The sequence below is a fragment of the Canis lupus genome, chromosome 11, assembly GCF_003254725.2.
Source record: "Canis lupus dingo isolate Sandy chromosome 11, ASM325472v2, whole genome shotgun sequence".
NCBI lineage: Eukaryota > Metazoa > Chordata > Mammalia > Carnivora > Canidae > Canis > Canis lupus.
The window spans coordinates 17,145,721-17,263,350 of NC_064253.1; the positions used below are offsets into that span (position 1 = coordinate 17,145,721).

Here is a 117,630-nt window from a genome sequence, read left to right on the forward strand (position 1 = left end):
CAAGGCATTCAGTGACTGTAATATTATTTAATAATTGGCCACACAATGTTAGGACTAGTTAATGTTTTTATTGAAAAGCATTTCATTTATCCTTAAAACTAAAGCCTTTTATAACTTTAGAGGTAAGAAGATGTGAGCTGTGAAATGTAGCATTAATACAGATAGACTTACAAATCTGAAAGAACAAATGTATTGTCTTAAAAGACAGAGCCACTTGTGTGCCAGACACATAAAGTCCTAGAGACTTCTCACATGAGTCAAACACACACACACAAGCACAGAGCAAATTTCCAGTATGTCTACTGTAACTTTTGACTCACAATTATCCTTGTAAGCAAAAAACTAAAAGCCTCAGTAATCAATGGTGGAAAAAGCCAATGTTTCTGCACTGAGAAACATTTGGTCTAATTCTATATAGCTATTAGCTCCAGAGAAAGACATGCCCTGTCTCCAAATAAAGCATTAGCTTCAAATCTATAAAGAATTGTGAGATTTTTTTTTCCCCTAAGAAATGCAGCAGAAATCAGAGAACAGTGTAGGATGGTACTAAAAGGAAAAAGAAGACTTGACCAAATGAATGATACCTCAGGGAGTTAAGGTAAAAGCCAGGATCTCAAATGTTAAAGGTGAACTTGCAGTTCATTCTGTAATTTCTAGTAATAATAATAACAACCACCAGAAATTCCCTCCTAAAAAATTCTTAAAGGTCATTCATGCTGATTAACCTGAACAATGCTAAGTGACTGTGTTACAATGTGGTTCTCACTCCACACTTTTATTGTCTTTAACCTCTCCTTGGCTCAAAGCAAATTACGGCAGAAACATCACTCTACAGTTCGAGATTGCAGGAATAGCTCATTGGTTTTTTTGTTGTTTTTTTTTTCCCTGTTTGAGTGTTGAAATATTCCTAGCCAGAGCTACACAGTTTATCTCACTACTCTTCTTGGAATGCAGAGAAGGAGACACCCTTGGGATAATATATGTGCTTATCAGTTACTGCAAATAGGGTTTGTACTACAAACTCTACTGCCTTTTTGGGTAATTAGGTATTCCTGGTTGGTAATTATCATTAGCATTATTGTTAGATGAGAAAGGTCTTCCTTCTATAAAAGTTTATTTTCCTTCTAGAAAAGATATCAGTAAAAAGAACAGTAAAAGTTATCTACACTCTAGAGAGGAATGTATCCATTCTGTGACTTTTCTCCAGTGTTTTAAAAATCTTTAAGTGTGTATAGGATCATATTGCTTACTATGAATAACTGCATGTAGATGTAGTGTTCATAATAAGTAGCAAGGGGTTAGAGGTCAGCATTAAACACATTTATTTACCATCAGACCCTGCAGAGTTCAGAAGAATCTGTAAATCTGAGAGGTCTGAGTGGAAAGAGGGTGGACACCGAAGGCTGTCTCAGGTTGCATTCATAAGAAAGCCACTCAGAAATGAAATGATGTGTGCCAGAGTTTAATTAGAGAGAGGTGGGGTGGGGGCTGCTGCAGATCGCTTCTCTCCTTTAATCTCTAAAGAATTGAAGAAAACAGAATTGGGCAGAGAAGTTGCCAAAGAGATCTCAGTCCAGGGGCGCCTGGGTTTTTTAGTTGGCTACACATCTGACTCTTGATCTCAGCTCAGGTCTGGATCTCAGGGCTGTGAGTTCAAGCCTTGTGTTCAGCCTGGGGCCTTCTTTAAAAAAAAAAAAAGGAGTGGGGGGGGGGGTGGTCTCAGTCCCTCTGATGGAGGAGAGTTTAGAATCTGGATGGTCCTTCAGAGGTGTTCCACAAGGGAGGCAGACTTCAAGTAGTAATATGTGTTTTATTTCAGAGGGTTTGTCTGGGCATGCCCCATTCTGTTGGACTCCTGCAATCTTAATGATGTGATGTACCCCTGAAACTGTAAGGATTACTTCCCACCTTGTGGAGCAGGTCTAGATGCCTCCAACATACATGATACTTCTTGAAACGGATTTTTAAACATTAAGATGCAGAGCACTAGCTGTCCTTTTAAAACAGTTCCTGAAAGAATTCACTCAGCACTTCTGCATTCTTCTCATGGGCTGGACTTAGATAGCCATATGTAGATGGCTGGGAAAATGCACTTTTCATTCCGGGCCACCAAGTGTGCAGGTGGAAACTGATGTTTCTCTTACTGATCACAAAAAACATAGAGAGTGGATATAGGAGGACCAACAGCCGCCTCTGTCATAAACACTGATTCTGTTTACACATAGAATCAAGGTTAACCAAGTGTGAGAGTTACTGCTACAGAACCAAATGCAAATGCCATACGTTCTGTCAACAGAAAAATAGTACCTAATAGGGGAGGTAAGATAGGTCTGGCAGGCTCACCAAGCAGCCGTCCACTGTAAGATGAAAATGATGGATGTGGGATCAGGCGTGAGCACGGCCATGGCACCCTGCACGGGTGACTAGCCAGAGATAGAGTTGTAGGTCAAGCCTGTGTCTTTCTATTACATTTGAGTAATGTCTCAAACACTTTTGCTCTCAAGGCAGATGGGGCCGTGATAACACACCACTGGTGATGGCCTACGATTTTTAGCTCTCCAAGAGATGGAATTAGTTTTCAAGACACATTAAATCACAGCCTGAGGCAGCTCCCTCCTGCCCCTACCCCCAGGAATCCCATCCCTCCAAGCATAGTGCTCATAAATACCCAGGCAACTGGTCTGTTCAAATCACGTACAGCTAACAAACACGAAAGTCATGGACACAGGGAAGAATGAAAATTGCCCTTGTGTACGTTACCTACGATTTGCAGCCCGCAATTTATCAGACCGAAAGACAAGATCTATCTGCTTCAATATAGAAAAAAGGTGGTTCCTTTGGGGATACAGAATAATGAAATTCACATTAAAATCATGTATTCGTATATTGTGGGGAAATAATGTGTACGGTGAAGTAATTTTACAGTGCAATTAATTAGATTTTTTTCTTAGGCAAGCTGATAAAGTCTCGGTTTTTCTAAATTTCACTTTTTCAGCTCTTTTGTTGAGTTTTAACTTAGCTGAAAGGTATTTCACTTCCAAGATCAGTTATAAAGCATGCTTTTTCTCTCCCAAGAGACACATTTGGTCGACCAAGACAACAGGTAGCCTACATGCAGCTCTTAACGTAGTAACTAATAACACTTTTCTGCTGAGCCACGAGATGGCAGCACATGCAAGGGTGCTTATTTACAGTAATGATCTTACTGAATAGTTCGCGTATCCTTTGGCTTGGGGTCCTGCAATGGATGATTCAAAGGCTAACTCCCACCTTCTAGAATATAACCAGTTTACATTTTTGCTTCTTTTATTGTTGCTCGTGTTTTTAAGTTTGAAGGCAATGTCTGTTTTTTTTATGGCAGAGTATCAGACCTACATTTGTTGTTTTATAAATTGAGCTGGTAAAAAATCCATTTACTTTTTAGACCGGTGGGCGAAAACATAGCCTCACTGACAAATCTAATTTTGCTTCTCTTTTTTATTTACTTACCTGGGCAATCATCTCAAATTGCTGCTCCCCATGAAGACTTGTTCCCCAGACTCCATATGGCTGTCTCTCATTTCCATAGATCTCTGCTCAGGTCTGTTCAGGGAACCTTTCCATGCACACCTTGTAAAAAATAATGACACAATAATGACTGTTACCTCTGGTATCCCCTTCCTCCTTTTTTGGATTTATTGTTAAAATCTATATTTTATCATCAAGCAGTGTGCCACACATCTACTTCTGCATTCTTTCCTAACAAGATACAGGCTCGTCAACAGAAAGGATTTTGTCGCTTTTGTTCCTTTTTTGTACTGCCAGCCCCAGGAACAGTTCCTGTGCATGCTTGATGTATTACCATGGAGGCTGCAATAAATAATTACAGCAGGATGGCAGATGTATTTAAACAGAACAAGTACTATAAATGAAAGAGTCCGAATCTAAGAATAGAGAGACACATGTTCTCATTCTTGTTTTGTCCCACTGGTGAGGGACCTTGTGCTGTGAATCCACCTTGGTGGGTCTTGGATATCTAGTGAGTCAATATGGATCATAATACCATTTTTACCCATATCTCAACATAGTTATGAAACTTCACACCATGTGATGACTTTCAAATTTTTATCTGCAGCTAGGACTTCCTCCCTGCAACCTAGATCTCAGTGCTCACTCAGTATCTCTATTTCAAGATCTCACAGGCCTCAAGCTCTATATGCCTAGAACTGTTGGCAGTTCTGGCTTCCTGAAAATCCAAACATCAGGTGTTTGTCTTTGCCTCCTTCTTTGTCTCCTGTCCTGACTTAAACTTCATCAGCCCGATGACTACCAGCTCTATTAACTTAAATGATTCTGAGCTCTGAGCGGTTTGTCTATCCTCACTGCTGTTAGGAGACTCAAAGATACTCTCATTCCTAGGACAGATTAGCACAATAGCTTCCTGACTAATCTCCAGGTTCCACCCTTGTCCCATCACTCTGGTTCTAACCCAACGTCCAAAGTGACCTTGTTAAAATAGAAATGTGATTGTAGCACTCTTATGCTCCCAAATGCCATGGACTTCCATCTCAACTCAAGAAAAGTCATGCCCAGCTGGCTCATGTGGAGGAGCGTGCGACTCTTAATCTCAGGGGCATGAGTTCGAGTCCCACATTGGGTGTAGAGATCACTGAAATAATGAATTAATTAAAACAGAAAAATTAAAGCCCTAAAATGTCCTTAATGTCCTGTGGTATATGCACCTATTCCTTATTTCTCTGATCTCACCTTGTATTAACTTTACCACCCCCACCCCACGGCCCACACTGCTCATCCTTTCATACACCGACTCCTCTTCTCTCACATCCAGGGCTCCTTGCTGTTCCTGGTTGTAAATTAAAAAAAATATGTCAATAATGATGACTGTGTAATCAGTCTTTCAAAGAAAATATGCACCAACAACAAAATCTATTTAGAGGTATAAAATATATTATTACTTTTTATAAAGTTGGGGGAAGTATTTCAGGCACATCTTGAAACAATCTTATTTTCCAAAGAGACAAAGCAAGATGATAGCAGGCATTGCTGGATATTCTGCAGGATCAAGAAAAGATATACTGAAAACAATCCAGACTTGAAATAGCAGTCTTGTTAAAATCTTTATTGAGGACTGAAGCTGTGCCTTGACAGCATATTGAAGTCACGTCCTGCTGGCATATATTGCCTGATATTGTCATGGATGAGAAATTAGTTGCTGTCCTATATTTTATATTTTTTTTAACTTATGTAACCAAGAGACCTGACATCACTCTTGATTTTGCTAGATCACTGTACTTGAACTTCCTCTCTCAAACAGATGAAAAGATTCTGTTAAGAGCAAAACACTTTAATTAATAGCTGGAGAACAGTAAAATTTCACATACAGCAGTAATTATTATTTAAATACCTAATTATAGGAACCTGATTAAACTTTGAAATAATAATTAAGAACATATGGAAGTGTATAATTAGATGCTAAAGTAAGCAGATGAGAAAATGAGCACTACAAGAATTTGGAGACTAGATTGTGTGAATGCTGAAGATACTGAGACTTTTTTTTAAAAACTAGGCTTGAGCTTTGTAGCTGACAGTTGGAGAAGGGACAAGTTGGCTTGAAAAGCACAAGGTAAGGCTTGAGGTTGGAACTGGGCAGTTTGGGGCAGAGAGCGGTACAAGGCTTCCTGAGAGGTACAACTGAATGAGTTAGAAACAGGGGTACTCTAAGGATTAGGGTACCCCTAATTTGTACAGGGGTACAGATCCCTGAGCAAGGCAGAGCCAGGAGGGGACTGTGAATGCTGTGTTGCCAGTTATGAAGGATGGCTGAGCATTTCTGAGGAAGAGAATCATTTAGAATTTGTTGTTAAGACATTAATATGGTTGCAAGGTGAGATATGGATTGCAGCAGAGAGCTACTATTTTAAAAGAGTTCCAAAAAGAAGGCTGTTGCTAAAATCACCAAATGGCCTTGTCTGACCCAACTGACAGAGCCTCTGTAACTATGAACATGGCATGTTTAGCCTTTGTCTGATCATTACTCCGAAGCAGACACAGATGCTTCTTAGACCTATACGGGCAGTTTTTAAAAATGTGTGGATTGTGACCATCTTATGACTCTTGGGCCTATACTATCACTGATTCTGTCTACTACTTACCTTGACTATTAAAAAAAGAAATCATCTCTGTTTATTAATTTATGAAAAAAGCTCATAGTGAAATAAAAGTCCAATGAAATTCAAATGCTTATTTTTAATAGGAATATCTTCTAGGTCCTTAGACTTCCATTCATTGACTTCCTGGTACAAAATGTTCCTCAAGCCTGATTATTTGCATAACCTGAGATCTATGATCCAATTAAAAATGATACTTTTTGGTAAGAGATAAATATGAAAAGGGTATGAGATATAGCAACACGGATTAGAAAAATTATCAGATGACCGTTAAAATCATAGTGATTTTTCAGATCCTCGGAATTATTCTCATGTGCTTTGAAAAATATCATGATAACAATTATAACCAGACCTGGTCAGAAATGATATTCTTGTAAGTCCCCTTTGTTAAAGGAAAGTTAGATTTCCAAATAGAATGACTCAAAGGTGATATATGGTTTAAATCCTCTTATTGTTTGAGTTCTTTTCAAATACATTGAACCTTGGTTTTGTCTTCACAAGATCCTAAAAATTACAGTTATTTAAATTTTTAGAATATGCAATGTCTCTTTCAATATTACTTTTCTAATGTTGCAAAGGTTTTTATCTGTTTCTTTGGTTGGTTGATTGGTTGGTCTTTAGCTCTCTTTTATAATCTCCAAAAACTGGAGAAATGAGGCTAAGTTCCCTAACTTAGATTGAACAGGTCTGGAGCCTGCCTGCCAATACGAGGTGCAGGAGTGATGGAGAATCATTCTCAGAAGACCGTTAGAACTAAATTATTAGACAGCCTCTCGAAAACGAAGGATTAATTATGATGTTAAAGCATCTGATTTCCACGTTTGCTGTGTAAAACTCCTGACTTACCCAGTTTGGTTGTGAAATTGGACTCCATAAAGTAAGAAAACTTTATTGTACAAACCATTGTTGTACATGAGGGAAGCCTGACAGTCATGCTTCTGTGGCTTGATGGATATGGAATATGGAGAACAGGAGAAAATTGAAATTCCTGGTATTAGTAATTTGTATTGAGAACTCTGACATACTTCATTTCTTTGGATAATTTAACCTGTTTGAGAAACCTATTTTTCCGAAGTGCACAAAGCTATTTCCCATGGTTAGACTTATATGATAGCTAAAATACACCACTTATATAATATTTTTCAACTTCAAGGTTAGTGAGAGTGTCTACAGTGTCTTTTCTAACCACTTAGTAGTCTAAAAGTGACCTTCTTTAAACAAGGTTTTATATTTTGGTCAAAAGAAACACAAACTGTTGCATAATACCCCCACAGAATCTGTACTGCACTCCCTGTGCTCACATGAGGTTATACTGAACATCCCTGTGCCTGTCTCTTCACAAATATCTGAAAGAATCTGGGGGGGCCCATGGCCTGCTATACCCTACCAATCCCAACAGCCTGGCAGTTGCTGAGAATTTCTTGAGTCACAGAGTAAGCAATAAGTTTCCCTAGGCAGTGTGGTGAAAAGAAGAATGGAATTTATAGCTTTCTTCCAAATTATCCCTTCACTTCAGCCTCCAGCCATCACTGCTACTATACCCACACTGCCTCACACATTCCTCATGCCAACTCTTAACAGTCTTCTGTCTTCCCAGGTGGACTCTTGGCTACTGTAGTTTTTATGGGCACCATTCAGAGGAAGGCAATCAGAAGCTACATAACAGAAACCAGGCATAGTATAGTTCTTTGGAAGCAGTAACCCTTTCCTTACTGTGACTCAACTTAGGAGGAAACAGCGTGCTTATAAATTCTTTTCCCATGCAGCTCTTGAGATTGATAAGAATCACTGTCACCATTCCCATCTGCTCTTTAGAGACTAAGATCAACAGATAGCCATTCTAATTGTTGCTTAATGATTGACATGGCTTACAGTTTTTTTTAAGTTATCAGCTGAATGGAATTCCTAAATTTCATACAATTGAAATTTCATAGTTTATGACATTACAACCAGGTAAACTGAAAAAAAAAAAAAAGTTCCTTTTTTGTCAAAAAGTTGGGAGCTTTTATTTCAAATACATTTATTTTATTTTTATATACTCACATATTCTTTTTTTAAATATTTTATTTATTTATTCATGAGAGACACAGAGAGAGAGAGGCAGAGACACAGGCAGAGGGAGAAGCAGGCTCCATGCAAGGAGCCTGATGTGGGACTTGATCCCGGGACTCCAGGAGCACGCCTGGGCGGAAGGCAGGTGCTAAACCACTGAGCCACCCAGGAATCCCCTATACTCACATATTCTACATTGACATTTTAAATTTTATTCTAGAAAGTAAGAGCAAATGTAACCTCAACGAGAATTATCTCTAACTCAGTGTTAAGGCAAATGTCCTTATCACTTTCCTTAGAAAATAAAAACAAAAACAAAATCCACGTTCTTAATAAAACCATAATCCAGATATCTAAGATGTAAATTAAAGGGTGAAAAGAGATGACAATATCAGAAAGGGGCACAAAGACACCCAGTAGCTGCCAGGTAGTGAAAAGCAAATACTAGAAGGCATATCATACCAACTACTGGAGAAGACTGTGCCCAGGGACTAGCAAGGCAATAACATATAAGATACCTTTCATTGAAAAAGGGCCCCCTTAGTTCCTAAAATATTTGAATTCCAGTTTGGAAACTATATGTGAAAACACAAAAATGATTTGGCTGTTCCCGGTAATTCCTTTTGAAACACGTCTTATTCAAGCTGTGAAAACATCACACCAACTCAACATGAGAATGGCACCCACCCTGGTGCAGTTAGCATGTGAACAGTGCCTGATGTCAACTTAACACAAGGGGAAGGAAAAGGGAAATAGAAAAGGACCTAATTATGCTGTGATCCTAACCAAGACACAGCCATGTGACTGGGCTCTCAGACTTCTGGTATAGGAAGAAAATGTCTTAATCTTAGACCTGAGCATATGTTGAATATAATTTTCAGAAGGAGCATGACATCGTTATCTCTCCAGCTTATTTCAGAGCATTTCTTCAGTGACTAAGCCTTGCCTCTGAACCTGAATGTTTGCAGGAAACACATTCCCTGAATGCATCCCCCACTGGGTTCTTGAGTAGAGAAGCCTTTCTTGAGCCATGAAGATCAGTGGCCCCAAAATTCTAACGCTGATCCTCTCTTACAAATACACTGTTTAGGAGTTGACTTTCAGTAGCTTTTTCATTTCCATCATAGCCTAAGAAGGTGTAAGTTTGGGATTGCTGGAGGTATAAAAGGCAACATCTTCTGAGCATTAAAAGAAAAGTGCCATTTGCCCTCTTTCATGACATAGCCACCTCTGTACAGACTATTTGGAAATGCAATTCCTCCCATTATTCCTACAGGAATCATTGTCAGTGTTTATTGGTAGTGAATATCCCTTGTTTAAATTGCACCAAAGTGTAGGATCACAAATAATCTTGCTTTAATTAATAAGAGTGTCGGGGATCCCTGAGTGGCTCAGTGGTTTAGCGCCTGCCTTTGGCCCAGGGCATGATCCTGGAGACCCGAGATTGAGTCCCACGTCAATCTCCCTGCATGGAGCCTGCTTCTCCCTCTGCCTGTGTCTCTGCCTCTCTCTCTTTCTCTCTCTGTCTCTGTCTCTGTCTCTGTCTCTCTCTTTCTCTCTGTGTCTCTCATGAATAAATAAATAAAGTCTTTAAAAATAAATGAGTGTCATAGACAGAAAACCAGTGGATTCACATGTTACACAGATTCAGTACAACCATACTCAGTTAGGGATACACTCTGTAGTGGAAGCATCTCCTTCAGAAAAGAGGTGAAGTGTAAGCAGTGTAGCTTTCACAGGGTACCGGCGTGGAGGTGCAGGCATTCTGAAAGCAGGAGAAAGAATAATAGAAAATCCTCTTACCATATGATTCATTCATGGTCAGATCCTCTAGGAAAAAGTGATGAATTTAGGGCACTGTCATAGTCCGTTTGGGCCACTCTAATAAAAATACCATAAACTGGATGGTAGAAACAAGAAACATTTATTTCTCACAGTTCTAGAGTCTGAAGTTTAAGGTCAGGGTGCCAGCATGGCCAGGCTCTTGGAAGAGGCCTCTTCCTGGTTTGCAGATGGCCATCTTCTCCTTATTATCTTCTCATGGCCCAAGGAAGGAGGAGCAAACTCTCTCCTGTCTCTTTTTATAAGGGTGCTAATCTAAAGAAAGGCTCTAGCCTTATAACCTAAATTACCTCCCAAAGGCCCCACCTCCTAATACCATCACATTGAGGGTTAGAATTTCAACATGAATTTTAGGGAGGTATGAACATATAGTCCATTAGAGGAACCTAGGGATATTTGCTAAACATTGCAGAACATTTTAAATTGTTAAGATTTGTTTAGTGGAAGCTATGTCATGAATATATTAATGATAAATATATGTATGTTTATATACTTACGTGTAGCGCATGCAGTACATATGTATACACCTGACCATGTGTGCATACACATATATATGCTTATGTGTACATTTAAGATATATATGTGCACATGATCGTGTGTTCATGTATATATACACACATATCTGTGTGTGTGTGTGTGTGTGTGTAGTATGGAAAGTGTATTAATTGCCTGGGGTTGCTATAGCATTACCATAAACTTGGTGGCTTAAAATCATAGCAATTTATTCTGTCACAGTAATGGTGACTAGAGTCCTAAATCAAGGTGTTGGCAGTGCCTCACTCTATAGACACTTTAGGGGAGAATCCGTTCCATGCTTTTTCCAACTTCTGGATAATAGTCACATTACTCCACTCTGACAGTCATCTTCACATTGACTTTTCCTCCGGATGTCTGTCTTCTCTTCTGTATGTCTCTTATAAAAACACTTGTCACTGAATTTAGGGTGCACTCAGATTATCCAGGATGCTCTTGTCATTTTAAGATCTTTAATTCAATTATATCACAAGGACCTTTTTCCAAAAAGGTAATATTCACAGTTTCCAGGGAGCAGGACATGGACATACCTTTTTTTGAAGCCACAATTCAAAATATCAAAGAGATATTTTAATTTTAGATTTGAAGCTGCTTTTTGCTTGTCTGGCATTAATCTCTTCACTGTAACTTTTTATCTGATGTTTATGTCATCATTGCCATAATACTATAATAGGATTTCTTTCATCTCAGGCAATCAACATGGTGTCCTAGAAAGAAATCCATTTTATATCTAATTTGGCCTTGATATACCACCCCTGATCCTCTCCATATTGTTCATTCTTTTTCATTTTAAATATAAAGAAAGTTAAAGGAATGCCAAGCTACGTGAAGTAAAAATATCATTTGGTAAAATCATGGTTATTTTGGCAAGCACAGAAGGAAATCTGAGTCAGGCAGGGCTCAGGCAGGCTGTCTACACAAAAGCCTGCTAACATTAATCTCAGAGAAGACACTATGATGTTCCACAGCCCCTGCGGCATTGGTGTAGATGAAGACAAATATATTTCAGTTTGTGGATCTATAAACCTCAAGTATTTTATTTGGACCAAACCATTCAAGAAATTCCTTCCAAGTCTTAGGCCTTATTCCATTTCCCACTACCAGCGTATTTAATCTCTCTTTTCTTCTGAACATGTTATATATATAACATTTTTATATGGGATATAATTTTAAAATGTTAGGGAAAGAGAGGAGAGAGAGAGAGAGGAAAGGAAGCCAAACTCCTGGAAGCATATTTTGTGTTGTGGACTTATAAAAACTGTAAAATAGGCTTCCATTTCAATCATTACTCTATAAATGAGACTCAGTATGGTGCTGACTTTATTGCCTAACAGGGTCTAAAAATTAGATGTACAGTGATTCTATTGCAGAAAATGCAAGTATCTCTTTCTCAGCATGAATTTTTACTTAACCTTTGTATTGCGGAATAACCTTTGTAAAAGCTGAATAGAATACTTTGCTTCTTATTCATCACTTTTCTGTGGAGAACTCTGCCCCTCCGTGACAATGAGGAATAATTTGAGGATTGTCTCAGAACATTGTAACTTCGTTTGTCTCAAAAGTTACTCTGAGGGACACCTGGGTGGCTCAGTTGGTTGAGCATCCAACTCTTGATCTCAGCTCAGGTCTTGATCGTGAGTTCAAGCCCTGTATTGGGTTCCATGCTGGGCTTGGAGCCTACTTAAAAAAAAAAAAAAAGTTACTCTCAGACTTTGAAATGAAGATCTCAGGGATGAGGTGAAGTGGCTTCAAAATAGGAGGTGTCATTCTTCAACACTCCTTGACCCCTGGTGGGTAACTGACCAAATTTACTCTTTCACAATCAGCAAGGAGGCGTGTATGAAGCAGTAGGGGTGATAATAGTGATATTCAGTGCATTCATTTTGTAAAAGCTCTTATTCAGAATAATTGTGCAAACATCAAATTGATTGGTAAAATGGGAATACAGTACAATTCTACCTTTTATGGCCTACCTTTCTAACAGCTGTATAGCAGTATAACTGCCAGGTTCCTGGGAAAGAAGCCCTTCATTCTCAATGCCTCAGGACATTTTCATTTGCATTTCTTTCTCCAGGCTGGTTTTCATACTTGCTTTCCTTTTAACAAACAAGCCACAAGAAACGTTCTCATATTTTACTTGTCCTTCTTTTGCTCTTAACCTTTTCCCTGGCTTGTGATGGTTGTTACCCCATAGTTAACCAAATTTTGGTTCACGGTATAAAGGGCAGTAAGAGTTTTTTAAAACAAAAATGTTTTATAGTTTTCACATACAAAAAATTCTTGTGGGCAATGGCATTGAAAGGATGATACAAAACAGATGATTTTTGGGATCCCTGGGTGGCGCAGCGGTTTGGCGCCTGCCTTTGGCCCAGGGCGCGATCCTGGAGACCTGGGATCGAATCCCGCATGGGGCTCCCGGTGCATGGAGCCTGCTTCTCCCTCTGCCTGTGTCTCTGCCTCTCTCTCTCTCTGTGACTATCATAAATAAAAAAAAAAAAAAAAAAAAAAAACAGATGATTTTTGTGTATTTGCCAGTATGTATAATTAGAATGTTTAGAGTATGTAGAAATAAGCATGCATCAGAAAGAAGGGCAATTGGCAGCTAGAAGAAATACCCATGTCCATCCAACCTAAATCAAAAAGCACTAAATGTTATTCATAAGATAAATTTGAAATATCTTTGCTCACAGGAACAGGTTCATACTTTTTCATTTGAAAACCATAAATATCTAGCCAGTAATTAAATATAAAAAGGAAGTTTCTCCTAAATCTTGGGCTAAATTTCTATTTACCTTATAGCAAACAGTTTGATGGAATAAATTGAAAGGGGATCTTGACATAATGATAGTGGGGAGGGCTTGACAACATAATTAATAATAAATATGTCTAATTGTTTTCATGACAACTGTTTTATTCTACTTTACTCAATTCCATAGGTTCTTTTTGATAAGTTATTTTTTCTGTTAATCATGTTAATTTCCCATATTATTGCAGAAGAAGACAATCACTAGAATGATGTCATCTGAAATCTCTATAAATCAATTAGAAATTCTTTTTTTTTTAATTTTTATTTATTTACGATAGTCACACAGAGAGAGAAAGAGAGAGAGGGGCAGAGACACAGGCAGAGGGAGAAGCAGGCTCCATGCACCGGGAGCCCGACGTGGGATTCGATCCCGGGTCTCCAGGATCGCGCCCTGGGCCAAAGGCAGGCGCCAAACCGCTGCACCACCCAGGGATCCCCAATTAGAAATTCTTAATGACAGTCTTCCCTCTAATGTTGATGGGTTGAAGAGAAGGAATCACTTAAAATTCAGTTTAGTTGAAAATGTATAAGTGGATTATTTTTTCTGTTACCCTTACATTTTAAGATAAAAATTTACCTTTAGTATTTAGGGGATGTCCTATAAAAACAAGGACCAGGGCTGCCTGATTTCATTGGAGCAATGTTTCAAACATCAGGCATATTTGAGTTCTTAATGAATTCAAATCACGTGTCAACAGTATATTCTGTATTCCGGTCATCATACTACCTTGCTTATATAATGTAAGAGCGAGCTAAGGTAATAAACATATAGGATCAGAAGAGAAACTGTGACATTGTCTAAGTCCTATCATGCTGCCTGGAATTCAACTGATAATGACCTTTACCAGTAAGAAGCAGAAAAGCCATTTCTAAAGCCATTTCTTTTCTGTCGACATCAAATAGTTTCTCCACTGGGGCCCTATTGACATTTTGCGCCAGATAATTCTTTGTTGTAGGGGATTGCCCTGTACAATGTAGCGTGCCTGCCAACATGCCTAACCTATACCCACTAGATGCCAGTAATGCATCTGCTCCTCAACTAGCCCTACCCCTCTTGGCCACTTGGGAACCTTAGCTGTAACAATAAATAATGTGCACACTTTGCCAAATAAGCATCAGGGTGAAAATCTCCCTAGTTGAGAACCACTGTCTGTGAAGAGCAGAGTCCACTGCCCGGTATCCTGTGCTCAGCTCTGGGGCCTGTCTTTCAAAGTTGGTTTGTTACACTGTTAATGGCAGACCTCACCCCAGTATGGAGGAACATGGTCACTATATTGTTGGTAGTCATCCTAGAACTTTCTGAAGGAAATTTCTTAAGCACTCATGTTCCTAAAATTAGAATAACATGTCAGAAACAAAGAGATGCTCTGAGATATGTATTTATTTATATAGTGCTCAGTAAATTCCAAGTGATTTTGAAAAGAAATGACCACTTCAGGCAAACATTCCATACGTACCAATCATCCTTGTTTAATGCAGAATGTCTCAGGATCACTTGTTCAATTTCTAAAAATCAAGGATTATCAAAATGAAGTGAAATATTAGGTAGAAAAATATTCTCCTTTTGCATTAATAATTCTATTTCTTTAATTGATCTTTAATATACACTGTGTGAAAGGATTAAAACATCTATTCTCTAATATACTTGCTTTCACAGACAAGTGACTATTTTATTATCTTTATTTTTGAGGTAATAAAACTTTTAAAAATTGCTATAACCAAGTGGCTAATGGATTTAATTAATAAAAGCCATTAACCTATTGCTGTGAACTATAAAAGAAAAACAAGTTTGTTTCTTTAAGAACATGCCCGTTGGTCATTTAGTGTATGTTAGATACATACACTGGAGCAGATTATATTTACAATTACTCTGTCTTCTCGCAAATGTTAAAATGATTTAAATGTGGGGAGGAAAAGAGAATTTGTGAAGTTATGGAAACCATTTAAAAGCATGAAGCTGAACAAAAGTCAAAAAGCTTTAGTGTCAGTGAGGCTCGATTTTAATGGAAGGAATGTTTCCCTCTCTTCCACAAACCTCCTCTCTTCTTAGCCTTTTCTTGCAGGAACTCCGTTCCACCCAGAAAACATGAGGAAGGAGGCTGGCAGCGCAAACACAATCTCAGTAGAAACAGCTAGATCCTCTATTTCTCTGTGAAACCCACCTGCTCCTCCTGGGCAGGCTTGCAGCTCGGAAGGCCTCTGCTTGCTGCAGCCGCCTTTGCCCAGCAAAACAATAAAGCTGTTTTCTTTATACTCAAACTCTGTCCATCCATGACATATTTGGGCTCTGAAGCACAGAGGTTGGTTTCGGTCAACGTAATCCCAGGTACATCAAAATATTCTCAGCTCTTTGTGAACAACTTGCAAACTAGGCCAGTGCAGTACCTGGATTATTGATTCATGCTCAACTTTGACTCCAAATAAATGAAGTTATCACATATAAAATACAGCATGTACTCAAATGCCTAAAGTAAACAGGAAGGAAAAACTAAAACAAAATCCTAGGAATGTAAAATTAAGTCATTAAAAGCCTAGTTTAAAGAAGTATATAGTTATAAAATTCATTTCATTTCCCTATGTATGTGTATGTCAAATCATCACATTGTACACTGCAAATATATACAGTTTTATCAATTATCCCCTAGTAAAACTGGAAAAGCAACTTTAAAGAGCTGAAATAAAATTTTTGTATATATGAAAACAAAGGGCAAAAGATCAAAGAGACATTTCTTCAAAGAAGATACAGATTCCAATAGCCCATGCTCAACATAATCACTTGTCATGGAAATGCCAACCAAAACTACAGTGAGACCCCACTTCACACCTATGAGGATGGCTATAATCAAAGAGACAAATAATAATTATTAGTGAGGATGTGAAGAAACTGGAACCCTCATACACTGATGGGAATGTAAATTTGGGAAATAGTTAGGAAAAAGTTTGGCATTTCCTCAGAATGTTAAACATAGAGTAACTTAGGATCCAGCAATTCTGAGAAGAGATTTGGTGAGGGCCATGAATATTATGATTGATTTGCTCTTTTTTTTTTTTTTTTTTTTTTTCAGAAATAACTGGGCCAGGCTTTCACCAAGTATTTCTTTTCAATTCTCTGCCCACACACAGTCTAGCTAACTAAAAATCTTCCCCGATTCCTAGAAATATTTTAGATAGTTCTATAAGACCTACTCAATAATTCTATTAGTTTTATTTTTTTCTCTCTTTGACATTAAGAAACATAGTGCACTTAATATAAATTAGCAAAACCTTACAAATCTTCTTAAAAGGTACATCACATAAATAAACCACTATTGGGCTCTGATTGCAATTGGAAACAAATTGCTAAGTGCAGAGAAAACAGTTTAGACTAAGTAAGGGACTGTTAATATACTTTCCACGTATACATATTTTTAAAGATTTTATTTATTTATTTATGAAAAACAGAGAGAGGCAGAGACATAGGCAGAGGGAGAAGCAGGCTCCTTGCAGGGAGCCCCATGTGGGACTCGATTCCAGAACCCTGGGATCACACCTGAGCTGGAGGCAGACTTTCAACCACTGAGCCACCCAGGCATCCCTCTACTTTATATTTTAAGAGGCAAAATTGTATACATGTTTGTAGATAGAACTAAGAGAATAAGAATAACTGCCTCAGAGTTCAAGCCAAGAGAAAAGAATAAGAAAATTCTATGATTTATCATCTATTTAAGAACTGAACCAAATTTTCTTGCTGAGTTTGGAACATGCAGCATTTTTGGCATTTTATGTTAATTTTTCATTTACAAAATGGTCTACATATTAATCAGTCTATGGATGTTTTCATTGTTAAAGAAAGATGCTATTCATAACTTCTATTTCCTTATTAAGGTAAGCTCTGCCAGTTTTCAAGAGGAATACCTGAGTACTCTGGCTGACAAAATGACATATTAATATCTTTCATGCATGTATAGAATAGTCCTAGATAGCCAGTTCCAAGATAAACCATTTGGGGTCTCACACCTCCTCCTGTATCAAGTAATTGACAAGCTGTACATGCATCTTTTATCAGTTCCATTTTCCCTGATATCCAATATTGGCATAAAAACAGACACATAGGGACACCTGGCTGGCTCAGTTGGAGGAGCATGTGACTCTTGATCTCAGAGTTGTGAGTTCAAGCCTCATGTTGGGTATACAGATTGCTTAAATAAATAAATATACTTTTAAAAAAAAACAGACACAGAGATCAATGGAACAGAAAAGACAGTCCAGAAATAAAACCACACATACATAGGCCTTATGCTGAGTGAAATAAGTGAGACAGAGAAAAAGAAATACTGAATGATCTCACTTATATTTGGAATCTAAAACAAAAGCAAAAACTGGACTCACAGATACAGAGAACATATTGGTGGCAGGAAGGGGGGGTGTAGGTGGTAGGTAAAATGGATGAATATAGTCAAAAGGCATAAACTTTGAGTTATAAAATAAATACATCCCTGTGATGTAATGTACAGCATGGTGACTATAGGTAATCATATTGTATCATATATGTGAAAATTTGCTTAGAGGGCAAAGCTTAAAAGTTCTCATCACAAGAAAAAATATTATAACTATATATGATGGTGAGTGTTAACTTCTTCTGGTGATCATTTTGATACATACATATATTGAATCATTATGTAGTACAACTGAAACTAATGTAATGTTTCGTCACAATTATATCTCAAAAAATTTTTCTTTTAAAAAGAGAAATTGCTGGGCGCCTGGGTGGCACAGTCAGTTGGACAACTGACTCTTGATTTGGGCTCATGTCGTGATCTCAGGGTCATGAGATCAAGCCCCTGCATGAGGTCTGCACTTACCACTGAGTTTGCTTGTTCCCTCGCCCTCCTCCTCTGCCCATCGCACCACCCCTCCACTGGAGGCACACACTCTCTCTTTCTAAAATAAAGAAATAAAATCTTTTAAAAGAGAGAGCGAAATCTCCTATTTTCGGCTGTTTAAAAATCACTTTCGAGGAAAGCTTCTTCATTTTTATGGTATTTTCTCTTTTTAAAGTGTTGTTTTCCTATTTCAGATAATACTGGGGATTTGCTCATGTGGCACTGATATACTGGTAAACCTCCTTGTTTGTGGAGAATCTCCCTGAAGGTGATGATGATTGGACGATAATATGAGGGAATAATGACAATGATTATAAGCTCATCATTTGCCTTCTGTGTTATTCACACATGTCTGCATAATGCAGTAAAATTACCTCTTTTATTTAGCCCTGTACTTGGGTCAAAGTAAATCCTCAAATAATTCTATTTGCTGGAGATGTACAGTCTTACTGATTTATTGGAAATCATCTACATGTTGTGCATTAACATTAGCAACATGCATGACCATTCTTTTGTTTCCCTGCAACACAAAGATTCCATTTGCACTTGCATTGAACATCAATGCAAGACAGTATTCCTGGTGCTGCGTGGAATGCATAAAGGGCCGAGGCAGTTTGTGACCTCAAGGATCTGATCATCAAATTGTAAGGATACAGCAAGAGCACAGTATACGTCACAGCATAATAAAAACTGCAATTAGAAGCGCGCATGATGTGCTATAGACTTTGAAGTAAGGACTGATCACATCAGGATAGAAATTAAAGGAAAGATTCCATGGAATAGGTGACATGTTGATTAGGGACTGTGGCAGAAACTATTAGTTGTCTACCTAGATACCTATGGTCTCCCTTCCTTCTTAGTCCACAATCCTGAATTTTAGCTGAGCCCACTGATGCACAGAAAGAAAGACCGCATTTCCCAGCCTCTCTTAAAGTAGGTGCTGTCATGTGACCAAGAACTGGCCAGTAAGATGTCAGCAGAAGCGTTGTGTCTGATTTCTATGAATGTTGCTTAAAGGTAGCTGACTTGCAGGGGGGGGGGGAGTTTCTTTCTTTCTTTCTTTTTTTTTTTAGAATTCAATTTATTGACATATAGTGTATTATTAGTTTCAGAGGTAGAGTTTAGTAATTCATCAGTTGCATATAACACCCAGTTCTCATCACATCATGCATCCTCCTTAATGGCCACCACTCAGTTACCTCATGTCCCCTAACCCCTTCCCATCCAGCAACTCTCAGTTTGTTTCCTATAGCTAAGAATCTCTTAGGGTTTGGGATGCCTGTGTGGCTCAGTGGTTGAGCGTCTGCCTTCTGCTCAGGGCCTGATCCCGGAGTCCTAGGATTGAGTCCCACACTGGACTCCCTGCATGGAGCCTGCTTCTCCCTCTGCCTATGGTTCTGCCTCTTTCTCTATGTCTCTAATGAATAAATAAATAAAATCTTAAAAAAAAAGAATCTCTTAGGGTTTGTCTCCCTCTCTGATTTTGTCATGTTTTATATTTCCCTCCTTTCCCCTATGATCCTCTGTTTTACTAAATTCCACATGAGTGAGATATGATAATTTTCTTTCTCTGATTGACTTATTTCACTTAGAATAATACCCTCCAGTTCCATCCACATTGTTACAAATGGCAAGATTTCATATTTTTGATAGCTGAGTAATACTCCATTGTATATACTACCATGTCTTCTTTATCTATTCATCTGTCAATGGACATCTGGGTTCTTCAGGAAGGAATTTCTCTTTATCCTTCTGCCTTTTGTCTTTGGCCCCCAACTCAGATATCATGGCTAAAGTTCCACAGACCTTTTTGGGTCACAAGGTATCCTGAGGATGGCAACCTTGTACTAATCTGGTAGAAGAGAACAACAGAAGTTGAGGTTTCTGATGAAAATGTAAGATGTACTTCATACCTCCAGATTTATTTTACACTAGAATAAAATAACTTTAGGTAACTCCTGATATTGAGGTATATTCTGGTTTATACAGATCCTAACACTACAGGCTATAGAGAATTTCACTAAAAGGGAGGCAGAAAGGAAGATTGTTTTAGCAAAGAAAATAGCACTCTACAGGGGGATTATATAATTTTACCTTTATTCTCATTTTGATAATTTTTTAAAGCCTCTGGTAATACTTCTTGTGGTCCTCTTTTCTTCCAACAATACTTCGACATCAAGTGAGGCAGTATTGTTAATTGGTTAAGGTTGCAGACTCTAGAGTCAGACTACATGGTCAGGATCCCAGATTGGCCTCCCACAAGCTGTGTGACTTGGAGCAATTATTTAATTTTTCCCAGTTTTCTCATTGGCATAATGTAAAAAGTGACAAAACCTAGTTAGTAGCGTTTTTCTAAAGATTAATTAGTAAAAGGAAATGTGGCCATCACATTCAAGAATGACATGTTGAGTGTTAGTTGGCTATCAAGCTCTAGCCCCAACCTGGGAGCACAGAGTTAAATAAATCACATTCCTTGCTCTCTGGAAGTTTACAGTCTAGTGATCTGTGAGAGAAAATGTGTTTGCATCTCAGGGATGATTCTCTTTGTAGTTCTATATCCTGTGACCTGCACCACACCATGTGATTCTGAGTTAGAGAACAGTGTTTATTCAGCAGATAAACTATGAAGTTCTGTACACATGCTCCAATGCCAAGAAGAGATGTTCTGGTGTGGTACACGTGAAGATCAACATAATTGATGAGATTATGTCTCTAGAGAAAGGAAGAGTAGACTGTCAATGTGTTCAGGTTAATGATAACTCAGTTAAGGGGAGACCTAAAAGTGAGTAATGTCATAGTATGACAGCATCAACGACATCTAATATTACTACAATTCGTGCAAGTGCCAAATGACAAAGCAATATTTTTATGGCTTTCACCGCCTGTTCATGTGTTTATACCGAGAGATACTTCCTCTTTTCTGCACATGACTTTTCATCAACCCCTGCTTCTACTTGGAAGTATTAGAGGAAGTTACCAAATCATTACAAAGTGTGTCACTTCTTTGGAAATCGAACAGATTTCCTATAGAAATAATAATGTACATGTAGCCTACACAACTCATGATGTTCCTCACAATAGCAGTAATAGCCCTGTAGACATTAGCATTGTACTCTAAGCTCTCCCAGGGGAAATTCATAATATATTCAAATAAATATATTTATTTGAGGTGATGGGAACAATGTCCCACTGCTGTAGCCCTTTCCAACACTGTCTCCTCAATCACTGGGAATGATTCTTGAGCCCTGAATAAAGAATTCCAGCCATTTCAGGTTGGGTAAAGGACAAGTAGAAGAGAACAAGGAGAGCTCAGAGGTCCTTTGTTCTGCATCAGCTCCAAATTACATTACTTACAGGCCCAGATAGTGGCCTGTGTATGTCCAGTTCTACTGCCCTGATCTTTACCTTCTGACTACAGTTTGTTTCCTCTCCAGGTCACTGGCATGAAAAGTTGATGTGATTCTCTAGTCTTCGAGTACCTGAATCCAAGTGTACAGTCCTTTGGACGAGTGCTTTTCAAACTATTATTTGCTATGGCCCACTGTAATAAAATCATTTTAATCATATTTAAATAAATATGTACTTATATATAACTGAAATGGGAGTTTTAGGGGAAAAAACTCATCATACTGTGCGATATGCACATTGATAATTTATATTCCCTTCTAATGTGTTGACAAAAATTAGATCACTAAATGGATTGAATAACTCATTTAGAGCTCACATCTCTCTGTTTGAAGAACCTTTATATGAAGATTTTAAAAGCATTTCAATAATAAAACTTCTGAAAATGAGCTTAAAACTAACATATGGGGAAATTCACAAAATTCGAGTCATCTAAAAAAATGTCACTCTAGTGGGCCTTTTAAGTTTACTTCAGCTGTTTCCATGTTGAAGTTCTTCTCTATTGTTTGGGACATTCTCTACCTCATGATGCTTGGGGAGGCAGAGTTTATCTCCTACCACAAAATCTCCACTATCCAAACACCTCCTTTCTCCAGGCAGTAGAGGTAAGAGATGAGTACAACTTTACAGGCCGTTGGTGGAGAGCAAGAATTCATCTAGCAGCATGAATTACTTTTGACCGCAGTCACTATGGTGCAACAGTGTACATACTGTCTGGTGCCAAATGGAACTGTGTGCCAGACGGTGGACCTTGTGTGTATAGCTAGAGAAATAGCAGTGTGTGCCTCCTCATGGTTCTTAACCATGGTTGTGGTTTTAGCTGCAGTCATTGCGTCTAGCCTCCTTTGGTTCTTAACCCTGCTTTGTCCAATTCTCTAGCCTTTCTGGCAATTCCTTTTCTGTTTAAATCTGCATAGTGTTAGTTGGTTTCTCTTGTTTGCAATCATTTGCAATCAATTGTTCTAAGGTTTAATTAAACATTAGGGATTTCAGCTCTGCTTTATGCAAAATATGACTATTTTGGCAATTCCTTACAAAATCTACATTAGAAGTCCCATAAAGAGAAGGAGGGAAATCTCTGAGAGATGAAAGCTTGATTGGGAGATTGACAGTGTGGCTTGCTGACAAGACAGGAAGTAGGGGGAGAACCCACTTTGGAGAATTTCCACCTTCTTTTCTCAAATAGCTTTCTTGCTATTTCTCTTTCCATCAAAAACTCGGGGAAGGTACAGGTCGGGGTGCCACCAAAAGACCAAGATTCTGTGTAAAGTAAAGGGAAGGCAGTCATAAGCAACAAAAGGAAAGGAAAGCTGCAGCCTTGGAGAATGAAAGCAAACTATTATGGTCCTTCTCTTGGATAGCTTTTCACATGCCAGAGGCCATTCCTGCGTATACATGGGTATATCTCCCTGCTGTATATGAAACTAAAACCTATCTACCATGCAAGAGCAGTCCTTGCAATTTAAACATTGGAACCAACCTTCTTTCCTTCCTTCCTTCCTTCCTTCCCTCCCTCCCTCCCTCCCTCCCTCCCTCCCTCCCTCCCTCCCTTCCTTCCTTCCTTCCTTCCTTCCTTCCTTCCTTCCTTCCTTCCTTCCTTCTTTCCTTTCCCTTCCTTTCTTCCTTTCCTCCTTCCTTCCTCCAGCCCTCCCTCCCTCTCTTCCTTCCTCTCTCTCTTTCTCTTTCTCTCTGTCACCAAACTGTGAGATCCAATTTAATTCTCCCCAGTCAAGGAAGCCACTGGTTGTATGGCTAGATGGCCAGTACAAATTCTCTAGGTGAATTTATCAAGATGGAACTTGAATTTCTGTACAGTTTCTAGTCAGTAGGGTTGGAATCAGGAGTACCAAGTACTCCAAGTAGGAGATAGCTGCTTGTTGGGGCAAACACTCATTAAATTCCATTACTGCTTTCCTTTTTAGAACATAATGTTTCGACATATCAACCATCTTCATTGCACAAGAGACTTCAGATGAAATATTTTGTCTATAAATCCATCAATGTGTGTAGATGTGTCGAAAATTTTAGTTTACAACCCAAAATGTCACGAGCCACCAAATCTGTACTGGACTAACTCAGTGTATAGGTGTGGTTACTCCTTGCGCCTGCTTCTAAGCCAGGTAAACAAAAATGTGTTCTTGTAGCAAATAAGCACTTGTGAAATAGTTAATGAAACAAATGTGAAATAGTAATAAATTAACAAAAGAAAAAGAAAGATGCAACAAATAATTTCATTTAAACTTTGACTAGTTTAGCCAATGGATATGTAGGTATTTATGTATTTATTAACATAAATATTGTTTTAGTATCATAATATCAATTTTAGTGTTCAAAACATTTGGAAAGGTGATATTTACTGGTATCGATCTTATGAATTTTCATTAAAAAATAAAAAATAGTTCTTAGAAATTTTTCTTTTCATAGACCTCTTCATCTCATTGTGATAATGAGATATAGATGTAGGGCACAGATACTGTTCAAATGAATTATTGTGCAATAGGAATGTTGAACAGTGTAAATACATAATTAAAAAGTATCACCTGTGGTTTCAGGCTTCAATGTGATTAAGTCTGAGTTGCTTGTACTTGCTGCAGTTCTGTGGTGTGAAGGAAGGGGATCTTTGGGGGAATCATCTAATTTATTCAATAAAGTATTAATGCATTGGAAAAAATAATTCTTCCTCAGAAAATAAATGTTAAAAAAAATAAACTAAATGTTAATGTCAGCTTTCAGGTTCTGATAGATAAACTATTTTCACAAATATTCACATAACCAAGAATGTGAAGGAAAACATTTCACCTTTAAATAGCAAATACTTTCGATTTTTGATCCAATTGATAAAAAAATAATTGAAAGGTTATCCCAGGTAAGACAATGTGAAGATTTTAAAAGCTCATTCATTTTATCATAAATTTCTGTATGCCACTTTATTTAGGAATGATAAGCTCAGAATCTAAGTATATTTCAGGAGCAGTAATAAAAAACCTCCCAAGACACAAAAGTCCAGGGCCAGATGGCTTCCCAGGGGAATTCTATCAAACGTTTAAAGAAGAAACAATATCTATTCTACTAAAGGTGTTCTAAGGGATAGAAAGGGACAGAATACTTCCAAACTCGTTTTATGAGGCCAGCATCACCTTAATTCCAAAACCAGACAAAGACCCCACCAAAAAAGAGAATTAGAGACCAATATCCCTGATGAACACAGATGCAAAAATTCTCAACAAGATATTAGCCAAAAGGATCCAATAGTACATTAAGAAGATTATTCACCATGACCAAGTGGGATTTATCCCCAGGATGCAAGTCTGGTTCAACACTCATAAAACAATCAATGTGATAGATCATATCAGCAAGAGAAAAACCAAGAACCATATGATCCTCTCAATAGATCCAGAGAAAGCATTTGACAAAATACAGCATCCATTCCTGATCAAAACTCTTCAGAGTGTAGGGATAGAGGGAACATTCCTTAGCATCTTAAAAGCCATCTATGAAAAGCCCAGAGTAAATATCATTCTCAGTGGGGAACACTGGGAGCCTTTCCCCTAAGATCAGGAACATGACAGGGGTGTGTACTCTCACCACTGCTATTCAACATAGTACTAGAAGTCCTAGCCTCAGCAATCAGACAAGAAGAAATAAAAGGCATTCAAATTGACCAAGAAGCAGTCAAACTCTCCCTCTTCCCAGGTGACATGATACTCTATATCGAAAACCCAAAGACTCCACCCCAAGATTGCTAGAACTCATACAGCAATTTGGTAGTGTGGCAGGATACAAGGTCAATGCCCAGAAGTCAGTGGCATTTCTTTTTTTTTTTTTTTTTCAGTGGCATTTCTATACACTAACAATGAGACTGAAGAAAGAGAAATTAAGGAGTCAATCCTATTTACCCTCGCACCCAGAAGTATAAGATACCTAGGAATAAACCTAACCAAAGAGGTAAAGGATCTATACCCTACAAACCACAGAACACTTCTGAAAGAAACTGAGGAAGACACAAAGAGATGGGAAAATATTCCATGCTCATGGATTGGAAGAATTAATATTGTGAAAACGTCAATGCTACCCAGGGCAATTTGCATATTCAATGCAATCCCTATCAAAATACCATGGACTTTCTTCAGAGAGTTGGAACAAATAGTCTTAAGATTTGTGTGGAATCAGAAAAGACCCTGAATAGCCAGGGGAATATTGAAAAAGAAACCAAAGTCAGGGGCATCACAATGTCAGATTTCAAGTTGTACTACAAAGCTGTGATCATCAACACACTGTGGTACTAGCACAAAAACAGACACATAGATCAATGGAACAGAATAGAGAATCCAGAAATGAAACCCTCAACTCTATGGTCAACTAATATTTGACAAAGCAGCAAAGACTATCCACTGGAAAAAGGACAGTCTCTTCAATAAATGGTGCTGGGAAAATTGGACCTCCACGTGCAGAAGAATGAAACTAGACCATTCTCTTACACCATACACAAAGATAAACTCAAAATGGATGAAAGATCTAAATGTGAGACAAGAATCCATCAAAATCCTAGAGGAGAACACAGGCAACACCCTTTTTGAACTTGGCCACAGCAACTTCTTGCAAGATACATCTACGAAGGCAAGGCAAACAACAGCAAAAATGAATTATTGGGACTTAATCAAGATAAAAAGCTTCTGCACAGCAAAAGAAACAGTCAACAAAACTAAAAGACAACCTACAGAATGGGAGAAGATATTTGCAAATGACATATCAGGTAAAGGGCTAGTGTCCAAGATCTATAAAGAACTTATTAAACTCAACAGCAAAGAAACAAACAATCCAATCATGAAATGGGCAAAAGACATGAACAGACATTTCACCAAAGAAGACATAGACATGGCCAACAAACACATGAGAAAATGCTCCGCATCACTTACCATCAGGAAAATACAAATCAAAACCACAATGAGATACCATCTCACACCAGTGAGAATGGTGAAAATTAACAAGACAGGAAACAACAAATGTTGGAGAGGATGTGGAGAAGGGGGAACCCTCTTGCATTGTTGGTGGGAATGCAAACTGGTACAGCCACTCTGGAAAACTGTGTGGAGTTTCCTCAAAGAGTTAAAAATAGAGCTACCCTACGACCCAGCAATTGCACTACTGGGTATTTACCCCAAAGATACAGATGTGGTGAAACTCCAGGACACCTGCACCCCAATGTTTATAGCAGCAATGTCCACAATAGCCAAACTGTGGAAGGAGCCATGATGTCCTTCTACAGATGAATGGATAAAGAAGATCTGGTGTGTATATATGTGGTGTATATATACATACACATATATGTGTGTGGTGTGTGGTATATATATATTATATATATATATAATTGCTATATATATATATATATATATCATGGAATATTACTTGGCCATCAAAAAGGATGAATACCCACCATTTGCTGGGACGTGGTTGGAACTGGAGGGTTTTACGCAGAGTGAAGTAAGTCAATCAGAGAAGGACAATCATTATATGGTTTCATTCATACAGGGAATATAAGAAATAGTGAAAGGGATTAAAGGGGAAAGGAGAGAAAATGAGTGGGAAATATCAGAGAGGCTGACAGAACATAAGAGACTCCTAACTCTGGGAAACAAACAAGGGGTGGTGGAAGGGGAAGTGGGAGGGGGGATGGGGTGACTGGGTGATGGGCACTGAGGGGAGCACTTGACAGGATGAGCACTGGGTGTTATACTATATGTTGGCAAATCGAACTCCTATAAAAATATACAAATATTAAATATTAATTAATTAATTAATTTCAGGTAAAATAAAAAGGAGCAAACTCTACTTCTAGAAGACTCACAAATTAATTTTACAAATAATTTCAGAAGATTAATGATCTATGTGGCTATGGCTAACCAGCTTCTCTGGATCTACTTTTCCTTATCTGTGAAACCTAAACCAGATGATGTCAAGCTAATGCCTGATAAGAGTAAACATTTGGTAATGGAAGGAAAGCAGGACTGGATCATATTTAACTAGAAACTCACTGTACAATGTTGTTCTTTATGTTATCTCACTTTGTGTCTGCAGTAGGCCTTGGTGGTGGGTGGTTGAAGTAATACACAGAGACCAAGTCACTTCATGTGTCACAGGAAGCCCAGGAAAAACCCAAATAAGTCTGACTCCTGAGCCTGTGCCTGGGCATCTTTATTCTTTGATATGAGAAATTTCAGAAAAGTGCATTTCAAATATTACTTTCTTTACAAAGATGTATCTGATTCTCCCAAGTTACCGAGGATTCTTTCATTTTGCCCCCTCAGTACACTTTATTCATTCATCCATTACATAAACCATCATACTGGTTGCCACCATGTCCATCTCCCTTTCCTAAGAAAGGGGACTGTGAGAGTTCATGTTGTATCCCCAGACTCTATCAATATCTACTACGTACTAGATACTGAATACATACCCATTAAAGAGATGAAAGGTTTAACACTTAACATGTTTCTGTAGAAATAAAAGCCAGTAGGTTGACCATCGATATAAATAAACTAATACATTCACTCAGTACCCATAACATGGCTCTGCTTTGGTGAGAACTGTGCAGGCAGGAATGGATTGAGCATTGATATGAGGATAATTGCTATCTGGCCAAACTATCCATGAATGAAATGTGGCATATTGCTTAGTAGCAGAGCAATGTGTCTCTCTTCTTAAGAGCCACCTGGTCCATCAAGACATGGTTAACCTGATTGCTTTGTGTCCTCATCCTGACAGGTATGGACATCTTTCTTACACAGGATCAAAGACATTTATTTCAAAATGTCTCCACTTGCTGAACAAAATCGTTTATGAATGTCAAGTGTGCCTTATTAATTATCTCAGAATTTATCCTCTCTTGCAAATGTGTCTTATCTAAGAATAAATCTGCCTTCAATATTAGTGCATATGAGTGAAGCATACAATTTTGCTGCTCCAGCTGAAGTTGCTGGTTATACTATAACAGTCACAGAATTACCATTTGGGTGGAAAAAATAATGATATTTAATTAAATTACTTTATAGTAACAATATGATTACAAATATAGATATTAAGAACAATCATATTCAGGTAAGAAACTAAACAATACATAACAAATTATTTAATAGCATGGTAATTCATGTAGCTTATTAATATCTATGAAACTCTAAAGGAAAGTAAAAGAAAAAAAGGCAACATAATGACAAACCAAAGGTTTTCATTGATTTAAGGCTTTCATATGTAATAAATATATTTAAACAATAGGAAAAACCTAGTGAGCTTTAGGTTCATCAGAATATTTATTTTTGCATTTTAAAGCCATAGTTATATTTGGGTCTATTTTTTAAAGGTATAATTGACATACAAGATTATATTACTTTTGGGTATACAACATAATGGCTTACTATTTGTATACATTGGGGAGTAAGTGTTGGTAACATCATCACCATCCTTAGTTACAGAATTGTTTTCTCCTGTGATGAGACCTTTTAGGATCTAGTCTCTTAGCAACTTTCAAATATGCAATACAGTATATTAACTATGCTCACCATGCTATACATTATTTCCCCATGACTGATTTATTTTATTACTGAAATTTTGTACCCTTTGACCTCTTTCACCCATTTCCCCCACCTCCCATTCTCTGCCTCTGACAACCACAAATCTGTTCTCTAAATCAATGAGCTTGTTTTCATTTTTGTTTTTTTTTTTTAGATTCTACATGAAATTAAGATCATACGGTACTTGCCTTTGCCTGAATTATTTCATTTAGCATAATGCCCTCAAGGTCTATCCATGTTCTTGCAAATGATAGGATTTCATTCTTTTCTATGGCTTAATAATATTCTATGGTGTGTGTATACATATATTTATACCATGGCTTCTTTAACTATTCTTCTGCTAATGGACACTTCAGTTGTTTCCATATCTCGGCTATTGTAAATAATGCTGCCGCAAACATTTTTTTTTTCATTTTCTTTGGATAAATACTGGGAAGTGGAATTGCTGGGTCATATGATATTTCTATTTTTAATTATTTAGGTAACCTCCATATTGGTTTCCATAATGACTGCACTAAATTGCAATCCCACCCACAGTGCACAAAGTGTTCCCTTTTCTCCACACCACCAGCATTTATTATCTCTGGTCTTTTTGCTACTAGCTATTCTAAACAGGGGTGAGGTAATAACTTATCATGGTTTTGGTTTGCGTTACCCTAATGATTACTGATGTCGAACGTCTTTTCATGTACCTACCTGTTAGCTACCTGTAAGTCTGATTTGGAAAAACGTCTAGTCAGATCCTCTGAACCACATGTATGATTCATTTGCATGGAATTGTAGAAAGTACAAACTAATCTATAGAAAGCACTGCCAGTATTCGCTTGGAGATATGGGTGGAGATAGTGAAGAGTGACTGGAATGAGGGATTTCAAAGAGAGGACACTTTGGATATTGATGGATTTTTGTTCATTATCTTGATAGTGGTGATAATTTCATGTACATATATATGTCAATGCTTACTAAATAATACACTTTAAATATGTACAGTTTTAAAATTATTATATATATTATATTATACCTCAGTAAGGTATTGTTTCAGAAAAAAGATTCCCAAGAAACTCAGTTACCCAAAGAACACTTACATTTGATTAATAATATTTCTAATTATTAAATATTACAAAGGAAAGAATATATATACATGCATACATACACATATGCATAAACTAGTTCTGAGTTATTTGTTTTGTCACGAAGTTAAAACAAAAGAACACATATCGTGCTGTGAATGCCTCAGTAGTAGGTGCTTCTGTATATGTGTGCTGATGTATCTCTATTTTTAGTCCAGCGAACAAGCATGCTTCCCCCTTCCTCCCCCTGCAAAAGCTGCACAGAAACCAAACGGTTCCTCAGAGCACATCAGAAAACAATGTCCTGGCCTTGCTAAAAGCAGAAGAGGAGCTGCTGAAGCAAATGGAAGAGTAAATAGGTTGGTTAGCCTTAGCCTGGTGCTTTAAGTACATCATAATTCCTACTATAAAATATAAGGAAGTATTTTGTATGTCCACGGTCCTTTTATTCTATCTTCTAAAACTTGCTGAACCTGCCTTATAATCCTCAGATACACTTTAAAATACTTTAGAGGCATTAAGGAAAAAATCCTCATTAAGATGTGTCAATCTCTTCCTCATTCTAGCTCCATAATGAATCTCCAGTAATCTGTAGGTTTAACTCCACCCTTTTAATCCAGCATGTGGAACAATACCAAGCATTGTGGCCGGAAAGAAAAATGTTACACTATTCAGAAAGCTTCAATTTTGCTGAATGAGGTGGCTGCCTCCCCCACATCTTCTCCAGCTCCACCATCTACAGTTGAACTTGTGCTGCCCTTCCTGTTTTATATCCAAAGGATAGACTGACCCTTAAACTCTCTGTTTGCAGTTCAACGTCATCCTGCTCCTGTAGTTGAGTCTGCCCCCTCCTTGCTAGACTAAATGCCTTATAAGCATTCCAGTATTGGTCTGACAACTTTTGGAAGGTACAAGGTCAAGACTAAGGCATTGGTAGCAATAGAGGGTGATGGTCAAGCAAACAAATAAAAAACTAATAGTAAAACATTAAAGAAGTTAGCGATAGTTCAGCAAATTATCTTTTTTAGTGAATGAAATGTTGGTGAATTTGCCACTCATTGAATTGATCTTTGGCACACTGATAACGTAAAGATCAACCATTCATGAGAGTCAGTGGGGAATGACTAGCTGCATAAGTTGAAAGACCAACTGGCTAACCTGCCAATTTAGAGGCTGCAGCACACCTAGTGGAGGAGCCCAAGACTGGGTCCCAGAAAGGATATTTCTCTTGCATGTGGTCTGAATGTCCTTCAGGTATCAGGCAACAATATTTATTAGTCTTCCAGTAGGTGCTCTCTGCCTAAGAAAGGCAAACTCATGGGCTAGTGATAGTCTTGGGAGGAGGAAACAGTCAAGTCTTGGGTGAAGAGAAAAGAAGCATGAGGCAGAACCTTCTGGGCTGTTAGCTTGGTGCCTGAGCATCAGCCAAGTAGCCTCTTCTTTATTTAATGCTTATGGAGAGATGAGAACTAGGCCTCACCTATCTGAGCTCCCTACCATGTACAGACCTGAAGAATGTAGGCTTTGCTGGCTATGGTTTTCTATCCCTGCTTTACCTGCCTGGAGCCCTTTTATTTGTCATGCAGCTCCTCTAAATCCTGACTGCTATTGGAGTAGCCACAATGACAGTGAAAGGGATAAAAGCTGTTACAATGAAGAACATGTACTGATTAAATGCCTGGAGAGAATTCGAGTATGTCCATTCTGTCACATAGAGATGAGAGATACACTAGATGGCACTGCACTTGAGGTACCCCTAGCCTACAGTTTTCTCTATGTTTGTTATTGGCATGGGAGTGGGTACTAAATAGAACCCTATAAGAGAGGAATATGAATTAGAATTCTTAAGTTTTATAGCATGTGACCTTGGAAGCCAGAGGACATAAAGACTTGAGTGGAAAGCTCTGAGGATGACTCATATTAAGGGGCTGAATTGGGCAAACTTAGGTAACATGGGTGTGAAGACCAATATGCAGGTCCACTGACCAGACCCCAGCATTCTCAGAAGTCAAGAGCAGGTACCCGAAATCCTTCAGTCCATCTGGTCTACTAGATTAATCTATTCTGCCCATTGTGGGCCATTATTTCAGCTGAGCATCACCACATGACCCTGATGCCCAGATTCTGCATGCTTAATATTGCTGGCAATCTACCAGTGTTATGCCAGGGCACAGGCGGAGTGCCAGAGACATAAGCATCCCTGGTGAGATGGCTTAATTAATTAACATTTCCTCTAGAGCCTTGAAAAAGATGGTCCCGAGTTGCATGATGGCATTCCTGGTCTACATTTTGACAAATTATGTGGCCAAATGATAGCAGCCAGGTCTAACTGTACTTCCTACCCTCTCCTAGGTAAATCATTTAGCACCAGGTAAATTATTTATCCACAGATCCTATCAGCATGTTATTGCTGGATGTTGTGTCCCTTGTACTCTGATCTTTAAAGAAGGGTGCCAGTTACCCTGTTTGTACTGGTTCTCAGTTTGTTGGAACAGGGCCACAGAATCTGATATTGACTTTGTTGAAAACCCATAGCTATGATGGAGTACCAGGCTTCCTCCATTTGTTTTCGGGTGTCCTTCACTGGCAACAGAATGCATTATCAAACTTGCTGTTCTATTCTTGAAATCTCCACATAAAGGAAAATTCATATGAGGGCTTTTGGAACCTTCTCTGGATTCAAAAGCCAATTTTAAAGAGTTGACAAGTTTTCCTTTTAGCATGCATTGGAAATTCTTTGTCTGTAACCTTTAGGTTTTCATCTGATATTATATTATGCTGCCCATGGATATCATTAATTAAATGAGTCAAAATTTGTATATACTTTCTGTAACAAATCAAAACACATATTCTTGTAATAATTTGGCCAGGGATATCTCTTTGAAGTGTGTGGTCTGGATTTTGAGGCCATGCTGCTGTCATATTTCTCCTCTTTGAAAAGATCTATTGCTTTAGCTTTTGTTTTAAATACGCTTTTGTAATTTGCTGTCTAAAAAGGCTGGGAATTTAGTGTTGCCCAAATCATACACAGATGTGAATTTTGAATTATATAGTTTCATGTAAAATAAAAGAAAAAGTTATATTCAATACAAATGAAACACTTCAACTACTGTGTCAGAACACAGAACCAACCCCTTTATAATACAGAACATGAATTAACTTGTACTTGTACATTTGTGGGAATGTTGTATATAGTCTCTGATATCACCAGTTCAGTGAAAATAGTCACTAGAGGCTTCTTTTGCTCTTCCCAAATACTCTCATAGATTGATGGTAGGCATTTGATACAGAGGGGGAAATGACAGTATTCAGAAAAATCCCACATAGTCTTTCTCTTTGACTCAGCAATCCCATTTCTAGAAAGCTAACAAAGTTAGACTGAAAAAAAAGACAGAGGGATCTCTGGGTGGCTCAGCAGTTTGGCGCCTGCCTTTGGCCCAGGGCAAGATCCTGGAGTCCCGGGATCAAGTCCCACGTTGGGCTCCCGGCATGGAGCCTGCTTCTCCCTCTGCCTGTGTCTCTGCCTCTCTCTCTCTCTTCCCCCCACCCCCTCTCTCTCTATCATGAATAAATAAATAAAAATTTTTTAAAAAGATAGATATACACCATGTGCATAGACTCATTAACTGTAACACTATTTATAATGCCACAAGATTGAAAACAAGATTGAAAGATCAGTGGAGAGTAAGTTGAGAAAGTTACGCTAATCACTACGTGATGGAGTATATACAAAACCGCAAAAGAAGGTGAGGAGGATCCCCACATAGGTTGTGGTCACCAGAGTACATTAGGTGCAAAAAGCGAGTTGGGCCTCAAGTGTATACAGTAAGGCACATTTCTTCATCAACAGTGATGTGCTGTTTGATTCACAACAGCTGGATATCATGTTTATCCCAGTAAAAAGTACAAAGGTCTCCTATGAAGTATTCTTGCCCTAAAATGTTTAACCTGAGTCTCACCAAGTCTTTAGGTCTAATTACCAGGTTACTTGAAATGTGGGGGACAGAGGAACATTTTAAAGGAGACATGGGGGAAAATCAGATCAAAGCAGAAAGAGGGACACTCTGTATGACTACTGGGCGGTTGTCTTTAACTAGGACGGGTCTGGGGAAAAGATCAAGAGGTTGTGATAAGAACTCTTCTAGATTCAGAGAGAATTTAGACTTCAGAGCTTGAATTGTTTCTGGTTTTAGACCAACCAATTCGCCAAGACACTTTGGAAGCAATTAACTATGGACCAAGTATTAGATAGTATTAAGGAATTAGTGTTAACCTTATTGCGTGTGATCATGGTATGGTGATTAGGGAGTGAAATCTTTTTTCAGAAAGGCACCTAGAGATATTTAGGGTAGGAATACTATGTTGTCTGGAATTAAAATACTTTAGAAAAAAATAGTTGAAACAAATTGGGCAGAATGTTAACAATCATGAACTCTAGGTGATGACAATATGGTAGGGGGATCATCGTTGTATTATTTTTATCTTCATGTATGTTTGTAAATTTTATTTAATAAAAAGCTAAAAAATAAAACTGAAACAATGAAACATCAGTTAGGTGACTCTTTGAGTTCCTCTCCCTTCCTGCCCTTGAAGGTTGGGAGCTGGCAAGAACTGGAGCAGCTGCCTTGCTCCTCTAAGTGGAAGGCACAAGTTGAAGTTGGCAGAGTGGTGTCAGCTCTGGAGTGCCTGCCTGCCAGCACTGGACCACCTACCCTCATCCAGGGAGAAATAATTATTATAATTAAGCCGTTGGAAAAAAATTAATTTTAAGTCATGTAAATTTGATGTGTCCAGAAATGATAGACACACTCTGAACCTCTAAAGTCCCACTCTCCCCTCCCACCCCTTTGAGACTAAATCTTAGACCCTATGGAACTTGCAAAAATAGGGACCCATGGCACAACCTACTGGGATATTTGGAATGTTGTTAATTCCTGATAAAAGTTGCCAAAGAGTTTCTTTGATTTATCTCACTAATGATCAAATGACCTGCCTCTATGTAGGTGGCTTATAAAATAGAAATGAAGCTACCCTGAGGACTCAGAATCAGTATGTAAAACTTTATGTACATATCCCTTCCAAATATAGTACACCAATACTGAAGAGGGAGGAAGTTATCATAGACAGAAGTACCCGAATATAAGAAAGCTGTTTCTAAAATTCAGGGATAAAATAAATGTGTAAAATATCTCTTGATAGGATCTTGATTGGCAAAAGTTTTTAGGCATGGTTTCTGGTCTGTGGCAAAAATAATAAAGATTTAATTTGTTTGAGATTGTTTCCCAGACTATTATTAAAGGATCACTTACATGATGCTATAAAAATTTTATATTTCAAGAAGTGTTTGATGTGTCAAAGACATGTAGTAATGTTAATACTGTCCAACCCTCTAACCCACTTCTCATCTTTAATGTTGAGTTTGCTTCATCGGTCCTTGTGGGGAATAATCTTGTAGGCAATGATGGTTCATTAATGCAAACAAGCCGATTGCAGGAAGAGTTAGGCTTCCCATCAAAAACCAAGCTATGATCAGAGACTAAAACAGTGATTAAAACCTGAGGAAGACCCATTCCTGGACAGAAGAGTTAAGTGGGTAAGTCTCATATTCCTCCCTTCCCAGCCTCATTTCACCATCCATCCATTTCACACAGTTCACTCCATAGAGTGGACTCCATAGAGTGGACTCTGTGAATACCTTCCCCAAGTACTGCTACAGTCAGCTTCCTGGCCCAAGGCATAAACCTGTTGTGGCATTCACCTGTTGTGATATTTTGGTACCAACATGGCATCATTTGGGACTTTCTAAACCTCTCCTTTCTCCCCTAAAACATTCTATAATCCAAAATATGACCGCTGTAGAACTTCCTCAGAATACTTACGGACACAAGTAGTTTATATACACGAAGTCAAAATTCTAAAGTTACAGTGGTAAAATCCCATGGGCATAAGATGACTCAGGGTCTCCCATTTGAGACTTTTTGTTCAGTTTCACTTCTATCTACTCACTAAACAATTTGTCTTCAGTAGAATTGAGGCTGTAGAGGGGATTGGGAGCAGGTTATAGGGAAAAGTCAAATCAGAAGTGGGAAAGGGGGACGGGAGAGTATTTTACACTGAAAATAAATTTATATATTTCATAAAAGGGAACCTGAGAAATATTGCATTGTCTCTGATCAAAAGTAATGTTAACAGAAATGTCTAGACCATTCACGTGTGTTTGTTTCTACTGTAGTTAAATGATAAATTTACTCATTTGCAATTACTCTCTACTGTCTGACCACCATTTTACAATAATTATAAGAAATAATTATAACTATAAGAAATAACTTAAAAAAAAGAAATAACTATAAGAAATAATTGTATCTATTTTACTTATCTGTCTTTGGTTCTCTCTGAAAGTGAATACCATGGAACCGCTGGGTGGCTCAGCAGTTGGGCGCCTGCCTTCAGCTCAGGTCGTGAATCCGGGATCCGGGATTGAGTCCCGCACTGTGCTCCCTGCGAGGAGCCTGCTTCTCCCTCTGCCTATGTCTCTCCCCCCCACCCCTCTCTGAATAAAGAAATTAATTTTTTTTAAAAAAAGAAAGTGAATACCAAATTCATAGAAAAAAAACCCAGGAACAGACACATGAGCTGATATAGTAGTACATACAGTACTGCTAGCTGTCTCCAGATTTTCATTCATTCCTTCTTCTGTGGTGAGATTTCAGGCCAGAAATTGTCCAATATAGATTTTGGCAATGTAGGCTTGTAGCTCTCCTAATAAATCAGAGCGTCTTACACTCAATGGTGTCAAGTATTTTCTTAATCCACTTATATCTGTAGTTGCTAAAAGTTTAGCTTCATATCTTGGGACGATGTTAACAGGTCCGTGAGTGGGATATTTGGAATGTTGTTAATAACATTGAATTTTTCATGAAGTTAATTTCATTTATTTTAAAAGACTGTCCTTTTTTATAAAAGTTGTCCTTTCCTTGTTTTTAATGTTGAAATAAATCCTTATTTTTATAAAACAATGGTGATAGTAGATGGTACTTGTTTTAACGTGTGTTTAATGTTTTTAATTTAACAAAACTAAAATATGGCAACCTATGTTTCCTTAGTCATTTTTTTCTACTGGAGGAAGACAGATTTTATTTCTACTGGGAATCCAAAAGCCTAAGACTTGCTGCTCTATAGCCCGCTGTCTGACTCAAATGATGTTTTCCGGGAGGTAACTGAATCAGAGTACAGCTAGGAGAGAAAAAATTGAATTTCAAAGATGCTTTTCAAGTTGAAAACTACTTGATACTTTTTTTTTTTTTTTTAACTGAGAAGATGTTTTTGGATTGAAAAGGCCAGAACTTCTGAGAAAACTTAGAAATGATTTCAAAATAATCGTTTTCAGATTAATAAACTAGAGTCTGCCTTGGAGTTATCGGGGTTTTCTTTGTTAGGAAATCTAAAGTTAGCTAGAACCCAGCTGCAGAACATATGACAGAAGTAGGAGGGAAATGTGAAGCAATGCTTAATCATTTCGTTATGTGCAATTAATCATATATTCAAGCTTCGTGAAAGTAGAAGCCTAGGATGATAGTGTCTGCAAGAAAAAAAAAAGTGTAATTAAATTCCCCTCAGTTTTTTAACCTTCAGTAAAATTTCATTATTGCATAAAATTTTATTGTTGTTCTTTACAATTACTTGTTTTCTCTCCATTTCCCCTCACCGTGGGAATCTTTAGTTTGAAGTCCTGGTAATGGTTTAACCTATCAAATGAAAAAAAGTTATTTTTAAGGAGAGAAAAGAGTATCTCTCTCTCTCTCTCTAAGAGAGAGAGGGAGGGAATTGAGGGGCTAGGGTTGGCTAGAAAGAGACAAGCAGACTCCATGCCAGCCCCAGCCACCCTGGGCTCATCTCAAGAATCTGAGATCATGACCTGAGCTAAAATCAAGTGTAGGACGCTTAACCGGCGCTCAAGAATGGTGTCTTGTATAAATAAATAAACACACACGCACACACACACACACACATATGGATATGGGTCAAGCTCCCATATCAATCAATATTTTTGTAAAAAAGCACTTCTAGGCACTTTAAGAACAAAATTTCAGTATAAATGTCAATACCAACCTATACGTCTTCAAAAGTACTTTTTGGAGAACCCATTTTTGTGTTTTATGATCAGAGTTCAAATATTCCTTGCCCTAATCAATTCATAGGTATCTTTTTTTTTTTTTTATCGTTTTCTTGCTTTTTGTCAGGATTTCTTTTTTTTTTTTCTTTTTTCCTTTTTTTAAATTCTTGCCACCGCCTCTCCAGCCTCTAGTTTGGTTCCCCTTATTTAGTGAACCAACTCTCTGGCCCCAGTGCCAGCGGCCGCGCTGCCCTCGACTCTCGCCACGACTTCCGGGGCCCTGGGCTCGGCTCGGGCTCGGTCCCCTCGCCCCCCGCCCCCCTCCCCGCCCCACCGGGGCGCACTCTCCGGGATGCGGCTGCCAGGGGCCCGCGCTGTGCGGCGGCCGCGCTCCGAGCGGGGCTCGGCCGGGAGCCTGGGGCGGGCGGCAGGCGGACGACACCTCGCGGGGGCTCGGAGCGGAGCGCCCCGGCCCCAGGCCTTCGGGGGGGACCTGCGGCCGGGCAGGAGGCAGCCGCTCCGGGCGCGCGCGGGGCTCACCTGGGAGCAGGGCGCGGGGCGGGGCGGCGCGGGGCGGGGCGGGGCGGGGCTCGCACCCGGATCGGCCGCGGCACCCGGGGGCGTCCCCGACCGAGGCGTGGCCCCGACCGCCGGCGCGGTCCTGGCGGGTTAAGAGGGCAAAGCGGCTGCGTTTCTCCGCCGTCGCCACCCCGGCTTCTGCAGGCTCGAGGCCAGCCCCCCCAGTGGCCGCCGCGGGAGAGCCTCCCCGAGAAGAAGAGCGCCTGCCCGCGGCCGCCGTCCCCCTAGGGCGGTGGGATTCGCCCCGCGCCTGCGAGGCCCGCGAGCCGAGGCCCGAGAGCCCCGCGGGGCGCCGTCGGGGCGGGCGGGGCGGGGCGGGGCGGGGCTCCGAGGCCCCTGCGGAGGCCCCCGCCGAGGCCCGCGTCGGTTCGCGCGCTGTCCCCGCATCCGCCAGGTGACCCAAGCCTTCCCCGGCGCCCGTCGGGTGGGGCCACTTCTGTGCGCACTCGCGAGTGTTTCTCAAGATCACCGTCTCCCTCCCAGAAAGGCGGGCGCGAGCTGCAGGTGCCAGCCCGTAGCACCGGGCCGCGGGCTCCGCGAGGCTGCCCTTGGAGACCGAGCCCGGGGCCGCCCTCCGTGCCGGGGCCCCATGCTCCCGTCGTGGGTACCAGGACTAGCGGCTGCCGTCGTCTTCCTGCATGTGTTGCAGAAACTCGCGTTCCCTTACTTCTGGGCCGACCTCTGGTACCTGCTGAAAGTGGTGCGCTATGGAATCCGGTTGAAGATGTACGAACAGAGAGGGGAGCTGTTCACTGTCCTGGATAGATTCCTGAGTCTTGCCAACAAGCAGCCCCAGAAACCCTTCATCATCTATGAGGGAGACGTCCACACCTATCAGGATGTGGACAAGAGGAGTAACAGAGTGGCCCGCGTCTTCCTGAACCATTCCGCACTGAAAAGGGGGGACACCGTGGCTCTGCTGATGAGCAACGAGCCCGACTTCGTCCACGTGTGGTTCGGCTTGGCCAAGCTGGGCTGTGTGGTGGCCTTCCTCAACTCCAACATTCGCTCCACCTCCCTTCTGCACTGTATCCGCAGCTGTGAGCCCAAGGCCGTGGTGGTGGGCGCAGGTAAGGTACCAGGGGTGAGAGCTGCTGGTGCAGAATGCAACCCTGCCTGGCACCGCTCCCCGGACCTTTTTTTTTTTTTTTTTTTTTTTTTTTTTACAACGGCTCACAATTAATACTTGGGGTGTGTGTGATGAAGTGTGCGCAGCAAGGATACAAAATAGTGTGACAGTTCCGTGACTGGTGGTTTAATACCTCCTCTTTCATCCCGGTGACTTACGGTGTTGTAGAGTAGTAAATACCAAGACAGGTTCAGAAGACTTTTCTGAAATCTCTGCTGCTTACCGTTTTGGGAGAGGGGGCAGTTTTACTGGTATTGATACTTCAGTGAATGCAAGAACACAGAGAGAGAGAACTTCCTAAGTTTTAAATTTTGTCCAATCTGATGGGTGGGAGAGTTATCTTGGTTTCAATGTGGACTACCTGCCGACCTCTAATAGTAACACTATCAAGGTTGACTACGTTTGGAAAACGAATATGTTTAATCTGAATTGCATGAATTCTTATCTTCATGTCTGCTCTTATTTTTCACTGCCTGCAAGCTAGGATTTGTCTAGCAAGGTTAAGCTCCCATCTCCCAGCCAGTGGGCGGGCTGTTGGCAGACTCTATCTAGGCTCTTTCTCTCTTACTCCAGCCGCATCTGTCTTCTTTTTTTTTTTTTTTCTTTCGGTAGATTTTTAGTGTTCTCCTTGTTCCTTGGAGTTAGGCTCTGGATACACATATTGACACAGGATTACAAAGAAAAGATTTTGGTTGAATACCTAATAAACAAAGAACCTAGGAAGATGGGTCTCACAACCGGGTAGAATTGAAGTATAACAAATGATACTTATTTGGTATAATCAAATGGATTAGTGAAAGTTTTTAAGTATTTTGGACTACTAGATACATACTGACACCTCATATAGAGGTTTTAGATTCATAGAACGTTATGGAAAAGCTACCTACATTTATACATTAGTGATAACTAAAGTGTAGAACTTTCAAGTAACCTTTATCATATTTGCATATTGCACAATAATGAGTTAAGTGATATATAGTACAAAGGTTAATTATTCAAGTCTTTCATTTCTGTTCGTTCCCATTGTCCTTCCAGTTCAACTTCACACACAGCTTGCAAAATATTTACTCTCAATATTTACTTTTTCTTCATTTCTTTTTCATTCAGTAGTTATATCCTCCAAGATTGAAACTGAATCCCTCACCTTGGGAAGAGGTTAAGTAGTATGGTGAACTTTATCTGAACTCTAATAGTAAGTAGGATAAATGAGTCACACAGAACTTTAACATCATGGTGAGCAGGGGCAAGTGATAAATGTGAATGCAGCAATAAAAAATATCATTTATCTCTGGATATATTCAAACATTTTATTCCACTTCCCATAGTATTGCTTGATCTAATTTAGATAGCAGTTTCTAGAGCAAATTGAAATTAAGATGAACTGTTGAAAATTGATAAAACCATGAATTCCTTTCATAAGAGCAAACTAAGAGGGCCGGAGTATCCCTGAAAAGATTTCTGTGGCCATGTTTTTAATGCCAACCTGAGAAATATCCTATAGCCAGTCTCCTGAGGAATTCCTCTCAAAGTATATGGGCCTGGTTACCTCTTAGCATAGAACAGTAGTCAAACTTTGCTCTTGACTGAGTGGTTGCCTAATTATGACCAATTAATTTTGCAATTTTACTTGTGCCAAAGTTTTGCTCTGCTTGCCAATAACTAAGTTGCATTGTTTCCTTGTTTTTGATTTTCACACCAACAGTGAGTTTTCATATATATGAAAGCCTTTGGAGTTTTAAGCCAAAAACATTTAGTCAATTTGCTTAGTAATAGAAAGGTGGAGAAATCAACCTTAATTCTTATTCACAGTTCTTTTTAGCTATCTTTAGAATATATAAATTACATGTTTTTCAAAGATGGGACAATGCTATTTCATTTAATTACTAGATTTTTTTGGTAAGATGTCTTATATCACAGGCACTTTTCTATATTTGAAGCTCTTAACCTGAAATACTGTATTCTTGGCATCTTGAGTCAAATTAGTGAACAATACATACATATGGTTTTTAGAGCTTTACATTTTAGAGATCTTAAAGTCTCATGGAATGTTTCTGATGGAGATGTATCATTAAACCATTATGTCCCCAGGGAAGGTGTATGGATATAAAAAGAGCAGTCAGATGGTTTAGATGGAGATAAGCCAGATAGATTTGGATTTCATTTATGGTCTGCCACTTCTTACCTGTATAATTGAGGAAAAGACCATCAGCTGCCCTGGGTCTCATTTTACTTAGTCATAAAATGGTGATAACACCAATCTACTTCTCAGTGTAATTCTGAGATTAAATGAGTAGCTTTTGTAGAGTGACTAGCTGAGTGCCTGGTACGTACTAAATAGAGCTGTAATGAATTGAAATAATTGCTATTATTATTATTACAAAGTCATCTGAGGCTTTTAATAAGGAAATTTCTTTGGATTTTGCTGCTACAATCTAATTTGGTGTTAGCTTAAGAAAAGCTGGTAAGGAGTTTGGAATAGGACCTCAAACACCTTACTCTGGTATGTTTTAACATTCTATTTTCCAGAAGTTTTATAGAACCGATTTCAAACAGGTTTTACACGATGGACAGATAACATCTTTTTTTTTTTTTTAAGATTTTCTTTGTTTGTTTGTTTGTTTATTTATTTATTTAGAGAGAAAGCATGAGCAGGGGGAGGGGCAGAGGGAGAAAGAGAATCTCAAGCAGACTCCCCTCTGAGGGTGGAGCCCAAAGTGGGGCTCCATCTCAGGACCTGAGATCATGACCTGAGGTGAAATCAAGAGTCAGCCACTTGGGGTCACTTGGGTGGCACAGTCAGTTAAGCGTCCAACTCTTGGTTTCAGCTTAGAGGTAATCTCAGGGTCATGGGATCAAGTCCCACGTCCAGGCTCTGCACTCAGTACAGAGTTTTCTTGAGATTCTTTCTCCCTCTCCCTTTACCCCTCCTACTCATGCTCTTTCTCTCTCAAACAAATAAATTAATCCTAAAAAAAAATAAAGTCGGATACTTAACCAACTAAGCCACCCAGGAGCCCCCAGAATAATGTCTTATAATTCTGTCTTCAGGAACAAGTCAAAGGAAAAAATGCCAACTAATCTGCCAGACAAATTATTGATATTAACAAAAATACTGACAGTTGCTTTTACTCAAGGCTGATTATGTGTAAGATACTCCCAGTGATTCCAAGAGGCAGATACAGAGCTCTATATTGGAAACAGAGACAGTTCCCTGAGGATGTCTAGTTTGACACAACTTCGTTTGCAGAGCAAAGATTGAAAACCTGGTCTCTGATATAAGACTGTGCTGTACTATATAGCCCAATTGTTTCTGAGGCTCAGTCCCCTTTTGATGTAACTATGAAAATATGTTTTCCAGTTATATAGAATAGTAAAATAAAGGTTTTCAATATTAAGACATCAGGTTTTTCATACCTAGAAAAAAATTTTAAATATTTTTAAAACTCTTACTCCTTTCTTTTACAATCTGAAGATTCAAAAATACTTGCCAGGAAGTTTTTGACCTGTATAGTGTGATTTTGAAGATGTGTCAAATGGCATTTCAGATTTCCCTGGAAATTTTCAGTACTTATGGAAAATGAAATAATAGTCCTAGATTAGGGATGCCTGGGTGGCTCAGTAGTTAAGCATCTGCCTTTGGCTCATGGTGTGATCCTGGGGTCCTGGGATCGAGTTCTACATCGGGCTCCCTGAAGGGAGCCTGCTTCTCCCTCTGCCTATGTCTCTATCTCTCTCTTTGTGTTTCTTATGAATAAATAAAATCTTTAAAAAAAAAGTCTTAGATTAAACCTCGTCCTTTCCTCCTAATATTTCAACTTCAGTATTACTAGTAGTGCCTATGACCAAGATTACCATCTACCTCTATATGCTTTTCTCATTAGTTAGAATAAACAGAAAAATGTTGGGATGATTGTGTATCACTTTAAAAAGTCTGTGTAACTATATCCTTTGGCCTATTTAGCAATAATGATGATGGTGATGATGATGATGATGATGATGATGTCTTCCATTTCTGAAGCAATTTATGAATTACAAATTGCTTTTATGTATATTGTCTTATATGATCCTCATCACAGCCATAGCCTTGTTCTAAAGATAAGGAAAGCATGGTTTAGAGTGGGCCAGCCATCACCTCAAGCTCACACATGTAGAAAAGGCAACATGCAGACTGGAGCTGTGATTTTCTGATGTGAATGCCTGCTGGGTACACCTTTGTCTTTGTCCTTCTGCTCTTTTTTCTTCCTTCCACAACTCCATCTTTTCCTTACCTGTCCTCATTCCTTGCTGCTCCCTGCCCCCTTCCCTTCCCTGTCTGTCACCTTCCATCTATTCACTTTCTTTCAGTACCTTTTCCATCAGACCCTACAGCCTCGGGTGTACTATGACTATTCACAGTTACACAGTGGAAAGAGAAAGTTCTAGGTGCTATTTGTGTCGCTCTGAGGACTAGGCCCAGAACAGGGTTGTAAGCTCTGTGAGCGGAGGAAACTTGTTTTGTTCACTGCTAAGTTCTCAGAACTTCGCACAAAGAAGATGCTCAACAAATACTTATTGCCAGATGAATGAATGACCTCATGGAAAACTATGAGGTACCTATGGATACTCAGTAACATCTTATGTATTTGCGTATTTTTACAAATAAATCATCCCTCTGCTGTCCGTTCAGTAACTGATTTTGATAGTAGATGGATCAGTGGGATTTCTTTGTAGTGTTATTTCATATTATTGTTGCTAAGTGTAAGATCGTGACTCCCCAAAAGCACCAAGCAGGGGCAGCCCGGGTGGCTCAGCGGTTTAGTGCCACCTCCAGCCCAGGGTGTGATCCTGGAGACCCGGGATCGAGTCCCATATGGGGTCCCTGCGTGGAGCCTGCTTCTCTCTCTGCCTGTGTCTCTGCCTCTCTCTCTCTCCCTCTGTCTCATAAATAAATAAAATTTAAAAAAAAAAAGCACCAAGCATTTCAGGCACACGGAGCATCCCCAGAGTTTTGGATTTGCTTGACTGCATGTATTTTGTACGCTCTCCTTTCTTGATATACACAAATCATTCTAAGTGGATAACTAAAAAGGATATATTAAGATCACCCTGATCTTTGTTACTTTAGATTCAGTAGTAGCAACATGTTTGGAATATTTGGAAGGGTTTTGTGTGTTCCTTTTCACAGGAAATGGTTCTTTTTTATTTTATCTATTTATTATTGAGAGAGAGAGAGAGAGAGAGGCAGAGACACAGGCAGAAGGAGAAGCAGGCTCCATGTAGGGAGCCCAACGTGGGACTCGATCCCAGGACTCCAAGATCACGCCCTGGGTCAAAGGCAGGTGCTAAACAGCTGAGCTACCTGGGCTGCCCAGGAAATGGTTCTAATAACTTACAGTATTGTGTGCAGGTCTGCCCTGTTAGTTTTTATAGTTTTTATATTGTTACTTATTTCTAGTAGAATGAATGTCTGCTTTGCATTTTTCTTTAACATTTTCGACTCAGGTCCAGAATTACCTTCATTCCAAAAGGAAATTATTCATTTCAATAGGAAGGTTAAGTGGCTTCATGGTTCACTATCTGGAAAAGACAGTGTTCTAAGCACTGACATATCATCTATGGCTTTTTCTTTTCTGACCATGGAGACACTGACTGGGATTCTTATTTACGTGTCTGCTGAACATGTGTTCACTGTAAGGGAATGATGTTTGAATGCTGGCAGGAGCAAAAACTATTTAAAAGAAGATTGTCCCTGCACAGAGAAGTGGCAGGGCTAAGGGGGAGAAATACACTTCTTAATTCTGCCTTTGACTGACTACTAACACATTGCAGATGATCATTGGTCTAGTAGGAATCAAACATAAAGAACATAACAGAGTGCCTGCACCATAGTAAATATTCAATTAATGGCTGCTATAATTATTTTTAATTGCATGGTGGCCAAGACATATCTGCAAGTAAGAGCGTCTGTCTTTGCTACAGGCAGAGGGCTGTCAGGAGGGAGGTCCAGGCACAGGGCACTCGACCCAAGTGACCTGTTTTTTTTTTTTTTTATTTTTATTTATTCAAAGAGAGAGAGAGAGAGAGAGAGAGAGAGAGAGGCAGACACAGGCAGAGGGAGAAGCAGGCTCCATGCAGGGAGCCCGACGTGGGACTCCATCCCGGGTCTCCAGGATCACACCCCGGGCTGCAGGCGGCGCTAAACCGCTGCGCCACCGGGGCTGCCCGTGACCTGGTTTTAAGCAGCTGTTCTGTCCTCCTCCCCAGGAGCACTGTGGCTGTATCTACTTCGCAGGCTCAGCAGCTAGGGCTGGAGTGGGGTCAGACCCAGTTAGGAGCCAGATGGTTAGCTCCTCTCTGGCCAAAAAAAGGATTCTTCCATTTATAACCAGAAAGGAATGTGGAAAATAACTGTTGGCATATGAGTCCTGTAGAAATGCTACCTTGGAATTGCCTTTTTACCAGTTTATAGTTTACTTACTGATTAGCCTGTGTCTAGAGAGCTTTTCTGTACCTTTACTCATTTTTAACTATTTTGACATTGAAAAATAGCAAGCCAAATACATCATCGCATTGTGGTCCCATTTGGGTAATGATTATTCATTGGCAATGGGAGATGTGCTGGAAATGAAATCAAATGAAATGTTCTCCTTTTTATTTTCTTGCACAATTTTACCCATAATAAATATGCTATTTGTCCCTCAAAACATGTGGGGACAGCTGAGAAGCTGAGAATGAAAACACATAAACGCACTTAACCAACTTGTGTGCGTGTATTCAGGGCAGCTAAAAAAATCCTTTCAGGGGAGAATATGTTATCACAATTGAAAGACTTGTCCTGTGCACTTCCTAGGGTTATGATTATTAGTAAACTAATATTTGTTAGAATAGCTGGTACATTATTCATGGTGATATGAGTTTCTAGCCTGATATGAATTGCCATAGGACATTGCTTACTTAAGAATCAGGTTTGTTAGAAAGCAGAGTCTGGGGGCACCTGGGTGGCTCAGTTGGTTGGGCATCTGCCTTCAGCTCAGGTCATGATCCCGCCATCCTGGGATCAAGCCCCATGTGGGGCTCTGCTCAGCAGGGAGCCTGCTTCTCCCTCTGTCCCTCCCGACTGCTCCCACTCTCTCTGGTTCTCTCTCTGTCTCTCAAATAAATAAATAAATAAAATCTAAAAAAAGAAAAAAAAAAAAAGAAAGAAAAGAAAAGGAACCAGAGTCTGCCCATGCTTTCTATGAAAAACCTGTTTAGCTGCTCTAAGTAGTAGGATGGTAGTTATAAGCATGAGGTGAGATCTGTAATTTCACCTTAGATTCTGTGTATTTATTGCTTTGGGATGTGGAAAGCTCAAGGTGACCATTTGTACTTGAATTTCATTTATGTTTTCTTCATGCCTAAAAGTTTCAATGTTTGCCAATGTAGTAAGTGCTGCAAGCTATTCTTTTGAAAGCATTAGCTTGTTTTATGTAGAATCAGACAACTTTAAGAGTTTCTATTGCAGGATAAATAACATAATTGATACTAATGACATAGTAGAGGGATATATTAAATTTTACTCGTATTTATAGTGTTGGTAATGTGAATAAGAGACATGATGATGTAGAAACAAATTAATTGGTAGAAAAATTGCTGAAGGATCATAAGCAGAGATCATAATTTACCTGTTTTTTAAAAGATTTTATTTACTTATTTGGGAGAGAGAAAAAGAGCACAAGCTGGGGAAGGGGCAGAGGGAGAAGGAGAAGCAGGCTCCTGGCAGAGCAGAGAGCTGGAGGCAGGGCTCCATCTGAGGACCCTGAGATCTGAGCCAGAGTGGAAGTTAGATGCTTAACTGACTGAGCTACCCATGCAACCCTCTAACTTACCTGTTTTAATGCTTGCAGCATCAACTAATGAAGTGCTTTGCATATTTGAGAAATAATATGTGGTTTCTCCAAAGGACCCTATTGCTGTGAAAGCCTTCTACATTACAGCCTTATCCTGTAAGGTAGAGTTTGTTCAAGGGTATAGGATATTCAAATGTCTCATTTTCTTATAATTGTTTTCTGTCGAGACCTACATCAACAGGGGATGCCTGGGAAGAGCTCAGTTCCATAACCAGATCTCTATGTAGCACCTGCAATGTGTGTGCCAGGTGCAGCCAGCACAAGTATGGATTAGGATACATATCATTCATTTGAGGTGCTTACAGTTTTATAGGTTTCAATGGTAGTATGCTTCCCTAAGAGTAAACTTTCATGAAACACAGCCAAGTGTCCTTGAGGTATTTAAACAAATGCTATTTTGTGTCAGGACTTAATATTCAGAATTTACTTTCAAAATGACCCTGAAACTTTTCATTTTGTTAAGGAAGATTGATAGTGACAAATAAATAATTAATTTTTATCCTCTACAAGACTTTTCAGATTTTTATTTCAATGTTCATTATCCTCAACTAAATTACCTACTACTATTGAAGAAATAATTTGATAAAATTCTGTAGAATTCTGAATGTCTCAACTAAGTCAAGTCAATTTAATTTTAACCAATGAAGGGATTTAAATTGTATTTCCTCTAATTCTTAGGAATCTGCTCACTTCCTTTTTCTTGTAAAAAAAATCATCACCCTTTGCAAACATTGAGTATTTATTTAGACTCTACAATTCCAAAAATTATTTGGGGCCACAATTAATCATATTGTAACTTTCTTCATACTTATTTTGCCTACTTAGACATACATATCATTATGAACATGTAAAAGTTTATGCTGTTAATTTACAATTCCAGATGAGAGATTTGAAATTAAGATAATGGGTCAGTTCAGAGACTTGTACTTAAACATTCAAAAAGCCAAAAAGAGTCATTAAAACAAAATTAGGGGGCAGCCCGGGTGGCTCGGTGGTTTAGCACCGCCTCCAGCCCAAGACATGATCCAGGAGATCTGGGATCGAGTCCCACATCAGGCTTCCTGCATGGATCCTGCTTCTCCCTCTGCCTGTGTCTCTGCCTCTCTCTCTGTGTGTGTCTCTCATGAATAAATAAATAAAATCTTAAAAAAAAAAACAAAAACAAAATTAGGGGTGTCTGGGTGGCTTAGTGAATTAAGCATCTGACACTTGATGTCAGCTCAGGTCGTGATCTCAGAGTTCTGAGCCTGGGCCCCATGTTGGGCTCTGAGCTTGGCATGGAGTCCTCTTAATATTCTCTCTCTCCCTCTCCTTCTGACCTTCCCCCTCCCAAGCTTGCTCTTTCCCTTCCCCCCCACCCCGAAAAAAAACCAAAGTTAAAAGAAAATAGAAAGTCTCGATCAGCAGCCTGGGTGGCTCAGCGGTTTGGCGCCGCCTTCGGCCCAGGGCATGATCCTGGAGACCCGGGATCGAGTCCCACGTCGGGCTCCCTGCATGGGGCCTGCTTCTCCCTCTGCCTGTGTCTCTGCCTCTCTCTCTCCCTCTCTCTGTGTGTCTCTCATGAATAAATAAATTTTAAAAAAAAAGTCTCGATCACCTGTCCTATTTTTTCATTTACTTATGGCTTGTTCTTCCTCCAGCATTCCTTGTGATTTTTCATTTCTTACCAAAGCACTCTGGATATAGCAGCATGCCGTGTACGCTCAGTGGAACTATGGACTCTTACAGTTTATTTTATTTGGATTTGTTACAGAAATAAAAATTAATTCAAAAAAGTTCAAGCCCTAGTCTGCCTCCCTACCCCCTACATATGAACTCCTTACCATTTTCTGTGTTTCCTTACTTTTATTGCAGGTTTTATTTGTGAACTACCTAGTCCTGGTTGACATGTTTCTCTTGCTGTCTCTTTGTGATCAATCTGGGTTACAGATTTTGAGGAACTAAATCATGAGTTTTTCTCAAGTGTCTTGTATTTTGGTAGAACTAAATAGTAGCTGACAGATGGCTTTTTATGGTTACCAAATACTAATTTTATTTCAAAAAAAATGTCTAATGCAGTACCCTGAGTTCAGCTTCAAAGCAGAATATATCTTGTAATTATTTTTAAAGTTTTGTTAAAAATTTAGAAAAAATATAATTGTTTGGATGGAAGGGTTCATATTTACATGTACTTGAGCATTCTAAACAGGATATATTTTACATTTAATGACATTATTTTTTAGAACTGATTTCTTTTATGAGGTAATATATAGATTTTAGAGATAGTTGGACACAGGTTAGAATAACAATTCTGTCCAGCAACTTGTTACTTGGTGTACTAGTTTTCCAGGGCTGCTGTAGTAAATGTCACAAACTGAGTTGCTTAAAACAACAGGAATTTATTCCCTTACAGTTCTGGGGGCTAGCGGTCCAAAATAAAACTGTCTGCTGGGCCATGCTCCCTCTAAAGGATCTAAGAAAAAAATCTCTTGCCTCTTCCTAGCCTCTGGCAGTTGTCGGTAACTTTGGCATTCCTTGCATTAACTCCAGAGGCCAGTGGGATATTACTGTTTAATATCTCTAAAGACGTTAATGTAGATTTCAAGAAAAATAATGTGGCACTCAAAAGTCCCTTATATCTTAGACAACAAGTATGACATTTTATAGGAACACCAAACTAAAATTGGAGCACCTTTATGAAATATAAAAGTGAAACTTCAGTGTGAGAGATCCATATTAAAGTGGGGAAGTGTTATTTAAAGACTATAAATAACTGTGTCTCTACTCCAGAGAAAAATATGAGGCCTCACTGGCTTATACAAGATTCTCTGGGAATGAGGATGCAATGCTTCTTTTATATCCTACAGAGGGCTGGATACCTTCATAAATATTTCCTCCTTAGGGACTCATACCCCCTCTTCTGTCTCGCTTCTTCTCTACCCCAATTCCTCCTGAGCAAATGATGTTTTCTTTGACATAAATGGCCAAATTAAGCAGATTTGGTTCAGACTCCCGAATTAATACAACATGGCCTCTCCTCTCCAGGTGTTCTTTTGTTATCTGTACAGTAGATGCTTCCTGGGAGATGTATCCTTTTTTCTTTCCCAGACCTGAATTACAGCCCAGATCTTTGGTCATGGGAGACTTTCAAGTTCTTCAGGCCTGAAGACACTGGCGTTCCAGGCTTTTCTACTTCACTGCCTACCTTTTTGCTTGACACTGGTTCAGGGAGGACATCCTACTGCTGCCGATGGAGACAGGTCTCATCAATCTGTCATTGCTGCCCCTTGCTGGGCACTGGGTGGGGACATTTATTGCCTTTTGTGGAAGGCATTTATTTCCTCCTTTTCCTTTCAAAGACTTGTGCTGTTCGTTATCCTGATCCAGAGGAAAAGGCATCTCTAGATTTCCTCACTTAGCTTTTGGCTCTGAAATGGTCTCTAAACCATAATGATCACATACCTCTAGTGGGGTCAGGGGTAGTCTCCTGAATGTATTGCATTAGAGTAGAATTAAACCGTGACAGGCAGATGGCTTTTTGGAATGATGAGCTACCGAGATATTCAATGAAAATGTTTATTGTGGTATCCTGAGTGTCGATTTAAAGCAGAATATAAAAACAGAGTTTCATTTAAAAGTTGGAAAAAAACCATAATCTGAATAATGATGTCTCCAAAATTCAATTTGAACCAGCCTATTTCCATTTATTGAATCAGGTGATAACCAGATTTCTCTTTCAGTTGGTCCTGTTATATCAGAAACCTAAAATGGCTATGATATTAATTATTCCAATAAAGAGGAAGTCAGCATTGTATTGACATTTATCCCTGTCCCAACAGAGAAAAGAAAACACAGGTTAATGGTTTGAGGGTTATATCTTATTAATCTCTTTTTAAACCTTTGGTTTTTAGATCTGCTTGGAACTGTGGAAGAAATCCTTCCAAGCCTCCCAGAAGGTATCACTGTCTGGGGGATGAACGATTCTGTTCCACAAGGTGTAACTTCACTCAAAGAAAAACTGAGCATGGCATCTGACAAGCCTGTGCCACGCAGCCACCATGTTGCTTCAAGTCTCAAGTCTCCTCATCTTTATATTTTTACCTCTGGAACAACAGGTATGATCCATTTTTCTTGAGAATTAAAAAGAATGCAGCATATTTGCAAAGCAATAGTAGTCACCACGGGTACTCACCAAATATCTGAGAAAGCATGCATCCAAGAAGTCCTGAGGTTCTTAGATCTTAGAATTCTCAAGCTTGGATGAAAAAGTTCATTGCTCCAACCACAACTTAGCAATTTACCATGTTCACTTGGCCTTTGTCTCATTTAGAAAGATTTTCTTCAAGTGTCATTGAAGACCTTAGAATGTGTGAAGACCTTGATCCAGCCCAGGTGCTCAGAGTATGAAATTTGGCCAGTGTCTCTGGCAAAATATCTGCTGGCTTCTCTGTTACTTAAGATTCCTGATTTTAAAAAAATGAATAGATTAGTTTAAACTGTTTCTAATTTTCTTCCTGGGTTAAAAAATCTGTTAGTCTACTTTAAACAGTCTTCTGTATTCTTGTATATTGTCTGAAATCCTAAACACAATTCAGCTATAGCTGTAATTTAAGCACATGTAAGGTCTCTCCTGGTTTTCCTTAGGGAGATTGGAACATGTGACAAACAGGAAGTCTTTAGAGCACGGCAGGGTTTGGAGAAGATACAAAATAGAATCAAGTGACTAAACATCCCCCCTCCCTTTTTATAGGTAAAAATAACAGTACACCATAATAAAAAGAATAATTAAACTACCTAAATATTCAAAAGAAATGTTAAACTTAATTGACCCTTAGGAAAAGTTGAATCGTATTTATGGTAGGCTAAATAAGCTTTCTTAATTAATATGAAGATGACAGTGGGGGGGGGGTTGAATTAGATAAATTTAAAATATTATGTTGCTAATTTCCCTTGTTTGTTTCTTTTTTCTTTTTCTTTTTTCTTTCTTTGTGTGTGTGTGTGTGTCTCTCTCTCTTTTTTATTTACTATTTAGAGGCTAACAATGATCTCTTTTAGACAGGAGGCAGACTCTGCTTTTGCCTTAGTCTAGAATAGCTTTGACATGTGAATTGGAAGTGCTAATGTGTCTCAAGTTGTCAGCATACACTCAGTCTGACTTTGGACTTTGAAAGAGACAGTGAAATTTCAAAAATGATACGCTTTGAAAACTTTCAACAGAAGGTACTTAACCAATCTATCTGTATGGCTGTTTTCTTGTGAAAAATCTAAAGTGATTGGTCTTCCAAAAAATCTTCACCCCTCTTCCCAGCACAAAGAGAACAGGCCAGGTGGCCCATTCAGTTGAGCATCCAGTTCTTGGTTTTGTTTCAGAGTCATGAGGTTGAGCCCCTCACAGGCTTTGCACTGAGCATGGAGCCTGCTTCAGATTCTCTCTCCCTCTCCCTCTGCCCCTACCCCTCCACCCCTGCTCGCTTACTTGCACATACTCTCTCCTCCCCCCTAAAAAAAAAATTAAATTAAAAAACAGAAAAGAACAAACCAAAGCCACCAGTAATAGCTTTTGTTTTTCAAGATTAAAACCAGATTGTTCTATGCATTTATACACAGGCTGAAAGCAAGAGCACTATTGATTTTTATTTGATTTGATATTTATTTTAAAGTTATATAGCACAGAAATGAAAAATTCCAATAGTTTTAGAAATTTTAGAGAAAAGTACCCTTATAGCTTCCTTCCTTGTTTCTCCTTCCCCAGACCAACTACATTCAGTATTTTTAGATCTTTCTTTTTAGAATCACCTCCATTTCTCTAAATAGAATGGGTAACTTACTGCATACTTAGTAGATGCTCACTAAAAAGTGTCTATTGATTTTCCATGGTGGAAAGGAGGATTTGTCTTGACTCATGAACCACTCTCTATCTCCATTCATTCCTTTCTATCTGGTGTAGGCATTTTCTTTCTCCAACATCTCACTAATATTGTATTATGAATTTTGACTGGATTAGTGTAAGTCCCCATAATTTAGTAAGCACTATTATTGCCCTCCATGTAAAAATCTCACCAAATTGGAATTAACCATTGTTTTTGTTTGCTTGCTTGCTTAGTTTTCTATATGCCTGTTGGTGTTTGTACTCACCCCTTTGTCAAAAAGAGAGCTCACCTTCAATATTGAAAAGATAGTCTGTATGTGTTGAACCCATGTTCTTAGGCACATTCTGCCCAGAGATTCAGTCTCAACTTCTTGCTCTCTGACTGTCCTGGAGTTGGGTGGTTTGTTTGTTTGTTTGTTTGTTTGTTTGTTTGTTTTCACCATTGTCCTGGAAATTCCCTTCAATTCTTTTCTGTTTTCTGATCCCCTAATTCCTAGATCCTAAAGTAGTGTCCTCAGTTAACTTTTCATTTTATCACTGCACTGCTTTCAGTAACTGTCTGCTAAAGAGTATTTAGGAAGAGAATTCCTGGGTGACTTAGTTAATTGTCGAACTCTTGATTTTGGCTCAGGTCATGAGCTTAGGGACTTAGGCTCAAGCCCCACAGCAGGCTCCGTGCTCAGAGGGAGTCTGCTAGAGATTTTCTCCCTCTCCCTCTGCCCTTTCCATGCTCCTGCATGCCTGCGTGCATGCTCTCTGTCTCTCTAAAATAAATAAATAAACCTTTTAAAAAATAGAGTATTTAGGAGGTAAATTTTTAAAGTCCTCACATCTGGAAATACCCTTATGCTTGTTTATGTAGCATTCTAGGTTAGACACAATTTTTTACTGGGAGTCTTCAGTAGTCTCTAACCTGATGATGACTTGTACTGGGACTGGTCTTATCTAATCATTTTGTTGGGAAATTTGTAGGCATTTCCAGTCTGAAAACTCATTGTCTTGCAATTCTAGGTACTTGGAAATTAAAGGAAAAAAGTTCTATATCCCCTCTCTTTCCTTTTTTATTGCTGTTCTTTTTGCCCATTCCCTCCTATTGTATTTGTTTGTCTGTTCATTCTTTTGTCTTTGAAACTCTAACTTTTTAAAGATTGGCCCTCTTGGATTGAGTTATTAATTTTCTAATCTTTTCTGTCCCATTTTCCTTTTATTATTTTTCATCTGCTTTTTGAGAGATTTATCTTCTAAACCTCTGTTGTCTGAAAATGCCTCTTTTTGTAGCATACTATTTTTGGATTATTGATTATTTATTATCTTGTGTCTCTTAGGATATTAGTGATAATTTTTTGAAAATTTCTTCTCTCTACCTTGTCTCTACTTTTGCCAACAACCTCTTATCTTTTGGTTTATTTCAGTCTATATCCTTTATCCCCGAGGATTTCCTTAAATATCTGGTGACCTTTAGCTGTCAGTTCATATTTAAAGTGCAGACACTGGAACACCCACAAAAATCCTCAAAACAAATCCTGACTAGAAGGTCTGTGCACCTGAGTAGGATTGGGGGACTGATAGGTCTCATCGTCCAGGGCATTTTATTGGGGGGATTCAGGACTGTCAGTGCCTTTCAGTTTTTACTGGTGGATGATTCAGATTCCTCAGACAAGAACCTTGAAGGGTAAAATGAGTCAAATGTAAAAGGAAACTGGAGGAATAAGCCTACTTTCTCTTATTCTCCTTGTTTGCTCAACATTTCTTCTTCTGGGTGTTTCCAGAGGCTCATCTTTTCCAGAGAATAAATCTCATAATTTCATTCACCATGGTAGAAGCAATCTGGGCTTTAATTTGTTTTATTTTTTGAATTTTAAAACAAATACCAGAAGCATCTGTTGACATTCTTCCAAAATTAGTTTGTGAATGATCTTACGCAGGGAAAGTTATACAAGTGTCATCTGCTTTTAGCTTAAAGTCTTCAGCGGGGATCCCTGGGTGGCACAGCGGTTTAGCGCCTGCCTTTGGCCCAGGGCGTGATCCTGGAGACCCGGGATCGAATCCCATGTCGGGCTCCCAGTGCATGGAGCCTGCTTCTCCTTCTGCCTGTGTCTCTGCCTCTCTCTCTCTCTCTCTCTCTGTGTGACTATCATAAATAAATTTTTAAAAAAATTTAAAAAAATAAAGTCTTCAGCAGCCTGGAGTCCTCTTATGGAGAGCAGAGCATAGCAATGTACAGAATCAGCCATAGAGTAGATGTCATGGTTTATGTATATAACGCTATCAAAGAGTGTAACAAAACCATTATGCAGCCTTGTTAAAGATTTAACTGACATTTTTTTAATAAAAGGCATCTTTCTGTAATACCAGCTGATGTTTTGCAATGCAAAACCTTGAGCTGAGTTGATTGTAAAGGCAGTAACTATGATCATTTATATTAGTATGCCATTTAATGTGAAAGTCACGTGATTCTCATACAGTAAAGTCTTCTGATGCTGATAACGAAGAAGGTGTTCATGCATGTTAGGAGGTGATGTAGAAAGTGAGGCTTTGAAAAAGTGAGTGATGGAGGGGCAGTCTGCTTGTGAGCCCTTTCAGCAAGCCATAAGGAAGCCCTTGGACTGATGTGGAACTTTTTCTAGCCATTCTTACTACTGCCAAGTCCTTTTGGTCCAAGGTCACCAAAATAGTGTATTCCCACATCTGAAAAAAACATAGAGTGTCTCTATGTTTGAAAAAGTTGAGATCAGTTTTGATGGCATTCCTGTCTCTGACCTAGGAGGTCATGTGATGTCTTGATGAACAAGGAGTGAGAATTATATAGATTCCCTTTTCTATGACCTTGACCTCACTGTTTCTTAAATAGAACTTGCATAAAGCTCCTTGTTTACAGTTCCATATTTATCTTCCATTCTGTAGGGCACCTGCTAATCAAATTTCTGAGCCTTTCTGCAGTCTGTGGGGGCAAATAAGCATTCTTCAAGTCTCATCTCAGGTGTCGGCTTCTTGTCAGCTGTGTCAGTCACATGGCTGTCCATCCACTTTTCTGAGATTTTGTTGCTTTCATCTGTAAATCTATTCTTTTTGCCTTAAGTCTATGTATGTGTCCTATCTGTCAATTTCTAGTTCTGTTATTGCTCACGGACTTGGTTAGGTAACCTCAAGAATCTCTAGGAAAAAAAAAAAAAAAGAGAAAGAAAAAAAAAAAGAATCTCTAGGAAAGCTGTCTTATCCTGGACAGAGCAGCCATGGGTTTAGTTGTTCCCAGATGGAGAGGGAGGAGGAAAGTGAGGTCACTGCCTACTGAGCAGTGCCTGGAAGCCAGGTACTATTGCCATCTCAATCTCTCTTTCTTTTGTCTTTCCTTTTCCTTAACCTTATGGATTTTTTCATTTTTCCAAAATTATCCTAGAATTCCCCAAATTTATTCCTGCCTCTGAATTGGATTTCTCTTCACATCATCTCTCCCTCCTTCATCCTCCTAATCCCCAACTCACTGGACACAGCCTCCCTTCCACCTTTAAGGTCTGAACCTCCTCCTAAACCTGTGAGGAGTTCCGATGCCAGGGATTCATAGAAGATTAGAAGACCAAAGGACTTTGGAAACCATCTAAGGTAGCATTTCTCAGTGTGTTCTGTAACATGCTCCTTCACATCTTTAAAGAAATGAAATAAAAGTTAAAAAGAGGCCGGGTACCTGAGTGATTTAGTTAGTGGAACATCCGATTCTTGATATCACGTCTTGATCTCAGGGTTGTGAGTTAGAGCCCCACATTGGGTGAGGAGTCTACTTTAAAAACAAAAAAAAAAAGGGATGCCTGGATGGCTCAGTGGATAAGCGTCTGCCTTTGGCTCAGGGCATGATCCTGGAGTCCCAGGATCAAGTCCTGCATCAGACTCCCTGCATGGAGCCTGCTTCCCCCTCTACCTGTGTCTCTGCCTCTCTCTGTGTGTGTCTCTCATGAATAAATAAAATCTCTTAAAAATAAATAAATAAATAAATAAATAAATAAATAAATAAATAAATAACAAAAAAATGAAAAAGGGCTTTATGACCATGTAAGCTTGAGAAACACCATTAACAAAAATACCAAAGTTTCTGTACTGTTGGGCTCTGCAAGGACTTTAAAATACTACTGTGCATTCTGACTCTTTAAAGGAGAACCCTAAAATGCAATTTTAACAAACTTTATTCTCCTTTTTCTTCTTTCCTCTATTAACTTCTTTCCTCTATTTAACCTCTATCAACTTTTTTTTAAGATTTTATTTATTTATTCATAAGAGACACAGAGAGGCAGAGACGTAGGCAGAGGGAGAAGCAGGCTCCCTATGGGGAGCCTAATGTGGAACTTGATCCCAGGACCCTGGGATCACATCCTGAGCCAAAGGCAGATGCTCAGCCACTGAGCCACCCAGTTGCCTCAACCTCCATCAGCCTTTGATCATTTTCATTTCTTAGACAAGCTCATATCTGTTGTCTCTTTTATCAAAAAACCTAGGGAAAAAAAATCTAGGAGATGAGGTGCCTTGGTGGCTCAGTTGATTAAGCAGCTGACTCTGGACTTCAGCTCAGGTCACGATCTCAGGATTGCAAGATGGAGCCCTGCATCTGGTTCCCTGCTGGGCATGAAGCATGCTTAAGATTCTCTCTCCCTCTCCCTCCGATCACCCCACCCAATATAACTGAGTACTTTGGATGGTTTATAATAAATTAATGAGATCATTATCACTTAAAGCTAACCATATGAGGAAGGGAAACATGACTAGTTTATTAAAGTGCTTTGAACAAGTGAGATAAGCATGCAGATGGAAAACAACTAGACTAAACATCCTTTTTTTTTTTTGGTCACACCCCACTTGAAAAATTATTTTAAAGCTGGGTTGCCACGAGATCAGGAACAATGTGGGAAATAGGGAATATAGTGATTGAAGAACCATGGGGGATATCCTTGGAAGCAGAAAATGTATAAATGCTTGATTATCTGGATGAAGAAGAAAAGACATTAAATGATTGAGAGTCAAGGACAGAGCTCGACTCGCCCAAAATCTTTACACGTGACTTTGATGAGAAAATCTGGACAGATTTCCTATGCATGTGGATGACCGGAAACTTCCATGTTGTGAGATGCTACACTGTCAGGAAGGGCCAGAGAGACTTCTTTTGAAAAAATTAATACATTTTAGGATAAAGGCAAGATAATACCAGCTTTGCATATGAGATCACTTGTCTTCTGGTTTAGGGGAAATGAAGCACAAAGCTCTGCAGAAAATGTCAGAGCAGGTACAGCAATAAGGTGAACTTGAAGTTCCTCTGGGTTAAAGTGTCCAGGAGTCACTGAAGCCTGTGATTTAACTCAATGACTCCTGGACATAGCTGCTGCTATGACCAAAGACCCCATTAAAATGTTGGCTTTTATCAGTGAATATGTTGAATCAGAGAAAGAATGATGCCCTACTGTCAGTAAGATGGTGCCCCAGTTACTGAGCAATGTGTAAGTAATGTTGGTCACTACAAACTGCTGAATATAGGAGAGAAGGCCTACCACACAGCAAAATTGGAGGTTAGTATGTACGGAATAAGAAGAGCTCATTGTCTGAGTGAGGTATGCATATTGGGAGATAGAAAGAGGTAGAAAGACCAGTGTGAATCAAATCTCTATTGGAAGATCAAGTATCATTCCAAAGAGGTTGAGGCAAAACAGGTAAATGATCAGCGGTAGGGACATCCAAGAAGTAGCAGCAACAGGGCATTACATGGGGCCAGGGCATATCCAGAGAAGCATGTAGTAGGCAGTAGGAGATTGGGGTTATAAAATTGCAACACCAGGCATGGGAGTATATTTTGTTTTATACTTTGTTTTTATTGAATAAATTTTATATGTAACATCACAAGTTTAAGATGTACAATGTGCTACTTTGATACATTTATGTACTATAATGTTGCTGTATATTGAAATTTACTGTATTGCAAAATAGTATATTGCAATACAGTATATTTCAATATACAGCAATATTATAGTACAATATTATTGTCTCTATTCATTGTACTGTGCATTAGATCTCCATGGCTTATGTACCACGCCTTAAAAGTTTCTAACCTTAAATACCATCGCTTTTACCCCCGCTCTCCCCTATCATCCCTTGGTAACCAACACTTTGCTCTCTGGCTTTTGTACTTTTAACATTTTTAGATCCCATATATAAGTAGTATCATACAGTACTTGTCTTTCCGTGTCTGGCTTATCTCACTTAGCATAATGTGCTGTGCTCACAGTCTATCCATGTTATCACAAATGGGAGGATATCTCAAAAACAAAAACAAATGGTAGATATCTTTCTTTTTAGTGGCTGAATAATATTCATATATATATGAATCTTTTCATATATTTTTTATCCATTGATGAGTATTTGGGTATTTCCATATCTTGGCTATTGTGAATAATGCTGTGATAAACATGGGAGGGCAAATGTCTTATGAAATCTCATTTTCATTTCCTGAGGTATATATCCAGAGGTGGAATTGAATCATATTGTAAATCTATTTTTAATTTTTTTGAAGAACCTCTGTATTGTTTTTTACAGTGGTTAGACCAATTTACTTTCCCATCAGCAATGTACAGATATTCTGTTTTTACTGCATCCTTGCCAGCACCCATTGTCTCTTGTCTTCTTGGTGGTTGCCGCTCTAACAGGTGTGAGGTGCTATCTCACTTGTTTAAGTTAGCATTTCCTCGGTGATTAATGATGAACAACTTTTCATGTATCTGTTGGCCATTTTGATGTACATTTTGGAGAAACTCTATTTAATTCTTCTTCCCCACCTTTAATTGGATTTTTTTGTTGTTGTTATTGGGCTGACTTACTTCTTTATAGGTTTTGAATATTAACCCCTTATGTGATATACAGTTTGCAGAATTTTCTCCCATTCTGTAGGTTGTCTTTTTATTTGACTGCTTCTTTTGCTGTGTGAGAGCTTTTGAGTTTGATGTAATCCCATTTGTTAAATTTTCTTTTATCATTTATGCTCTTCATATTGTGTTAAAAAATTATTGCCAAGACCAAGATCAATGAGTTTCTTCCATACATTTTCTTTTACAAGTGCTATTGTATTACATCTTATGTTTAAGTCTTTGATCTGTGTCAAGTTATTTTTTTGGTAGTGTGAGATAGAGGTCCAAATTCATTGTTCTATATATGTTTCTCCAGTATTCCCAGCACTATTTGTAGAAGAGATTATCTTTCCTGTAGTTTGTATTTCTGTCTCCCTTGTCAAATATTAGTTGACCATTTATGCCAGGGTTAAATTCTATGTTCTCCTTTCTGTTCCATTAGTAGATGTGTCTATTTTTGTGCCAGTACCATACTTTTTTTTATTACAATGGCTTTGTAATAGTTTGAAATTCAGAAGCCTAATACTTCTGGGTTTGTTCTTTTTTTTTCTTGGGATTATTTTGGCTCTTTGGTGGCTTTTGTGGTTCCACACAAATGTTTGGATTGTTTCTTATATTTCTGTGAAGAATGCCTTTGGTAATTTGGTGGTAATTGCATGGAATCTGTAGATACTCTTGAGTATTAGAGTTATCCTAATAATACTAATTATTCCAATACATGAATATGGGATGTCTTTCTATTTGTGCCTTCTTCAATTTCTTTTAGCAAAGTTTTATAGTTTTCATTGTACAGATCTTTCATTTCCTTGAGTAAATTTATTACTAAATATTTTATTGTTTTTGATGCTTTTGTGAATGGGATGGTTTTCTTTCTTTTTCAGATGATCCATCATTAGTGTAAAGGAATACAATTGATTCCTGTATGTTGATTTTGTGTCCTGACACTTTATTGAAATTGTTAATTCCAATAGTCTTTTTATTAATTATTTGGGATTTTCTATATGTATAGAACCATATCATCAGCAAATAATGACAATTTTACTTTTTTTCTTTCCTATTTGGATACTTCTATTTCTTTGTCTTGCCTTCTATTTCTTGTCTAGCTAGGACTTCCAGTAATGTATTGAATAGGAGTGGTGAGAGTAGGCATCTTGACCTCGTTCCTAATCTTAAAGGAAATGTTTTCAATTTCTCTCCATTAAATATAATGTTAACTGTGGGTCTATCATATATGACTTTATTATCTTGAGATATATTTCTTCAATAGTCTGTTAAGAGTTTTTATCATAAAACAATGTCCTATTGTCAAATGTTTTTTTCTATTGAAATGATCATGTGATTTTTATCTTTCCTTTCATTGATGTGATGTATTACATTTATTAAATTGCATATGTTGAACCATCCTTGCATTCCAGGGATAAATCCCTCTTGGCCATGGTGTATCATGCTTTTTGTATGTTCTAGAACTTGGTTTGATAATATGTCATTGAGGGGTATTGTCATCAGGGGTATTGGTTTATATTTTTTTTCTTGTATTTTTATCTGGTTTTAGCATCAAAATAATGCTGGCATTGTAGAATGAGTTTGGAAGTATTTCTTCCTCATCAATATTTTGGAAGAGCTTGAAGAAAGATCGGTGTTAATTCTTCAGTTGCTTGGTAGAATTCTCCAGTGAAGGATCTGGTCCTGGAGATTTCAGTTTTGGGAGTTGGTGGGTTTTGTTGTTGTTTATTCTATTTTTTTTACTCATTATTGATCTATTCAGATTTTCTATTTCTTCCTGATTGAATCATGGTACATTGTGTGCTTCTAGCAATGTATCATTTCTTCTAGGTTATGTAATTTGTTGCCATGTAATTCTTTATGTTGGTCCCTTGTTATCCTTTTTTTTTCTCTAATATCAATTGTAATGTCTTCCCTATCATTTCTGATTTTATTTATTTGAGTCTTCTCTCTTTCTTCAGTTGGTTTAGTTGAAGGTTTGCCAATTTTGTTATCTTTTTAGAGAACCAGCTTTTAGTTTTGTTGGTCCTTTTTACTATTTTTCTGGTCTGTGTTTCATTTATTTCTGCTCTGGGATCCTTATTATTTCCTTCCTTCTGCTAACTTTGGGCTTATTTTTTTCTTCTTTTTCTGTTTCCTTGAGGTGTAAAGTTAGGTTGCTTATTTGAGATCTTTCCAATTTATTGATGTAGTATTTATTGCAATAAACTTTCCTCTCAGAACTGCTTTTGCTGTATTCCACAATATTTGATATGTTGTGTTTTCATTTTCTTTTGTTTTGAGATAATTTTTTATTTCCCTTTCAATTTCTTCTTTGATCAAGTAGCTGTTTAGAAGTGTGCTATTAGTTTCCACAATTTGTAGATATCATTTTCTTCTTGTTGCTGTTTTCCAGGTTCATACCATTGTAATTAAAGAAGATAGTTGGTATGATTTCAATCTTAAATTTGCTAAGATTGTTTTGTGGCTTATGGCATGATCTACCCTGGAGATTTTCCATATGCATTTGAGAAGAATGTGTATTCTGCTTCTTTGGGATAAAATGTCCTCTACATGTCTGTTAGGTCCATTTCTTTAAAAATGTTGTTCAATTCCAGTGTTTCTTTGTTCATTTACTGACTAAATGATTTACCCATTGTTGATAGTGGGATGCTGAATTTCGCTACATTTGCTTGTTGACCCATCTGCTAAGATCAAGTATGCACTACCCTCCAATTATTGTCTATTTCTTCCTTAAGATCTGTTATTAATTGCCTAATATGTTTTGGTGCTCAGGTGTTGAGAGCATTATAAATTTATGATCATTATATTTTCTTGATATATTAACCCCTTATCTTATGTAATGACTTTCTTATTACCCATTTGCCTCAAAGTCTACTTTGTGAGATAAGTATGGCTATGTCTTCCTTCTTTTCATTTCCATTTGCTTGGAATATCAACTTATGTCCTTTCATTATGAACCTATGTGTGTCCGAAATGAAGCTGAAATGATTCTCCTTTAGGCAGCATAGAGTTGGGTCTTGGTTTTTTTTTTAATCCATGGAGCCACTCTGTGCCTTTTGACTGGTAAGTACAATTCATTTATATTTAGGGTGTTTACTGATATGCAAAGATTTACTAATGTCATTTTATCTTTTTCCTTTTGGTTATTTTGTGTCTCTGTTGTTTCTTTTTCCTTCTGTTTATGTCTGCCTTTATATGTTGGTGGTTTTCCATGGTGATCTGCTCAGTCTCCCCCTTTTCTTTTTTAAGATTTTATTTACTTATTCATGAGAGGCATAGAGAGAGACAGACATAGGCAGAGGGAGAAGCAGGCTCCCTTTGGGGAACCTGATGCGGGACTCCATCCCAGGACCCGGGATCACGGCTGGAGCCAAAGGCAGACATTCAACCACTGAGCTACCCATGTACCCCAGTCTTGCCCTTTTTTATGTATAATGTTTCTGTTCTAGATTTTCCCTTTGTGGTTACCAAGCATTTACATAGAACATAGATAAAATAATTGCTTTTCTTCTGATAGAGATTTATCATCATTCATTTATCTTCATTATAAAGGTTCCATCTTTTTACTCTTACTCTATATTTTTGATGTTACAAATTATCCCTTTTTATTCTGTGATTTCATTACCAAGTTGTAGTAGCTATAGTTATTTTTTTTTAAGATTTTATTTATTTATTCATGAAAGACACACACAGAGAGAGAGAGAGAGAGAGAGGCAGAGACACAGGCAGAGGGAGAAGCAGACTCCGTGCAGGGAGCCCAACGTGGGACTCAATCCCGGGTCTCCAGGATCATGACCTGGGCCGAATGCAGGTGCTTAACCGCTGAACCACCCAGGGATCCCCGATATCATTATTTTTAACGCAGTTTTCCTTTCTCCTTTATGTTATAGTTGAGTTTATTATATTCTAATTCTGGTTGACTACTTTCCAATAGTAATTCTTTTAAATATTCCTTCTGCCCCCTTCTCCCTTTCATCTCCCTCTGGGCCACCCATTATTCTTATGTTGGCTTCTTGAATGGAATCAGATAGTTCTTATAGGTTTTCTTCACTTTTTAAAAATCTTATTTTTCTCATCTATAACCCCTGAATCGTTTCTATATTTCTCTCTTCCATCTTACTCATTCTCTCTTCCGTAGGATCTAGTTTATTTCCACTGCGTTCCTAATGTATTTTTCATCTCATTTATTGAGTTCTTCTGTTCCAGAATTTGTTTGGTTCTTTTTTACAATTTCAGTCTCTTTGGGAAAGTACTACTGTTCTTTAATTGTATCCCTGAAACCATCATATTGTCTTTCTGAGTTTTCTTGTATGTCATTGAATATCTTCACAATTGCTATTTTAAACTCCACTTAGATTGCAGTATTCCATATCTTTGGGTTTGATCCATGGAAAATTGTCATTTTCTGCTGTACTTTATTACCATGATTTTTCATGATGTTTGATGAAAAGTGCCTTTGCCACCATATTTGAAGCAGCAAATACCTTTCTTATTTAGGCTTTTTTTTTTTTAAGATTTTGTTTTTAAGTAATCTGTATACCCAACCTGGGTCACAACCTGGAAAGTCATATGCTCCACCCACTAACCCAGCCAGATGCCCCAAGGCAAGGTTTTATTTACTTTGATACTAACAGTTGAACCTTGGTAGTTAGGAGCCTTCCTTTTGTTTTCCAGAAGGTGGCGCTATAGCACCAGTTCTTGGTTTCTCTGTTGGAGTTGGGAATGCAAGAAAAAGGAGAGGGGTGATTGAGGTGGGGTGGGGGGGAGTGTCCTTAGTTAGCACTTGGGGCTTTGGGTGGTGCCCCTGCCCTGGTAGGGAGAGTCATCAAGTGTGAGGGGAAAGGGGGATCCTAGAGGTCTATGAGTGGTCCTCTTGAGTCCTGAGGTAGATAGTAGGAGTCACTTCACCTCTCTTTGCCTCTTTCCCTTTCCTTCCCTCCCCTCAGTTACCTTGGTTTCTCCTCAGAGAGGGCAACTGGCCTTTCCAGCTGCAGCACATGGGACCAGGCCGATTCACCACTCACCCACTCACTGTCATCACCCTTGACCTCTTCTGTCAGAAAGGTCACGGCTCCAGTACCACTTCTCTCACTCTGCAGCCTCCTCGGGTTCAGTTCAGTCACATTCACATTCACGTCCACAGATGGATGGATCTCTTGGGTGTCCTTGTATGTTGTGAATGCAGAGGCACTTTTGGAGGGGGTGGTTATATATGTCTCATTAGTAGTATATCAGAGGGAAGGAAAAAAGGAATGACTTACCCGGCTTTGTTGCTGACATCACTGAGGGAGTCTGTTTTACCGTGGGACTCTAAGGCAAGCTGAAAATAAGGAAGTACTTTAATTTAGGAAATACATTGTGAAATTTAGAACTCAGTTTCTAGAATTATGAAATCAAGTCCAATCAGGTACAGCAATTAGTTTGCAGATTCCCTGACGTTAGTAACCCCCCCTCTGAGCAATAGTAAGTGGGACTCTATCAGTATGTGGGGTAGAGAATAAGACCCCACTTATGGCTCTACTGCCTGCTGCTTTTCCCTTTTGATCCTGCCCTGTACTTGTTCCTGTGGCCTCTCTGACATTGGTCTCTGCTTGCCTCTCTGGAGCAACAAATGATTCTCCTTGTAATCGTTGCATTTCGTGAAGCAATGTGACTTTATTGGTGAGGGAGATTTGGGCTGGGGCCCTCTGCATGAGGACATTCCAAAAATATAAGAACGCTCTGAACTGACAAACAGGATAGGATGAAAATACTATTTAATCTAACAAATGAATTCAAGAAAGGATACTTATCATTCTGTAAATAAGCTGTGTGTTGTGTGTACAAGAAGATGGAGATTGAAATGTGAAATTGTTCATATTCAGTCACAGATAAGGCAATTTCATATTATATCATGTATTAACTGGATGAATTTATTATGCTGACATTATACTACAAAAGACTAATAATATGGAAATTTAAAAACAGTATACAAAATGTTTTATACACTAATTACAACTACACATTTTTATAAGAAACCCATTGTACATAGAAGACTGGAGGGGAGAAGTGATTTATGTTTAGATCATGAATGTATAGAACTATTTCAGCATCATGTATTATGGAATCTGATATTCTATGATGATCTTATTCTAGGACGAATGAAATGTGACAGAACTACTGGTTCTTGAGATAGAATCTTATTTGGTATTGTTCACTAGAAAATTTCTACTTTAACTATAACTTAGATTTATCTTGCGATTTGCTTCATTTTGGGTTTACATTTTCAGATTTGGGGCATTTTTGCCATCCTTAGAGCAGATATGACTCTTTGAAGCTTATAGTATCTCAAACTCTGTATAACTTTAGTTTTGATCCTTTTATGTAGATCCAAGATTCTAGAAGTTAATTATAGCAGCAACTCACATTTGCATGGTCCCTACAAAGCACACATAATACTTTGATGTATTTTGTCTCGATTGCTACTGTAGGTGATACATAAACTTGCTTTCTCTTACATCTGTTTCTTTTCTTTTCTTCCAGGTCTACCAAAAGCAGCTGTGATCAGTCAGCTGCAGGCTTTAAAGGGCTCCGCTGGCTTGTGGGCTTTCGGCTGTACTGCCAATGACATCATTTATATAACTCTTCCTCTGTATCATAGTTCAGGAGCTCTTCTGGGAATCGGTGGATGTGTTGAGTTGGGTAAGTTTTCCTTTTCCGTTCAATAAATTTTCTAAATGCTTGTTAACTCTAACTTGTGTTCATCAAAGTTCGAAAGTCTATCAGTAGAATTCAGAGTGATTGTGGGCTTATTAAATAATTACAACATAATCTTCATTAAAAGGACACAATTTCATGACATACTCTGTTCCTGAAGGGAAAAGAGCAGTGTTTTCCCTGGAACATCTTCATATGACTTATATTGTTGTGAAAATTAGGTTGTCACAATTAGGTCCTGTCATCATTGATTAACTTGGCTGGTGCTATCTTACAAATTCTGTGTTACCAACTCTGAATCTCAAGAAATATTGAGGCAGCTTTAAGCTTTTAAAAATAAATAAAATGTACATATTCAAGAACAAAAGTAAGGGAATACTCTCCGTCTCTGTAAAGAAACCCTTATCTGTAGTCATGCTCTAATACTTGCAACTCCCTTACTTATTTTGACCTCTTCTTTCCTCCCCTGAATTGCAAATATATAATTATACATATTTGCAGTCAAAACATAGAATTCCATCATGAATTTTTTAAAGAGTTATTGGATTGTAATATTAATGGTTTCAAATGAGCTTGATAGGAATGGCCACTGATGGATTATAAAAGCCTTGAAATTGACTATAAATGTTCTAGACAGGGCAGCATCATTTGTCTTTTATGTCAATTCTGTCTTTGAATATTTTCCCTGGTGCCTGTTTTTGCCTTTCCTCATAGGAGCTACTTGTGTGTTAAAGAAGAAATTCTCAGCAAGTCAATTTTGGAATGACTGCAGAAAGTATAATGTGACTGTGTTTCAGTATATTGGAGAACTTTGTCGCTATCTTTGCAAACAACCTAAGGTAAGAGAAGTTGTTTTCAGAGAGGAAAAATAATTCCAGAAAGAAAAAGTATGGAGAAAAAAATAATTTCTGTGTATACTCCACCTTCTTCCAGAACAGTTTTGACTGACTTACAGAGGTATATGCAATACCCCACGATAAAACAAGTATAAAACAAGGCACAGGAAATAAAAGGAGAGCAGAATTGTATTAATGTGCTCTATATTGTGGCAGGATAGGAGGGACCCACAATCCAGTCCACTTTTATGTTTAGACTGATTAAAATTCCTGCAAATGTAGCACACATCCGATTATGAAATTAGATGCATGCTCTATACACAGAAAGCGGTTACTGCAAGGTCGAATTAGATCATTGTTTCAAATGCTGTTCTTCAAAAAACAAAACAAAACAAATGATATTGATTAGAGTTGCTTGTTATTTCTTTTTTTTTTTAATAAGTGATTAGTCTGTCTCTTTGTTTGGTTTTGATTTAAACTTAAAAAAGAAATTTTGCAAAAAAAAAAAAAAAAAGAAATTTTGCTTTCATGTGTTCTTGTCTCCCCACCTAAAACCATCATTTCCACAATTGATAAATTGCCCCGTTCTGAAATTAGACAAGCAGAGAGAGTTACAAGAGCCTAAAGTTTGTCTTTATTAGTTTGTTTGCTTTTTTGCCCTCAGACGTTCTTTTCTTGGTCTCATTTGTATTTTGAGATGCTTATTTTTTAACTGATTTTCTAAACATTCTTGAGGCTATGAAGAAATGACCTTCTGTTATCAAATTCCCAGCCCCATGAATAATGGTGATAGGAAATGCTTCCCTATGTGGGACAGGCAGCAGAAACTGATGGCCTGCCCTTGGCCTTTGATAAAGCCCTTTCCTCAAGTCTCCCTCATCACTTTTGCCATAATCATGCCAGCTCAAAGCATGGATGGTGGGCTGAGATGTCTTCTCTGGCTGGCTCAAACATGTACATGTAATCCTTCCTTTACCCACAGCACAGCTGAGACAAGGCTGGAAGCATTTAAATAAAACTTTGTAGAAGATATGGGATTACATAGGGAAGAAAAACACAAGAAAAATGTGAAACTGGGTAGTCTTATTTACAAAACGCTTTTATTCACTTTAAACTTGAAGTTTACCATGTAGGGACCTCCTGTTTAGCTCCTGACTCATCCCTTTTATGGCCAGAGCTGTCCTTGTTCTCTTCTTGGTCAGGAGTGCTTCAGATAGCTTTAGATTCCCTAGATCCATCACTAAGGCAGGGGATCCCAGAGAAATGTTTTAGACCTTTTGACGTTTATTTTCTCCAGGGAGACTTTACCAATGTTAGAGTTTTGGTCTTATCTGAAGAGTCCTAGCAGAGAGATTAATTACAATGCCACAACCTAGCATATTTTCTAGTTTTTATTAAAGTGTTCTTTGGTAATGTGATATCTGGACTAGGATAATTTAGGGAATTAATGCCCTCCAGTACGATAGAAGCCACCTTCAGTAAAGGACAGATTAGGCACTACCTATAATGAACTTCTTTGTGGGCTTTCTAAACTGTGCCCCTAGCCACTCCTTTTTCTTCTTATCCTTTGATAGCAGCATTAGCTTTTGCAAGGTCATTTGTTTAGTAAATATGTACTAAACAGCTGACATTTTTTTCCTAACATTTTACTATGTTAAATGGTGCTGCAATTAATATCTTTATGCATTGTAGCCAGTGGAGGGGCTCAGGAGGACATGGATATTTTGGTGATTCTTATGGCATATTTCCAAATTGCTATTCAAAATGGTTGATGTGATTTGGAATCTCATTGTGAGAGTAAGCCTATTGTATGTATGGTCTCTTATCAGGACTGCATGATATTAAAAATAGTTTTCCAGTTATGTTTCATGGAGAACTTGAACCTCCTTCAAAGTTTCTCAAAAGTCTCTGAAGGATAGTGAACAGGGAAAATAGGACAATCTTCATGGTTCAGTCTTTCAAATATGATGGATGAAACCCAATTTGCTAGTGCTTCTTAATAATATTTTGTTTGAACAAAGAATGTCTTGGGGGTTTTTTTCTTATTTTTTTAAATGGGGAAAGAGTCATTTAATTTTATTTTTAATTTTGTAGACAAGAAACAAACATTTTTAAATTCTTTGTTAAGATTACTAGCAAGGTGGGATAATTTTCTGTCTGTATTTCTCTTTAAAATATCTTTTATGAGTCTTTTACTAATTTATGTCCTTAGCACATAATGTTTTATCTCATCTGTTGGAGCTACCATTTCCTATGATAAAAATATTAGTAGTTTGTCATTTTCACAACAAATCTTTTTTCAAAGTGTGTTCCTTTCAATTTTTTTTATAAAAAGAAATATCCTTTCACCTCTCTGAATTTGGAATGCACTAATTTTGGGAAAATGCTATAGGCACAGAGCATATGAGAGAACTGAGAATTAAAAGTAAAATATCTAATTTTTTTTAGTTAATTAAATATTGTAATTATTTTTTTTCCACTTGAGATAGAGAACACGAGCAAGGAGAAGAGGGAGAGGGACAGAGAGAGAGGGCTCCCTGCTCAGGAGGGAGTCAGCCGACATGCAGCTCAAACCTAGGACCCTGGGATCCTGACCTGAGCCAAAGGCAGATGTTTAACCAGCTGAGCCACCCAGTCACCCTAAATATTTTAATTCTTAACTAAAGTTCTTTGAACAAAAAGATAGTGGTTGTGAAATAATCTCTAAGCATTTACCTGAAGGCAAGTGGAGGAGGAGAGAAGGCAAATAAAAAAAAAAAATAGCTTTGCTCAAAGGAGAACATAATTTTTTGATGCAGAGATGCATTGTATTACTTAATCCCTTTTGTTGATTTCACACAGAATGAGAACAAGCAGTTCTTGGCATTAAAGATTAGGGAAGGAAGAAAGTCATTCTGTTAAGACATCTGACCCCTCCAAGGAGGTCTTGCTTGTTTTCTGTCCGGTATTTATTCCTGTCAGTGAACTGCTCCTGCAGGGAAGGGGGCCGTGTTTGCTGCCCAGCACAGCAGTGGCTTCAGGTAAGGCCAAGCCTAAACAGGCACTGGGGTCAGTGCCCTCAGAGAGTTAACAATGGATGTCTCCTAAACCATGGTTTGAAGCCCCATAGACATTTGTTTAGAATAAATCCTTAAGTTAAAAAAAAAAAAGAAGAAGAAGAAGCAAAACCGCCTACTCTCTGAGGACACCCAGATTCTCTGGGAAACGAACTAGGGGTGGTGGAAGGGGAGGTGGGCGGGGAGTGGGGGTGACTGGGTCACGGGCACTGAGGTGGGCACTTGACGGGATGAGCACTGGGTGTTATTCTATATGTTGGCAAATTGAACATCTATAAAAAATATATTTAAAAAAAAAAGATTTGTTGCCCATTCAAGGGCAAGTCATATATTCCGAAGGAGATTCACCTGCAGGCAGAATTCAGTCTGAGTTGAGTGTTTAAAGGTGGGATTCCTTTTGCTTTTAGTTAATTACATCATATTTTGAATCTTCACTGAGGTTCTTGGAAGAAAAGATAGTGTTTGTGAAGTAATCTTTAAGCGATTACCTGAAGGCAAATGGAAGAGGAAAGAGGGAAATAAACAGAGCTTTGCCCAAAGCTGCATGAGGTTTACATGCGTAGTTGCGCAAAAACACCCGCGGGGTGGCTTTCCTTGGCAGGAAGCATTTATCCACCCCCTACCGAGTCCAGTCTTTTTTCTCTTTTTCAAAAAGTCCAGTTACAAAAGTTCCTCTGGCATAAACATTGGATGTGCCTCCAACTTCTGGCAACACTGCCCTTTAAAAAAAGCCAAGGTACTGGCTCTTAGAGAGCAATGGAGTAATTACTTTCCCCACCCCCCACCCCCCACCCCCGGAAAATAGGAAAGCAGCTCTTCCCCAGGGTCCAATCTCTCAAGTTTTCTGCATTACTGAAGCAGCACAATGAACTCTCTGATTGGATCCAGTTCTTTGTTTTCTTAGCATTAATGCTGCATTTCCTATCGACTGGTGAGGAATATGGTGACATGCTCTCCATCAATGATCCTCCAGGGGATTCCTGCATGGTTCCTTGTATTTAAAGAAACTCTGCCTAAAACTGCCCACAGTTAGCAATCTCTAGGGGTGGGATCGTATCTATCACTCACTCACTCATTCATTCATTCATTCCAGTAATATTGCAGGTTTCAGTATATGGGGGTAGGCAGTGAAATAACAGAAGGCAGGATGAGTCTCAGGTGTTTCGCTGAAACAGGTAAACGGTGAGCCCTTCACAGAGATGAGGAAAAGTGAGATTTAAAGAGTTAAAATTAAATTTCTTTTGGACCTGTTACTTTGGTGTGTTCCTTAGGCATCCAGGTAAAGAAATGGAATAGGCAGTCAGATGTAGGAATCTGGAGCCCATCGGTACAGAGGGTGAGATATAATTAATAAAGCAAAGACCTATTTTATGATACATATGTGTAATACCTGCTTTTCAAGTTAATATTATATTTTGTCATTTAGGCAGTATAGTTTGTCTCAACATAAAACACCTACATATTGACATTCTGAAGGCACAGCCTTTACTTTCTAGTATATGTATTTTGGCATATGCATTTTAGTGAATATATCTTCTATAAGTTATATACCTTTTCTTTCCTCTGTTTTCTTAAAAGCCAGGAAATTCACTGGCCACTAGTAAGTATCCTTTGGATTCTGGATACTTTCGTTAAAGTGTATTAAAACTTTGACAAAATGGATTACATTCAATTGTTACTCTGAAAAGACAGACATTTTACAGGACCCGGATATTTGATAAATATTAAATATTGTTCATTAAAAGCCATATTAATTTTTTTACTAGCAATGTTTGGACAATTGTGCAGGGCATGCTTAAGTGTTTGCTGGGCTTATTTGAGGATAACAAAATGAAGACCTTAAATAACAAGAATCAAACATCAGCACCGTAAGATTTTAAGACTTCAATTTGAAAAGACACCTGCTCTATTTTCTCCAAAGAAAACTCATCATTTCTTCCAAACTTCAAGTTTTCCTTGTTGTATTTAGGTAGGAGGTGGGGATGGAGAAGTATCAAAGAATAAAATTCCAACAGAAGGGAGTAACTTATGCTAAGTTGGCATAGATGAATAAATGTACCTTAATGAATGTATTAAAAACTTTCATTCTTTTATCATGTTTTCATTTTCTTAGTTTCTACATAGCTTCAAATGTTTTATCACCCCATTTTCATCTTTCCACATCTTGTAAAAGATGTAGTTTATCAAAACATTGAGATCTGGAAACTTTTCTCATCACAATAACCTCTAAAGAATGATATTTTTAAATTAATATGAGCTTTAATTCTTACTAAGATGTTCTGAGTTTCATTTACATTTTCTTCTCTGGAACTGTCAAAACAATTGATTTCATCTCCGAGACCTAGTCGTTTTAAGATATATATACATGTTTTGTTATTTCTTTCCCCCAAATATTTGAAGCATTTTATTATATGGTTGAGTAAATCATCTCTTTTAAAACTCAATTTTCCGTAAGTAAATCAAAGATGTGTTTAATATTCTCGTACTAGATATGAAAGCAATTAGAAAAGTTGGCAAGTTCCCAGAACCTTCTTTTCTGCTTAGAAACTACAAATATAGAAATATAGTCCTTAGAAGGACTAACATAAGAAATAACTATAAGCAGGCTAAATGCTAGTAGAATTAGCAGGGAATTAATAAATATTTTGAGATGTTGTAGATTGTGTATATTGTTAAAGAGTTTTAATAAGTGCTGATTTTTAATATTTAATGATTCATACTTCACAAGTAGTGATATATATAATATATAATTTTCTATCTGCTTATATTATTCATGCTATGCTTTCCAGTAAGAATATACATATCTTTTATTTATTACATTTCCCAACAAATAGGGGCACCTGGGTGACTCATTCACTTAAGCATCAGACTCTTGATTTTGATCCCAGGACTCCCAGGATCACGCCCTAGGCTGAAGGCAGGTGCTCAACCGCTGAGCCACCCAGGCTTCCCATCATTGTAAAATTAGAGTAATTTTTGTGAGTGGTGAAAATAATTGGTCTTTCACTAATAAAAATCATATTTTAACTATAAAAACCAGTTTAGAGGCACCTGGATAGCTCAGTCAGTAGGCTCTTGATTTTGGCTCAGGTCATGATCCCAGGGTTGTGAGACTGAGCCCCACCTCCCGCTTGGCACTGAGCTTGGAGCCTGCTTGGGATCTGTCTCTCTCTCTTTGTCTTTGACCGACCTCACGCCCCTCCCCCGACCCCTGCTCATGGACACACACTCTCTTTCGCTCTAAAAAATAAGTAAATAAAATAATGATTATAAAACCTGTTTAAGTACAGCATGATGGTTTTTAAGTAAAACTTTAAAATATTAAAATAGTAATAATTTTATAACATTTTTCACAAGTAAAAGTACTAAAAACAAAAATAGAAAATTAAAAATCTTGAAGATATGATGCCTGTTTGCTCTTGGGTTATGCTATTTTTAATGTAAATGTGGTATGAGAGTGAGGTTTTCCTACAGTCCAAATTGATTTAACATTTTAAAATTTACATCCAAGATTGTTTTATTATGTATTTGCAATTTTACACGTTGCCTATTCCTTTAATAGCATGTTCCTGACGTCCTTGTTACAGACAAATAAAATCTTTGCCCTTCAGTGAGCAAGAACAAGAATCTTTCAGCAAATGATAAATGACCAGAATTTTCCAAGTGATCATTTTATTCCCAATGGAAAAAAATAACAATAACTTTATATTAAACATATCAGGGATCTATTTCCAGCCTTTCCATTAATTCTCTGTATCACATCAGGCAAGTCATTTCATTTCTTTGCCCCTTGGAGTCAGGGAGCTTGAAATTCAAACTTAACTTCCATGTCTCGAAAGTTCCTTGATCTTGGGCAAATTAGATTGCTTTTCTGAGCAGTTCCCACTTCAATTTTTTCATCTATAACATGAGAGAAATAGCAGTTATGTCCAGGGTTGATGTAAGGGTTAAGGAGTGAAGCACAGAAATTCACATGGAAACAGACAGATTAGAAGGTGATGTCACCTTGAGGGCCTCTCTGGAAGAGACCTCACAAGATGGTTTTTGTTACCACAGCAAATATGCCAAAGTTGTCTAACAGGTTCAGATCTCGTTTTATCAGTTTATGTCTTTAGATTGACTCATATAGACCAAGCTCCAGAGTGCTAGCTGACAGTTTTAGATTGTCTCCATTGCTGAGTCTTCCTTAATCTTCCTGACCTGTAAATGTTACCATGCCCATGACTCACAATCAAACCTTTCTTCTCTCTCATCTCACTCACTGAATATGTTTCTAGATACAAATACCATCCACAACTTCACTCTCAATTTATATCTCCAGCTGTGTCTTCTCCCTTGATTTCAGGTTTCATATATCTACATTCCCGCTTGACATCTCCACTTAGAAATCTAATTGACATTTAATCTCAAAAAGTGGGAGAGCTCAACTTTTTCACCACCTCCTCCTTCAACATGCACTTCTCACCCCATCCCGCTGCTCAGCCACACAGATCTTCTCTCCTTCACTTCCCATCTCATCTATGAGCAACCCCTGCAGATTCGACCTTCACATGTATCCAGAACCAGGCCTCAGCTTACTGCCTCCTTCCTCCTCCTCTTCCTGCTCCTGCATTGGAGCCAGCTCTAGTTCCCCCCACACCGATATTTTAGCCCTGGCTGCTTCTTCACATCATTTTTGTCTCCTTAAATTAGATTCTTTTTTTTTTTTTAAGATTTTATATTTCTTCATGAGAGCACAGAGAGAGGCAGAGACATAGGCAGAGGGAGATTCAGGCTCCCCTCTGGGAGCCCAATGCAGGACTCAATCCCAGACCCGCGGGATCATGCCCTGAGCCGAAAGCAGACAGTCTTCAACCACTGAGCCACCCTGGTGTCTCTCCTTAAATTATATTCTTGCAGTTGAAATGATTCCATTAAAATGCAAGTCAGGTTGTATTACTTCACTATTAAAGTAACCTGTGATGGTTCACTTGGAAGAAAATCCAAATTCCTTTGGAATGGACCGCTGAGCTCTGTGTGGTCTGTTTTCCCTGCTAGCATCTCCCCCCTCCCTGCCACACCACGCTCTTTCCTTGTTTACGCCACCTCAGCTTTGCTGGCTGCCTTGTTTTTCCGTGAATATTCCAGAGCTATCACTTCTCTCCCCCTGAACAGAGGGTATTTGTTCCCTTGGGTATTTGCATGGCCCACTTCCTCATCCATCCCAATCTCCCCTCCCCTGGGAGGGCTCCTCTGACCACTAATCCTATTGGTATGTGTGGTGTGATCACCTTCCCAACTTGGATGGTCCCATACCCAAATTTGGTATAGTGGCTTAGATTTATGATACTGTACATACACCAAGAGAATAGGGCTTGCTGTGGAGAGCAGGGGAGGGTCCCAAGCATATCCAAAGGTGACTTCAGAAAGCCATGGAAAGAGACAAGTTCGGCTCATATTTTGACAAGGAGGAGGCATCAGGGCAAGTGGTCTTGTACATGTGAGGTTGTTTGTGTACTTTGAACTTCTGTTGCTGCCAAAGGCAGGAGCACTGAATGTTCTCATCAGCTTGCCCAGATGTGGAGGGTGGGGGGCAGACGGAGAGGGAAATGCTAGAGCCGGAGGGCTAGCAGCAGTCAGACATCAAGAATGAAGTCACATTCTATTACAGTGTTTATCTCATAGGCTTCTTTCACTGCTTAATTTTTCTTTTTTTTTTTTTTAAGATTTCCTGTATTTATTCATGAGAGACACAGAGAGAGAAGCAGAGACATAGGCAGAGGGAGAAGCAGGATCCCCAAGGGGAGCCCAATGCGGGATTCAATCCCAGGACCTTGGGATCACGACCAAAGGCAAATGCTCAATCACTAAGCCACCCAGGTGCCCCCACTGCTTAATTTTTCTTTAGAGAACTTATTACCCTATTACAGATTTTATCTATAATTATTCTTCATTCTCTCCTGACCTCCCCCTTCTGCTATTATTTCCTGCTCCAGGAATGCAGGGAGTTTATCTTCTTCACCTATAGTTACACCCTCAGTGCTGCCAATGGTACCTGACACATAAAAGGTGCTCAATAAAAATCTGTTGAATTATTTTTTAAAAAGAAAGTAACAAATGCAAAGAGCCTCATTGCTGGGATACTTATGTGCTCACGATCAGCATAATCTTTCCCTAGTCCTGGACCTGCATGAGAAGCTCAGTTGTAATCAGAAAGCCACGTTCCTGGGGTGGGGTAAGGGCTGGAGGACAGAACTCACACGGAAGGAGTTTGGATAGATCAAAAGTTTGCATCCTTGCATGGAGGGAGTCAGACCATTGCTGTGTCCAGCTCACTGCAGAAATTATCTTGGTCATGGGCCCCTGCATTTTTCAGAACATTTCATTAATAAGTTATGTTACTTGTGGCTCAGGTGACCCTTACTCTGGGTTTCCAGATCAACCTCCCTTTACTTCTACACAGCCCCCCTTTTTTTTTCATCCAGCTTTGCACTGTCATTCAGGTTCAAGGCAAACCTTGCATAGACTCCTGGAGTCAGTCATCCTCAAACAAGGCGATCTGGAAATAACTCTGGCCTGCAACGTGGCTTTCCCTCCACCGTGAGTTCCCCTGAGGGCTGCCAGAATAGAAAACACTTGTTCAGAAGAAGTGGCCTGTAAATGGCAGTCCCTCTCACTATTCTATCTAGAAGAGGAGTTTGAAATAAGCCCACATTGTGGTTGCTTTCTGCTGTTAACACTTGAGATCACAGAGTTCTTTTCACGCTATTATTTATGCCTTAAAATGATTTGTTGAACTGAGGGCTGGTGTCTCTGAAACCATGGCCTGCCCAGACTCAGCCTGGAGAGGCCACATGGCAAAGGCTTTTGGAAGCTGGAGCCCGTCAAGTTAGTGAGGCAGGTCTCTCCTTTTATTTATTTATTTATTTATTTATTTATTTATTTTTATTTTTATTTTTATTTTTTTTTTTTAGGTCTCTCCTTTTAAATACTCTCCAGGCCTTTCTCAGGAGAGGCCTCCACCCTGTCTGCTCCCCCAACCCCCCAACCACCACCATTCCTTTCCTGCTCCAGTATAAGGAAGTCTGCTATTGGGACACCTGGGTGGCTCAGTTGGTTAAGCGTCTGCCTTTGGCTCGGGTCATGATCCCAGGGTCCTGGGATCAAGCCCTAAGTTGAGCCCTGAGTTGGAAAGTGGGGGGGGTGGTCCCTGCTCAGTGGGGAGGCTGCCTCTCCCTTTGCCCTTCCCCCTGCTTGTGCATGCTCTCTTTCTCAATACATAAAATCTTTTAAGAATAAAAAAAAAGAAAGTCTGCTATTTTACGCTTTTTTTTTTTTTGGCTTCGGGATTCTTTGACAGTCTGTTTGCATTTAGTGTTACTTTGTATCCGTTCTGTAACACCCAGTTGGCTTGCTGCCCTTTTTTTTTTCCAGCCTGTAATATTGGAGCATCTGTGAAGGCAGCAAACTGTTGGAATATAGTTCTCATTACATGAAATGTGTTGGTGTGACCCGTGTGCATGTGTAATTACCAGCAGGTTTTAGAAAATTAAAGGTCTTATAAAGAGAATCAAGATGGAAGAATCATAATCCCTAGCATGTGTTGTTACACGTTTCAGATGATCCTTTAGGAATTAGACCATACTTGTGTTTTGCACATTAAGCAGCCATTTACCCGAGGCTGAAAGCAAAATGATTCGCCCTTTCGTTTTCACTGTTAATTTCTATTTCTTTTCTGTGTCTCCATCTATCAACAAACACTCTCTGCTTCTGAGAAATCAAGGTTGATGCAAAATTACCTGTGTTGAAGCAGAACCTTCAGACGTTCGCTTTCCATAGGCATAGAAAGAGGCACTTAGCTTGGATGCGATTTAGATTTGCTGGGTAGGATTCAGCCCATGTTCTGGAAGAAAAAGACTTTGTTTCTAGGAGGGCATTGTTAGAGGCCTGCCCACTCCAGCAAGTGATTAAATAAATATAAGGCTCAGTAGGATGGAGCTGTAGCTTAACCACTGCCTGGCATGTAGCAGCTCACCCTACACTGCGGGAAAGGGCTCCTCGAGATCGCTTTGATGAGACTGGAACCTCGGTCCGCCGGATGGCATCCTGTACTGGTCTGGTCACATCAGTTGGACACGGTGTGTCCAACTTGATATGGGTACAAAAGGAAACCCAAGACCCTGGGACCCCTATTAGAAGGTCTGACTCATTCGGCAGATTTCCTTTTAAATTTCAAATGGGATTTTTTTAAAATTTTTATTTATTTATGATAGTCACACAGAGAGAGAGAGAGAGGCAAAGACACAGGCAGAGGGAGAAGCAGGCTCCATGCACCGGGAGCCCGACGTGGAATTCGATCCCGGGTCTCCAGGATCACACCCTGGGCCAAAGGCAGGCGCCAAACCTCTACGCCACCCAGGGATCCCTCAAATGGGATTTTAAGTGGCTGGAGAAAACCAATGAGTACTTCCCGTGTACTGTAAAATGGCCTACTCTCTGCGTGTGTGCGAGTCTATAAATATTTAAGCACCAACTATTGAACTAGAAACACATATTTTGATCGCTTCCTATTACTAAAATCTTAGGGAAATACTTGGAAAAATAGAACGTGGGCTTTGGGGGGTTTTGAGCTGGTTTTTTCTGTCCTCGCCTTCTTTCTTTCCCTCCCTCCCTCCCTCTTGGTCTTCTTTTTTCTAGGACTTGCCTTCCCTGCCCCCTGCCTCCCTTCCACGGATATGCTGTGAGCACCCCTCGTGCACCGGGCACTGTCCAGGCAACGGAGCACCACGGAGGAGAGAACGGCCCCTGCCTACACGCACTCTTGCACTCTCGTTTTAATGAGTCCACATTCTGTCGCTTGTCTAGTTCGCATCTGTGACCTTGGACCTGAACTTCACTGTCCCAGTGTGCAACATGAGGATAACGCATCTTATTTTATAGGGTTGTCACGGTGATTAAAAGGAGATAATACAGTAACCTGAACACATCCACTCCTTTTGCTTCTGCTGATTTGACTGTAGACATGTCTTTGTTTCCTGTCCCCACGCCCTGTGGATTTCTGCATTTGTCACCCTTCCTCTGTTTCTACCTTACCTGTGTTTCCTTGTTTGCTTCTTGGTTTGGTTTGCTTGTATCTCTTTCTGTGGGTCCCAATCCCTGTGTCTCTGTATTTGTGTGTCTCTGTGTGTGCGTCTTTCTTTCTTCAAGTCTGTGTCTCTGGTCTAGGTGATCTTTTTGTTGTTGTTGTTTTACTTTCTCTCTCTCTCTCCCTCTGTGCATGGGGGGGGGGGGGAGGGAGAGATCCTGTGTGTGAGGAGGAAAGAGAGGGAGGGTGAGCGGGAGAGAGCAAGCACCCCTCCTGGGCATGGGCCTTTGCCTCTGCATCTCAGCATGGGGGTCTCCGTGTCTCTGTGAATATGATGCACGTTGCATTCCTGCATCACATCCATGAGTGGGTGTGAGCATCTCCCTGCATCACTTGGAGTTTCTCCTTGTTTCCTCCCTCATAGGGTCTCTCCCTGCCTCTGAATATGTCAGTCTTTGTCTTTGTCATCATACATCTCTGTTTCACTCTTTGTCCCTTTCTGTTTTGTTTATACTCTCTCCCTCCCCCCATGTCTCTCCCCTTCCCGTCTCTCTCCACTCTCTTGCTCTGTATGTCTCTCTTGCTTTTCTTCTCTGTGGGTCTCTCTCACTTTCTTTCACTTTTGCCTGTCTTTCCTCCTTTCTGTGTGTCTCTGCTTCTCTCCATGTATTCTCTATCTCTGTCTCATCTTTAATTCTCTGCCAGTCTGTGTCTTCTTTCTCTTCTGCATGTATATATGTAGGTCTTAAGTATTCCTTCATTCATCTAATTGTACTTATGCATACTCTCCTCATTCCATTTCCGATGCAGCTTAGATATCTAGTGATATTTAAGCAGTACGTTCATGCCTCAGGGAGAGCTAAAAGGAATAAGAATTTCTTCTGAGAAGGTTTGAAGGAACTTACGGACAGCTAAAGGGATTTTTTTTCTTCCTTCCTTCCTTCCTTCCTTCCTTCCTTCCTTCCACACCTAGCACCTACCCAATGCACGACTGGAACTCACAACCATGAGATCGAGACCTGAGCTGAGATCAAGAGTCAGACACTCAGCCAGCACTTCAAGCATCCTGAAGGGGATTTTTTTTTTTTAATTTTAGGGGGGAGTTATAAAAATTTGGTTGTGTTTTAGATGATGTACCACCAGTTTCTGAACAATTTCAAAACAGACACATATAAACCTAATATAATAAGCAACCCTCAGACCAACCTCCCAATTTCCATATATTCCAGGATCACTTTTTAAAACTCCCATTGCCAGTCCTGATTATGTTTTTTTCTCACATTTGCCATTCTGCTGACCCACCTTTTCCACTTCATACTGCTGCCAACTCCCAGTCCATCATGCCAGTGGGCACCAGATTAATGTAGTTATTACATCAGGCTCTGCTTGATGCTCTCCTCTGGCTTCCAGTCATCTCCCACAGCTTCACATCACTAGCTGGATAAAAGACCCATCTGATCAAAATTTTGCCCACTGACCAAATGCTCAATTGCATGAGAAGCTACTCACCCCCTTTACAAATAAAACCAGTTCCCAGTTATTTCCAGTGAGATAAAGCCCATTTTAAGAAAGAAACATAAAATGAGTGTACATGGGCATCTGGATGAAGAATTTTAATGGATCAATATTTGTAGAACCAGTGTAACATCCAGTGAAACCAGATGATACTTGGCTTGTCTTAACATTAGGAAGCTGTGGCGCTTTTTTCTTTCTTTACAATTTAGGACAAAGGTCAGCAAAAGCACAGATTAATATATTATTTTAGGCTTTATGGATCATGCTTCTCTGTCACAGATATTTAATTCTGCCTCTCTATTACAAAAGCAGCAAGAGATAGTCCATATAAATAGATGTGGTGCTATTCTAATAAAACTTTATTCACAAAAACAGAAAGTAGACTGAATCTGGCCCCTATTTTGCTAACCCTTGATTTAGACCTTATGAGAACATCTTATTGTATGTGTGTTTTAGGTAAATTTTCCATTCTTGTGCAAACTACTTTTTAAAAACTTTTGTTTATTTCTCTCTCTCTCTCTTTCCTTCTTTTTGTATATGTATATACATATAAGTGTGTGTGTATGCCAAAAATAACTGTCTTTTGGACTTGCTACAGGTTTTATATAATTTTAAAATTATTTTTTAAAGATTTTATTTATTTATTTATTTGAGACAGAGAGAGAGAGAGAGAGCATGAGTAGGGGAGAGGAAAAAGCCAACTTCCTCTTGAGCAGGGAAGCCTGATATGGGGCTGGATCCCAGGACCCTGAGATCATGACTTGAGGCAAAGGCAAATGCTTAACCGGCTGAGCTACCCAGGTGCCCTGTGTTTATTTTTATAATTAAATATATTATTCTCTCATTTTGTTAGTATTTCTACCTAATTTGTGATTTAAAATCTCCTTTTCCATCCAATAGCAAAAAAATCAACAGACAATTTTCTTCTTTATATTTAACTATTATGTTCATCTAGAATTAACTTTGTGAGAAAAGCATAACTTTTAAAATTTCATGTAATGATTTGTCTCATTTATAGCCAATTCAGATTTCACAAAATTTAGTTTACAATTTATTCAGCTTTACTTATCCAAAGGCTTGCAAATAGAAGGTCCTCCATTAATAAAAGTCTAAAATTTTACAGACATCTTTAAACTGAATCAGTACATGCACACAAAATACTTTTAAACAATTCTCTAAATATTCCTTTAAAAGAAAACTGAAAATACAAACCTAAGCACTCCTGAAAGAATGAAATATAAAGGACATAATTGATGTGAGTGATGTAAATTATAGTTGTTTTACAGTTTACTGAGATAATTACCTAAAGTTGTCAATAATATCATTCAGATTTTTGTTTCCTTTATTCAAATAATAAATAATGAATCAGTTCATCTTTCCTCATACCCCTCAAAGCATGATCTTCTGGATTTGTTTTAAAGGGAAAGATCAGTGACACCTGAGTGGCTCATTCAGTTAAGGATCTGACTCTTGATTTAGGCTCAGGTCATGATTTTAGGGTTCTGGGATGGAGCCCCACCATGGAATCCATGCTCAGCAGGGACTCTGCTTGAGGATTTTTTCCCTGGTTTCTCTCTCTCTCTCTCTCTCTCAAATAAATTTTAAAAATTAAATAAAAAAGAAGGCCATAGAAAAAAAGATGTCTTGAGGGTTAAAAAAGTGAAATTGATATTTTTAGATAAAAGCCTTACCCTAGTATTGATAATTCGATTTTCTCTATCAATTGAATCATTTTGGGTGAATATTTACCCTTATTCGGTAAGCTTCTATAGCTGTAGCACACACAGGTTAGAGTCTATGGAGTTTGGTTTATAAACCACCTTCTTATTGTTTTCTGGAGTGTGCCAACACATTTTATAAATAATGATACTTGCTGAAACTCCTCTCTGACCTGGAAAGCATCCAAGAGTTATACCATATAAAAGATTGTTCTCTGTTCAAGCAAAATAAATCCTAAGATTTGTGCCACTACTGTTTTATACAGAGAAATGGCAGCAGAAAATTCAAGAACTAGTTCTGTAGCAGGTAGGCAATATCCAACATGCCCGTAGGAGGTGCGAACCAGTTCAGAACTGCTACTCTGTTTTGGAAGGAGCTGCTCTTATCAGAGTAAGGTTTTTGTGGGTTTTTTTCTGTCTGCAGAATGTTTATCGTTAATTCTCTTGATGTGGGGCTAAGGAAATCAGCAAGTTGGAGTCTTATTTTAGGTATTTCCACGCTCTTATTTGCCTTGGTTTTTTTTCATTCAATTTTTATTCTCTTAAATAAGGACTTCTATAGTTTAAAAACTCAAATAGTCCTCTAAACAGTAACCGCCTGCTATCAATACCTGATCTCTAGAGGTAGACACCCTTAGTTATTTAAAGGGATTTGTGGTTGTTGTGTAGTCACATATTTCTCAATCAAATATGTAACTATTTCTGGGTGTTTCAGTTTTAAGTGTCAGCTACCTGCTTCCTACTCACATATTCACATACATATTATTGCTTCTCTCTCTTTGGCACAAATATGATTATGATCATTTTAAAATGTGTTGATAATCATTTTTAAGTTATTATAAAGAAATTATAATATGTACATTTTATTCACAGCTGCAGCACATCATGTAATTAAAATATAATTACAGCTTGACTGTTTCAACTTTTCATTTCCAGTAATTGCCTTTTAAAAAATTTAGCTTTCTGAATGCTTAATGAATTAGGGAGTGTCTAAAGGAATCAATACAAAATACTCTCAAGTTCTCCTTCACAGCTGAAATTTCTCAATTTGACTGAATAGCACTTGGAGTATTTTTAAGTAATTTAACTTATTTTTTTCTTGAAGACTATCCCCCTGGATAGCTTCAAGATCACTCACTGTCCCACCATGTATGGACAGTATTCGGATTTCTGTCACTCAGAATTAGTTTTGCTCTGAGCTCAGAGTAGAAGGGTTTAAAGATCTCACCATTTAGTATTCATACTTCTATGTAACACTCCTGTTTTCATTAGGTTCCTCAACCCAAACTGGTGTCTATGTGGATGGACATCTCCAGAGAGTTAGTTTCCAGTGTTTGGCTAATGCATAGTGAGGGCAGATGTCCAGATACCTTGTCAGTGTTGGAGTCTCTAAGGGTACAGGAACTTCTTAAAAATTTTCAACCAAGCCTTCTGCCTTCCTTATTCTTTGTGTTGTTTCCATAACACCTCAGACCATTTATTGTGTCCCCACCTCAGGCTTTGATGCCAGCCTTTTCCGCTCACATGGCTATCGCCTGTTTGCTTTCCAGTTTCCAAACTTACTTTGCACTCACATTCTCTCTGTTCTTGAGAATTAATAGGTTAAAATCTTTCCTTTAAGACTGAGGAGGAACTGAGATAAAGAATGTGACCAATTGATCATTTTGAATTACAAGTGTCAAGGACATTGTTTTCTCTTCTATGATTATTGCTAATGTATTATTTTTTCTTGTTAATTTTATAATAGCTTTGGTGAGGATAGGGGTGGCTCAGAGGGACTTATGGATTTACCATAACTATACTGATAGTATATACTTGCTCTAATTGATAGTATATTCTTAGTCTAATTTTTTAGTAGGATATAATTGACATTTAACATCATCTAAGTCCAAGGTGTATGACATGAGTTGATATTTGTATATATTGCAGATTGATCATCAACATAAGCCTAGTTAAGGTCCAACATTACACATAGTTATAAATTTCTTTTCCTTGTGGCAAAACTTAAGATTTACTTTCTTAGCAACTTTCAGATATTTAGCACAGCATTTTTAACTGTATTCACCATGCTGTATGTAACCTTCCCATGACTTATTCTGTTATCTGAAAGGTTGTACGTTTTGATCCCCTTTACCCATTTCATCCCCCACCCACTCCCTGCCTCTGTTCTTCTATATCTATGAGCTTTGGATTTGGAGAATTTGGGAAGGGGTTCTTTTTTATTTCACACATAAATGAGATCACATGGTCTTTGTCTTTCTCTGACTTATTTCGCTAAGCATAATACCCTCAAGGTCTATGTATGTTGTTGCAGATGGCAATATTTCTTGGCTGAATAACATCACACTGTCTGTGTGTACACGTGTGTGTGTGTGTGTGTGTGTGTGTGTACCACAATTTGTTTACCCATTCATCTGTCAATGGGCACTTAGGTTGTTTCTGTGTTTTGGCTACTGTATATAATGCTATAGTGAACATGAAGGTGCATATATCTTTGCTAATTAGCATTTTTATTTCCTTCACAGAAGTGCCCAGAAGTGGAATTGCTGGATTATATGGGGGGTTTTAGTTTTAATTTTTGGAGGAAACTCCTTTCTGTTTTCCACAGTAGCTGTACCAATTCACATTCCCACCCCATAGTGCAAGAGTTCCCTTTCCAAAACGTCTTTGCCAACACTTGTTATTTCTTATCTCTTTTAAAAATAGCATGTTTAGGGCAGCCCGGGTGGCGCAGCGGTTTGGCGCCGCCTGCAGCCTGGGGTGTGATCCTGGAGTCCCACATCGGGCTCCCTGCATGGAGCCTGCTTCTCCCTCCGCCTGTGTCTCTGCGTCTCTCTCTCGGTGTGTCTATGAATAAATAAATAAAATATTTTAAAAAGGAACAAGAATGTGGAAGATTTGCTCCATAATCTAAATCTGCTCCATAATAATTTTAAAAAATAAATAAATAAAATTTAAAAATAAAAATAGCATGTTTAGGGGTGTCTGGGTGGCTCAGGTGGTTGGTTAGGCGTCTGCCTTTGGCTCAGGTCATGATCTCAGTGTCCTGGGATCAAGCCCTACATCGGGCTCCCTGCTGAGGAGGGAGCCTGCTTCTCCCTTTCCTCCCTACTTGTGCTCTCTTGGTTGCTTGCTATGTCTATCTCTCTCTCTCTCAAATGAATAAATAAAATATTTGAAAAAAATAAAAATAGCCATTCTAACAGGTGTGAGGTTCTCATTTTTGATCAGTGTATAATTCATGTTACTTAACATAGTGCCTATTGAACATAGAATAAAATATATTTTCTTTTTTCTTTTAATTCTAAAGTATGAATCAGAAGTAAAGATGTGAGAATATTGTGCATTCAAAAATAATATTTACAAGTAGTTGCCATAATATTTGCAAGCCAAATATTACAAGGATTAGATGACCTTAATTTACTGTTTACCATATGCTAGGCCTTGAGTTTACCCTTGAAATGCAGTATATGGGTGAGATAGATGTTCTCAGTTTTGCAAGTGAAAAAACTGAGAATCAGAATGGTATTCAACCTTTTGTTCAAAGTTATATAGGTAATAAATAGTAGGGCTGAGAGTACAGACTCAAGTATATTTTATAATTTTTTTAAAGTAATGCTTTTTTCCCTGAAATATGCTTTCTGCCTTACCTGATCTCTATCAAAAAAAAGGCTTTCATGATCTGGAATGTAGGAAGATCTTTTTCCAGATATGGGGTAGTAAAAGCTGTATTACTTTAGGCCAATGTTAGTTTCATTAGCTATTGGACACGGTTCTGCAACAGAGTTAAACATAATTTTTTTACTTCCCTTCCATTATTGCATATGTGCAACTTACTTCTGGATATTTGCCATTTAGTTTACAAGTAATGAAAAAAAGAATGGAGAACTGGAATTAATAAATTACAAGTAAAACCTTGTCTTTAACAGAGAGAAGGAGAAAAGGATCATCAAGTGCGTTTGGCAGTTGGAAATGGTGTACGGAGTGATGTATGGAGGGAATTTTTGGACAGATTTGGAAATATTAAGATGTGTGAGCTTTATGGAGCTACTGAAGGAAACATTTGTTTTATGAATCACACTGGGAAAATAGGATCCATTGGGAGAACAAATTTCTTTTACAAAGTAAGTATAGTATTTTCTTTACAAAGGAAATATGAGGTCGGTTTACCTCTCTTCTAGACTTCCTGCTTGTAAATTATTGTAAATATTATTACTTTTCTTTTCTATTTTTTTTCTTTTATTTAGAAATGTTGAGAACTTCTATAAAGTCATGGCTCTAGGTGAACCATAGCTTAAAAAAACCTCAAGTATCTCCCATGTGTTCCTTTATAATGTGGGGATAATGATACCCAAGTCTTTTGTTCTGTTTTCAAATTTAATGATATGATGTGTAAATAGCAAGCAAAGTTTCTGATACATATTAATTTGACTCTTTCCATTTTTCCTGCATATTTTCAGTCCCATGTTTCTGCTTATACTTAATTTTTATATCATTCAAAAATTATGTATAGGCTTCTAATAAATCAAGATACCATTAAAATCTAAAAGCTACCCCCCAAAATCACTTACCTGGGAGTAAAAGACTTCCAACTGATAGCAGCCATAGAATCCAAAAGATTGCACAGAAGTCTAGAACTCCTTTGGAGAAAAGTGAAAGTGAAAAATAAAAGTGAAGGTAAAGAAAATATTCTCTAAATTTATATAGGAAAATGTTTATAACCTCAAGCAGAAATTAAAAACTCCAGAATCATAGTAAAATATTCTATTATAGTTCTTTCAGTATTTGATAGAACACACAAAAGAAGATCTTCAATGATAGAGAATATGCACTAAACAAATTATTTGAACTAATGGACATATATAGGATACTGCATCTAAAAACTGCAGAATATCCATTCTTTTCAAGCAGTTATAAAGCATTCACAAAGATTACTGGGCCACTTAGGGAATTCCAGCAAATTTCAGAGGATTGAATATGGATTGTGTTCTCCATCAGCAGTTTAATTAAGATAGAAATGAAATTTTAAATGACAGGTAGGTCATCTCCTATATATTTGAAAATAAAACATTTGTAAGTTTCCATGAGTCAACAAAAAAATCATAATTGAAAGTAAAAAACTATTTGAGACAGGGTGCCTGGGTAGCACAGTCAGTTGATTCTTGACTTTGGTTTAGGTCATGGTCTTGGGGTGTGGGATGGAGCCCCACGTTAAGCTCCATGCTTTGTGAAAAGTCTACTTGTCCCTCTCCCTCCCTCTCTGTTCCACCCTCCCCACTCCACCCCCTCGCTCATGCTCGTGCTCATGCTCTCTCTCTCTCAAATGAATAAAAAATAATAATAATAATAATAATTTGAACTGAGTCAAAATGAAATGTTCTATTTCAAAACTTTTGGATCTACATAAGAATGGATGAAAATTGGGGATCCCTGGGTGGCTCAGTGGTTTGGTGCCTGCCTTCAGCCCAGGGCGTGATCCTGGAGTCCCGGGATCAAGTTCCATATCAGGCTCCTTGCATGGGGCCTGCTTCTCCCTCTGCCTGTGTTTCTGCCTTTCTCTCTCTCTCTCTCTCTCTCATGAATAAATGAATAAAATCTTTAAAAAAAAAAAAAAAGAATGGTTGAAAATTTATGAGCCCTATACCCATTTCTGGGGTTAAATTAAAAAGCAACTGAAATAAACTCAAAGAAAAAGAAGGAAGTAATTAAGAACATAAATTAAAGAAATACAAAATAAACATTTAGTGAGGAGGATCAGAAAAGATAAACACATAATTTTTTAAAAGTAAAGAAATAGACTCAAAGCTGGTATAAGTTGCTCTGATGTTTGGCACCTAGAGAAGATGCAAACTAATTTTATGATACACTCTTTGGGATTTTGAGGGTCTTATTGACATCTCAGAAATGCATCTGCATTCCAAAAAGTAATTTTGGGAAAGTAAGTGCTGATATTACTGAGCTTTACGTTCCTTACAGATAATTTTCTCAATTTGTTGCACTGGTTGAATTAAAACTTTGGTATTCATATTAAAACTCCTTAGTGAAGCTGAGTCATTCCCAAGTAATCATCCAACAGGAGGAGCACAATGAAAAAGATTTGTATTTAACATTACGGGCTTGACTTCATTATAATTTTATAATATCTTAAATTCCCTGTCAGACTGTGATACTGTCAATAAAGCAGGAAGTCATGATTGTCTCCAATCTATTTGGAAAACTTCTGATTTTCAACTTATTTTAGTATTTTTTTTCAGCTTGGAAATGAAAAAAAAATGTTCCTAGCATTATATGAATTCTACTCTATCTTTTCTCATTTCATGCATGTATTATTGTTTTGTTACATAGCAGGTCATCAGAAAAATTTGGGCCAATAACTTTTTTCATAGTCATGTGGGGAAATTTGATAAGTCTGTCTCTCAAAAATGTAAACCTAATGAAAGCTTCCACTTACTGTTTCAGAGGCAAATTAGCATCTAAACAGAGATAAGATATTAATAGAGAAGGAAAAAGATGAGGCATCAACACAGAGTTCCTGCATCCCAGATGTCCTTTTTGTGTGCTGTACTTACATTTAAGTGCATACAGCTGAAGGGATATGTATGTGTGCTATAATATAACACCCCCAGAGAAAACACTGTAAACAATTTGGTGACTGCATTTGAGAGACAAACCCAAGTAACAGTTACAGACTGGCTTCTCCTTTTCTGCCCTCGGGAACAATATAATTGGGAGGGAACAAACAAATCCCTAGAGGAAATAAAACTTGAAAAAAAAAGAGAAAATAAGTCTTAATAAAAGCTACCTGAAAAAAATGTAGATACACAACAAAATTATAAGCCCTCTAAAATGACCGAGGAATGTTTAGGAAAATAGTTTCCCATAGGTCCAAAAATTGCAATAATATTCTCTTTAAAAATAAGAGTTCAAAAGAAAGTACAAGGGAAATATAAATCAACAAATGGGGTGGAAAGTAGATAGACTCAGTTCAAGGGAAAAAAATAAAAAGGAAGAATGAAAGTATCACAAAGACAAATATATTACAGGCTGTAAATATTGTTAGGGACCAAGATGGAGGAGATTAAGGAGTCACACAAACCCAATAAAAAGAATTAAAAAAAATAAGAATATAAAATAAATTAGAAAGATAGATTTTGAAAACACAGGCAATCATCTGATACCTGCTAATTGGTGTTCCTGCAGGAAAAAAAAAAAATCAAAAAGAAAAAAAGTATCTGAAACTTGATAGAGAAAAACTTACTTAAATTAAAGACTTGAATCTTTAGCAAAAGAGCACACTGTGTTCCAGGAAAAAAAAATATATATATATAGAATGACCATCAGAAAGATATATGCTGGTAAAATTACTGAACATAAATTAAAGAACCTTAAGGAGAAAACAAAAGTTGCACAAAGTGTAGGGTGCAGATGGGAATCATTTCAGGCATCTCTCAAAACAAGAACAAAACACTCAATGCCAGAAAAAAAAGGAAGGAAGGTATTCACCTAAGAATTTTACTTCTGACTCAGTTGTTCTTTGAGTAAAAAGACAGAAGAGGTGTCCTCAAAAGTTTGAGAAATCAGAGAAGATAATACTCATGTATTTATAAGAATGCAGTACTTCTTTATAAAATTCACTCAGTGAAACTGTCCAATCAACCTGAAAATAAAGCAGAATTTAGAAATAAAGAAATCGCCTTCAGTTAAAAGTTTTGATTGAGTCCATTTAAATACAGAAGATTGAACAGCTCCAAATTATGTTTATAGATGGGATGGAAGTATCAATCCTGAAAATATAAAAATAATTACAGCACTAACAAAGATGGGAATTAGGTAGGAGGAGAGGAGGAAATATAAGTGCTAATTTTCTCATCTTTCATAGTAAGTCCTTAAGTACAATGTAAATAAAAGGATTTAATAAAAGGCTCCTTCACATTTCTATAAACTTTTTTATTATCTTAAAAGTAGGCATTTTTTTTTATGGACCAGGAAATTTAACCAGCTGTGAAGTTAGGCAATAATGCACACAAGACCACCCTCACGTCTGACAGGATTTGCCACTTTTGAAGTCCTACAACCCACCATGGGTTCTGTAATTCGCAAAGGGCTCAAAAAACTCACTGAAAGCTATTATGCTCATAATTACTGTTTATTACATCTAAAAGATGTAGATTAAAATCAGATGGAGGGAGAAGCAATAGGGCAGAATCAGGAGGGCACCAAATACAAGGCTTTTTAGGTGTCCTTACATATGGTGTCAGGATGGCATTACTCTCCTGGAACTGACATGTGACAATGTACATGGAGTACTGCCAGCAAGGGAAGCTCACCAGCCTCGGTGTCCAGTCTTCTTTGCAGCTCCGTTATTTGAATCTAGTTGGCTGCTTGTGCGGTTGACCTCTATCTCGAATACCTCAAGAGGTCAAGCTGGGAGACCCAAAGTCTCCATACGTCACATTATTTGGATGGCTCAGAGACACTAAATCTAAATCCTATGGTTACTATCTGGATGCCAAAAGCCCTTAGGCTAACACATATACTCCTGTTGGCCATAACACTGCAGAGGCATAGAGATTATCTCCCAGAAGCTGAGAGTGAAAGCCAGACCTCTGGTTAAACTGGAGTGAAGGTTAAATTCTTGACTCCACAGGAACTGATCTCTTCTGTGCTTAAGAAACATAACTTCAGTTCCATTTTCTTTTGGTAAACTCAAGGAAATTTAAATTGACTGCAGTTCTTAAAATGGTGTGGTTTCATTTTTCATATATTATTTTATTAATCTATTTCCTACCTTTCTCTCTACCAATTTAAACACATTTGTACTGATGCTTGTCAAATGCATTCCTTTATATAGTCTACTAAAAGTCTTCAATATGCCTGAACACTGTGTTCACTGAACACACTGAACACAACAGACATAGATTCCTGCTCATGTACAGTTTATAGTCTGTTGGGGAAGACAGAAAACAAACCACATAATATAATAAACATTCCATACTCGTAAGTGCTGAAGAGACAAATTAAACAGGAAAAGAAGATTGTGTGTGTGCATGTGTGTGTGCATGTGTGTGCATGTTGGGAGGGATTTTTGCAATTTGAGAGAGGGTAGCCAGAAAGGGCACTTTGAGAATGATATTTAGGGAAAGACTTGAAGGAAATAAAAGAATGAGTCGTGAAACAATCTGATGTTCAAAATGGAAGGAATAGAGGTGCCTGGGTGGTTCAGTTGGTTGAGACTCCAACTCTTGGTTTTGGCTCAGGTCACGATCTCAGGGTTGTGGGATTGAGCCCTACATAGGGCTCCACGCTCAGCAGGGAGTCTTCTTGAGATTCTCTCTCTCCCTCTCCCTCTGCACCTCCCCCTCACTCTCCCTCTCTCTAAAATAAATAAATAAATAAATACATCTTTTTTAAAAAATGGAATGAATAGCCAGTACAAAGGCCCTCGGATGGTTACATGCCTGCTGTGTTTGAGGGACAGCAGTGAGACCACAGTAGTTATAGGGAGGTGAGCAAAGACTACAAACAAAAGACTATTACTGTTTTAGCTTTAATGGGATCACTTTGGCTCTATTGAGAATATATTACACCATGTTAATGCCAGTTTATTTTTGGTTGAATTTGGAGAAATTATAAATTTTCTTCATATTTTTGTATTTTGCTTGTTTTTTTTAATACCATTCACTCTGTGAACCATTCAGAACTATGTTGTTGCATGACAATGTATTCTAAGACTAAGTATTCATAATAACCCAACTCTGTGTAATATTATATACATTATTATATGTATTTATGTATATAAATAGATATATATGCCTTATAGATATGCATGCATAGTCAATATTATATATATATAATAGATTTATGATTTATGTGTGTTTGTGCTTTTCTAGGGTCTTCTGTTTAAGAAAGCAGAGAAACCAACCTTTCCTGATGGTGACAGAGAAATGAGCCTCTATTGTGTAGCTCGAAGCAATGTATATAATGTTGAGGGGAAACTGAATTGCAATCATTGTACCCAGGGCTCTAGTTTAAGCTCTACCACTTTTTGAGTTTTTAATTTTGACAAGTCACATTCCTCTGAATTAACAGAGAGAATAATTTTTGTGTTCTCTTTCCAACTTCTAAATTTATAAATGTGAATATACAAAAGCATACAGGTAGTGTATGGGCAGTGTCTGAGTCACATAGGTGTGGATTGCACAGTGCTGGGGATTCATTTCCCTAGTCAATTATGAATGGGGCTCCCTGCAGCTCTGCTCTGGATCCAGATACATAGCTATGCATGCACATATACATTTAGGGGATATAAAAGTGGGGATCTTTTTTTTATCTGTGTTATGATGATACAGCCATTTTTATAATCTTGTGGGATCTCTTGAAGGCAAGAAAAAAATAGAAGTCCCTCTGGCTGAACCTTACTACTCAGACCCTGACTAGGTCTAGAAGATGCTGTGATATATTGAAATTCCATTTGTATCATAAAATTACCCAATTTGTGACCTGCAAGACCCCTGTATGTGATAAGAGGCACACTGAGGGGTGATTTGGTATATATTAAACCTCATCCATGAATGCAGTTGACAAATTAATATAAAAGAAATAACACTAACGCTGATATCATTAGTTGCTGAGCAAATTTTTCAAAATAGAAAACATGTTACAACAGGAGATGGATAATAAACAGGGTTCTCTTCTTGTTTGACTGAAATGATAAATGTCGTTCTGGAACTTCTGGAACCTTTCTTTTTACCAGTCATTAGGCAAGTGTCCAGAAAGCTGTTATCCCAATTACAAAGACCAACAAGATGCAAGCTTGCATGTTAATATAGAATCACAATATATTTTGTTTTGCTACCTCTCCCATTGGCCCACATCTTAGATGGCACAGTTGCCACCTCTTAGAGTGTGTTTGTAATTAAATTAATACTGCTCTTAGGCCAGTAGCAGCATCTGGCCTATAGTAGATGCTCAATCAACATCAGTTGCTGTCATTTATATTCTAATTCAAATAATGAATTGTGATTCTAATTACATGCTGATTTTGCTGAGATTAAAAACCAGGGATGTTTGTGTCTAGTCTTTGATGATAAATAATACTGCATTTATCTCACTAACTTTATTCATCTTCTCCCACATCTTTGTTCTATATTTATTCATTTCGTCCTTCCTCCTCTTTTGTCTCTCTCCCTTCTATGTGTCCTCCTTTATTATTTTTTCTGAATTTTAGATTACTATTTTCTAGTTCACCTTAATGAGATTGCTTATTTAATTGATCAGGGAAACCTCAGTTTTCTTACAGATGAAATGAAGGGGTTGAGTTGAACCCATCGGCAGTTTTTCATCCCAGGGTCATACTTTAATGGATAGGTGAATCTGCATGACATGGTAATGCGGACATTGCAGGAGTAGGGTAGCTGGACACATTTAGGGACAAGGAGAGATGGGGGACAATTAGCTTGTTTCCCAGTCTGATGAGCATGTTCTAATGAATTTGCTATCTCACAGCACACCAGTGCCCAGAAGTACTGAGTGTTACTTTAGGGACATGAAGGTGAAAGGCCTGGGCAAAAGCTGAAAAGTCAAGTAGGCATCCAATGCCTTTTCAAGGGATCATAAATTAAAAATAGACAATAAAGTCCTTGTATTCATGTAGTTGACATCATTTCAAGGGATTTTTTTTTAAATGTTATTTATTTGTTTATTTATTAGAGAGAGACCAAGAGAGTGCATGAGCAGAGGGACAGAAAGAGAGGAGAAAGAGAATCCTAAATAGGTTCCATGCTCAGTGTGGAGCCCAGTGTGGGGCTGGATCTGATGACCCTAGGATCATGACCTGAGCCTAAACCAAAATTCAGTCGCTTAACCAGCTGAGTCACCCAGGTGCCCCTCGAGGGATATTTTTTAATAATTGCAAAAAGTAGAAGGCAAGAAGTATTCCTCTTCCCTAGAGTTAATAGAGAAGGTAATTGAGAGCAAGGATGCTTAGAACCACTCATTCAAGAATAATATTAATGTTTTGCTAAGGTAATGTGCAACAAAAAAGTGAAATGAAAGTAAATGCTGGGATACAAGTGCTGTTCACTAAAACCTTCAGTTTTGATTTTCAAATACATACTTAATTTGTTATCAGTAAAGTTTACTTGTTTTCATAAATCTGCCTCCTAATTCCTTATTTCAATTGTCTGAGCGTATACTCTACTACCAGTAGATGTCAGTACACAAATATTTTGTTGCTTTTGTTTTTATTGTTTGTTTTATTTTTCTTTTGCAGCTTCTTTTCACTTTTGACTTGATAAAGTATGATTTTCAAAAAGATGAACCCATCAGAAATGAACAGGGCTGGTGCATTCATGTGAGAAAAGGTAAGATTCTTGCATTTGACCATGTCTCTTCAGGCAAAAGTTTCTGAATTTCTATTCAATTACTACTGAATATAGAAAAGAAAGAATGAGACACCTAAATCTAGGAAACGAACAAGGGGTGGTAGAAAGGGAGGTGGGTGGAGGGTTGTGGTGACTGGGTGACAGGCACTGAGGGAAGCACTTGACGGGATGAGCACTGGGTGTTATGCTATATGTTGGCAAATAGAACTCCAATAAAAAATATATACAAAAAGAAAAGAAAAGAAAAGAAAAAGAAAAGAAAAGAAAAGAAAAGAAAAGAAAAGAAAAGAAAAGAAAAGAAAGAATGGCTATTACTTATATGTAATGGAATTTATTTGGAATTTCAATGCAGGTAGAATAGTTTCATTATCGATAGTAGGAGCCCCAAGTGGGTCACTTGGATGGTGAGTTACTGTTGTTTAAAACAGATTACTACGGTGTCCTGTTTTTCCTAATCCACTACCTCTAGTTGTAACAATGGCACTAATGTCCTCTATCACCAAGATATAATATGAAAAAGAATGCCTTAGGGATCCCTGGGTGGCGCAGCGGTTTGGTGCCTGCCTTTGGCCCAGGGCACGATCCTGGAGACCCAGGATCGAATCCCACGTCAGGCTCCCGGTGCATGGAGCCTGCTTCTCCCTCTGCCTGTGTCTCTGCCTCTCTCTCTCTCTCTCTCTCTCTCTCTCTCTCTGTGACTATCATAAATAAAATTTTTTTTTAAAAAAAGAAAAAGAATGCCTTAGTTATCATTCTAGGTATAGTAGAAAGTCAAGCAGGCTTATATTTGTATCTGGGCTCTCACCCTTTAGAAACTGTGCAACTTTGGGCAGGCCACTCAAGCTGAGTCTCATTTTCTTCATATGTAGAGATGACAATATTTATTTTGTCAGGTTGTTGTTGACAATGAAATGAAGTGTTATATGCAGAGCTCTATGGAGAGCCTATGGAGAGCTCTATGGAGAGTCTGGCTTGCTTGCTATACACCCTTCTCTTTTCTACCAAGGTAGACTTTCTGATAATTTTTGGTTAGACTCTTAGCTTGCTGCTGCATATAATCAGTCTAGAAATATGAATGTAGATATGTGCATTTGGAATTGTTTAGAGACTCACTCTGAATAAATCAGGCCAACATTACTTTTTGCTGTCTTCAAAATATGCTTAGACTACATTTCAGAGATGAATTCATTTAAATCTTTTCTTCAAATGTGGAGATAATGGTTACAAACCTGGTTTGTTTGTGTGTTCTGGTAGTTGGAAGCTTAGAAAGAAGATAGGGCTTATCTATTAAAAAATAAATTTCTTTTTCCTCTAAATTTCAAGCCTAATGGCATTTATCACATATTTTTCCCTAATTCAACTCTATAAACTGTGTCCAAGAGAAAAGCTATTTCTAAAAAGATTTTAAAGAACTTTAATTATATAGAAAATATATATTTTCTAGTGTGTTTTTTATTTTATTTTGTTTAAGATTTTATTTTTTGAAGTAATCTCGGCACCTAACATGGAGCTTGAACTCACAACCCCACGATCAAGAGTTGCATGCTCTACTGACTGAGCCAGCCATGCCTCCATAGTGTGCCTCCATAGTGTGTTATTTATTGCATTCAAGTTAATATCTGACATTGGAACTTCAATCTCAGAACTGCTTTTACAAACTCAGGGTTTCTAAAAAAAGCAGATTGTCCCAGTTCCAGGTGGCTCAATTAAGCAGCCAACTCTTGATTTTGGCTCAGATCATGATCTCAGGATCCTGGGATCAAACCCCACATGTAGGGCACCACACTCAGCGGGAAGTCTGCTTGAGTATTCTCTCTGTCTCTCCTTCTGCCCCTCCCCTGACTTGTGCTCCTGCATGCGCACTCTCTGTCTCTCATATAAATAAATCATTTTTAAAAAAGGCAGATTGTCCCCAAACATTTGCTTTAATGTTTTGCAATTCTCATTATGAATTACTCAATATTTTTTTCCGCTAATGATATTGTGTCTAGCATACGTTTGCCTAGAACAAATAGATAAGAAACACTGTGATCTTTTTAAGCATTTGCAATAATTAGGGAAGAAATTGTCAACTTGTGTCTTGAAGAAGAAAAACAAAGAACATAAATTTTAAGGGAAACATGAGAGACTTGGAAATTTCTGAAATAGAGGGAATGTAGCCTGAAGGGCATATGTGTTGGAGTCAGATGAACCTGGTTTAAAAACACCTATCTCAGGAATACCTGGGGGGCTCAATCAGTTACACCTCTGAGTCTTGATCTCAGCATGGAGTCTGAGCCTTTATTTTTTATTTTTATTTTTTAAAAGATTTTATTTATTTATTTATTCATTTATTTATTTATGAGAGACACAGAGACATAGGCAGAGGGAGAAGCAGGCTCCATGCAGGAAGCCCAATGCAGGACTCGATCCCGGGACCCTGGGATCATGACCTGTGCTGAAGGCAGCCACTCAACAACTGAGCCACCCAGGTGCCCCAAGCCTGAGCCTATAAAACAACAACAACAACAAAACCCTTCTCCAACATTTGGCAACTGTATGACATTGAGCAAATTACTATCTCTTTCTTGGTTTCTTTACCTGTAAAATGAAGATAGTATGAGGGCATGTGTTACAGGTCTGGGATAAGGATCAGATGGGATACATAAATATAAGTGCTCAAAATAGTGACTGCTACCCAGAAAGTGCTCAGGAAGTGTAACAATGGCGAGGATGATGATAACGATGAAGGTGTCAGTAATGACAGTGACAACGATGAGCTTCTGCAGTAGCAGAGCAGACTTGGCTTGACCAGAGGCAACTGTATCTTTGAAAGCCAGGATGTTCAGAAGGAGCGGGAACAGTGAGCTTTGAATATTGTTAAAATAACATAATAGCTTTATAGCATGCTGGAATTAACCCCATCTCATTAATCACTTGGTTATTGCCTCTCTTCACAGGGGGCAAAGCAAGTCAGCAATGACCTTGGAATGTTCTAAGGCAGTGATTGCTGCTTCTCTGTGTCGTCCACCCTTCTCTTGGAAGTAGATTTTTACCTTGCAACTTGCTGGGCAAAATTCTGAATAATTAGAGTAAATCTGATCTAAAAAAATTTTTTTAAAAGACTTTATCCATCTATTCATGAGAGACACACAGAAAGGCAGAGACATAGGCAGAGGGAGAAGCAGGCTCCTCTCAGGGAGCCAGATGCGGGACTTGATCCTAGGACCCCGAGATCACAACCAGAGCCAAAGGCAGATGCCCAACCACTGAGCCACACAGGCATCTCCTGATCTAAAATTTTTCTCCAGATAATGTGTCTACAAATAAGTAATATGAGTAACTCTCATGCCTCATCTCTCGCTGGTTGTGGATTTCCACAGTACTCCATAGGAATAAAACATTTTCTTAAGCTTCTAATAACTTCTAGATCAGAGATAATATTGCATAGAAACCTTGCTGCAAAATCATAGACTTGAATTTGAGTTCTAGGTCCATTCCTTTCCATCTGTTGGTCTCCGGTAACTTATTTCACCCTTCTGGGTCCTGGATCCTTCTCTGTGAAATAGGGATTTTAATTACCAATTTCAAAGGATTTCTGTGAAGAATCAATAGGATGACAGTTGTAAGGGGCTCATGGGGCTTGCTACATAGTAAAGGTCCAATAAATACTACTACTATCATAATTTTATTAAGATTTTTATTATGGTTATTTATTTAGTTGTCATTATTCAGTGTTGAAATCTATGTAACTTAAAAGAAAAGTAGGGGATCCCTGGGTGGCGCAGCGGTTTGGCGCCTGCCTTTGGCCCAGGGCGCGATCCTGGAGACCCAGGATCGAATCCCACATCGGGCTCCCGGTGCATGGAGCCTGCTTCTCCCTCTGCCTGTGTCTCTGCCTCTCTCTCTCTCTCTCTCTCTCTCTCTGTGACTATCATAAATAAATAAAAATTAAAAAAATATATATAAAAAAAAGAAAAGTAGCCTTTGATCTATCCACCCAGGATGTAAAATAAATGTAATATACCTTGTTTACCCTTGCTTTCTTTTTGTTAGTTTTTCCAAAGTATTTTGTGTTTGTGGCAGTCTATGAAATGGTGTGCTGGATGCAGGCACCCAGAGTGAATATCAAATATAATAAAAACAAGTTAAGGGGAAGGTAAGCAACACTGGTTGTGTTGGTCAGATATAATCTGAATACATGCATGATATGTGTACTAATAGTTTTAATCAAATCACTGAAAAATACCTTTCTCTCCCAGGAGAACCTGGGCTTCTCATTTCTCGAGTGAATGAGAAAAATCCCTTCTTTGGTTACGCCGGGAGTAAGAAGCACACAGAAAAGAAACTACTTTGTGATGTTTTTAAGAAGGGAGATGTTTACTTTAACACAGGAGACTTAATGGTACAAGATGAGGAGAATTTCCTTTATTTTTGGGACCGTATTGGAGACACTTTCAGGTATGAAATTGCATCGAGTGTACTGCTTCTGTGATTTTTTTTTTAAGATTGTATTTATTTATTCATGAGAGACACACAGAGAGAGAGAGAGAGAGAGTCAGGGAGCCTGACGTGGGACTTGATCCCGGGTCTCCAGGATCATACCCTGGGCTGCAGGCGGCGCTAAACCGCTGCACCACCGCGGCTGCCCAACAGAGCATCTTTCTATGCACTGGCCAAGTGAAAGGCGATTACTATATTCTCTCCCTGTGTCTGTTTTAACCTTCTTCTGTGATTTTGAACCATGCTCCAAGCAAGGCTTGGTGGAAACAGTATAGACCACTTGGTCTTTACCTTCAGGGCAGACAGAGTGCTTTCATCTCAGTAATGTCTCCCCATTTAAAAATTCATTGGCTATCTGTTTCTAGATTGAAATCTAAATTACATTTTGATGTCGATTTTTATCATTATTTAAATAAATCACTGTAGAATATAAAATAAGTAGACAGATGTGATGTCTAAATGGCAGAGTTGAAACAGAAGCCAGTGTGGTCAAGTATGGTCTAATTTTTGACCAATGATAAAAACAATGAAAGAGCAAAAGTTTCCTTTTTTTACATTTTGCTTCTTAATTCCTTAAGATTATTTTAGGCTTATGAAATTATTTTGTTTTACTACTCGATGACTATTGAATAGTAGAGGACATACAGGAGACATGCAAAAAATGTTTGAATGAATAAGTGAATCATATTTCCTACTTCCTCACTTTCTTGTACCAACTTATGTGCTCACTTTATATAAAATTATTTTGATCGAAGTAACATATTCAATACATAATTCAAGTACATTAAATGAGCCAAAGGGGTTAATCCCTAGAAATTAAAAAGGGTCAGTACATTGAGAGACAACTATAGATTTCCTTTCATTTTTTTTCTCTATCATTAGAGGTAGGCAATGTTTTGCAACTAACTGTTACAAGAATTCAAAATGATGGGAGGAGCACTGGGTGTCATACTATATGTTGGCAAATTGAACTTCAATAAAAAAATATTAAAAAATTAAAAATAAAGAGGGAGTTATCGTTACTTTCTTTTTATGACATATTATAGGAAAACATAGTAACCAGTTTATACCAATGAATCACAGATAAAGTAATTTTAACTAAAACAGCAATTCTGATTTTGTTGACTCATCAACAAGTGCTTCCTTACCTTAGAAAGGCCTTTCATTTCAAAATTGCCATTATTTTTGGTTACTAGGTGCTTGCACAGAACCAAATGCAGGGCGCTAAAATGGAAACTGGGTACTGCTTCTTCAAATATAGGTGCAGTGATCTAGAACTTGTTTTTCATTTAGGTGGAAAGGAGAAAATGTTGCCACCACAGAGGTTGCTGATGTTATTGGGATGTTGGATTTCATACAAGAAACAAACGTCTACGGGGTGGCAGTGTCAGGTATGAATATATTTCATGTTTGGGAAGAATTATCAGAGTAGAATGTGCCACTTTTCTTTACTTCTGCAATGATCTTACTAATTCAACATTTCTTTTTTTATATACTAAAATGAATATCCTAGGGTGCCTGGATGGCTTAGTTGATTAAGCATCTGCGTTCTGCTCAGTTCATGATCTCAAGGTTCTGGGATGGAGCCCACATTGCTTGCACACTGTCCTGTTCTCTGTCTGTCTGTCTGTCTCTCTCTCTCTCTCTCACACACACACACATACACACACTGTCTCTGTCTCTCTCAAATATATAAATAAAATCTTTAAAAAACTAAAATAAAATAAATATCTTAGTTTTTTTTTTTTTAGCAAGTAATGCCCTAGACCAGGCTAACAAATGCCATGTTCACATTAGGTATCAACTTAATTTTAATGGATGTGAGTATTTTTAAGTAAAGCTTAAAAATTCTGGTAACTGACTCACTGATTGAAAATAGTTCTAGCTTTTCAATAGTCTGCTCTTTATGACTAGAGTTTATGCATGCCATTAAACGAGAACATGTTCTAGTTTAAATGTTTAATAACACTGACTTGTAGTTAAGTTGAATCTTTTCCAAAAATAATTTTAAAACCTGTTTGACTTCATTTACCTTTGTAAATATGCATTTGAGGATTGTCTCATGATGGTGAGAATGGTAAAGAATAGTAACCAAATTGAAACTATGAGATAGCTGTTTTCCTTTGCTGTTTTGTTTTGTTTTGTTTTGATAAATGACAATATTTTCCAATTAATGTTTGTGGATGCAGGGGACACATGGGGTGAGAGTGTTTAAATGGGGGAGGAGAGGGATCCCTGGGTGGCGCAGCGGTTTGGCGCCTGCCTTTGGCCCAGGGTGTGATCCTGGAGACCCGGGATCGAATCCCACGTCGGGCTCCCGGTGCATGGAGCCTGCTTCTCCCTCTGCCTGTGTCTCTGCCTCTCTCTCTCTCTCTGTGACTATCATGAATAAATAAATAAAATCTTTAAAAAAAAAAAAAATGGGGGAGGAGAAGAAGGGGACGTTTCCTCTAATAGACCTTGGGTGCTTTCTATTCTGATCCCCTGGAAAAATCCATAGGTGGATGAGCACCATGGTGGAATTTGATATGGAAATACCAGTCTGGTTTTAAAATTTAAAAACAATATTGCCTTTTATTTTTTACATTGACCCTTGACATGAATATTTGTCTGAAATATAGTCACCTTTAAATAAATGTTTCCTTTTAATATTTTACATTAATGGTGGTAGAATGAAAACTAAGGGTTATTTATGGTGTTTTCTAGTCTATCTATTCCATTTGTGTAGTGTCAACAATTAAGAATAGACTCTACCCTCCCCTGTTCCTAACTTGTTTCTGGGGAGTCAATCAAGTGCTCAGAGAAGGACCCACTCGTGTCTGCTACTGTTGCATTGTTATTGCTTTGATAGAATTAATGTCTCTGTTTGCAACAATTAGTATGTAATTAACAGGATCATTTTAAAAATCACCTAGTACTTGTAAAATTAATGCTCTTTCAAACTTTTTTTCAGATTATGAAGGAAAAGCAGGAATGGCTTCTATTATTTTAAAACAAAATAAGTCTTTAGACTTGGAGAAGGTTTACGAACAAGTTGTAACATTTCTACCAGCTTATGCCTGCCCACGATTTTTAAGAATTCAGGTAAGTTTAGTGTTTGAATTTCTAAAATTCAGGTAATTTTACTTAACTAAAGATTCAACTTAACTACAAGCCCAGGAATCCAGGTTTAATCACAAAATAACATTTTATCTTTTAGATAATATGTGTGTTTTATTTGTATTAGAAAATCTCAACAACAATGAAAAGCATTGGGATGCTAATTTATGCCATATTTGAAGCTTAATTATAGAAGGGAACTTGATGAAATGCTAGGGAGTCTTTGTCTTTGTCCTAATTATAGAATTGCTTTCTTCCTCTTCACTCAAGACCTCAGAGATGCTGGCAAGCTGAAACTACATTTTACACAAGCCTTGTGATGACACTTGATGCTCTGTGCCTAAAATTACATTCCACCAAGCTGACATGAAGGTGTCCGCGGGGTGTGTGCAAAAACTAAAGGCAAATGGCATTTTTTTTTTAAGATTTTATTTATTTACTCATGAAAGACACAGAGAGACGGAGACATAGGCAGAGGGAAAAAGCAGGCTTCCTGTAGGGAGCCTGATGTGGGACTCAATCCCAGGACCCTAGGACCTGAGCCAAAGGCAGACACTCCATCACTGAGCAATTCTGCTTTTAATTTTTATCTTCATTCTGTCCAATCTCCCTCTTTATACTTTTAGGGAATTCTGATTTATTTATTTTGAGAGGTGGGTACTCTCTTGTTAGGTTACCAGAATAAAGTATAGTAAAAAGAAAAGTTGACTCAGCTACTGGATAAATTTGCCTGGATGGCTCAGCAGTTAAGCACCTGCCTTCGGCTCAGGGCGTGATCCTGAAGTCTGAGGATCGAGTCCCACGTTGGGCTCCCTGCATGGAGCCTGCTTCTTCCTCTGCCTGTGTCTCTGCCTTTATCTCTGCCTCTCTCTCTCTCTCTCTCTCTGTGTGTGTCTCTCATGAATAAATAAATAAAATCGTCAAAAAAATTTTGCTTGCTCATTTATTCAGCCATCTATGTATTTAATATTGTCTACACAAAGCTAGTACTTATCTCTTAACATCTGATCACATAGGACTTTTCTGGATACATTCATCACATCACTGTTAGATCCCTAGTGGATCAATCGATGGCATCATATTCATCCCTAAAGCATTTGCCGAGCAATCTTCATGGCCATGTCACCGCTTGGCCAATGGGACACATCATCTGAACTGTCATAAACACAGATTTCATTTACATAATTTTTTATTTTTAAGAGCTTTTGTATACATTGTATCAGATTGTTTTCATAACAATCCTCTGAAATATGAAAGGTAAGCAGAAGTATGAAGCAGAATTAATCTATTTTCCTGTTGAAATTTTTATTGAGATCATGGTAGTCATGCTATTGTAAGAAATAATACAGAGAGATCCTCTGTGTAGCCATTACTTCATTTCCTCCAGTGGTGACATTTTCCAAGACTATTATAACCAGGACATTGACGATGATATAATCTATCCATCTTATTATATTTCCTGCTTTACTTCTGTGTGTGTGTGTGTGTGTGTGTGTGTGTGTATTAAGGTCTATACACTTTTATCACCTGTGTTGTTACTTCATTCATCAATGCCTGCGGTCAAGATATGAACAATTCTGGCAGCGCAAGGATTTCTTTTTTTTTTTTATAATATGGCTTTAGAGTATATTACCTTGCCCACAATATTGCCATATATTTTTTAAAGATTTTATTTATTTATTCATGAGAGAGAGAGAGAGAGAGAGGCAGAGACACAGGCAGAGGGAGAAGCAGGCTCCATGCAGGGAGCCCGACGTGGGACTCCATCCCAGGTCTCCAGGATCACGCCCTGGGCTGAAGGCGGTGCTAAACCGCTGAGCCACCCGGACTGCCCAGCACAAGGATTTCTCATGTTTCCTTTTAATAATCACACCCAGTTGCCTCTTCCTACCCTAGAAATAATATAGTTTAATGAAGTAGACAGTTGATAGTTTAAATAATATCTTCAATGATTTTCCCCTAGAGCAACTTAAAATTCACTTTAATTAAGCAGAAGAAATACTTTGGCATAGAACTACTCTAAAAACCTAAATCAATCTTATACAAACTCAGAAAATACTTTAGCATCATTAAACAACTAAAGAACTAGAGCTGTGGCTGTTATATTTATTATACTATTTGCTATAATTAGCACAATGCATGATGCTTACTTGGCAGTCACAATGTTTAATAAATGATATAATAAGCAGTCCAAAAGTTTAAGTCACTTCTGACAAAATGAATTAAGCAACTATTTTATCAAAATCCATTTAGCACAAATTTTAAAAAAAAGATTTTTTTGCCAATGAATTTACAAAAAAAATGTTTTTTTAAGATGTATTTATTTATTCCAGTGGAGGGGAACAGAAAAGGGAGAGGACGAGAGAGAATCCTCAAGCAGACTCCCCACTGGGCTCAGAGCCCAACACAGGGTTCCATCCCAGCACCCTGGGATTGTGACCTGAGCCAAAATCAAGAGTCAAATGCTTAACTGACTGAGCCACTCAGGTGCCTTAAATTTACTAAAAAAAATTTTAATATGGTATTACTCAATATGAGTAGGATGAGGTAACTTGATCCTTTCATTCTGCTAGTGGAAACAAACTGTTATAACCTCTCTAGAAAACAGTTTGGTAAGTAAATAATTAGGCTCTTAGAATTTACATATATTTTGACTTAGTAATTCCATTTCAGAAATGTATCCTTAGAAAGTAATCAAAGCTGAACAAATGCTATATATAAAGATGTTCTACAAAGCATTGTGTATAGCAGTAAAAATTTTTGATATTCTTTATTAGTTAGAATAAGAGTATTGTTAATCAAAATATTATAATTAGATGAGATCTTATTAAACCATTACCTAATGGTTTTTATTAGCTAATGAAAAATTACCCAACCTGGAGAAATATACCTGACGTATTATGAAGCTCTTCTGTATGTTTTTTAGATTTTATTTATTTATATATTAGAGAGAGAGCACGTGGGCGGAGGGGAGGCGTAGAGGGAGAGGGAGAGAGAGAATCCCAAGCTGACTTTGTGCTGATCACCTAGCCCCACAGGGGCCGGATCCCATGACCTTGACCTGAAATGAAGTTTGAAGCTCAATGAACTGAGCCACATAGGCACTACTAGAGCTGTTTTATTTTTTTAAGCTAGAACATCAATTATATAAATACATGAGCTTCTAATTTTCTAAAAATGAGAAAATGAGTATGTGTTTCTACACAGTCAGATCTAATTCTGCGATGACAGTGTGGAGAAGGGAGAAAGTAGAAAGGATGAGATCAGGGAAGGAGGTTCAAAGACAATTTGAGTATTGAATTAGTCCAGAAGGATGAATAAAAATGGCCAAGTTATTCATAAAACCTTATAAGGATCTCTACATGTCATCTAGTTTAAAACAGGTTGCTTCTTCATGCCTGACACTGTCACAGAGATATCCACTTTATCTCTTCAATCCCTTAAAGCAGGGCTTCTTAAACTTTCTAGATTTATGGCATCTATAGAGTCTCAATAAGTATTTCCTGGCATTCGTGGGCCAACCAAATACCTAACCTTTAATTTATTGAGTAATTAGGTCAAAACAAATTCATTAAGTATTTAGGTCTAATAAATGAGTTGCTGCTTTAAAAAAATGCATATAAATGGAAAGAAAAAATACTTTTATTTTTAGACAATCACAAGTACCAAAGAGATGTAAGAGGAGCATTCGACAGCTCCTCAAACACTGGCATTACGTTGGACTGCACAGGGCCAGCTGAATTCCTTGTCCCACATTGATTTGGGGCTGTCTTTGTCTTTTATCACAACAACCACTTAAAACTCTGTTTCACAAAGATATGGCATCATTGAAAAGAATGTGTCACAAACTAATATTGGAACTGTGAATATTGGAACTACTTGAGCTAGTAGTTTGCAAGTGGTGACCAATGGATTGTACTGGGTTTACCTGGAAATTTTAAAATATACCTTAGAGACACTGGAAATTCACTGAGGTACCACAGAGCACCTCAGTGCACAGTTTGGGAATCCTTGTTTCAGGTCATCCTTTACTTCTTCTGGTCTTTATATTATAGTAATCTGTCTAATGGAATGAAATGCTCTCTTTCATAGGTTCTGTCTTCTTGTTGTCAATAGCATTCTCTGTATATGATATTGTGTTGACAGTGGATTAAAGAGATAAGCTTGCTGTGTTTTAGGCATGTCTATAGTCAGTTGTAATTCATTTTCAACAATTATAATTCTTATACATTGCCTGAAGTTCAGAGGTATAGCAAGCTAAAGATTCCAGTGCTCTAGAGGGTATTTTTAAAGTTTCTAAAGTTAAATTATTAATAGGAAATAGTGAGATGGTCACTGGATAAAAAAGTGTTATAATTAAATATTACAGTCTCTCTTCTTGAATATTCTATTTATATGTTTTAGATAATAGTAAATGATTCCACTAATCCTGGTAATTACTTTGTAGGAGAAGATGGAAACAACAGGGACATTCAAACTACAGAAGTTTCAATTGGTGGAAGAAGGATTTAGTCCATTGAAAATTTCTGACCCACTTTATTTCATGGATAACTTGAAAAAATCTTATGTTCCATTGACCAAAGAACTTTATAATCAAATAATGTTAGGGGAGATCAAACTTTAAGATTTTTTTTTACACATGGGATTTTCATATGTTTTCTTATGAGAAGTGAGGAAAGTGTGTGATTCTTTAACTTGATTTGGGGGGAAGGAATAGACATTAACATATGCTGTGTTTTCTTAGTATACAACTTTTAAGTAGGAACTTTCATTTGTTTCAGTTCATAACAAACTTTAGTTGATTATTTGTTTTACCTATTTAGGAGTTCAGTGCATAACTAAATATTTGCTTTAATTGTAAGGATTCCAAATAATCCATAAGTGGTTGACAATTTAGAAACTCACTAAAAATGTACTTTTTGCTATTTAAAGTTTCTAGTTTTGAATAAATGGCTAAATTTTGTTCAAATGTTTTATTTTTATGTGCCCCATCCTATGACTCAATAAAATCATCTTCATTAATATGTGTTTTGAGGTTGTGTTCTGATGTTTGTGACTGTAAACCTCCAGTCAGAGGAAGCTGACTGATCTGATGCATGCATTCCTATATCCCTTACTGAATTCCTATTCCAATGATAGAAGAAAAAAATAGGAATGTTATACAGCAAAGCAGAAAAACCGGGAAGCCCAAAACATTTAGGAATGTTTGGAAGATACCAGCAAGGAATCAAATTAGTGATAAAATCCAACAGAGCTGTAGAAACCACTAATGATACAGAGAAAGAATGGACTAGAATAGAACACAGGTATTAACACCAAGATCAGAGTCAGAAAAGGCTTTGGGTGTGAACAGGTTTGTGAGCTATTAACTGAGAAATGTATTGTGGGGATATTGTAACACATACAATTGTACTTCTTTCAATCTGGAAGCACCAGGCTCCAGGTTTGCTTCAAGCTAGAGCCACATGAATGACTCTTAGCAAAGCAAGCTTGCTTACACAGGAGGGGGTTGTGGAGCTAGGCTAAGAAGTGGAGCAGAGCCCAGCAGGAAGCTCCTTTTGCCCATATACCTAGCTCCCTGTAGGAGGAGAAGGAAAGTTGGCTTTGCCTCATGTCATAAAGCTTATTTTGGTTGGAAGAGGAGTTGCAGATACTGTAGTTCCTTTTCGTCATTGCTAGGAAAACAAAAGTTATAACATTAAAATATTTGTTAAATGTGAAGGGTAAGCATAGGTAGCATAGAAATAAAACATCAAACTTGGGCAGCCCCAAGTGGCCCAGTGGTTTAGCGCCGCCTTCAGCCCAAGGTGTGTGATCCTGGAGACCTAGGAACAAGTCCCACGTCAGGATCCCTGCGTAGAGCCTGCTTCTCCCTCTGCCTCTCTCTCTCTCTCTCTCTCTCTCTCTATCTCTCATGAATAAATAAATAAAATCTTTAAAAAAACAAAAAACGTCAAACGTTAGGATTAAAAAACTGACAAAAAGTAATTAATTTTGCAAAAATTAAAAATTTTAAAAGAGAAAGTTTTTAAATAAGAATGAATTAAGTAAGTCTAAGCATATCCATTCTCCCACTCTATGTAAGAGGATGGATGAATGATCTTAATTTAAAAACTATTAAGTGAATGAGTAAATTGGCACTTAATTTTTATATTGGTGATTTGGTGTTCTTCACCTTTCCCATTAAAAATCTGTTTTGCCTTTATGTACATATTTTTAATTTATGGGTGCTCTTTACTGCAATAAATCTGAATGAACATGTTTTCTGCTGACTCATAATTATTTAAAATCTTTAGAGATGAGCTTATACTGGTGAATGTAGCATACATAACTCACTCCCTGTACCCATACCTTTCCTGCCAAATCCATTACAGTAAAAGACAAAATATTATGAAGACAATAATCCACTAAAAGATTGGGGGGGGGGTGACAAGAAAGGCTGTCTTCAGTAGATAAAACATTATCAGAAGTTACTGGAAAATAGAAAACACATGGGACCACATTATTAAAGAAACAATGGATGAGGGAAACAAAGCCTCACACTTAAGCCACTGAAAACTACTTTAAAAGCAAAAGAAACTCCAACCACATTGAAAACATATCTAAAGACTAAGATGGGCCCTCTGTGTAACTGGGGTAATTAATTGCAGAAAATTGAGATAATGAGTTTCTCCGCCTTTCCCTTGATTATAGGAAATTTCTATCAGCACACAAAATAACTCATGACATAAAAGAAAGAAATAGAAAATAAGACCCTATGACATTTAAAACTCCTTGAAGACAAAAGATTCTGAGGATTAAAGTTTTTAAGGAGCTTGAAACTACAACAAAATGTCTCGAAACTTGGGGAAGGAAGTCGCCCACATGTATTATATATTAAGAACATTTGCCAAAAAAGAAGAAAAGGAAGAAGAAGAAGAAGAAGAAGAAGAAGAAGAAGAAGAAGAAGAAGAAGAAGACAACGACGACAAAGGGGAGGAGAGTATGAAAAATTGAATTCCTATCAAGATCTAACTAAATTCACTAGGACAAAAGCAGAGGGTGAGGAGGCTTTCTTATTTTAATTTCTAAAAAATGAAGTCCTTAAGAGAATATAGAAAAGAGAGGATCTAGAAGAATGGGTTTATGCCTTGAATAGAAAGTCTCTGGTCTTAGAGTCACAGAGAAGCGATGAGGCTATTTCAGAAACAGAATGATTCCAGTGACTCCAACTCTAGCAGGAAATTAGTGAGAAGGACATTGGGCTTCTAGATGGCTGGGGCTAGAAATAAGGGGCATCTCAGTGGCTAACTATGGATCTTTGACTGGGAGCCAGATAAAACTGACATTTCCGGAGACAGCTACGTGGTGGGTACCCCAATGCTCCCCCGCCTCTCCAGTGTCCACAGCACACTCTCAAGGAGGTGGACCCAAATTTGAGGGAAATGATAGATAGAAGAGAAGCCAAAATTGCCTGAAATTAAGTGCTGCCATCTTGCCCTTCGAAATGGTAATTAGATTAATTCTGATTCAAACTGAAATTCAATTCCATAGCTTTTAATTCTTGATATGGAAGAAAAATTGCGGTAAAGGATCTCGACAGATACTCAGAGAATTGTCCATTGATTGTGCTTGTTAGGGTCTTCTAGTATGATTCATGAGGCATTTCTCTTAGAATTGGCAGAGATTTTTAGCTCTTTCTACCTGTTTATGTATTAGGGCTGGAATAGATAGAGCAGCCAAGGCTTCCATGTTCAGTGATGGACAGGAACAAGAGACCCAAACCGGTAATGGGTAGGTCAAAGACAGACTTATGCTGACATCGAGCTCCTGGATTTGGGAGTGGAATTATGTAAGTCATTTGCTATCTTTTTTACTATGGCTTTTCTTTGTGCTATTTCTTGAATGTACTATTATCTATGAGTGAACATCTGAGCCAAAAAAAATGCTATTTTCTGCAGACATAAGTTTTATAAATTGTCAATGACATAATGGAAAATTAAAGCAAATTTTCCATATACTAAGAGCTACAGTATTGAGACTAGATATTATATCCTCATGCAAATGAGCTACAAATATTAAAGATAATATGTGAAAGCTTATGCCAAAAAGGCAATAACATAATGAACAAATCTCTGTCAGGGTAATTTTTAACAGACAAAAAGGCAGTTCTTTCTTAATGTTGCCAAGAAAACCAGTAAGGGAAAAATATGAACCATTTGGTTTATATCAAGGATAGTGGTCAAATCTACTACTGTAAATCCTGTACTAGTCAAATAGTTTGGTGATCGGTAAGCAAGCCAAACTATTATGTTTAAAAAAGAAGTCTATGAATGGTTGATTTTTTTCGATCTGCCTCAAAATACCTGACTTTGCTCTTTAATTACCTTCATACACTATTTAGACCAGAAAGAGAACATAATTTGAAGCTCTTATGATCTGTGTGCTATGAAAACATGAAAAGACATTTAGATCAGACAGGGTTTTATAGTAAATGGGGGAAATTTCCACATATGAGAAGAACAAAGCATTAATACAGATTTCTCATATGTTTCTCTTAGGCTTTAGTCATTCACTCCAGACTAAAAAAAGACTGTGGGCTATAACCCACAGATAACCCCAGTCTTATCAGAGGAAAAAGCATGAAATGTCAATTGAGAACACTCTACAAAACAAGTGATTAGAACTCCTCAAAATGATCAAGGTCAGTAAAAACCTGCAGGTGTCTATGCTTGGATCTATGTTTGGAATCTAAAAGATTGAGCAATTTTAAGAAAATTACTGTTTTTGTGTAGGAGAGACGTCAGACTAACATATTCTATAAACTCTGTAGAACAGTGATAATCGTCTCTCTTAATTGATCGGTAGTGTCTTTAATTTCCTAAAAATTTTTCTGGTCAAACAGTGGCTTCTCTCTACTGGCCCACCCTGGAGATCTAAGTTTAACACATAACAAAATATTCTTTTAATATGCGATTCCTAGAAATTAAATTCACTGTCACCTTGACATTGCCCTGTCCAGTGTCCAGCTGTTACAACTTCTTATTCAAACTCATGAAGAAAGTAAAACTGAAGTCAGGACTTTCTGTGTTCTGTTCTCTCACAGCCTCAACATTTAATTTGCTATGTCACCTTTGGCAAATCAGCTCGCCAAGCCTTATTTTGCTCACCTGTAAAATTGAACTTATAAGTCTACTTTCCACAAATGTTGTGAGGATGAAATGAACAACAAACGTGAAGGCCCTGGATACATTCAATTAAAAAAAAAATTTTAAAAAAAGGTTGTTGTATCTATCTACTAAATATGCATAATATGGTTAGCGTTTGTTTTGCAAAGAGAGAGATGGCCATTTGCTATCTACAGGATTAGATTGTGCAATACTATTTCTATTGAATAAATGAACAGACACATTTACTTAGAAATACTAGTATTTAAATTTAGAGCTGTATACTAATTCAAAAAATAAATGAATTTATTTATTCATGGAAATGATAAGAGATAAAAGCAATGGAATGGCAATGGAAAAGATAAAAGATAATTCATCCTCCCATGGAGACAGGACTTAGTAGAGGGTTACATTCCAGAAAAGGTGGCTGGCTACCCAAGCCTCACTAATCCAAACGTGACAATAATTACCATAACTAAGCAGTAATATTCCTTCATATTATTCATATTATTCATCAAAAAGCTATCTAGGTGTTAATCAACAAATTAATACAGGAATGAATAGCATACAGTATATTCATTTACCTTTATTTGGCAGAACCCAGGGAGAGGAAGTGTGCTTGATTGGGGAGCTTGCAGGAGCAACATGGGAAGGAAAGAGTTGGACTTAGAAATTCTGAAAAAGGCTACTTGAAACTCCATACTATGGGATAGGTGACTGGCAAGATGCAGTAGAGGTCTCTAATAGAAAAAAAAAAAAAGTCTGTAAATGAAGGCCAATGTTTAACTCCCTTAACCTATCTGAAATGGTGATGATAGTGAGGGGGATGATGATGATGGAGAGGAGGAGCAGGATAATTTCCTTCTGTCATTTGTAAGGTTTGTGTAGTTGACTTCAGCTTATTGAGGTAGAATTGGTTGATCTTGATATTCCTTTTAACAGTGGCTTGTTAAGAATGGTGATCAGACTCATATTCTCATTAATGAGGCACCAGGGCAAGTTTTCTGGGGCTTCCTGGGAAAGTCCTTCCTTACTTTTAATGGAGAACAATGGAAACCCAGACTCTGCAGCCAGATGTGAATGAGGAAACAGGTTGCCTTAATTGTTGATAGCAGCTATATTACAATTACATGGAGATTGAAGTAAGGGGGAAAAAAAAACAACACATACAGAAACGTGGAGTTGGCCATTGCAGAGAAATGGAGCAAAATCCCAAATCAGACCACTCAAGCAATTTGTTCTTCATCTGGACTTTTAGTTATGGGAGGCAATAAAATGCCTTTAGTTTGAGTGGGGTTCCTGGTTACCTGTCATTGAAACTATTCTGATGTGCTACCTAGTAGGAAACACATCAGGGACTTTCAGGAAAGCTGCTAAATCAAGTTCAAAGGTAAGTCAAGTACAAAGTCTGACATTAGCAGTAGTAATCGTAAGCCAAAACCAGAGGGGAAAAGGATAATAAAATTAGAAATGACTATTATTATGAAGAAATAATTTATAAGCACAAATTTTATACTACTTACCTTATGTAAAAAAATTATTTTCTTGTTGAAAGAGAGGGAGCACAAGCTGGGAGGAGGGGTGGAGGGAGTGTGAGAGAGAGAATCTTAAGAAGCCTCCATGCCCAGTAGAGCCCAACTCAGGGCTCGATCTCACAACCCTAAGATCATGACCTGAGCTGAAATCAAGACTGGGATGCTTAACTGAATGAGCCACCCAGACACCCCTGTCAAAGATACTTTAAAAGATGGATAAATAACTCTCGTATGCCAAAATAGATTGCATGAGTAAGGATATCTCTACATTGGTTCGCTGCTCTCTGGGTATCAGTGGCTGGCAGCCTATTTCCTGAGTACCAGGATCATGTGGGGTCAACCCGTGGCCCAGGTGACACATGCTCAGGCTGCTAGTTTCATATCGCTCCTCTTATGGAATCATAGCATTTCATTCTCCATAGAACTAAGTGGATTATTTTCTTATGCCAGGAAATTATAATGCACTTATGGGCTAGTGCCTGGATTCTTTCCTTGTTACTGTGTGGAATAAAATTTGCATTGTATTTTGAAAATACAATTGTCTATGAAAGCACAAGCATTACTTTCGTAGCAATACAAAAATATAACTTTAAGAAAAACAGAAACTCAACTCCCTTTCATAATATTTGGCAATATCTGACGTTTAGGATTGAAAGTCTTCAATAAGAAGAGAAGATGATGAGGATGAATTCTCTGTATTTTTTTCACTTTTTCCTGAAGTTAAAAAAAAATTAAGATTTTCTTTTTTTTTTTAATTATCTCCACACCCAACATGGGACTTGAACCTACAATCCTGAGATCAAGAATCACAAACTCTGCCAACTGAGCCAGCCAAGTGCCTTTCCTAAAGGTTAAAATTTGCAACTACCATGTGACCTGAAGAGGACTTGTAAAAATGTGAGTGAATTCTCTTTCCAGCACATTTCATTCCTCATTGCATTTTAAAAATCTAAAATTTAACTTATATCAGGAAAAATTACACAAGAATTAAAAAGCTGGTTAATTAACTAACCTTTTTCTCCCTCTCACCTGAGTAGGTAAATTCCAATCCTAGTCTGGATTTAACTCTCTGATCCTACGCCCTCTCAAGTATACCTATTTCACTTCAAAACTCCTGTAATTTCAAGAATAATTTAAGTATTTCCCCTCCATATAGTCACTCTGGCATTTGATCTTTTTCTTGTCTTAAAAGTTTGAGGCTCAAAAAAAAAAAAAAAAAAAAAAAGTTTGAGGCTAACACTGCACATGTAATCATATCCCGGCTGTCCAAGGAACCAGTCTTTCCCCAGTTCCCTTCCCTCCTCACCACCCTCCCACCCAGCCAGGTCATGGGGCAGCCTTTACCTCAAAATTGGCCTGTTACTACAGCAAACCACAGAGCGAACAAGTCAATACTCAGCTTCCGAGCTTCAGAAGCATAAGCTGCAAAGTCAGAGCCACTGTTTCCTGTACCTGGAGGTAGCGTTCAAGGTTGCCAGACTAGAATTGGGGATGCGTTGCTGGCAGGGGATCCAGAAGGTTTACATATTAAGGTGTGAGTCCCAGGAAATGGGCTCTGTGCCCGGGCTGATGTCTGAGGCCAAATACTGGGAAAGAGAAGAACTGTGGAAACCCTAATTACAGCAGTAGTTGGGGGGATATATTCTGAACCCCAGTTCAAGTAAAGTCCTGGGAGTCAGCACGACCTCAAGGGCCCCTTTATCCAATGTGGTGTGGTGTGGGTTGAACTGTCTGTGGCATGTCTAGGCAAAAGTGGTCTGAGGTAGCCTGAGAGGATTCTTGGGCCTGCATGCTTTGGGAGCCCAGCCAAATATTTTTCCAAGCCTTTTGGAGGGGCAATGTAGTAATGGTAGAGTTGAAACAAAATGCTTCAAAGTTGGGGAGGAGGCTCAAATGCCACGGATGTGCCACTGGCCTGACCTGCAGACTAGATGAGAAATGGGAGGAAGGACAGGTCCAGCCCATACCAGCATCAAGAGAACAAAGGGACCAAGGCCTGGTTTCCCTTCTGGTGCTCCTGCATCAGTAGCCTAATGCACTCGCTAGTCACCACTCATGTTTTTCTGTTTTTTCCCAAGTTTACTTCATTGAAGAAGAGGGATTGATTACTTCTTTGTCATAAAACTTACACAAATAGCATCTGCCCACTTATGCATCAGTTCAGGATTTTAAAAATATGTGTCTGTCCCAAATAGAACAATGAAACAGGGATTTGAGTTTGCAGAAAAGGTTGAGACAATTTAGGGCATCATGTATATAATTACTCGTTTGTAAGATTTTTATAAAACCACCTTTGCTACTCTTGCTGCAGCTTAAAATTGCAATATATTGAACATTTAGCTAAAAATAGTGCTAGAATGTAAATTCTGTAAATGATTATAGTGTCGTTCATACTGAGAGATGTTTCATGAGAAATATGAGCAAAAGTAAAACAGCTTTCAAATGTTGCAGATGGTGATGTTTATTATTCTTTCCTTTTGTAACTGGTTTGTTTCACTAAGCATAATGTCTCAAAGTTCATCCACACTGTAGAATGTGTCAGAATTCCCTTCGCTTTGTAAATTTTATTTTAATTCCAGTAGAGTTAACCAAAAGTGTTAAAATAGTTTCAGGTGTACAATACAGTGATTCAACAATTCCACACATTACTCAGTGCTCATCAAGGTGTGCTCATGATCCTCTTCAGCAGATGATGTTGAACTGAACATTTTGGAAAGCAGATGGTTTAAAACTTTAAAATGCATGATACAAATGATAATTTTTTAAAAAGCAGTTTTAAATACATTTTTGCTAACAAAACTTCATGAACAGATACAATAATGGAGAGAAAACATTTGTTGTACCAAGACTTTATTGAGTTTCAAGGTTAGGCCTTTTCCTATAACTGTAATGTGAATTTTTTTCCCCCAGGTTTTCTGAACCTAAAATTTTTATTTAAAAAAATTTTTTTTAAGATTTTATTTATTTATTCATGAGAGACACACAGAGAGAGGCAGAGACACAGGCAGAGGGAGAAGCAGGCTCCCTGCGGGGAGCCTAATGGAGGACTCAATCCCACAACCCCAGGATCACAACCTGAGCCAAAGGCAGATACTCAACTGCTAAGCCACCTAGGTGGCTCAGGACACCTAGGTGTCCCTGAACCTAAAATTTTTAAAAATGAGGATATAGTAACAGTACAAAGTGGAGAATATCTGCATTATCCAGAACAGTCCCTGGCCCATAGATGCATTAGAAACCACCTTTATTTGATGAATGATTACTCTCTCCTTCTCTAAATATCACCCTACTGTTAATTCAGTTTAAAGTCATGTTATCTTGACAATCCATGCTGAACATGGAGTAAACTAAAACACTTTAGTATTGAAAAATTTTTCAG

At 38.2% G+C, this 117,630-nt stretch overlaps 1 protein-coding gene across 2 annotated transcripts; it reads left to right on the forward strand.

Annotated features, from left to right (window-relative positions):
- Window positions 1-39,330: 39,330 nt before the first annotated feature.
- Window positions 39,331-112,266, forward strand: SLC27A6 (solute carrier family 27 member 6). Of its 2 annotated transcripts, XR_007413948.1 has the most exons (12): window positions 39,331-40,065; window positions 51,883-52,086; window positions 67,244-67,402; window positions 68,132-68,256; window positions 87,536-87,730; window positions 95,878-95,968; window positions 100,231-100,429; window positions 101,765-101,862; window positions 103,425-103,555; window positions 110,264-110,611; window positions 111,269-111,401; window positions 112,111-112,266. XR_007413948.1 is itself a non-coding variant. In XM_025432727.3 (10 exons), the coding sequence occupies exons 1-10, from the start codon at window positions 39,585-39,587 to the stop codon at window positions 108,192-108,194; spliced, it is 1,860 nt and encodes a 619-aa protein (XP_025288512.1). In that variant the 5' UTR covers window positions 39,338-39,584; the 3' UTR covers window positions 108,195-108,592. The 2 variants fall into 2 exon arrangements, 1 of the variants encoding a protein (XP_025288512.1); XM_025432727.3 differs by lacking the exons at window positions 110,264-110,611; window positions 111,269-111,401; window positions 112,111-112,266 and adding an exon at window positions 108,018-108,592 and having other exon boundaries at window positions 39,338-40,065.
- Window positions 112,267-117,630: the final 5,364 nt, after the last annotated feature.

Bases quoted from the DNA above. Each gene is read 5' to 3' on its own strand.
- SLC27A6 (XM_025432727.3), top strand. From the start codon at position 39,585: ATGCTCCCGTCGTGGGTACCAGGACTAGCGGCTGCCGTCGTCTTCCTG. The intron at 52,087-67,243 runs GTATGATCCATT...CTTTTCTTCCAG, and splicing joins TTTTACCTCTGGAACAACAG to GTCTACCAAAAGCAGCTGTG. The intron at 101,863-103,424 runs GTATGAATATAT...ACTTTTTTTCAG, and splicing joins CTACGGGGTGGCAGTGTCAG to ATTATGAAGGAAAAGCAGGA.